This window comes from Apus apus, chromosome 1 (assembly GCF_020740795.1).
Source record: "Apus apus isolate bApuApu2 chromosome 1, bApuApu2.pri.cur, whole genome shotgun sequence".
Classification (NCBI taxonomy): domain Eukaryota; kingdom Metazoa; phylum Chordata; class Aves; order Apodiformes; family Apodidae; genus Apus; species Apus apus.
In genome coordinates this window covers 68,261,082-68,378,652 of record NC_067282.1, presented here as the reverse complement: position 1 = coordinate 68,378,652, position 117,571 = coordinate 68,261,082, and the positions used below count along the sequence as shown (strand labels likewise).

Here is a 117,571-nt window from a genome sequence, read left to right as displayed (position 1 = left end):
TCTGCTCTTCCCTTCATCCAGCAACAGCTGAACCTGTCAGATTCCAATCTGTCCCATGGCTTACGAAAAAATGTTTTATGGAAAAAATATTTTATGGGAACATAAATTTAAATGGTGCTCCAGCATCAGTGCCTTTCAGACAGAAAAGATTACAGGAACTGTCTTTGAGGCAACCAGCCAGAATACAGGAAGGTTACTGGGAGGAGAGTAGGAGGGCAGCCTATTTCCTTCTGTAGCTGCATGTCATCAGGGTGTGCCATAACATTTTCTGGTGGGATGAAAATGGGACAAGGGCACCGTGTATCTGTGAAGCATCTGCAGTCAGCCAAAGAAGTACACACATGCACCATGGGTCTCGAGCCTGGTTTAGCAAAGGACGGATCCCAAGGATTCTCTGGTCATTTAAAAATACAGCTTTCTCCATCACAAGCAGGGCAGTAGGGACAGCTACTGAGGTAGGCTGTTGCCTCTGTGGTGAGGACACAGCACCTCTGACCCAGTGTGAGCTATCAGAGCCAGACAAGAGAGGCGGAGGTACAAGTCTCCAGGTCCCTCTCAACGGAGCCAATATCCACATGCATGCACCAGAAGCAGGTTCTGCTGAGCTGAGGTTATTCATGAGTCTTGCTGAACAAAAGGCAAATCTAATTTTTCTCTCCAACTGTCTCAACAGCAGCAGAAAGCAGGGCTGATCTGTTTTGAGCAGCATAGGGATGCTTTGCCATGGCTGCCATTGCAGGCTGCACGCCTCTGTGGCTGCCCCGTCTCCAAACCCTGCAGCACTACCAGGGTGGTGCCCCTCACCCCCCTCCTCCTTGGAGCAGTGCAAGGTTGCATCCCCAGTCACTGCTTCCTTATGCCAAGGCCTCCTAAAATCCTCCTTTTCTTTCCCTATCTCACCAGCTACTGTGTCACCAAGTGGCAAGGGCTGCTAGCTTCAGGTGGCCATCACTGTGCTGCCGTTTGAATGACAGTGGCATTTAAACCTGGACATTAACAGCAGTGCAAGCAAGGGGTGGCTGATGGTGCCAGTTTGCAAGTGGAGGCCCATGCCCATGGGCACAGCTCAAGTGGCACAAAGTGGTTACTGATGAGCAGCTGAGTGGGCTAAAAGGGTGTTCCTAGTTTAAAATTTGATTCTAGGAGTTTAACAAAGATGAAGAGAAAGAAAGCTCTGCTGGCTTTCCTGTGACTACAGAAGGTTTATTCAGAGCTGCCAGGATGGGAAGCGCTATTCCGGGAAAAACAGAGGTAGGCAGTGAGTATGTGCTCTCCTGGGGCAGTTCACATAGCAGAGCTTTCACCTACAGAGATGGTCCCGAGAAGCTTTTCCCTGCTGGGTATTTCACTTACAGAGGCATTCCCCAGAGATCATCCCTGGAGACTCTTTTACTCTTAAAAGACAGCTGCCTTCATGGCATGTATTTTTTACAAAGCTTAAAGGTATGTTTCATTCCCACCCTCTTCCCTGCAGAATAAATACTTGGGAGCAGAGCAGTTAGGGATATGATCTGCACAACGTCCTGAGAGACCAGCTCAGCTTTGTACTCTGCCACAGTTTCTTCCCATGCCCCTGGCAAAGTGGCAGAGCCTTGCTGCTCATCTGGGAGGTGGGTATCACAAAGTATCTTGAGGCTCTAAGCCTCCATAGCTCTGTGTTGTAATAATAAACCTGTGCACAGTGCTCCTGGGGTTGCAAGGATAAGAGTGTTACCTGACAGGGAACTGACAGATCCTAGGTATGATGTGATAGGATTACTGTGATGTTAAGGCTGGCAGACTTCTGAGGTCTGGAGGCATCATCAGGGACGTGAGATGGTCCTTTAGTCTTGGCGTTGCTAGCACCAGATTTGAATGGCTCGAGCTAGACAGCCATTTGGGCACCCTGACACTGCTGGAACATCTAATTTACTTGTGATGGCAACCAACAGCCAGAAGCCTTTGTGAGCAATGGCCTGTTCATACAAAGGGTCTTGAATAGCTACTAAACCGGGACATGGGAGATTTGGCAAGATGGTTTCTGGTCACTTTAGAATTTTCTATAGGAACAGAGAGGAAAAGTCACACCTCCTGTCTGTAAATGTGCCTGGGTGGAGAAGTGAACTTGTGCTTGTGAACTCTCCCTCTTGTTTCAGATCAAAATGCAGTTTTGATCATATGTCTGTTTGAGGGGACATCTCACACCAGGATTTGTATTTTAAATTAAAGGAGACTTTCTGCCATGCAATGGCAAGCACAGTAGAGACAGAAAGGCGTTCCTTTGTTCTGGGTTTTGTGGTCCCCAAGCTCCACAAGAAAGCAATAAGCCAGAGAAGTGTGACCTTAATGGTCTTAAATGCTTCCAGGCTGTGTAATATTGTGATAGGGGCATCACGCAGGTTTTGCTGCTGCAATGCCACAGGGAAGGAAATAAAGACAGTTGTGTGAAAAGGCCAAGCCTTGTTAGGGTAAGAGAGGCACACAAAGCAATGAAAGGGAGTCTGGATCTTTCTTCCACCTGTGTTTAGTACCACTGTGAAATCACCTGAGAAGTTGTACGAGGAATTGTTTGCTGTGGGACACAAAGATAGCAAGTCTAGGCATGACCACGATCTTTGCAGATGTCCACAGCCTCAGTCTGGAAGATTCTTCAGAAAAGTTCTGAGTGAACTGTTGAAGTGAGCCATGGGTGGTGCTCTTTCTTACAGCAGATGCATTTTGTTACATAGAGAGTGTTTTCTTCCCTCAGTGGTGTGTTTTCTGACTGCCTTAGCTAAACCAAACAGTTCTACAGTTCTTTTGCAATTGCCTATCTGCTGAGCACTTTTATGTGTCAGGGTGGAGCTCATGGGAAGCAAAATTTCATAGTTTCACACTCCTTGGTACTTAGATTCTTGATTTGTGCTTTTTCTATTGCCAGACTATGGACCTGGAATCTTTAAACCTCTGATCTGGCTTGTTTAAAACTGGCATCATGCATCTCTCTACCCTGCATGGAGAGAGTGCTGCAAAAAGGTACAGACAACCAAGTTTGACCCTGGGACGATCTCTGTGTCTGCTCGTGCACGGCCACTGGTTTACTAACTTATCTCCCCCTACCTGGAAATAAATGAATAACCAGACAACCCAACAGCTCAGTTGTAAAGGCCCAGGCTCTTGATCATGAGTAGTGTTCGGCAACAGAGGAAAACCATGCAGACTCATTCATAGAGGTGCTGTGTGGAGCTGCTGTGGAAGAGACTGTGGGCATGTGATGAATGCTTAATAATTAAGCTGATTCTGGGCATGTTGATTATCCTTTCAGGGAGACATGGAACATCCTGCAAATACCTACATAAACATCTGATTCTTAGAATTCACACGCATGTGTGTGTGTGCATGGGAGGGAAGGGGAAGCAGCCTGACAAGTATTTTGAGAATAAGAATAAATAGATTCTGATGCATCTGTGACTTTGTTTGGGTTTTTAATCCAGCAGGGAGGATCCACAGGAATTTGTACATTTATAATCCCACTTTCTGCCTCTGTCAGCCAGAGTGAACAACTCATCAGCGTGAAGATTTTTGCTCTTTCAGTTCATCTGAGTACTAATGCAGAGCGAAGCCAAGTGGACTTGGGAGCCCCTTGCTGAGTACCTCCTGTTTCTGTTGTGATAGCACTGGTGCAGGAACAATTTGCTTTCTTAGGGCACTATCAAGGTCCTACTCTAGTCCATGGAGTCCTTGGTAGAAACTTACTTAGGAATTTAAGCTGCAAGCTTTAGGATTGTGGCCTCTGCAAAAGAGGTTTGAAACTGGAGCACTGAGTTGCACCTCTCCCCACTCCCAAAATCTCAATAATACTTGGTTCTGGAACTTTGGTGGGGACACATCAGTTAGTAAGGCTATTAGACCTCTGGTTTAAGTACCTAACAGGTTTGGAAAATGTCAAAGTGGAGAGACAGAAAATAAGAATATGGAAATGAATATACCCGAGAGAGATCTATTTTATATCACGGTGGAATGCTCCATGAGTCCAGTTGCTCTTGTTTTGGGCAAGGTGGGGAAGATGCAGCTGATGCTCTGAGATCCTACCTGGCCCTGATCATTTGGTACATTTCATACAGAAGAGTGCAATGGCACTAGTTGTTACACCTTTTCTCCAGACTCTTTGCTGTGTCACGTACTGCAGATAGGGCATCCAAAATCCACCAGGCTTCTGTATTGTCTCACTGAAGCTATGGACTTTCCCTGTATCCTAGCACAGCATTAGTGCTGAGGCAAGGAGGAAACTAATTGTGTCCAGGCATTTTTTTTGTCAGCCTGTGCAATTCTTACAGAGCTCCTGGTATTGCAGATTATGCAGCCAGGCAGGGAGACAGATGTGGGGTGTATGCGTGTGACAGGGGTAGGGGGGCAGCAACTCCAGATAGTGAGCTCAGCTTAATTGGTTTTCTTCCTTTCCCACTGCATTAACCACCTCCCTTTGCATGCTGCCCAGGGCTCATTTTTAGTCATTTTGCAGGCCTGGTGAGAGGGACAGGAAGCAGCCCAGGAGTGGATGACTTTGCAGCAGCCTCTGGTCAGAGCCACACGTCCCTTTATCTGTCTTCCTGGCTCCACAGCAGTGCACTTTCCACCCAGTCCCTCTTCAACACTCTTTAATGGAGGAGGAGGTGAGCATGAAATGGACTGCTAAAACCTATGAATATTTCAGAGGAAAAAGTCAAGGGACTCCATTAAATCCTCTTCAGTCTCTGCAAATGGAGGTGGGGGGGAGGGGGGCTGGGTGTACTTATTAATGAAAAGCTCCAGTGGCATTCAAGCCATGTCAGGAATGCAACTTCCAAGCTGGTGTGACTGCATGATGCTTTCCAAGCCTCTGTTTTGCACCATTTCCACAGACCCACCCAGTACTGCTGCCATCCCCTTCTTCCCTAGACAAGCCCAAGCAACTCTGCTCTCAGCCCTGTCTTCTGCTGCCACAGCCTTCCCCTACATGCTTGCCCAATGTTCACGACCCAGCTTACCCCAGTTGTCCTCAGAGGTGCCTCTGTCACACTCATGGCATGCCAGGCTCCCCCTGAGCTACCCAGCAGCCCTTTGGCTGGCTTTTAACCCAATATTCTGCTATAGCAGCCCATCAGCTACCCACACACTGCTTACCAGCATCCCTCCCAGATCACCTGCCATCTTTCCCCAGCCCCTCACCAAGCCCCCGTCCTCACCACAGCCTCCTCCAGACAGCTTTTACCCCCCTGTCAGCAAACAGCTAGAGCAGTGGCAGCTTTCAGAGCAATAGCCAGACAAAGCCTGACAGCCCCATATGTTTCAGCAGAGACAGTTCCTCCCTCTAATGGGCCCAGAGGAGCACAGCTTTCAAAGGATTCAGCGTGGAAGTGACAGGCTGGAAAGCCTTATTAATGGGCTCTCCACCAGTGGGGAGCTGAGAGGAAGAGAATGCCAACAGCCCACAACCCGGCTGTCCCATCACAGTGAGGCAAAGCCAGCCCTCCCCAGCCACCACCATCCTACCCCAGCCTATGCACTGGTGTTCCACAGAGGTGAGGAAGCCTTCCTTACCCTCCCCTTGGACACGAAACAGGGCAGTGATTCCCCCAGGGTCTTCAGCTTTTTTCTAGGAACCACTCAACAAATTAGGTCTTTTGAGTCTATGCACCCTGCATCGCACTCTGCTCTTCCAGCCCTGACCCCCAAACATGACCTGTGGGGTGTCTGGCACCAGGCTTAGCTGTCCTGAGTGTCCTGGAGGTGGCAACCGATGGCTGTTGGTCTCCTCTCTCTTTGCTGCTGAGAAGTGGCGTGGTCAGGAAGCCAAAGTGCCAGTGCTCCTCACCCCTTCACTGGGTGCTGGCATTCAGCCAGGAATTATCTTTTGGTCTTTTAGTGGCTTCTAGAGCAGGTGACGTGTGATCACTCATAGCACTGTGTCTCATGGATTTCTCCTCTATGGCTTCCAGGAACATTGGTCCTCCACGTCCAAAGACACCAGTGTCTCCCCCATCAGACACCAGCTCCCCCTTAGGCCCCATTAAATCTGTCAGTTTCTTAGCTTTTGCTGTATTGTTCCTAAATCGCTCAGGTCTGCCTCAAAATGAATGAGACCCAAAAGGAAAGCCTCAGGCCTTGGGCAAACAAAAGGAAGAAGTCTCTGCCCCACAGCACCCACAAGGAAATCATTCCTGCACTTAAACATGGGCTGCTGCACAGAGAGGTGTTGAATGTGGCTCATCAAAACTTAAACCGCAGACTGACTGGGTAGATAGGTAAATGGCCAAGGATGAGCACACCCTGTAGAGAGGGTGAGAAGTGAACCTTCTCCATTAGACCTCTCCTCTGAAGAGACAAACTGTTTTTCCCTCTCTGGGTTAAGGTCCTGAGGATGGCCATGAAACCCTTCAGAAGACGACTGTCTCAAGACAATTAAAAAAAAAAAAAAAAAAGCATAATCATGGGCTCAGTAGAGAGAAACTTCACTAGCAATTTTCATCTCACCCCAATTAACCCTTCCTTGTTATGCAGCCAGTGATAACCTGTACCACCCTTCCTCTCTCCCACCACAGATGATGAGTCTTAGCTCTCTCTTGGCTTAGCATCCATGGGTTGCTCCCAAAGTGCTAATTACATTTTACTCATAACTTGCTTAATCAACAACCATAATTAAATTAAGCATGAAGTAGTGCCTTTCTGCCTGTACTCAGCTTGTAGTTTTGGCTGTAGGCTGGTGCATTTACAGAGACTGACATACCCCAAGCCTGTTTTTGCAGCTATTGCAGTCTGTCTCGTACAAGCTGCCACCTCTCTGCAAACCCTCCCTCTCAGCAACAGTCAGCAGTGCTCCTCTGAGAGAAATGGGCTTTATTTCCTTGCCTCTCTTATTATTCATGTTCACCGTTCCATGCCAAGGCAAATGAAAAGTATCTCCTCCTTAGGAAAAAAAAAAAAAAAAAAAAAAAAGTGACCCTACACAGAGAAAAATAATTTCATTTTTAATAAAAAACAGTGATCTTAGGTACAGAAGCGCATAATTTCCTTTGTCTGGCTTTTTCTGCTCATCTTCAGAGGGCAGCAGCCTTGTCAGTCTGGATGCCAGCTCTGCATGCAAGGGTGGCATATGGTGCAACACAGGGCAAAGTGCAGCAAACTAGGAGACTGTTACAGGGTGCTTCCTGCTCCTGGGTGAAGGATAGCAGCCTTAGAAATGCAAGCGGCAGTACAGGGAACACTGGTCTTTTGCCCATGACCTCAGTAGAACAATGAAGGCAGCAAGTCTGCAGTGAAAATGTTGTTGGTGTCAAAGACCAGGAAAACCTGAAGGTCCTGTTGTGGTTTCTCCAGGGAGAGGAGGTCTCTCCCAACCCAGTGTGGGCTCATCTGGGAGACCACCGAGGGAATGGGAAACACATTGCTCACTCATGTCTCACAGAAGCTCAGGGAAGGCTGTCCATGAGTGTAAGCAGCAATCTGGAGAGAGTTCACATGGGCAGGGAGACAATGGGGGGTGAACACCCAAGGTGAGTCACCAACCATTTTGTACAATTCAGGCAGAAAGTTTCAGCTCACAGTGGCAAGAGCCTGGCCGCAGAAATCACACTCAATGAGCTTTGTGTGCCTGGTTAGAAAGTCTGTGGTGGAGATTAACATTAGGCTGAGGGCTCCAACTGACACTGAGACAACCATTCAGCCTCCTGCCCCCGCCCCCATCTGCTGTGCAGAAGATAAAAGAGTGCAAGACAGCCTCTCGGCCCCAGGACAACCGTTTACTCAGAGGGAAGTCCTTGGCTGCCCCTTTACAGGTATTTTGCCCCACTGAAGCAAAGCAAATCTGCCAGGGTTGAGCCCTGCAATCTAGTGATATGCCTAATTGAAACCACTTGATTTTGAATGCTAAGTACTTGTTTGCACACAAGATCAAGGCCACGCCCTTTTTGGAAAGCCACGGGGCAACTGATGATTACATGCAAGAATACAGACATCTAATTGTGTCATTTTCATTTATAATTTGGCACTTTGTCCAGAACCCATGTGAGGTGCCAAGGTCTGCTCTGTTTCCCAGGCCACTCCTTTGAGTCTCATCAGAAATTTTCCTGGGCCCTTCCTAAGCCAGCTGCTGTATTTCAGAAATGAGTTACAAGTATTTCTAAACAGCGATTGCAAAGCTTCCTGGGATGAATAGATGGGATACAAATGCTTGATTTCAAATCTGCTGTTGACCTGCTGAAAGATAGGGCACCAACCACATTAAGTTAGCGGCCTAGCACAGCTTGGGCAGCAATTGCTGCTCTCCTTGTATTTCATTGCACTTGGCACAAACTTGATACTGAAGGAAAGAACTTGATGGGACTTCTTAGGTGCTGAAATATATATTTCTATCTCAAAAAATTCTGGAGCTTCCCAGTGAACTACTGAAGCTTTAAATCCAAGGAGGAATTTGATACTTTTAGATATACTCGTACAACTTTGCCTAATTATATATATATATTATATATATAAATATTCCATTTTGAACTCCCTTTTGCTTCCTGAATGGTCACCCACATAAACATTCCTACACCTAAGCAGATTTTCTTACTTGGAACATCCCAGGTCAAGCACTTTGCCACAAGCATTTTGCAGATTCGTGGTGTCGAAGCACAGCTGTCCAGCCTGGCTTCAGCCACACACCAGCCTTTCCTGGGTCAAGAGAATCAGTGGCAATGCCTGTTTCTTATTATATAAATACCTAGTCCTTTTGCATGAGGAGACCACATCTTGCAACATGCCCGTTTCTTCTGCCTCAATAGATATTTAACAGCAGAAAAACATACCAGGCCTTTTCCTTCAGGCCTTTCATTTTAACCTAGCTTTTCACCCAGACAGAATAAGTAGAAAGTATTTCTTTCTACAGTCATATAGGACTTGAAAGTAGAAAGTATTTTCTTCCACAGTAATAGGTCTTGACTTAGAAGGTCAAGGGAGAATGGAATGAGATTTTTCGTAAAAGCATTGAAATCTTACACAAGGGAGAAACTTCTATTCCAGGAGCAAATAATTGCACACAACTACACACATCTATAAGTGAGAGACTTTATTTGAACCAATTTTTCAAATACAGACATCTGTATTATTCTCACTTCTCGGGAATGTTTTCTGCTCATTTTTGAAGCTTGCAACCTTAGGACAATATTCAGGACATATGTGTACATTAGATCTCTGCAGATGGACACATTCATAATGCACAAGTACAATGAGTGAGAGACTCTTTCCAGATCCTCACACAAGAGCATCGGAAATGGGCCGCTCTAATTGTCAAGTTCTGCTCTTATTAGCTTCCAGACACTTCACAGTTCTTGATACTCTCTAGGCTGTAGCCGCCTTCTTCAGGCCCCAATTTACTACTGTGTTACTTCAGCTGTATGCCAGTGTAACTCCTCAAAATAGGGCTTAGATGGTGCACAGGGATGTGATTCATTCATTGGGAACAGGCATGAGCAGAAAAACCAAGCTACTGGATGAAAAGTTTACCTAGTATTTTCTTTTGTGAGAGTAGGCTAGGTCTCAGGCTGGGGTTTTTGTTTAGGAAGTGACCAGTGGTTCTGGGTGTGTAATACATTAATCTTGATGTTCAGAGTATACGGGGGACCTGTGGACTGGGCCCCAGTGAGGTTTCTCTCAAGTTGGGCACTCCAGACGTGAGCCACTGGGGTCACTAGCCTGTTCTGCACATCTTGACCTTCACCTCTTCTTCCAAGTATTGCTCAACAGAGGAATGTAGTAATAAAGCATTGTAGGTAAGAATGCAGGCTCGCACATGACCTGAGATCAACACCCTGAAAAATGAATAGAGGGTAGCGCTTTCAGGATCACCTAAATGACTCACCATCGTCAGATCCATTTTTGGAAAACGACTGGAGAATTTTAGACCTCAAACCCCAAATTCGCTGCAAAGAGGAGCTGGGAGATACTGCAGCATCTGGGCCTTAGGAGCTTATGTCTCTTTGAAAGCCAGTGAAATGTCTGCTCTCAAGTGCCCACGTCACTTAGGTTATTCTGAAAACTGTACCCTATATACATATGGGTAGATAAGGGGCAGACTTTCACAGGCACAAGTGGCAGTTAGACATGTAACTCCCATTGATTTCTTTTTCCCCCTCGGGGACCTGGAAAATCCCCCCCCGAGGAGTTGAATCCTCCTCTCGTATTATTTTCACACCAGATTAACACCACTGGTTCCAGTGGAGTGACTCCTGAGTTATCCCGGTGTGAACGAGAGGAGAACCAGTCCTGAGGTGCTCTAAATATCCAGTGAAAGTGCTAATGTGGCAATGCAGAAAAGCAGGAAATCTGAGCACAGGCCTGGAAGAGGACACCCACCACAACCTCCCACAGTGCTGAGCTGCAGGTGACCACCGAACGGCCCTGTTAGTCAAGAGAGGGCACAAAAAAATTCATTCAGACCCTTCTCTCCACCTTGGCAAACCACAGCCACTCAGTTTCCTTCCCTAGACACCTATGACAAACACCAGACCTTCAGTACAAAAAGCCTCACATGCTAGTTTGCCATACAGAGACTGCAGAAAAAAAAAAAGAAATAACTCCCATAGGAAGTTTGGTATGAACTCCCTCTTTCTTTTTTTCTTCTTTACTTTCTTTCTAAACCCCTCTCCTCCAGTCATGGCCATTTCTTTCATTTAGAGTAACGTGTTCTCCAAGCAATGGTGTTTACATTGTCACCATAGCCTCTCACGGGGCTGCACTGGGGTTTGGGGTTGGAAAACGCTTGGTCTGAAGGGATCTCAGCAGGATGCCTTTCCTCTTCCTTTGGAATGTGGCTTATGGTGGAGCTTCCTGGCTGATGCAACTATTGCAAGGATTGTGGGTTTGCATGTGCTATCAATGCAGACAGTCTGTGGATGCCACAAGTGTTGTAAAGCAGACCAAATTAATGAGAATGATCTACTACATTGATTGGGGGTGTTACTTGGGATTTTCCTACTTTTCCAAGGCTTAAGCTAGATGAAGTGAAATGTTAAGAGCTGGCCTACAGCTGGTATGAGCATGCAGTACACATGGGATCTTACTACAGAGGCATGGAAAAAGCCCCTCTTGCCCTCTGAATTTCCACACCACTGTACGTGAGGTCAGGCAGTCAGGCACCACATTCCTGGTGAGAATCACTCTGACATGCCCTTCTCACTCCATACATAAAGTAACAACCATAGACACCTCCAGATAGAGCTGTGCCCCCTTTAGGATATACTCCCTGGGGAATTCTTGTTGGTTGTTGCATCAGGAGTAGAAGAAAAGCTCCAATGACTCTGCTGAATACTCCTTGCTCCCCTCCTTTCTTCTGGGACCTCCTGCCTCTTGTGCTGCTTGCAGCTCACTTGATATCCTGCTAGTCAAATTTTTCCTCAAATACCCTGGTTCTCTTTCCAGTTTCCATCCCATGCTCCATCCTTTATACTGTTTCCTTTTAGCCTTTTAAAATCTGGCTGAAGGGACAGCTCAAGGAAATCCAAATGTTTTTCTCTGTTCTCTTCCTGTACCCTGAAGACAGCCCAGCTTCCTATACAAATCTTGTGTATTCCACATTAAACCACTGCCTGCTCAAGGCAGGGTTTGTCTGTGTGCTCTCTCTCACGCTCTCTTTGCCCTGACTCTCTGGCAGGATCAGGACACAGTACAATAAGAAAGACAGGGGGGAGCTTGGTTACAGCTGCTAATTTTAAACTGGAACCAAGGGAGAGGAATTAGTATTTAAACTATTTAGGTTTGCAGTTGGTAACCACATACCCCATTCTCTTTGTAGGGGAAAAAAATCAAAGTACAAAACCCAACCCTTTGTTCTCTAAGCAACATGGCAAAGTATGTTCTTACAAATGGTGACGAAACACACGTGATGCCTCAACCATCAGCCAAGTGAGAGGCAACGTGCAAAATACAAAGATAAAACATCCCTTGGGAGAGAAAAATGTTTCTGTTTTTTGAGGAGGGAGGAAGGCCTATGTCCAGGAAGACATGAGAGGCAATTTTCTTTTCCCTATAAAGTTAAAAATAGTAATAGTAAAGAGGAGGCAAGATGAAAAGCTTGGGGTCTGAAGTCAGAATAGCAGAGAGACCACGTGGTCTTTGCAGAAACAGGCAAGACAGTCCTTAAGAAAACTCTTGTAATGGTCATGACAGGAGATGAGGCTAAACAAAAGCCGTACTCTCTCCTTCCTGCCTTCTCCCAAACACTTCTCCCACAAATCCCAAGAGCTGAACTTCAGTTCTCTCAACTTGGTGCTAGAGACACAATGCATCTGCAACGTCCGAGCTGGGCTGGGCACCTGGTGTGCTACGAACAGCAAACATACTCTGCCTCTCCTCCCCACACCTCAGCCCCCCGTGCCCATCAGAGCGCTCTCCCTCCCCAAAGACCATCCACCCTCCTGCCTCTTCCACAGCAGGAACAGGCAAGGTGGTGAGACCTGACATACGGTCCAAGCAATGCCTGATGTCTGCGCTACATTTGCTGAGTTGAGGTCAGGCTGGAAGGTGTCTCAGGGTTTACCACCCATCATGACATGGGAATATTAGCATATATATCGTTTATGAAGTATGACACAATACCTATCTGTCAGTCAGCCCATCTTTCTATTTAGTCTGTCTAATCTACTTTTGCTAGCTACTTTTCACTATCTCTATCAATCATCTATTGCTCCATATGATCTAATTTCTTCCGGTCTCTCTCTCATCTTTTTCACTCTAATCTTTCTTACTCTAGCTATACTCCCCTCTCTCTCCCTATCATCCCATCTATCCACTCGAAAATCTTCCCCTTCCTCTCTCTATTCCCTGTTTTTAAAAATCTCTGTCCAGTCTTTCTCCCACTCTCTCTTTCCCTCTCTTTTAAAAAAATCCTCCCAGTCTCTCTCTCTCTCTCTTATTTCTACACAATTCCAGGAAGGACATGGAAATGAATCCTGATGCGTTTTGATGGCACTTTCAGTGAGCGGTCTACGTTCAAACCAATCATCACAGAGGAGACACTGTTTATCTTTTCTCCCTATTTCCAACAAAGAGATGGAGAAGAACAAAGGAGTAGGGCAGGGAGGGCCACTCAGCCCTCTGAAGGTGCTTGGGTTGCCACTCCAAGCATCAGCCACCAAGGGACATGGAGGCCATCCACAGACCCATCTTTTTGATGCTACTTCAATGAGGCCAATTTAATTGTGGCCCTGCAGCATCGTCGGGCAATCCTACAGGGTTCACTGGCCAACGCAACCAGGAAAGCACATGATAATAATCAGGGCAATGAAAGAGCAATAGCTGGGCTTTTATGAAAGCCCAGTTATTGCTGAATTCATTCTAAGTGTTGGCTCTCACAGCTCATAAACAGAGCAGCAGCTCACAGTGGCTGTTCAGGCTCAGGCTGGGTGTCTGTCTGTACCCCAGCGGGACAGGCTGGGTCTAGCGGGCATGTGGGTGGGGTGCACCAGGGAACATCCCACACCCTGTGAAAAGCAGTGGTGGAGATGGTGAAGTGGTGCTCTGCTGGGGGAGGCCATAAACAACAGCTAAAAGCCTTGGCCCTCCTTAGAGCTGGGTGAATCATTACAGGTTTCACCAGGGAGAAGGAATGAGGGATTTCTCAAAGTGCATTGACTGGCTCTTACACCACCAGACCTTGTCATTTGCATGTGCCTGTTTATTCAATGCACTGGGCCAATTTATTTTGCCAAACAGAATATTTTTGGAGGGCCATACTATGCTACTCAATGACTTCTCCAACTCCAGCCCGATGCAGTGAGCATCACCTTGCTGCCAGGTGGAGCTCAGGCCCCGGGACTCTGTCGCCTCACAGCCCTTGGTGTACCCCTTGGCAGTGGCCAGACCTTCAGCATGGACCAAAGTTGGTCCCTCTGCTGGCTCATCCCTCCAGGGTCACCATACGTGCTCCAATGCAGGGCTTAGAGGTCTCCTAGAGGGCCACTTATTTTGTTCTTTCCTAAAACTGATTTAATACTTTCCTTATTTATGTTAGTCAGTGCTAACACCTCACTCAAAATCCAAGCCTGCTTCCTTCAAAAATCCCCTCAGCAGTGCCAGGGAGAGCAGTTGGTCACTGACCAGTGGCTGAGGAGCACAGCAGGGCCACAAAAGTAGTGGCCTGCCAAAGACCACGGGCCAGTAGGATGTACAGCAGCATAAAAATGCGACACGGTGGTATTAATGATCATTGTTCTCATTTATTATAATTATTGTTCAGTTTGAAAAAGGAGCCTGGAGCCAAGCATTATGCTAATTGGCACATTTTTGTTGTTGTTGTTATTTTAGTTCTGAAAACAAACTGGGGTTTAGTATTATTTTTCACTCGTTTGTTGGTTTTGGTCTTTTTTTCTTCTTTTTTTTTTTTCCTTTTTTTCTTTTTCGTTGCATTCGTTCATTCCATCACATTGAAAAAGGAAGAAAAGTACTTAATTTTTTTTCCCCCCCTCTTTTGTTTTAACTCACTCGGTAAGTCTGGACTCCTCAGGTGAACGTAACATTGCACACACACACACTTGGAGAAGAGAGAGAGGAGAGAGAGAGAGAGAGAGAGAGCGCGCGCGCTCGCAGTGGGCAGACAGACACACGTACGCGCCAGGTCAAAGAACTCTGATACAGTGCAAGAATTTTCCCAAAATGATTGGATCATCATTACCAAAAACTTGCCATAACAACACCAAGAAACAAAGAAATGTTTAAGCCACACTGTTTGACTGGGATTTTTCCTGCTTTTTTTTTTTTTTTTTTGCTTTTTTTTTTCTTTAAATGTTTGCCACACAGAGAGAAAAAGGGTTTAAGTGGGAATGGGAGAGGGATGGACAGGCTCACAGATGTGAGCAGGAAGGGGGGAGATTGAGATTGGGGTGGGAAGGAAGGATAGAGGATAGGGGGAGGGAGGGAGGGGCAATGGGGAGTCATTTCTTAATGTTCAGGCATTTTCTTGGTCCGCCTTGCTCTCTTCTTCTTTCACCTCTTCCTGCTGGGCACTTTCAGTAGGTTTGGTTTCTTCTACAGCATCTAGTGGGGAAAGAAAGGGTCCAGGGTTAGTCAGCTATGATCTAGAGCATCCTGCACATGCACACAGTCATCGCATAATGGACTGCATGGCTTCAGGCTTCTCTCTCCCCAGAGTGACCCAGGTCTCAAAGTCCCTGGCATTTCTGCAGCATGGGAGGAACACATCAAGGTTCAGCCCAAGAGACAAGTGTGTAGCTCTCACAAAACACCTCTAGCCACACCAGAAAACATGTGCAGCTGGAAAGAGCTGCCTAGCTCACTGCTGATATGGCAGGCAACCACTATTCATTCTATCAGCTGTATTGATTAGGCTCTTGGCTTACCAGCTAGATCACACACCCTTTTCCCAAACCTGCTGACTGCGCCAACCACTGTTGAACTGTTACCCCCTAATTACTGCTATGGATCCTCCCAGCCAAGACTTAAAGAGGTCATGAAGAGAAAACTCTACACACACTTGAAGCCTGCAAGACCCAGAGGAAAAAAAATTGTAACCTGTAATTCAGGCCTCCCTTACATTGAACAGAGAGATCTAAAGAAACGTCTCCAGCCTTCAAGAACAGGAGCATTCATCCTGGAGGCTGTCATGTCTCAACAGTTCTCTAGGCTCTCCTCTCAAAGGCAGAGCTGCCCCGGCAGGATGCAATGAGTGCAACTGGAGGCTGGGTCTGCCTGGCAATTAGACACCTTGTTCTGGCACACCATTCACACGAGAAGCTAAAATGAATGCTAGGAGCAATCCCAGAACAGCAAACTAGACAGGGGATAATAACTGAGAGGAAGGCAGAGGCACCCAAGATGGACAAGGCAAACAAAAGGAGTGCCTCTCAAGCTGGAGTGATCTTACTGCTGGGGTTGATCCAGTTCGAGACATCATGTCCCCTTTATTGTAACAGGACAGATTTAATTGTCTCCTAGTGCCTGGTGACTAGATCCCATAATCTTTAGATTAGGGTCATGTTCCTGAGTCTCTTTCAGAAATCCCTCTGAGGCCTATGCACTGTGTGGATTGCTTTTTTACAGAAGAAGATGATGGTTGACCGAGGGCTACAGAGCTGTAAGGCGGAGTAACGTACAAGGGTCTTAGTGCACGGTAGTGGCTGGTGTGCTTCATCCCTGTCTCTCTCCATTCCTCATTGACACCCTTCCTATTTACACTTACTCAACAACTGTGGAAAGGCCAAGCAAGCAGCATCACTCCAGACTTGGGATAAAGAACAGGGAAAAGAAACAAGTGCAGAAAGCCTGGGTGGTGTGGGACCACAAGATCAGTATGTCACATACCTCAGTGCTGGCAATCAAAATACCTTTGTAGCATCACTGTATCTTTCATGGTCATTCTGAGAGGACTGTGGGGTCCCTGGACAGTTCCTGGCTTCTTTGATGGGCTATCAGATGATGTTATACCAGCAAATAAAATGTGCCAGGGACTGCTTTGTGGCCCTGAGACCAGCTGGTACAACACAGCTCGTGTATAGTGTGTATGCTGGTGTGTATGGCCAAACTCTCCTACTTTCCAGAACACGGTGGCTGTATCTAGGAGGTATCTAGGGAAAAGCTAGTTGGTGTATTCAAAAATCACACCATGGCCCATTTTATCATCTTAATAATACAGATGATCACGTGCCAATGATTAGTTTGTGAGGATTAGCATCCTCGCACCTATGCTTCAAATTAGTGAGAATGCTAATTGGGATGTGAAACTTTCCTTACTGACACCACTTATGCATTTTGGCCTTGTCCGTTTGATGCCATCAGATGGCAGACTTGTATTTGGTTAAAATGCTGGCAGTAAGTGCTGCATTCAGGCTTCCCTTTTCCCCTTGGCTTTTTAGGCTAGGTTTTAAATACATTCTTAGGCACCACTTCCATACAGATCACTTTTAAGATGTGTGTAACTGCCTATCTTGAATAATCCTCACTAAAGGCTCTGCTTCTGGACCTTCAAAAACTTACTGTGTTAGTAAACTCTGTTGGTTTTCCAAAAGGAAAAAGTTTATGGGAACATCCTCCTGGCCTAAGCCCCTGCACCTGCAAGCCCCCTGTTAGCAAAAAGCACCTGTGGACTTTCTTTCCCTTAATACTGAACAGCTAAATAGAATGCTACTCAGGGATTCCTCCTATTTAGGGTACAATTACAATCATGAACCAAAGACAAAATAGACTACTGATGGAAAGAGGATGCAGGTATTGTTGCAAGGCAAAGCAGGCCAAATTGCCCTAGTTTTGTTATTTTTCCTGAATGACTTGATCACAACCCAGTGGGGAAGGGAGTCCTTTTAGTCCTCCTTTTCTCCAAGGCATTCATAGCAGCAGACACTTTGAATTATGGAGCTGAGAGTAGAATTGCAATGCATGATCATCTACCCCTAAATATGAACCAAAAAACTACTATTTGCCAGTGTCCTGGTTTGAGCCAGGAAGAAGCCAATTTTCCTTTTACTGATATTTTTTTTCCTTCAGTAAGCTTTCTTTTAACTAGTAGCAGAGTGTTCCAACTAAGACTGATAATGGTGGAATGTTTCTCTAACTGCTGGGTCTTCAAGGTCACACCTTTACTCTGCTGGTTCAGACACTACGGGGAGATCTATGACCCCCCCGTAGGAGGCTGAGTTAGACAGACAGCAAAACTGGCCAGAGATATTCCATTCCATGTATCTACATAAGCTCAGAGGAAGGTCAGAGATCACAGAAGACAACTTCCTTCCTGCTGCTTCTTCCCTTCTCTTCCATCCATGGCTGGCATCCGGGGAGGACTCATTTCATCCAGCACCGTCAACCCCCAGGCTCGAGCTCTCCTGACCCTCATCACTCTGTGCTTTCTCCAGCAGCAGCTCCGGGATGTTTTGGGACTGTTCACAGCTCAGGAGAGTGCTGTGGGAGTTGCTGGGGGTGGGGGGAGGCAATAGGGGTACATACCTGAATATATCTGTATATAATTGTATATATTTTCTTATATCATTAGTGTTTAATTAAAGCTGTGTAGTTTAGTTTTCAATCCAGCCAAGTCTCTCTTTTTCTCTCTCTCCTTCCCTACCTGGGTGAGAGGGGGAGGGGATCGAGAGCATCATTGTCAAACCTGAGTCAAATGGTGACAGCCAGAAACAAACATGCTTTGCTATAAGGCTCCGATAGATCCTAGTAAGACAAAGTTTCTGTTTTTTCTGCATGTGAGTGCAAGATGAATGAAAGAGCAACAAAGTACAGGCAATGTGGCTTCAGGCACACAAGCCCTGACACTGAATTTCATTATGTTTAAAACTTTCTGTGTCTTCCTACTGAAAATATGCACAGATTTTTGCTGGCAGTCCCCACAGCCTCCTCAGGACAACACAACAGAAGGGCCTGTAATGCAGCAAGCTCAGGGATAGACACCGGGAGGTCCAGTGTACCTGCTGTGGTACTGAGTGCCTCAGCCAAGACATACAAACTGCTAAGTGGCACAGATGCCCCCGTTACATCAGCAGCTGAAAGTGGGGTCCAACTCCTACAGTGGACAGTTGTCCTACCAAGATGGGCAGAGAATCTGGTTGCACTCAGAGTGGGGGAGCTGGCAACCTCAGTGACATGGGGTAGTTCACAATGTTACCTGTGCCATTCTTGCACTTAGGATAAAAAGACAGGTTGAAACACAATTTGCTGCTATTTTTTGTTCCCTGTTGGCTCACCACAGTAGCAAATCTAATTTCAGGGGATGCCCATGGTTCCTAGAGATCCCTGGTTGGTAGAGGAATTGCACAGGGGTGCCTCACTGCCCTGTTGCTTCTTCTCTAGGGAGCAGTTAGTGGTAGGCAGATGACTGAAGCAGCCCAGAGACTGCACTGATTTCTGCCATGGCTGAAATAGCCTGGTCTGACTCTGAGGTCATGGAGCAGCAGAAGGGATTTAAAGTCACTTCACTACACAATCAAGTCAGCAGAGAAGAACCATACAAACCATGGATACATGGCAACATAGAGCAAATTTTCATGACTGTGGATGTCGCAGGTATGAACATGAAGTCTATCAATTTGAATAGGAATTATCACAGAAAATTCAGCCAGCCCCTCTCCCCCTGTTTGCTTGCAGGGTGTTGAAGCAGTAAAGGGAAATATTTTATGTGCTGTTACACCCTGCTAAGTTAAGTCTTATCTCCTAGCAGCTTTAGCAGCATTTCAGTGATCTTGGGGATGAGGGAAAAGTAGTTACCTGGTGTTATTTTACAGTAATGAACTTTAGCAAGAAGTAATCACAGAATCACATAAATAATATCACAATTCAGCACAAAAAATAAAGTTCAAGCTGTAGCACTGTTAAACCACAGCAGTGGAAAGTAGAGCATTCTCTCTGAGGAATGGGAGCAAGGCAGCACAACTGTACTGACCCCAGGGCCAGTTAACAGCAGTTTCTGATTCACAAGGAGAGGTGAGATGGTGGATCTCACTCACCCCTCACCAGTTTGTTTGATACAGGCTATTTCTGCAATATGTTCTCTGGGGTTTTTTCCAGCCCAATTTTCAGTTTCCCAGCAAAGAAAGGCAAGGTATCTCTGAGGAGATCAGTAGATAGCTATCATTGGGATTCCACACAACAGAAAGGGTATTTCTTATATTGCTTTTTACCCAATACTAGTCTTGATTTCCAACTTCCTTGAACTCTGGGCTGTTGCACCTGTTGGTCTGTAGTGGACGGATGTAGTTATACAGGCAGAACTGCATAACCTTGGCATTTTACATTCACTTTTCACTTTGTTGGAATATGTGTAAAAGGTGACTAAAGAGCAGGCAAGAATTTAGGCAAATTCCTTGCTTGAGGAACAAAAGCATTTCATCCTGGGTAGCCAAATTTCCACTTGTCTAAAGCTGCCTTCTTTCTGAACATGCCAGCACTGTGAGATCTGCTGCAGTATCATCAGAGTCCCTTGTGTCCACTTGCAAAGAAGAGAACAAGCAGGAGGCAGTGAGTTTATTAAGATGGACTTGGACTAGGACAGCATCGAGATGCACATGAAGATCATGAAATGGGAAAGCTGAAGTGAGCATGCATGGACATCTTGCCTGCCTTCAGGCACTTAGAAACATCTCCAGCTCACTCTCTGCTTCCTTTCTAATTAGTGGAAACAAATTAGATATGTCTAGGACTCTACTTACCTGACCTATTCAGATGCCTACTTTAGGGCAAGAGGAGTTGCAACCTGGGAACACCTATATCTTTAGCAAGTTGAGGTGGAGACATCCACATTTGTTCTAGAGCATTCCAGCCACAGAGCATAAAGAAGGGCCCAGACTCACAAAATAAGATCACAACCTGTGCATGCATGGAAGAAACAGAACCTGAGGGGATGCTGAGCTGTAATACAAAGCAAAAATCTGTCCTGAAGGATAAAAGCCCCCTAACAAGACCAGCAACAAAACCCACATAGTTTGTGCTTTCAGTCATCACCCTCACGGTTGTTTTAATGTGTATCAGTCACCACTTTGTACTGTTCCTGGTTATTTCAATCCTGTGGTCCTTCCCAGACGCAGCTTTGATATTTGTTTGTTTTGCAGCTTTGCCTTTTGCTTCAGTCTTTTGAAATCTATGCTGCAATCTAAATCATTCTATAGCATAGGATAATTTTGCCAAAGAGACAGACATCTGTGAGCTGAGCTGCCACCAATCTCACCTCACTAGAATTCTGGATGGGGCAGCCAAGTTGAGAAACCTTCTGGGGAGCCTCAGAGCAACCTTAAGCTGTGACTACAGAATTGCTAAAGCGACAGAGCTGCATGGTGGGAGAGGCTGAAGTGTGTTTGCTTCCCAGCTGAAGGGCCTGTGTCAGGGACACGCTTCACACCTACAGCTCCAGCAGGTACCTGCTAGAGAACTGCCTTGCCTATGGAAGAGAAAGAATATGGAGGTGAACTACAGGACTTTGCTGAAATAGGGTCTTAGAGAGTTCCTGCCCCTCAGCACTCCATTTATTTTCTGGAAAGGGTGAGAGTCAGGTCTGTGAGTCCTGCTTTGGAGCAAAAGCCTTAAATATATGCAGCTCTGGTTGCTGTAAAGCTGAAGCAGGCACGCAAGCAGCAATTCCAGCTGCCTTAGCCTACACTGTGCTCTAATGGCTGAGCGTGCAGGCTCTTCTCCAAGTCTCTCCACTGCCCTACATTAGTGAAATTAGGTTGAGTGGATTTCCGGGTAAAACACTGTCTCTTGGGACCTGCCCAGCTCCCATCTGACTTGCCAAGATTAATTAAATCAGAGCAGACATCAGCTTATGACCATAGTAGCAGCAACCTCTCTGCTGATCATTTCTTTTGTGGCTGGTGGCTTGGGTTTTGTTTTCCTTTTTGTCTCTGTTCCACTGCAGATCTTTAAATTACCACAGCTGTCGCCACGAGAAGAGAAATTGCAGAAACACTCTGGGGTTCTACTACAGATGTCGGGATTTTGCTTTTCCTGCTTTCCCACTGTTTGCATAATTATTGCTGATACTGATTGTGCAGCTAGAACTCTCTCATGCCTTCATGCTAAAGTGTTGCCCAGATCTACTCAGCTGCTGCTCTTTCTTAGCATTTGTGATGCTCACTCCTTCTCTCTGTCCTCTGCCAATTGCAGCTTGGTCAGAGATGAAACTGAAAACCTGTGCCGTGTCTGGTCTCCTCTTTGCTCCCAAATTTTAATCTGGGTTTTCCTGCCATGTTATAAGCAGACCTCATTTGCCCCAGAGATGACTGGTTTTAGACAATTTTTTTGGAGAGTAAAGAGCACTGTAAGGACCCATTTAAAAATCCCTGATCTGAGCCTCTCCTAGTTTTAATGACATTTGGATCCAGATTTGGATCCAGGCTTCACAGCTTGATTCATCTGTCCCAATCCATCTGTCCTTCTAGCCAGCCAGAAGCCAATTCCAGGCAGAAGATGGTAGGTCTGAGGGTGCTGAAATGAGATGCACTTCAGGTTCAGAGCTGTTGCTTATACAGTTCTCATCCCCATCCAAGTTAGCCCATTGCAGTCAAACTGTATGTATCACATGCAGTGCTAAAACCCTGTGCCCTCCCTACTCGCTGCTTCTGAAAACTGGCAGACTAATCCTGGCCCAGCAAAACACTGAGAAATGAAGAAATTGGATATTTCAGGTGAGTGGCTGTGTCTGGTCTGGGGGACTGACTTGCATGATTTCTCCAAAACACCTGGTGAATCCCTCACTTGCTACAGACAGAGGCTACACAGGTACCAAGGGTACCACCTGGTTCCTGTGAGCTCTGTCAGTCCTGGTGGGCACATGGCACCTGTGAGGTCTGCATACCCTTGGAAAACCCTGCAATAAGGTTGGGGAGGGATGTTACCTCTGCAAGCAGCAGGCAGAAGGTCCAGGGAAGTTGCCCAGTAACTACTGGAAAGAAGCAGGCAAAGAAGCCTGTTAAGGCTAAAACAAAAATGTGAATATAGCCACAATACATGATAGTTTGGGCCTCTTACTCATGGACTGCCTTCTTTTTGTTTCAGTACCATGTATGCCAACCTCAGTTGCTCTAGCAGAGAGAAAAAAACAACTTCTGCCAGTCCTATGGCTGATGACTTCGGCCCAAGCTTGGATGGCTGCCTCTTCTGATCCTGCTAAATCCTCAAAGTACAGCCAGCCCCAGTTCTGTCGCCCCAGCTGCCTTTGCGCTTTGTCAGGCTGAAGAGCCGGTGGCTTAGGGATTTCCTCTCCTTCTCCTCTTGCCTCACACCTTTCTTCCCCCAGCACCACCATGAACATTCCACCATGCATTGTCATCTGTGTGTGCAGTAGCTGGAAAGGGAGGGAGTCATGGGAGAGAAGCTCAGGGTGCGTGGTGGTGGGGAGGGGGTGCCGAGGGGAGTCAGGCTCACAACTCCATTGCAAGCATCTTTCACAGTGTCTAGACACCAGCTGCCAGGTTGCCATGGAAACTCCCCAACTTTGGCTGACTGGAGGGAGCAGTGAGGTCTCTGGAGAAATGGGACTGGTGGAGGAAGAGGGTGGAGAGAGAAAAGGGAGGATGTTTCTTGTGAATGTGAGGTGCTAACCCTGTTACAGCTACATTTGCAAATATTTTTGCTTCCTGAAGAATGGGAAAGAAGCAGCTCTTCTTTCTTCCACTGCCATTTCTTTCCCACACCCATGGATGCAGACAGGCCTGAGGGCTGAGACAAATTATATGCCTACGGCTGCCTGGTCATTTCTTCCTGCCCATTACCAGCACTTTTGGCCCAAATTTCCTGTGTACGGTACCTATAACTGGGCAATTGCAATCCACCTAGAGTTGGAAGAAGTTAGGTTTTCAGCCAGTGAGATATTCTTTAACAATGCCTTTCTCTTGGTCACCACCACTGCTACAAGATCCAGGGAGGACAGAGTGCTTCCACCTGGCAGCAGTGTTATCTGTCATGGTGCTTCTGTGGGGATGCTTTGTTGCACCAGAAAGTGGTGGGCAAGTGGGAGGCTGTGTAGTACAGTGGCAGAAGGGGAGGTAAAAGATTCCTTTTGGGATGAGGGTGCCTTGGAGGGAGATGTTTTGCACTGGTATTGAGTGGCCTGCCAAAGAGCATCAAAAGTGCTGACCTCAACAGACTTCTGCCAAGGCTCCATGGTCATTACAGCCAGGGAACCTGAAGTGGAGAAATAAGAAGTGACGTGCACAGGGTGTCCCCTGCCATCAGCTGGGGTCAGAGCTAATCTGATTCCCAATCAGTTGCTCAGCTGCCCTGCTGGAGAAGAAAGGCTCCCTTCCAGGGAGTTCCCAAGCTACCAGCCTCTCCATCTCTCCATAAAGGATGAGCTAGAGTCAAAGATGCCTCTCTGGACATTCAGACCACAGTTCTTCATTATCCATGGCCTGAATTTCCAGCAAGGTAGTACAACACAATATCCAGATTGTACTGGATATGGAAGATAAAAGAGGATATAATATCCAGATCATACATTTATGGTGAACCCAGACTTTATGAACATCAAAAGCTGTCTCCATTGTGACCATCCCAAATTGCTACAGGTGGCCAGCAATGTAAGTATTTACTTGGTGTTTGTCACCACAACCAGCGCCCAACTCACAATCATGGAGGTATTTTATCCTTGTGGCATTCCAGTGAAGAAATCAAAGGCTTTTATAGGCATTTTAAAGTGAGTAAAGCATGAAGAACTGGACTATGGTCACATGAAAGTCTGTGGTGTACCTAAAAGGCTGAGTTGTTTTGGCTTTTCATTCCAGCATCTCAACCAGCCACTCTGTACACAGCAGCACTTTCATAGGTGTGATGCCTTGGTCTCGTGATTTCTCATATTCCACAAAGTCCTAAGCTCAGGCCAAAACTGTGGATGCAGCAATCATCTTAGCAGTATTCCTCCACCTCAACCATCACAGGAAGCCAGGTAGAAGAAAGGCATTCATTACTTCACCTGAGGAAAACCTATGAAGAAATAACCCACAAGTTGTTTTTTACTCTTCTTACTCACCCTTGTTGATATCACACAGGTCCTGCAGACCAGAAAGGCTTTAAAATTCCTTAAATACCATGTGATTCAAAGAGCTTGAATACAGCGGGGTTTATTTGTTTCCAGATGTAGAGTGTAACAGTTGGCAGCTGCTCTTTGCATACACATTGGAAAACAAGATGTCTCTATCTCATGCAATGGTCTTCTTTTGTTTCACCTATCATTTCCCCCCAGCCTGGTTAAGTTCTGGAGAATGGCTTAGAAACAGATGGAATATAAGGGGACAGAAGAACAAGGTCTTGATAAGGCATATCCATTTATTCTTTAGCCTTTCTAGGGTGGATGCCCTATGAGATCATGCCAGATAAATAAGAAGAAAGTTAAGAATGGAAATACTCTGAGTAGATTCTGGCCAAGTGATCAAAATGCAGCCTAACTGAAGTGACTGATAGTGATTCCTGTACAGCTAGGACATTTCTAGCAAAGTAATTAATTCAGGGAGTGAAGCTTACAGCACTTTGGGGATGGAGGTTTGGGCTTGGAGAGGCCTGACAGATGCACAGAGAACAGCACAGCAAGTGACAGAAGTCTGATAGACAGATCAGATCCTCAGAGGTCTGCCCATCTTACAGCTCCACTGATCAGCCTGGCAACTGTGGTAGGATCAGTAGGGGGATAAAACTGAACCTAAAACTGAAGCTAAAACTGTGGCAGACTGCTGGCATTCATGCACTGCTGCTCCTGAAATACAGAGGGTTAAGGAGAGGAAGGAAATGTGCAGAGTGCTAGGGCCTCTGGATTCTTCTACAGCTTCCACCTCATGACACAGGACAGACTGTGAGGCTGCTCTCCTCCCCAACCCAGGCAAAGTTGGCCAGGGAAAAGAAGACAGAGGAGGAAATATTCCATAATTGCAGCAAAAATATCTAGAAATTCCTTCAGTGCATCTAGAATTAATGCATCACTCCTCCCCTTGTAGTCCTCTCCCCTTCAGCTGTCAGTGGCAGGAAAACAAATTGCTGCAGCTCTTACTACGAAACATGCTCCCGCCTCCCTTCCCCCAGCCCAAAAGACATGTGCCATTCATAAGCTGCCTGACTGCTGGTCTCCATTATTAAAGCCTAGAAGGCTGATAAATTGGGGATTCATGGAGCCTGCAAGCCTCCAACAACCAGATTGCCATGGAAACCAGAGGCAGCCTTCATCTCCAGCAGAACTGATATTGATCTAGCTGAAGGCAGAGAATTACAATCAAGGAGAGGATATAAAATGTCTCTTTTTCTTCCCTTTGCCATCCTCCCATTTTGTGTTTAAACAAAAGAGAAATTTTGTTTAGAATTCACTCGTTTGTTTCTGTCCATCATCATACACCAAAGCTCTGCAAATTGGATGCTACAATAAATTAAGTGCCTGTTGTCAGGCCTTCCACAGCCATCTTGTTGACAACTGTCCCCAGCAGCAATCAACAACACCAGCTCTTTGCATCAAAGGTATTACTCGTATTTCCCATACTCACAGCTGGTGTACACACACATAGGATCCCAATGTATTTTGTGCAGAATGGGCATTGAAACACAGATACTACTCTCTAGGAGGCAGTTCAGGATTAATGCTGCACCCACTGAGTCTCCTGGGAGCCTTCGCTTTTAATTTCAACAGGAAGAGGCCATCACACACATTATGACAACCTGGACATAGGAAGAGGTACTTTGAACAATGAGCACTAGTGGGGAAATTCCCATTTTGGGACAATACAGAGTAGTGTTGCTGGTGCAGAGGAACCATCTGCCCAAAATCCCCTGGCTGGGACTGCTTAGTCACAGCCTTCCAGGGATGGGAAGACCAAGGGGTCACAGCATCCATCCTGCAAAACCGAGTGGGCAACTGGACACCTTCTCCAGCTCATACTGCAAAGGCCAAATCCCCTTCAATCTGTCCTCTCATTCCTTGGCTGCCCATGAGAAAGCCGAAGGGCTGTGAGGTGAAAAGCCACAGCTTGACTTAAGGTGGGAGGTCGGACTGCAGAGTCACCTCTTCTGCCCCAAGAAACCTCTGAGACCAGAGGTGTGGTGATGCTTGCCCAGTAAGTGCTCAGCCCTCAGGGGAAGGAGGGCACAGGGCAGTTCTGCACCTGGCACTGGCCATTTTCAGAGGCGAGCACAGCAGGAAAGAAGCTGCCTGGAAAACCTTTCATGTTGCCAGGGGCAGTCTGCCTTGTGAAGGAGGCAGCAGATAGCATCGGTAATTCTGATTTTAATTCAAATCTGAGTGGGCTTTTGTTTGATTGTTTGGAGGGGTGGGGGGGGGTGTTGTCATTTGTTTGGTTTTGGTAGGGTTTGTTTTGTTTTGTTTTAAACAAACAACCTTCTCCCAGTTTGGGTGGGACTTTCCAGACATGAAACTTTCTGAGCACTGCACCAAGCAAACCAGTGCAGCTGTCCCACAGCAACCATCTTAGCTTAATTAGCTTTTCACATTAACAATTCAGTCAGGTGGGTAATGAATTCAGCCTTGACATGAGGGAACCTGGTGAGGCAGCTGCTAATGCTTGGGAGACCCTGTAGGGGCACAGTGGGGCAGCCCTATGCTCCACGCACAGCCAGCTGTGCCATGGCGGTATGAGGTCAGGTTGCATCCCCTACCATCCCAGAGCAGCAGGGATATCCAGGCTGTCAATGCAAAGTCAAAGCTCCTCAGTACTCCCCCCTATAGTGGACAATACCCCTATGGGGTGTTAAGACAGCCCATTGCTGAGCTAGCCTAGAGGGATAAGGCTTCTCTCCCTCATCAAAGGATATTTCAGCACTGCTGTGGCTATCCCCTTGCTAACACTTCGAGCCTGAGGTGGCCCTGCCTCAGCTGTGGGGCCAAGCAGTAGCTGCTTCTCCACTATCTCATGCATAGCCAAAGCCTGCCATGAAGCCCAGCTGTGCACAGGTCCACAGAGACTATAAGTTACCAGGGTTTTAAAGTTTTTGGTCAAGTTGGAGCAGTCCATACTTTTGACTTGGGCACCATCATTTTGACAACAGATGTTGCAGAAAACGGCCTTATCTGAGGCATGAATCCACCAGGCTTAAGCTGCTCTGAAATTGCACTGATGCATATGAAGTGGCACCCCACTTTTCTGTGCTCATGTTGTCTCCCCTGACCCTCTGGTTGTATTATTTATTTGCTGTAAAGGTCCTCAGCTTGGGTCTTGCCTGATGGTCACAGAGCAATACCATGAGATATCCACATGAATGAACATGTCTTTCTTACTCTTCCTCTCCTGCTGGAGCTGTTCCACTTCCATGAATCATTAAATATTCATCAGGCCAGAGGAAAACATTGACTCTGTAGACTGGTGGTGAGGGCACTCATCTGGAATGGGGGTGACCAAACTCCACATCCTGGCTCCAGCAAATAATAAATAATTTATGTGAAGTGGAACAGCTCCAGCAGGAGGAATCAGGGGAAACTTCATCCAGCAGCCCAGTGGTTTGCTTGCAAAGCTCACTGGATTTCAGCTTGCTGGGATAGGGCATGGGCTCGTCTTCTGTCCCATTCACGGAGTACCTGACTCTCACATGATAGCTACTCTAAAAGCAGGCAAAGATTTCTCTTACTACTACCATCATTACTGGTACATTATGTTTAGTTTCAACAAATTAAAGGGCTCTTTAATGAAAAAAAAAAAAAGTTTCATAAAAAAATTCCAGCCCAGCAGGACTTAGAAGCCCTGCATGGAAGTGATTTGAACTGCAACTAGGCTTTACTGCTCTGTTTGGTAAAAGAAACATGTATGTGTTTTGCTAGAAACAAGGATGAGAATTAGTTGCATGCTACATCAGCTAGGAACAGCTGGAATTTTCTCCTTGTTCCCTGATGTAAGAACCAGTGACTCCATCTATCTTCCTCACAGTCATTTGGCTTCGGTCATGAATAAGGTTTCTAGCTGAAGGCACAAAAAAAAAAATGTTTTCTTTCTCATTTTGTGTCTCTTTATTGAATGCAGTGAACACTGCTGGGTTAGTATCTCTTGAGACAAAAGTCTGCTGTTCATTCAGAGAAGTGGTGCTACTCATCAGCAGTGCTGTTCATTTCTTCCCCATGCCTTCCTGCTGGGCCTCACATCTCAGTCCCTGTGCCTGGCACCATGTTTAGCCACGCTGATAAGTCTCCCACTGAAGGCTTGGCAGTAGTGCTGGGAAAGGTTTGTGCAAAGAGTACCTTTATCCCCAAAGGTGAGCTTCAAGGTATGTGTCAAAACTGTTTACACTGTTGAAAGATCTCTCAAACACCCACCATTCCCACTGACTTGCAAACCTGCAGCACTCGGAATGTCTATGCCAAACACTAGGAGCTGTACTGTGGGACAGAGTGCAGAACTGAGCAGGTGTGGTACAAGGTTAGGATATCTAAGTGGCAGTTATGCCTGCTCGCTGTTTGGCAATAAAGAAGTTACTGCCTCTGGCTGCACTTTCACCATTTGGATCCCAGTTGAATACTAAGTGGACTGTGAATGCAAAGGGGCAGACAGAATTACTGCTCCTATAAATTTTAGCAGCCTGACTAAAGCTAACCTCACAACAGCCCCGTGGTCAGACCTTGTGAATGTGGGGGATTTCCATCCCTTCTGACCACAAGGAAAAGCAGAAGACCAATATTACAATATTGCACTGAGTGTTCCCAGGGGAAGAAACATATCAACCATCTGTGAGCAGATCTAAGATTAAGGTGACAGACTCCTTCAACTCACATATCTTTCTGAAGTGCAGGGGGACAGGCTCCAGCCCAGGACTTGCTCTCTCCTGTGGTATACCCTTCATTAGAGCAGCATTGACTGAAGATTACCCTGAATTGCTTGCAACACATGCTGAAATCACAGGTGAAAGCCTAGCCTTATATACATTGGTGAAGCTTCGATTTCAGCCCTGTAGATGCAGCTACGGCTAGTGAGTGTTGCCTCCAAATACAGAGCAATGGAAGAAGGAGGGAGGTAAAAGGGAACTTGGAAGATAAATTTTTGGGATAGATAACATAGGGTGTCTAAGCTGGAATACATACTCTTTCATTTCCACAGTGATGGAATGGAGTCCTGTACTCATCTAAAACCTAGGGAGTTATGGACTTAGTCCACACAAGTCTGCATTCACACGTCCCTCTTAGCGGCTCATGCCATTTCCAAATCAGTGGGTTCCCAAAGCCTTTAATAACAGTAAAGGGTTTTTTAGAAGTACTTTCCACCATCCCGACTTCAAATGACTTTTCCTTTATTCCACCTTCCATCTCTTCAAATGGCTATCCAGTAAGGTCTGTGAAACATTTTTCACAGCTGCTAAGATGGTTCTGCCAAGGTCAGCAGCACTGGGGAATGCTCCTGCAGAATGGTCACAGTCTCGCTCTTTCCCTGTATGTGCAACGCACTGTCAGCTATGGTTCTGCAGCACTGCACCACTTTAGCATTGGGATTTGGATGCTCTTCCAAATGTCAGAGAGATTTTCTTCTTCATTAAGCCCTGTAGGTTACAGGTAATGTCTGGTTATCATTACTAGCATTCCCAATTACTGTGTTTTGCTGAAGGAAGATGGAGAGGTTGAATAGTGTCTTCCACCTTCTGCTTTCTTTCATAATGAAAAGAGGAGTCATTTGCTATTGCCTCAAGGTACAGATGGAAAGTGTGTGGTCCTTTGAACACTGGATAATTGGGACCTTATGACCTTTATCTAAGACTTATTTACATGAAGCCTTGAGTCTCAATTTTCCATTCATTAGGAGAAGGGCATTTTCTTTTACATCTCTGGGCCCCATCCAGATTTCCATAGTTCTTTTCCTAACTACTCTGCAGCCCTGCAAGGGGCAGGTGTCCAACATGCGCTCCTGGCTGCCAGGACCTCAGCTGAGAATTTCAGCTCTGTTCCAGTGCCCCATGCTGAGAGTGATGTACCTAAGGACACAGAAGGAAAAAAAAGAAACACTTCCACAGATCATATTCACATTTGATGATGATAAAACCGAGGCTCTTTATATGGTACAGGACATCAGAGCTAAAGGATATGCAAAGGGAGCCTTTAGCAGTGAATACAGAGCTAGGAAGAAAGTCACAGTTCTAGTAACCTGCAAAACCACAACTGAGTCCCCTTCAGAGACCAGCTAAGCACACAATATCAGCACTCTCCATCATACAATTTTCCTTAAAATTGTTTTTAAGTGTCTCCTCCTTTTTCTTCTTGAAAGGCATTCAACAACAACAGAGAGGAAAGCTAGGGAGTGAGGAAGCCCTCCTTAAGTCAAGCTTTCAGCATGAATGTAGTCTTCAGAAATGCATTGTGGCTGGAAACTTGTTCAAATGGAGCTGGAGTACACTGGTCTTTCACAGGTCTGTGAGGGGGTGAAAGGCTACTACTGGAGGCTCAGAACTGGAGGTGGAATGCATAACCCTGGAGTACAATTCAGCTGGGATCCACCTGGCTGGAGGGCAGCCCTGTGGAAAGGAACCTGGGGCTCTTGGTGGATAACAGGCTCAACATGAGTGAATGGTGTGCTGCTGCAGCAGCAAAGAAAGCCACCAGGATGCTGGGCTGCATCAACAAGGGCATCACCAGCAGAGATAAAGAAGTCATCATCCTGCCCTACTCAGCACTTGTCAGACCACACCTGGAGTATTGCATTCAGTTTTGGTCCTCACTCTACAAAAAAGATGCAGGCAGGCTGGAAGGGGTCCAGAGAAGGGCCAGAAGGATGATCAGAGGACTGGAGGACCTGCCATATGAGGAGAGGCTGAGAAAACTGGGTTTGTTCAGCCTTGAGAAAAGGCTTGAGAAGGCTTTGGGGAGACCTTATTACGAAGTTCCAGCACTTAATGGGTGGCTACCAAGAAGACAGAGACTCCCTGTTACATGGAAAAGACAAGGGGTAATGGGCATAAGTTGCTCCTGGGAGATTCTGATTGGACACAAGGAGTACATTTTTCACCATGAGGACAAACATTGGAATAGTCTCCCAAGGGAAGTGGTAGATTCCCCCATATCCACTTGACAGGCTGATGAGCCAACTTGTATAAAATATAGTATTACCTCGAAAGGTAACCATGGCCAATTCATTGCTGAACTTTCTAGCCATGGTACATATGGTTGAAGCTGAGGAAACTGCTGATGCTTAGTCAATCAGATATTATGCATTTATATGTGTGCCATACAAAGTCACAATTATAATTAGCATCAAAAGAGATAATGCACCATGCTCTAACTGTTAAACCAAATCCTAGACAGCAGAGGACAGTTTATCCCCAATCTGCCCCCAGCAATATTTGGCACTACCCACTACAAGAAGTACAACAAATGGATGTTAGGTCTAACCTGGCTTGGTAATATCTATGTTACTCTACCAGTTATTTGCATAAACCCTTGGGAGTACAACCTCATCTTGCCAGAGTCCATGGAGTTGCCACAGAGATTGGAAGTGATCACTGCACTGCCACTGATAATCTAGCATTAATGCACCTATTCTACAGCTCTTGAGGAATGTGTAATGAATCCGATTGTAGTGACCTGGTGAACTTTCCCAATCCCTTTTCTCTGCACATGGCAGTCATCTGTACCATCGAGTCAGTACTGCTACTCTTAAAAATACTGCTCCTTGGAGCTGTAAATCCCAGATGATACTCTGAAAGCTTGTATCTATCTGAAAAGTTCAAGCCTATTTGATCCTAGTGTAAAGAGATGACAGTGGTGGTGGCGCAGAGCACTGCTGGCAGCTACAGCAAACAGCTGCCTCTTAAATTTCATTGTCCATCTGTCTATTCTGTCCACTGGTCTGCTATATGACCCCTTCTCAGCAGAAAATTTCATTATCGTTTACAGCACAAAGCCTTCCTGGAAAATTGTGACATTTGGGGATTTTGGAGCATTTTCTGAAGATGATCCGAATGCAGTTGTAGTGGTTCACTGTGGAAAATACTGTAATGAGGAGACAGTGATTTTGAGCCAAATCTAAGTGAAGTGTAACCATTGGCTTTGGTTGTATCAAGTTGTGTGTTAGCGTGAGTGACCACTACCCAACTACATATGCATGCTCCTTCTACAAGGGCATGTAGCAATAGCACAAGGGGGAATGGCTTTAAACTGGAAGAGAGAAGATTTAGAGATTAGGAAGAAATTCTTTACTGTTAGGGTGGTGAGACACTGGTACAGGCTGCCCAGAGAGGTTGTGGATGCCCCCTCCCTGGAAGTGTTCAAGGCCAGGTTGGATGGGGCTTGGAGCAACCTGGTCTAGCGGGAGGTCCCCCTGCTCATGTAGGGGGGTTGGAATGAGATGATCCTCGAGGTCCCTTCCCACTCAAAAAATTTGATGATTCTATGATTCTACGAGCACACATTGTGATATTAGTATGCACTGCCTTAAACAATACCTTCTGTATGTACTACTTGTAGGAGCTCCTTCCTATGGAGATGTATAAGAGTGTAATGCTCTCAGCAAACCTTGGTATACCATCTAGAAAGGTCAGTGTTTTACAGGTTCAAAACTGATAGCTTTGTTCAGTTGGAAGACTACTATAAAGGTGTGAAGAAGAGTGAGGCTGGCCAACCACCTCATCAACAGGAACTCTGTGCAGTGCAGTGTGCCATTATCAATGAGGAGTGGCTTGGCCGATACTGCAACAGCTATGGTTCCCAACACCAGAAGGGACAAATGATTGCTGTCACCTTTCCAGTAATTTCCATCCTTCACAAAATAAACCAATTAGCCAGCCCTGAGTGCCCATGAATTTCTTACTGAGGTCTCGAAAGAGCTCGTACTTGAGTGCAAAAGAGGGGTTAACCTGCTCTCTTCAAGAGGCCTTTTCTAGTGTCGTCCCATACATTGTCATAGGTAAATATGCTTAGTGCCACCTAAGATTTCATTAAAAAAGGTCAGATCCTGTTTCACCACTAGACCACTAGCACAGTTCCCACCTGTAACAGAGCAAGATGCATCTCATTAGAAAATAGCAGACCTGAGGCACACATGGGACCAGAGACAGTATTTCACTGCAACAGAGGAGGAAATCCTGCACCTATAGCAGGTAGTGTGTAGGTTTCCTGTTCTCTGGAAAATTGTGACCTTTCCTTTTCCTCACCCTGCCCCTCAAATGGCTATTTGCAGTAATGCAAAACAGGTTGTGAAATACAAATGTAATGCTTATATCCATGTAGACACAATGCAAAGATGAAAAATTTCAGAGCAACTGAGCACTAGCTGACATACTTTGACACCTTTCAGCTTGTGACAGGTAACCTAGATTGCATTTATATTCACCCTTTGTTGCTGGAGTAGTACAATAGACAAGAAAATGCTGGCACACTTGCTTCCAGTTGTTCCCCTTGGGGCAGTCATGGGAAGACTACTGTATTTGCATTGCTTTCCCTGACTGCCAGGTGTAGCAGCAGAGATAAGCTTCTGTGAAACAGGAATGGCAATGAGGGTGTTCTGCCTCATGCCAGCTACCCATGGGCCAAGACTAAAATACCAGTTATACAGCTGCAATCCTCTTGCATTGAGCAGGCTGTGCCTTCTAGTTGGTACATGACAGCAGACAGTCTTCCTTTCCAAATCGTTATCTAGTCAGTGCTCCCTAGGTGCAGCAAGTAGCATCCTTCATCAATAAGCTGATTGAACTGAAAACAAAGAACTGATTCAACTCTAAACCATGAAAAAGGATCAGTCGGGACTTGCTCCCTCTGAGGAAGAGAAGGGAAGATGGTGCCTCCCAGTGCTCCTAGCTCGCCAGATACAGGGTCCTGGGGGAACTACTGGGCTGCTTACATGCAAAGCAATTGTCATCTGCATGATTTTTCATTTCAGCTGTGAAACTGCTCCATTGTAAAGCTATTTCATCAAGCAGGAGAAAGCATTCTTCATTTCCCGACAAAAGAGGATCCATTTGTTTCCTTAGGCACAATTTACTCTTTCATATTTCCGGGCTTTGTTGTATTCTTACCTGACTATCTGAGAGTGCTTTTGGTGTGACAGCTAGCCAAGTTTGGAGGTGAGACTTGAAAACCTGGGAAAGTACAAAGAGAATCCAACATTGTACGACATTCACCTCCTCTCCTCCCCACAAGGCACACAGTAGCCCATCTTCTTCCATAGTCTGCTGTGCTGGGTGCTGATCTCACTTCAAAGCTGTGCTAACGTAGACTCTTTCCAGCAACCTTGATGGAGACTCTCTGGATTTAAGCCAATACAAGCCAGATCCATATGTAATGTATAAATTCCCTCCTACCATTTTGCATTTTGTCCTGTTGAGTAGGTTGGCATCTAAGGGAGCCTCTCTAAGCATAATAGCAACACCAAAGAGGCAGAAGTTTGATCATTAACAAGAAAGCCTATAAACATAAGTCTTGGCAAGGATGCTTAGATAAGAGAACACTTTCTTGGCATGTAAGTCACCCACCAAAAGGTGTGGAAAAGCTAAGAGATTGTCCTTCTTACATTAATCTCTCATTGCCAGTGAACAAAGCCCACTGACTCATTTTGTGCCTTAGCCAGGTTGGAATCCATCTGCTTTTTCCATCTAGTTTTTAATACATTGAGGATTGCTTAGAAACTGCCCTGCTGTACAAAGAAGAATGCCTGGGGCTCCAGATCAACTAACACTGGTTGCAGGACAGTTGTTTGAAGCCGTTTCCTAAGCCATTATTAAGAGATAGGTAGAGCATGTAGAACAATAACAAGGAGAGCTGAGGGCTGTCAAAGAATCTCTGGCTGGCATGAAGAAACACCCAGCTTCACCCAGCTTCTCTTCCACTCCAGAAACACTAAATATTAGGCATTAAAAATCATGCACTTCTCTTTATCTTGTTAGTTACTCCTATCTCCTCTTCTCTCATTTTTGTCCTGCCCTTGTAAGAGGCAGAAGTTTCTTCTGGATATAAATGAAATGCCCTTGCCTTTTGCTTGTGTTTGCACCAGGGAAGATCTGAACAGATAACACGATACAGCCATTGTAGTAAAATTCAGGCAGATGAACAGCACCACACAGAAGTATCACGGTCGGCATGCTTCACAGTAGTAGCAGCCAAGCATGCCATGGCAACCAGCCAACCAATGACACTGGCCAGGAGCCAATTTGATTTATTTTTGGCACCCTGACACTGCATACTACTGTGCCAGTCTTCGATCACAGAAATGATAAGAGATGACCTTTGAAAGCCAAGGGGATGACTTCTGGGAGAAGGGGACCAATGAAGCTGAAAGAGGATCTGTCCCCAGACTGGAGGGATACTGGAGTAACAGATGTTTGGTAGCCTTCCTTCTTTCATGAACGACTATCACAGCCATGCCAGCAACTACCAGTGCTGCACTTGCCTGAGGGATGACTGGGAGAAAAGTCGAGACATGGCAAATGTCTTTAAGTCCATGGAAAGAATAAGTACCAAGAGAGAAACAGAGAGGTTTAAAGAGATGAGAGGGAACAACAGGATGAAGACAGGAACAGGAAGACATAGGCTTTCTGTCAGGAAATATTTCCTGACTGTGGGAACTTTTATACTGTGATGATGCTCTTTGGTGGAATATTCTTTTGGGAGAAAGCAGCTTATTACTACTCTCAACATTGTGCTGTGGAGTGTATTGCACAACACAACCCCGCATCCTCGGAGAGATGGACAAGAAGGCCTGTTTAATCTTTTTTGCATTTCTTTCTTGCATGGCTCTGGGGGCACTTACCCAGCTGTTCGAGTTTGTGACTGAAAGGTTTATATCATCCTGGAATAGGAATTTAGGAAAAAAATCTATATTCATTAACATTTTAAAGAGACCATCAGTTTGACTGCAGCCACACACCTTCCATGTTTGCTTTCTGCAAACATTGGTAAACTTGAGTGTTACTGCATGCATATTGAATAAGTATAAACGGATGCACAAACTAGACTTGAACACTCAAACAAATCACTAAAAATTCGTTTTTAAAATATAAATTTGGTTGCAGATTTTCCAACTTACTCTGTTGGCTGGATATTTACGTAAGTAACAGTATAATGTGCAAATGCATATTTAATCATGCATTGAAATGACCACTTCAGATGATGTGGATATTAATGCTTGGCCAGTTAAAATGATGTTGAAGTCAACAAGAGTATGGGGAAGATATCTGCAAATAATTTAGAATACTGCATAAAAATAAACCATTCTATGATAACTGGTGACTCAAAACAGGTAAAATTTAAAAAATAATTAAATAGCCTGCTACTATGAATTTCCTACCTCTATCCATTAGAGCAGATTCAGCTGAATAAATATAGATTTTAATTCAAAGCCAAATCACTATTCTTGTTTAGGAATAAGGTATCTTAAGTCTTAAAGGAGAGGTAATTAGCACTCATTATCTTGTGTATAGGGGACCCCAAAATACTGATTCACTGTCCTATTTTTGCCATTGATGTTTATACCTTTGCCCCGGTATAAAAACAAGTACAGCATGCAGCATACCAAATTAGATTTCACAAATCACATGACATTTATTTTGCCACTCAACTCATCACACAAAGTAAGAACAAAGGACTAGAAACCTGGACAACAAAAAGTCAACTTGAATGATGCAATTTCAAGGCTTATTTCTAAAAATGATTAAATGAAAGGAGGTACTGAGAAATGTTTAAATGAAAGGAGGTAAAACCAGCAACCCTTTCTTCTTGTGTACATTCAGTTTAGACTCACACTCTGGAAAGCTGCCCTCCTCGTCCATATCTTAAATCATAAATGTTCTGCATTAACTCCTCTTCCAGTACTTTTGGATATCTGTTCTTTCCTATCTGGTCACTTTACTGAGCAGGAACAAAGTCATCTCAAGCCTTGAGGTAGCTATGAAGCTTGGAAGTCTAATTAGAAAATGGAAATTGTAATTTGTGGAAGAGAAGTAGTAGACCAAATGAAATGATGGAGTAATGTCAGTAGGTATAAGACTGGATGCTGAGGCTCTGTAACATTTATCTCAGGCTGTTTATGAATACCAGGGTGATATGCCACATTTTTGCCCAAGTTGACGAATGCAGAATGCTCCGTACAACTGAACGTCTCATGAATGTGAAGGGCAGTTATGCTTGGCACAGTCTTTTGATTGAGTTTCATGTGGTGCCTACCTCTGATGTTATTTTTTTTTTTTTGTTAGTTTATTTTCTCTATCTTTGATAACATAAGGGAGGTAAAGAACAAGAGCAAAATTATCCTCAGGTCTTTGACTCATTTTCTACCTAGCTCAGTATCACAGTTCAAGAACAGCTCTTCTTTATGGTTTGCAAACACTATGCTTCTGTCAAAAATGTTCACTTTTGCCTCTCAAAACTTTTCTCTTCCCAGGGTAACTAGTTAAGCTGAGTTACACTTTGTCAAGAGCAAAGAATTGAAAACACCTCCTAGAGTGATTGTTTGCATTCAACCTTCTCTTCCATCCACTCTCACTGAGCTGTCAGGGCCTTTAATCTTCCCTTTCTCTACTTGATCCTCTTAAAACATGGGTCTCATCCAGCTGACACGTCTAAAAGCTTCATGCAAGTATGTCTGTCATGGGCTACTCCAAGTACAGAGGCTAGAAGTATTGGTGTGGATGTAACTACAAGCCATGCTGATAACAAGATGTTCCTGACTACCATGTGGTTGTAGCAGGAATCTCATCCATTCCCAAACAGATGGAAAAAAGACCCTTTTGGTGCCTTCTTGACCCTCCCACCAGCAAGGCTAAATGGCCTTCTGCAGTATGAGAATGCTTTTGTTTTGTGGAATTACAGGTCAAGCTGGCAGTCTCCAGTGAGCTGGTATCAGCTTGGGCTGTTCTATTGCCCCACTGGAGCTGCCTGTGCTAGTGTAACCAGCAAGGTTCATTGCCCTCTTTACTGTATGCAGAGCTTGGAGAGAACTCCCAGGCATCTCCAAGCCTCCCAGCTGGCTGACACTCTCCCACCACCATGGGAAAATGGACTGGATGGCACCTCCACTTAGAGGAACAGAAGCCTCAAGAAGATGTGCAGTATTTCCAGAAGCTGCCAGGAAGCAGGAAAGAGGGTGTTGAGCAAGAACATGCAACTTCCCCACCCCTAAAACCCAGCAACGGGATTCCCTTGTTAACCCTCAGTCTAACCCCCACACCAGCTCTTGCTGGCCAACCTCAGATGTGTTCCCAAGAGACCAAAGGATGTATCCATTCCTGGAGAGGCCCATTCCCTAGCGAGGCATTCACTCACCTGTCTTCTCTTCGGTTTGGCTGCTCTCCACTGTCTCCATTTGGGGTTGCGCTGTTGCCTTGGCAGTAGCATCCTCTGCGGCAGGGGTGGTGGTGGCAGTGGTGTCAGCAGCAGGCACGTCGGCTTGTTTAGGCTCCTCTTTGTCTTGGGCTTCATCAGCCTTCAAGGACGGCGAGTTATCAGTAGAAGCTTTAGTGGCACTTTCCGTTTCAGCGGTGGTGGCAGCAGCGGGTTTTTCCTCAGAGGAGGCAGCAGGAGTGGCAGCCTGTGGGGCTGGCGGCTCTGAGCTTTTGTCGGCAGCTCCATCCCCTTTTTTCTCCTCTGCTGGCGCACTGCTGTCTTTGCTGCCCTCCTCCAGCTGGGCACTGTCAGCAGTGGCCGCTTCTGTGGCAGTGGGAGCCTCACTCTCTTTGTTCTCAGCTGTTCCTCCAGCAGGGCCTTCCTCCTTCTTGTCGGTGGCATCAGTCTCAGGGGCATCTCCCTTCTTCTCCCCCTTGAGCTTTTTCCTTGTTATGTGTCCACGGAAGCTGGCCTGGATTTTGGTGGCTGCCTTATGAGCTTTATCTTCTGGTTTGATTCCATCTTGCTCAATCTTTTGGTCCCCATCCTCATTTTTTTCAACCTTTGAAGAACAAGGGAGGAGGGCAGAGGAGAAAACAGGGAGATAAGTTAAGATTTCTCCATATGCAGCCCAGGCTCTGATTTAATCATGAAAGTCCCACCTTCCCCTGCTGCTAACCAGTGACAATTTTCTAAGCAGCCTTTCCATTTGGTACGGGTTTGAAACCAGGTGGCTCTAATTTCATCCAAAGGCTGGACAGACACAGGGAGTTTGTAAAAGGAATTTAAAGCACCTCATCATCTCTGTCAGCAATACCGAAAGCACCTTGGCTGTGTGGAAAGGCTTGCATCAGCTGGGCTGTCTCTATTCCCATGATTTATTTTCACATTCATTTTGAAATGTACCATTTTTTTCCCCTACTCATTTTCAAAACACTCTCCAGAGAGGGATTTTCAGAGTCTTTCCAAACCCACTTTTGCCTTCAAGTCTTTGTTTCTCTTTAATGACACCTTGTTTCACAGGTGTGTGACTCTAATGACACCAAGTGTTTTGTCCTTTATAGCTTTTTGGCTCTGGATTGCCAACAGAGAATAGCATTGCTGCCCGCCCCACCACAGATGCGTGCTGTCAGGCATACACAGATATCCACATGATATACTCCTCACAAATGCCCTGCCTGCAAGCACTTCAAGCACTTTGCCTCTGCTCCCATCTCACAGTTTCAATGAAGGAATAATAGGCAGATAGATATCAGTCTTTACAATATCAGCTGATGATTATTATTTCTCCGACTACTGGGGGGAATTCAGTTTTGCAAGAAAGTACAGGCATTCCCCATATTTTTTAGACCTACGCCATGCATTAGAGTCTTAAATGGGACCAAAACAGAGCCCCTGCCTTATGGTGGTCTGCTGCAGACAGGTAACACTCAGCTTGTAAAACCCCACTGAATCCACAGATGTGGCAGTTTGGTAGTTTTTTTGGTAGTGGGGGAGGGGCCCCACAGGTGGCTCCAGTAAGAAGCTGAGAAGCTCTCCCTGCTCCAAACCCAGCCAAGGGGCCATTAGAGAGACAGTGGATGCTCCTCTGTGATTAACATACAAAAGAACAGATACGAGGCCTGAGCAGAGCGAGCAGTGGAGAAAGAGCAAAGCTGGAGAGGTACAGTGGTGTCAAATTGAAGATCTGGTGGTTGGTGAGGAAGAAGAGGAAGAAGGTGCCCAAGCAGAAGTTCCCCTGCAACCCATGGCGGGATGGTAGCTGTCCCCCTGCACTCATGGAGGAACGTGGTGGAACATTCCCTGAAGGTGCCAGGAGGGGTGAATGTGGATTTGCAGCCAGGGGACTTGGATTATGCAGCCATGAAAGATCTCATGCCAAGGGACATGACTGTTCCTGAGGCAGTCTGTGAACCTGTGGGAAGCCCACACTAGAGCAGCTTGCTCCAGACCTTGTGGGAAGGACTCATGAAGGAGAGGTTCGTGGAGGACTCTCTCCCATGGGAGGGACCCCGTGGGGAAGCAGGGGGGGACTGTAAGGAATCCTTCTTCCTTCTTCCAGCCTGTGAAGTGACTCTAAACCCCATCCCCTGTTCTCCTGTGCCGCTGGGGGGAAGGAGGGAGAGAAACTGGGAACAAAGGGATTTGGGCCCGGGAGGAAAGGAGGGGTGGGGTAACACATGCAAGCCCTGCTCTGTGTGTTGTCTGTGTTCTGGGTGTGTTTGATGAGTGTGAAATTAAATCATTATTTTTTCCCCAAGTTGAGTCTGTTTTGCCTGTGGCCTTAAATTGGTGAAGAACCCTCCTTGTCCTTTGTCTCAACCCATGAGCTTCTAGTTGGCCTTTGTCCACCCCATCCCAGTGCGTGTGTGTAGGAGGGGGGGAGGAGCTGAGTGAGCAGCCACGTGGCTGGTTCTTTGTTGTCATGTTAGGCCCAAGCCACAACAACAGAACATACCATGCTCCATCCCAGTAATTTAGCAGCCATTGGGCAGCTCTGCTGCATATTGATGAAAGGACACTATTCTATCAATATTCCCACTGGGAAGCATTCAAAAGAGCTACTCAGAAGCAGGGGCACTGGCCTTTTTGCTGTCTGCACCTGTTTTCCAACACTGGCTCAGGTCACAAAAGAAAACAAGATAGTAGAAAAGGACAGTGTTTATTCCTGGGGGGGAAGAGGAAGCAGCTCCTTAGGCCATTTCAACGGAGGGGTGTCATCTGGGAAAAGGCCCAGGACCAGAAGAGCAGAGAGAAGGGAAAGCCTATAAATACATATAAAAAGAGTGCAGCAGGAATAAGGAAGAAGCTACTGCAGCATGCACATGTGGCTCTGGAAACGCTATGCCTGTGAAGAGGGAGAGAGAGGACTGGCCCCACTGGCAGTCATCACTGGGAAACAGACCAGAAGTGATCATTTCCACTGAGTGAGACAGGGTCAGGCACACACGTGTGAGCCAGTCTGTGCCCGGGTACCAAGTGCTTGGCCACTAGCATGTCAGAGGTGGTACCCACTATCTCCCCTTGTGTCCCCAGTGAGCACAGGATCCCTCACCCTAGCACTGATGCTCACCTGGGACCTGTCCCGAAGTAAATAGGGGTGAGCTTGATTGGGTGTGGTGGCCAAGGAAAGAGCAGCCCCAAATCATCAAGGAAAAGAAGAGCTCCACACAGCTGTGCAGGGGTGGGGAAGGATGGGTCTGCATACAGCAGGAGATACAGGAGTGAGACTAGGCACCAGGATGCTTATGTAGGGGGTGAGTGAAAAAGCCTATAAATTATATGCAACTGATACTAATACACAGAATTCAGTTCCAGGAGTTTTCATGCTCCTGGCCATGCCCAGGGACAAAACTGTCACAGGGGCACAGCTGAAGCAGTTACGTGTACACTTCCCCAAGTGCATTAAGTGATGCGGTATGGAAAGCAGGCTTTCGTGTTCGTGCCAGCTTACCAGAGAGCAGGTGATGGTTATGTGCAAAGACAATGCAGGCGTTGGCATGCTGTAACCATTCATGTATGGCTTTTGCTCACATAGCTAACTCTGCGCCGTGTTATTCAGCATCTGAGGTAAGCTTTTTGGCCTATTTCAGCACAAGGTGATGGAAGTGAATCTGAAATACCTTTAAACTAGTGTATTCACAGAACAGCTGTGATCCAGCCAGGGTAGTGCAGAGCTCTGCACACACTCATCCATCCGGCTTCTTATGCAAGTTTTGCAGCTTCCAGTAAGTCCTGCGTTGCTGTGGCAACATAACTACTAATACCTGGACTAGCAGATTTAAGGAGAGCTTGAGTATGCTTGCATTACCATGTACCCACAGCAATGTGAAGATAACTAGTTACTTCTTTATAGCACTGTGTAACTCTTAAATGCCCTAACTTTGACTCTCTCATTCAGGACTGTGGCTAAATTCAAGAGGCAGCAGGGTTGGGAGACTGGAAAGACAATTCAGACATAACTACAAGACCCTAAAGGTCCGGTCATATGTCTGATCCCTGCAGAACCACTAGTGAATGTGACAACATTGCTAATCCCTGAACAAAGTTGAAAACTATTGACTGAAGGGAGATCTCTCTTGCTACTGACCTTGCTACTCTCACACCCGATGCACCTCCTACACCAACCAGGACAGCCATTATGAAGTGTGGCTTGCTGCATGCATGCCTCTCTGACTCCAAAGGAGTTACCCTGCTACCTGGGCCCTGCAGCCCTGTGAAGGGTTATCTCCTTTCCACTGCTAGCAGGAGGCCAGGGAGCAGCCAGCCACAGGGTTGCTTTTCCTGCTATTCTGGCACATTAACTCATGGACAGCTGTGACTATGAGCTTTATCTGGCAGGGAATGGGAGAGCACTTTTTCTCTCCAGGGAGGTCAGACTGAAACCTCTCATTGCACCTACAGCATTACGGAGCTAAAATGTTCCTTTGCTATTCTGATGACGTCATTGTTCTATTAACCCAGTTGAGATGACACCATCATGAACCCTAGCCACATCACAAAGTTTGAAACTGCAAGATGTATTTCCAATAGGTGCTTTCAGCATAATTTCAGATATAAAAGAAATAGGCAGCTGGGGCAGAGGTGGAATTTCAGGTTGTTGATGAAAGAAATGTACTAATAGTTTGTCTGTGCCGACTGTGGCCCTAAGGAATCCTATTTCTATTCAGTCCTTCCCCACTGAAGCATCCCAGGCATTTGAAACTACTTATTTTCAGGCTACTGGCCTGCAGCTACTTCTGGGGGAGGACACAATATGCCTATAGTATGTGTGTTGTGTTGTATAACAATGGGTTGGGAGAGAAACAGATTGTTCAGAGGGAAGCTTATGTTCACACAAAAAAAGACACGAGGTCTTCATCTGTAGATTTTACATACAGCAGATAAACCTTAATTAAGGAAGCTGCTCAAAAATAACCTGTATACAATGAAGCTCCTGGAAAGCAATTTATCTTCCTTGGAAAGCTAAAAGGGTGAGTCAGCCTTTCCGGGATGTGTTCAAAAGCATCTCAGTGGAAAACGAAATCTGTCTTATGTATCTGCCATGCGTATATGACATCTTGGTTGTACTACTGTGGCTGGAATAATGTGACTATTATTACTAGTATTTGTACAGAATCTAGAGCTCAGCTAGGAATCATGTCTGGTAAGGACAGGTTTGTTATAACAGTATTCCCCCTTCATTTACACATTTGTGTGTAAAGTAAATTCATACTAGTTCTTAATATTGACATATTAATGGTATTTTAAGTGTGCATGCAGTGTGTTGTCGTTTTAGAGAGAGCAAATGTCCTCTGTTTCATTTAATGTTAAACAAATCATAGATCCTTCAGTGGCAGAAGGACTTGAGGTCACTGAGGCTGGTGGATACATAGCTACATTGATGTATAAAATGACATACACAGTCCAACATGTCCATTGTTTTATTTGGACCAATCCCACATACCGACTGAAGCCAGTATGCAAAGCCTTGCCTTTATGAAACACTGATAAGCTTTTATGTTTCTATATAGCCCACAACACCTTTCCAGTCCCAGAGGGATGATGATCCTGTCACCATCTCCATCTGCTTGTCTGCCACACCTCCAAGTTTCTAGGACATCCCTTTCCAGGCAGACTGTTCTTGTAAGTGAGATTTCCTTTGCTCTCACATAGCTGAGAGAGAAGGAGATAATAAATCAATGTTTAAGACAGAGGTGGGGCAGAGGTTAATTCATAGGTACCAAGAATCTGGAAATTGCATGCAGCCATGATCCCAAGAAGACCTCTAATCTCTGGCCACCTTTCCACCTTCCAACTTCAAACTCACAGATTACAGAGGGCTCAAAATATGGTAAAGAACGAATAAAGTGTTACTATGACCTTCAGGCCCTTCTAAATGTTCCACGTGCTTGTACATCAGGAAAAGAGAAACAGAGAAAGTAGATGCTTTCCAGATATTCCATTTGTTTGAAGACACACACAGGCAAAGAGAAAGAAAGGAGGGGACTCAGTGCTTTTGGTCTTTGCTTGCTGTTTGTCCACTTGTCTCTTATGATGTACCTCATTGCTTGGACTTGGAAAACTAGTCATATAGTTTTGTACGTTGTATACTGGGATGGAGAGATCAAGAAGGAACTTACTGTTCCATTAAAAGGTCTTTCAATATAATATGGTCTCCTCTGCCCCTCTCTACAATTCTTCCTTTCCTGATGTTTCTCTGCCCACCAATAGATAGCGTGTGTCAGTCTCCTTAGTGTTCATCCTAGGATCAAGCTGCTACACACTCAGTCATCACCCTGGTATCCCACTCCTTTCTGTCCTAAGATAGGAGCTCCTCTTTAATATGACATCAAATCCCAGAGCCCTTTGATTCACATTTCTGTCTCTTGGTATTCTGAAAGCCATGCATCACAAGTCCAGATTTAGAACTGACACAGCTTTCACGAGAGGAGGCATCAATACTGGCCAGAGCCTGGACATAAGGAGGACCAGTGACAGTCACCAATAACCTGCTTCACAACCCAAAGAAAACAGGATACCTGATTATTAAGAAAAAAACACAACCAGTGCAAAGATATAGGGAACTCAAGTAATTCCTTTCTCATCACACCCACACTAAGGTATGTGTGGAAAACTTTCCCTCAGTTGGCTAGGTGAAGCAGTGCTGAAACAACTAGATGCCTGTGGTACTTGTGTGATTAAGGTGAATCTCAGCCCATGCTCTTGACTCGAGCACAGTGTATGTTCCTACTGATGTTCTTCAAGGTCACATGGGCCCAGACTCAAAGAAATTTAGGCACCTGACTCCCACTGATTTCACAGGATTGAGTCACCTCAAGGCTTTTGTGGGTCTGACAATTCATGACCTGATTTGTCTCAGAGACAGCACTTAAGCAGAATGCATTAAAGAAAAAAGACCAGCTGTCTCCCCAGAAGGAGTGAAGCATGGACACACAAGAGAGAGAAAAGGTTTTCACTCCTTGTGAAGTGAGGAAGCAATTTAGCACAGAGAACAGCTTTTTTTAACCCAGTTAAATGGTGTGAAGACACCTGGCTGGAGGATGGCACCTCTCTGCACAACCTGTCAGCAAGGCGAGGAAACAAACAGAGTGCCTTTTTTTCCCAAGACGATGATGATGATTGTGGGTAAAACACCCTTGAGAGAGAAAAGGTTAATTCATCTCTCTGAAGGTTTATGCAGGATGGTTCCCCAGGGTATAACTAGCAGGGTTTCAGCTCTCCAGTTTCAAATCTTCTAACAATGGAGTTTCAAGCCTTTTCTCTACAAGATCCTCTCACATGTATGAAATTTCCCCTCTATTTTTTACTGCCTGGAATGGAATAAACTAATGATGGCCAGGCAGATGGATGGATGCTATTCACTTGTGTACAGTGACTGAGAAGAGTGGTAGAAAATAATCTAAGCTAGACCTATTTAGATCTTTTCAGTGTGCCTTCTCAAAAAATCCATTATACTCTCCTCACCTGTTTTGTGACTCTCTTCTGTTTGTCACCCTGTCTCTGTTAAGCTGGTGGTCAGCTATGGTGTCATCTATCACCTTGAAGCTCCTATATCTCCACTGGTTACGTGAAGAAAGGCACTCAGTACTCCCTACGCTGCTTTTGCAGGCAGAGACAGAGAGACAGAGAGAGAGACAGAAAGAAAGGAAAGGAAGAAAGGAAGAAAGGAAGGAAGAAAGGAGGGAAGGGAAGGGAAGGGAAGGGAAGGGAAGGGAAGGGAAGGGAAGGGAAGGGAAGGGAAGGGAAGGGAAGGGAAGGGAAGGGAAGGGAAGGGAAGGGAAGGGAAGGGAAGGGAAGGGAAGGGAAGGGAAGGGAAGGGAAGGGAAGGGAAGGGAAGGGAAGGGAAGGGAAGGGAAGGGAAGGGAAGGGAAGGGAAGGGAAGGGAAGGGAAGGGAAGGGAAGGGAAGGGAAGGGAAGGGAAGGGAAGGGAAGGGAAGGGAAGGGAAGGGAAGGGAAGGGAAGGGAAGGGAAGGGAGGAAGGGAGGAAGGGAGGAAGGGAGGAAGGGAGGAAGGGAGGAAGGGAGGAAGGAAGGAAGGAAGCAAGAAAGATGTCCGGGACTCACATTGTCTGGTGCAGAGTGGCTTGTGGACATCACTGAGGAAAAGCACTTGTTTTGAATCATAGAATCATAGAATCATAGGGGTTGGAAGGGACCTCGAAAGATCATCTAGTCCAACCCCCCCTGCCAGAGCAGGGTCACCTAGAGTACATCACACAAGAACGTGTCCAGACGGGTCTTGAATGTCTCCAGTGAAGAAGACTCCACAACCTCTCTGGGCAGACTGTTCCAGTGCTCTGTCACTCTCACAGTAAAAAAATGTTTTCTGATATTCACCTTAAACCTCCTATGCTCCAATTTGTATCCATTACTCCTTGTCCTATCACTGGTCATCACTGAAAAAAGCTTAACTCCATCTTCTTGACACTCACCCTTTACGTATTTGTAAACATTGATGAGGTCACCCCTCAGTCCCCTTTTCTCCAAACTAAAGAGACCCAGCTCTCTCAGCCTTTCCTCATAAGGGAGATGTTCCACTCCCTTAATCATCTTTGTGGCTCTGCGTTGGAGTCTTTCAAGCATTCCCTGTCCTTCCTGAACTGAGGGGCCCAGAACTGGACACAATACTCCAGATGCGGCCTCACCAATGCACAATAGAGGGGGAGGAGAACCTCTCTTGATCTACTAACCACACCCTTTCTAATGCACCCGAGGATGCCATTGGCCTTCTTAGCCACAAGGGCACACTGCTGGCTCATGGTCATCCTCCTGTCTACTGGAACCCCCAGGTCCCTTTCACCTACACTGCTCTCCAGCAGGTCAGCCCCCAACCTGTACTGGTACATGGGGTTTCTCTTCCCCAAATGCAAAACTCTACACTTGCCCTTGTTGAACTTCATCAGATTTCTCCCCGCCCAAGTCTCCAGCCTGTCTAGGTCTTTGGGTCTGATCTGGGCTCTGTGGAGCACTTCAGTGGTTGTGGGGCACAGAATGCATTCAGTCATCTTTCAGGTCAAAGCACTGAAAGTCAAAGAGATGGGACTGGGTTGGAGGTTACCACGGTGATGCTTTAACAGTTAATGTCAAGGGCATGTGTATATCCTAGGGTACGGCCTAAGCATGTAAGGGCACTTGAGGGCACACAGTCTGTGTGGACTGTGCTGAAGGCTGTGAATGTTTGGCATAATCAGAATCCATGCTCTTGCTTCAGGTTGGATCCTGGCACATACTCTGCTGTCAGTTGTGCCTAGTCTCCTTTTTGGAGGGAAGTACTTGTGTCGCTCCAGAAGGAGCCAGCCAGCAGGGGCTCAGATCAAGGGACCAAAGCCTGGAAAGGAAGCAGGAAGGTAACCATCCCAAAATAGCCCACGTTGAAGAAATTCAAGAAAAGGAGCAGGTGAAAAATTTCCCTTGAACTATGCTTTCTTTAGAGAAGAACATTCAATGACTATGTTGTTTCTGCTGCAGATGGGCTAAGACAGAAACACAAGCATAGATGTCACTGGACTGAAGAGAGATTTTATCCAGGCTCAAATTATGTGGTTTATGTGGTCCTGTTCAGGAGTTCTGGCAAGGATGGTTGTTGCCATGTGAATTAACGTAACGCCTTCAGGCTCTGAATCCCATGGTCTGCTGACCATGGGCAGGTAATGAAACCCTGAATTAATGGTATCTCTCCCTCCTCAACTTTTTAGTCTCATTTTGTTGATTTTCTTTCTTGCTCGCTTAATTTTGGACTCCACAAAAATTTTCAGAGAATTGTCATTAACATCTGGTGGCTCAGAGTGCCTGTGCCCATGAGGGCTGGACACATTTGTTTCTGCTATGGCTGCAGCCAAGGGCCAGAGGCTAATTTACAGCTCAGCCTTGCTTCTCTGAGATCTGATGCAGGCAGCTGCTGAGCCTCCCCAGAGTCTGGGGTTATTCAAGGCCTCTAGAGCCATTTCCACCAGAAGCAACAGCTTGTGTCCTGCAGCTTCCACCCCATTTTCTCCATGGGAACACAGGGATGCACCCAGCTCTGGTGATGGGGAGCACCCCTACTTCTAGCCAACCTGAGCAAACTGCAGGCATGAATACTGTGAGCCCTTTCACTGCTGGTCTCTGAGGCTGCCATGACCTTTCCTGGTTGCACCTAGGAATATGAGGAATTTCATGCTGGGACCATCAATACTTGGGCAACTAGTCTGAGGCCCTGTCACTAGCTCAGCACCTGCTTGTGCTCCTCCCTGGTTTGCTTGGGTTTTTTGCAGCCAGCAGAGTAACAATGAAAGTCTCAAGCCTCAAGTCCATCCAGTCTCAGAACCTTCTTTTTAACTTGCTTGTTTTCACACCTGTTAACCTTGAATCTCTGGAACCTCCTTCTGCCAGTGACTGTCAACACCATGAAGTCTCTCAAGCCAGTGATAAGAGAGAGCTAAGCATCAAGTAGCTCCCTCTCTGCTTGATGGTAAGCTCAGGGCTGTATTTATTCTACTATTACTATTATTATTTTAGTTTATGTCACTAGAAATGGGGGCAATTATCTTCTGAGAAAGCCTTTGCAAGTTTGTTTAAGTCAAGCAAACAAGCAAGGCACAGACTAATTCCCAGCAGCTTGGGTGGGAGGGTGGACTCTGCTATTGCAGCAGCAACCTCCTGCCCCAGCACAGCCCCAAGCTTTGCCACCACGTGGGTGGGAAGGGAAGGGGAGGTGTGGGGCTGAAAGCCAGGGTGGGTGGAAGGGGCATTGCGAGGACCTGGTCCAGTAAGGCAGAAGGCTAGGGGAGGGAGAAGACAGAGCTCAAGGTGGAGAAGGAAAGGAATGAGAGAAGAGTAGAATGAAGGAACCAAATGGAGAGGAGAAAAGGAAAGGGGAAGAGAGGTAAAATCTGCCCAAAGCCAAGGCACTGAAGGGAAGAGACACAAATAAGAGGCACAGTGACAGAGATGTGATACAGGGAAAGGGAGAGTGCAAAGGAGGGAGAAAATCACTGATCCACATCCAAAGGGCATGACGGCAGGAAATACCAAGAAAAAACAGGCAGCTAAATAGCCAAGCAGAGTCTCCAGGAGCAGATTTGCATGACTGACTGTGCCACAGCTGAAAGAGGTGTTGGCAGTGCTCTCTCTGGCCCATGCCACCTCTCTGCACAACCCTGGCTGTCATTTCCGTGTGCACTGGGCTAGTAGTGGTCCCAAGAACCCTGTGTCAGCCTCTCCAGTGCCCTGCTGGGGAGCTGGCCTTGTCAATAAGCAGGATGATTTGGATGTGGGTGAGTTAATGTGTGACAGCTTTTCTGATTTCCTGTTCCTTCCCCATCCTGGACAGGGAAAGAGGGAAGTGAGGTGGAGCAGCTTCTCCAAGGCAGCAGGGAGATATGAAAGAGGAAATCCAGATGGGGAAAGAAGGTTGTTCAGTCCTTCCCTTCACTTGTAGCTCTATGTCACTCTACTTTTAAAATATAAAAGGCCCTTTTCCCTTTAAACCTGAAGTTTTGCTGTGGTGCTGCGGGGGTGGCAAGGTGCTCTCATGAATATCCTTTTCAACTGTCACAGATCATCCCATCAGCTATGCTCATGTTAACTACGGCTTCAACGAGGAACATGCTCTAGCTATGCACCAGCCTCATCTGTCTCCCCACACTGCTCTACAATGAACTTTTTCTCCACAGATAATCTGAACAGTGGTGTTTCTAGAGGACCTTTCACTCTCCACTGTTTTATATGTAGGCCCTGCACAAAGGAGAAAAGGTCCCTCTCCTCCCAAACTGTAGCTATTGCTGGGGTGAAACCCTGTAGCTGCTACCTGTGCCCACAGCCACATACAGCAGTTGAACTTTCAGAGGAGACAGGAATGTGCATTTCATCTGAAATGACAGGGTGATCTGAAGCAGGTAGCAACAAGGAATCTTGATTAGAATCTGGGAAGGACAGTAAAGCCAGTACTGCCTTTCTAACTGTTCATTATTCTGCTTGTCAGAACTTTGTCTTTTGTTTTTCTTGTTTCCTGTTTCCCAGCCTAACCCCAGCACCACCTTTAGCCAACTGCTTCCCCATTCCCCAGGGAGCAGAGTAAAATCTTTCAAATCACCAGAGCTGCCCCAGCAAAGTCCAAGCTACCAGAATTCTAGGTCTATGTAATTTGTAACTGGCTTTAAAACAGTTCTAAGATATCCTCTCTCGTAATTTGTTATGGTCTCATAACCTCTTTTAAGCTTTTTTCCAGACAGACCAATCCCACAACCCCACTGCAGAGGTGAACCAGGATGTTGTATCCCCAGAGCAGGAATCCACAGCAAAGGCTTTTACCTATTGATATAGACTCTATCTCCTCACTGGGGCACCTGCCTTTTTCTCAGCTTCTGGTTCTGATGGATTCAATGGATCTTGGTGCCATGGCCTCTCCTTGCAAGCCCAAACTGGCTCTGCTTCTTACACTGTGGAATTGCCTGACAGCACTAACGCCAGCCCCTGCTCCAGTAGGGCAGGGTGTCAGCCTTGCTGCTGGAAGCAGAGAATTATGGGGCCGAGTGCTGCCTCTGATCATCACAAAAGCTCAGTTTATTGGTTTGTGTGGTTGATATTCATGCTCAACTTAGCTTGACTGACCCAGAGACAGATGCCCTTGTGCATCCACATGTACTTTTTCCTCTGGCTTGCTCTGGCTATTCTATCCACTCACCTTTACCCCAGAGGTACCATTTGTGTTGATATTTGCTCCACAGATCTCCAAGGTGGCTGATAGGTCACTCATGACAACATATGTACAAACTCGCCACATGAAATGGGTAAGACATGGACTCCTCTTATGGATCTGAATTCTTCACAGTAACAGCGTGTCTTGGATGTCAGAGACCTTATAGAAACCTTCCGTGAATACGCTCTTGGCCTACATTTTTTCCTCATTCCATTTGTGTGTTTAAAGTACAGGCAGAGACAGAAGGAGAGAGATCCTTTATCTTTACCTCCTTAGTCACTAGTTCAAGCGAGAACAGCAATAGCTGAACCTACTCTTAAGATAGCAAATACAGGAGACGTTAGTCCTCCCACTATGAACTCTTAGATATTGATGATTTACAGCAAGGTGTGAGAAGACTTAGACCATCTCTCTACAAAGTTTGTAAGGCTTATTAACAAACAGTTGTACTGAGATCTTACTGGAAGTTCAATGCCAAATGCAATGATGGATGGTGGCATGTGTAATTTCATTTATTTCAGTGGCATTTTCACTAGGGGTATTTTTTACAAGACCTCTGTGTTCTGCTGCTCCAAACAACACACGAGAGGAGAGACATTGTTACGTTCCAGAGGGACTCTGAACCTCATTGAATTAGCATTTGTAGCATTGCAAGAACCTCACATGCATGGGTTGCAGCAAGGTAGAGCATTGTGCAATATGTAAACTGTGCTCTTATCTACACTCCCCTGTCAGTGCAGGATGAGAACATCCTGAAAAAAGGTGTAAGTGTCTGTCAGAACCTGAAAAGGTCCCCAGAGGGGACCTCTATGACACAGCTTATTCCACCCATGAACCTGGGCTAGACTGCCTGAGACCATGCCCAGTTTATGTAACATCAGTGTGTTCCAATGTCTGTAAAGCTGATGAATTGGGCCCGTGATTGCAGCTGTCACTCCTGACTGGCACAGCACCCAAGGCATCATGTTGTGCCATACCACTCTCCCATCCTTCTGGTGGGATTGTCCCCAGAGCACAGACATGGCTTTGATTGGAAAGATCCTTTGGGGCCACAGGCAGCTGAACATGAGACTCAGCAGCCTCAGGACTTAATCACTTATTCTAGAGACTGGCACTGAGCTATGGGAAATGCACATGTGGCTTCAAGCCATTTTGTTTCCTACTTTGCTCCTCTGCTGTATACAGCCCTATTGAAAAAGGGGGAGGGGGCAGGCAAGCCTGCACTGCATGCTGCTATAGACCTTTTGTGGACACTGTTAAGTTAGTGCTATAAAGACCTCCAGACAACAGGAACATGTTGAATAGATGTGCTAGGGAAAAAAAGCCACAAGTGTTTGGATTCACCAGTTATAAGGGCTAGTATATCACAGCCACATTTAAGTAGTCAGCCAAACCTTCTCTTAAGCTTCCTGCCTTAGGAGGGCTGTTCTTTCTTCCCATTTTTTTCACCCCCTGGGTTTCCCATATTTAAGTGGTTATTTAAAAAGGGCTTCAATAAGCTTTAAACTTTGGTTCTAAAGTCTTCTGGCTTTTTTCCATTCTTCAGTCAGGAAGCATGGGAGTAGCCTCAAAGCCCTGCACGCTGTAATGTGTTTTCCCCAGGCACACAGTTTAGATCACTTTGTACCTGGTGCCCCTGGAGCACAACCATACTATACGTACATCAGACATCCCTGGAGCCCTTCCTATGAAGGGCTTTATTCAGCAGCCCCCCTGGCAAAGAGTCATCCCCAGGATGAGGGGATGGCTAGGCAGGCAGAGCACACAAAGCTCCTTCCATGTCTCTCTGCTCTGCTGCTAATGTGATATGGAAAGAGAGTTTTCATCCTGAGTTTCTGAAATAGGAACCTTCTTCCCTCAGGAACCCTTCCAAGGCCAGACAGAAAGCTCTGGGAAGTACACACAGAAGATCTTACACCAGAAAATATGCAGTGCTTCCCCTTCTGTCAGTGAGGGCCAGTTCACACTGCACTGCTTTATCACTCACTGAAGAGCAAATAATTAGAAGTCTCCAGGGTTCTCTAGGCCCTCCCTGTGCACTGCAGCAGGGCTGATTTCTTCATCTTCAACCCACCCTGCAAGAGCAGGTTTTTTTACCAGTCTTTGGATATTTCCCCCAAAGATGATTCTCTGGGTTTCTCTGGCAGTTTGTCCTTTGGTGAACTAGAGAGTTCCTCTCAGAGTTTCGGCCAGCCCCTGCATCTTATCCATGTTGAGAATAGCTTGGTTTTGCTTTCTTAGTAACACTACTTCATATATCAATAGCTCTCACCTGTCACACCATCCTTCTTTGCCAGATCATTCTTCCCAGCTCACTTAAGCCCTACTCAGTGATCTTATTTGGGTTTCTGAATTCACATTTGTTCTACTGAGAAATGACTAAAATGTCTCCCCAGCTTTTGAATATTGAAACACTATACTCACAAAAATAATAATTAGCAATATAGCTAAAAATAAATGTGTGGATGAGACTCCCAAAGGCAATATGAAAAGCTGCAGCCATGAACATAGATGGTGTTGAAAATAGCTAAGCTCTGAGGGGAAAAAAGAAGAAAAACAAAGCTACAGGGAACTTATGAATGGCTGGATGTCCTATAGATAGATGGCAAACCACACAGATTATTAAACACAGTCCTGAGTCTATGATTGCTCCATTTCCTGTAAGCCTCCCCCAGATGTGATTCAGTACATTAAGGAGCTTTCTGCAGATGTCAAGAAGATGGACAGCTGGAGCAGGCTAGGACAAGTCAGCTGGAGTGGAAGGCTGTCAAACACTTCCAAAGTTCTCCTAGAGTTTCTGTCCAGGCTCTTGGTGTCCTAATGGTGAGCTTCCAGATGAAGGAAGACATGCCCACTGGGAGAAGAGCCAAATGCATGAGGATTTATGGTGATGACAACTAGTATTATTTCTACATCCTTGGGATATAACTCGTGCTGCTGGGAAAGGAAGCAATAAAACAAGCAACAGGAGGTGAGACAGTGGGAGTGTGCTGAATGCAAGAAAGGGCACAGCCAGCACAGTGGTTTACAGAGGAAAAACAGTTCAGATGCTATAGGAATCAGCTTGCTTTCTCCTAGCATGATCTAAAATATAGAACAATTTATTGATAGACATAATTCCTGCTTCTTCAGGAAGTCACGTGACAAGACTGGTCCTCACCAGTCCAATTTATTAACCCATTAACAATACTAGAATCATAGAACGGTTAAGGTTGGAAGACACCTTAAATATCATCAGGTTCCAACCTCCCTGCTATGAGCAGGGACACCTCACACTTGACCAGGTTTCACAAAGCCTCATCCAACCTCACCTTAAATACCTTCAGGGAGGGGGTTTCCACAACCTCCCTAGGTAACATATTCCAGCACCTTACTACCCTCATAGCAAAGATTTTCTTCCTGATGTGTAACCTAAATCTACCCTCAATCAGTTTACAGTCATTACCCCTTGTCCTATCACTGCCTTCTCACTGCCCTCTCTGGTGAAAAGCCCCTCCCCAGCTTTCCTGTAGTCCCTTCAGGTACTGGAAGGCCACTACAAGGTCTCCCAGGAGCCTTCTCTTCTCCAGGCTGAATAGCCCAAACTGCCTCAACCTGTCTTCATAGCTGAGGTGCTCCAGCCCTTTGATCACCTTTGTAGCCCTTCTCTGGACCCTCTCCAATAGCTCCATGTCTTTCCTGTGCTGAGGGCACCAGAACTGTACACAGTACTCCAGGTGGGGTCTCACCAGAGCAGAGTAGAGGGGCAGAATCACCTCCCTGGCCCTGCTGGCCACACTTCTTTTGATGCAGCCCAGGATGCAGTTGCTCTCTGGGCTCCAGCACACACTGGAGGCTCATGTCAAGCTTCTCATCTACCACCACCCCCAAGTCCTTCTCCTCAGGGCTGCTCTCCAGCCATTCTCCCCCCAGCCTATATTTGTGCCTGGGGTTGTGCCGACCCAGGTGCAGGACCTTGCACTTGGTCTTGTTGAACTTCGTGACACTGACATTGGCCCACCTCTCCAGCCTGTCAAGGTCCCTCTGGATGGCATTCCTTCCCTTTAGGGTGTCAACTACTCCACACAGCTTGGTATCATCAGCAAACTTGCTGAGGATACACTCAATCCCACTGTCCATGTCTCCAACGAAGATGTTGAACAGCACTGGTCCCTTTGGGAACATCACTCATCACTTGCTTCTACTTGGACACTGAACCATTGACCACAACTCTCGGGGTGTGGCCCTCCAGCCAATTCCTTATCTACCTGAGTGGTCCATCTGTCAAATCCATGCCTTGTCAGTTTGGACACCAGGATGTTGTGTGGGACAGTGTCAAATGCCTTGCACAAATCCAGGTAGATGACATCAGTTTCTCTGCCATTACCCACCACTGGAGTTAAGCAAATTATAGGTCTGCTCAAATGAAGCAAAGATTATTGTATGCAAATGTCTACACTATGTGGCCAGGTTATGTCATTAGTTGTACTCTACCTTTCAGATGAACTAGTCCCTCAGCCATGAAAATAGACACAAATCATGCAAATTCCACGAGAATGAATGACAACCTATCTTAAATTTTAGCCCAGGAGTGTGGTTTTTTTCTTTTTCTTCTTCTTCTTCTTTTTTTTTTCTTTTTGGTTTGGTTTTGTTTGTTTGTGTGTGGTTTTTTTCCAATAATTCTTTCTTTTTCCTCCTTCCCAGTCAGAAAGAGGAAATCATATTGTATAGCTATCACAAACTGCCTGTCACAAACACATGCACACAAATATATACACACAGTGAAGCGAATAATTTGCAAGAAATCCACTGCCTGAAGTCATTTTGCATAACTACTTCACTATATCCTGCTGCAATGAAATCAGAAATGAAGCCTAGATGCAGAGTATTTTCAAACAGATTACATTCAACAAGACTTATTTCATCCCTTCCAGAAAAAAACTGAGTTATGAATGCACAAACACTTTCTGTACTCTTTCAAACCAGTCACTAACTCAAGGTTTTGGAATCTGTCTAATCTGTAGTAGTATCTGACAGTACTTAGTGTAGAATTGGAGAACCTGTTGGGGCTTTCAGGTAACTAGCATTTTGATCTCAGTGCAAGGCAAAGGAAAAAAGTTTCCACCTGTGTTTTCCTTCGGTGGCAGAAGTAATTTTTTGAAGCCTGAAGAAAATATAACACATACCCCCCAAGATGCCTGCTTTCCAGATTGTACTCTCACAGCATCTTACAAATATTCATTAAATATTAACTTCAGTATATTTTCCTATGCTTTAGCTCTAGTGGCCCAACACAAACTTGATTGAAAGAAGAGTTAAAGGGCCAAGTTTTAAGAGCATGGTGGGATCTTGACAAATGCCTACTTGCCTTAATTCCATTGAAACCAGTGTGAATTAGGCACCAAGGCTCTTTGAGAAGAGCGACAGCAATGTGCTCTTGTGGCCAAGGCCAATGGTATCCTGGGGTGCATTAAGAAGAGCGTGTCAAGAAGGTCAAGGGAGGTTCTCCTCCCCCTCTACTCTGCCCTAGTGAGACCACATCTGCAGTATTGTGTCCAGTTCTGGGCTCCCCAGCTCAAGAAGGACAGGGATTTACTTGAGACAGTCCAAAATAGATTATGAGGGTGATTAAGAGGCTGGAACACCTGTCTTATAAGGAAAGGCTGAGAGACCTGGGGCTGTTTAGTCTAGAGAAGAGAAGACTGAGAGGGGTTCTTAGTCATGTATCTGAAGGGTGGGTGTCAAGAAGGAGGGGCCAATCTCTTTTCAGTAGTGCCCTGTGATAGGACAAGGGTCAATCAACGCAAACTAGAACACAGAAGTTCCACCTCAACATGAAAAAAAACTTATTTACTGTAAGGGTGACAGAGCCCTGGAACAGGCTGCCAAGAGAGGTTGTGGAGCCTCCTCTGGAGACTTTCAAGACACGTCTGGATGTGTTTCTGTGTGACCTGCTCTAGATGGTCCTGCTCTGGCAAGGGCATCAGACTCAAGGATCTCCAGAGGTCCCTTCCAACCTCTAACATTCTATGAAAATTTTGCAGAGCTCCTGCCTATGTAAATCCTATTTGTTACGACAATTCTGCAAATTACCTGATGCCACCCTACCACTGTTTGGAACTAGACTTGTACATATATGCCAAATGATTGCCAATTAAAACAAAGGAGGTTAAAGAAGACTTAAAGTGTCAGTAGGAAATCTGGATATTTGAAGCTTAGGAAACTCAGGGGTATAAAGGGATTACACTAAAATTTTGATCTCCTTTTTTGCAGCTGGAAGTTGGAAAGTTAAAATGCAGGAGGCAGAGGCTTGGCAAAGAACAGGATCTCAGGGTCAAGAAAGCTGAGAGATGGCTGTCCTACTGCACTGCCCTACCTTTGCTGCTGAATTCCCTTGTTATCCTGTCCCACACTTGTCACAGGGTGATTCCAGTGGCATGTTCTGCATCTCTGAGTAGCTGGCTTTAGACACCTTGAGTCTGATTTCGAGCAGTCAGAGCTGCAGCTGACAGTAATGGGAGATGTTTTCAGATATGTGCAATTGAAAATAAAAACTACTAATAAAAGTCAGGTTCTCTGTTTCTCAAATTCAGCACACAGACTGAGGGAGTCCCGCTGACCAAACTCTCTCCATGTGCCTCAGTTGTCCATCTCCAAGAATTGAGTGAAAATACTCAGTTATCTCAGATGGGTGTTGCAAAGATTTACCAAATAATGTTAGGGATGTGCTCAGAATCACAAGGCAGCCCAGGAGAAAATTAGTATTTCTGATTTCAGAGCAGAGTTTGAATAGTATTTATTGAGCAAAGCTGTGGGTTCACATGCTGACTTATTATGAGAGAACAAAATATTGAATAATATGCTAATTAAGTGAGCACTGTCCATTCTGTGACCTGAATGTGCTAGGAATCCCTGGAAGGAAAATAAGACGTGTCCCTGTTATTAGAAGTGTACTGAAATACATTCATAAGAGAAGACCATGCTGAGGTTGCACAGACATCTGCATTTCCAGTATTGGTTAATTTTTTAATACTTGGCTTAGCTGCCTTAATAACTTTCTTCTAACATAGTTTCACTGTGGGCTTTTTCACACATATCTAGCTCATGTTGCAGCGGAAGCCTAAATCTATTTCTACTCCTAGTAGCGTGGGATAATTCACCTTTTACCCAGATTTCACTTTCCAAAATGCAATTAAGTAAATCATAGAAGCCCAAACCTCTTGGCCTCATGAGCATCTTTTAAAAAGCCACCAAACTACCAGTGTCCAGGAGGTGTCAAACTCCTATCAAGTACCTTAGGCAAGGTGAGGGGTATTTCAACAAGTAGCTCCTGGCAGAAAACAGCAATCATAGAATCATAGGGGTTGGAAGGGACCTTGAAAGATCATCTAGTCCAACCCCCCTGCCAGAGCAGGGTCATCTAGAGTACATCACACAGCCATGGGTCCCTGGGGTCCCAGCACCCAGTGTGGGATGGGGTGGGGCTAAGTGCCCAGCTGAGTCCCAGAGCTTGTAGGGAGCTGTTGGCTGAGAGCCTTCTCCTACATGGAGACACAGATAAAACAGTTCTAACATTAGCAGTGTGCTGTCAGTAATACGATGTATTGTGAAATTCATACTTCAGTTGCTCAGTATTTGCCTGTGGCTTAAAAGCCACAAGTTGACCATCCTTGAATTAGGTAAGGAAGGATTACCCATGGAAAATGGAATGTTCCTGGCAAAAAAAAAAAAAAAAAAAAAAAAGAAAGAAAAAGAGGAAAAAAAAAGAGAAAAAAAGTCTTACCTAGCAATTTAATGAGTGCAAAATTACTGCATTAGGGAAAAGCCCCCTAAAGATTTAATCATTTAATATGTACAAAAAGCTACTGAACAGAGAATTACTTTGTTCAAAGGATCAGTTATATCTTTGCCTAGTTTTCAGCAACTCAGTGACTACCCTGTAACATCAGAGCTGGAATAGCAGGGGTGCTGCAGGGCAGAAGCACAGGGCATTGATAAAAGTGGAGCAAAGGAATGACAGAAATCTTGTTCAGCATTTTCCTGTGCTCTATATAACTGAGTGCGATTTCACTGCCACTGGCAGCAAACTGACCTCCTGTTTACAGCACAGTACTTGAAACTTGTGTTTTTTAAAAACTGTGCCCATCTCCAATTCTGATTAGCTTCTCCATGCATTTCTGTGCTGCTCAGAATTTCCACAAACAAATTTCCAAGCAGCAGAATCACTCTGTATGGTACCCCTCAGAGGTACTCAGCATACTCTGATGTCTGCTGTGCCTGACAGCAGGAAAAGCTTAGAGGCAAGTACCCAAGAGAGAAGTTGAAAAATTACAGGTTGGAGATATCAGCATCGATGATACCATACTGTGTGAAGCTGAGATGCAACAAATTTTATGTGAAAGCTGGAACTGAATGGGGGTGGATATAAGGAGGCAGAGCAACAAGGAACATATTTTGCTCTCTGCAGGAACAGGTCACAACCACAGAAGAGAAAGAAAAGAAATCAAGCCCTGCCAGTGGGGCCACTTCCTGCACTTTGCAAGATGGGAGGGCTTACCTTAGCTTGGTAAGGCTCCTTCAGTTCTGGAGTGGGTGCTCACAAGTTGCAGTATTATCTGCTCTGGTCAGAGCTTCTCCTTCTATGGGGAGAAGAAGCCAGTGGAGCCACAGAATTGTAGATGCTTCCAACAAAATTATCTCCTGACACAGTCTAGTGCCTTTTTTGCTTCCCCCTTTATTGCTGTGCTGGGACAGCATACACTTCTGTGAAAAAGCAAGAAGCAGGGATTGCCCCAGGGGTAGGGTGAAACCCCATATGATGTGGAAGAAGCAGGGACTACAAAATCCCCACCAACCCCACAAATTCTAACACAAGACCTACTTTCCACTGCCTTCTTGTCAAACATATATTGGGTTTGGCCCAGAGAGACAACCACACATTCACTTTGCAACACAGTCTCTCTTTGTTACACTGACAGCCTTTTCACTTCCATTCTTGACTGGCAGAGGGACAGTGTCCTTCCTCCAGACCTGCCAATGGGACCTTTTATTTTGGCCACCTACACTGCCTCCATTAAGTGTCTCTGTAGATCACTCAGCCTTGACCATTAACTCTGTTTCAGTCCTGACAGACAGAGTTCCAACTCCAGAGGAGCAGGATGAGAGTCTCTTAAGTTGCCATGGAGGGCAATCTCAGCAGAAGGTCCTCAAAATAGGAGACAGGGTATCCTCATAGGGCATAGGCTTCAAGCCATAACCAGCAATTAGATTTGGCAGGCTTACAGTGTCCTGCCATGCTGGTACGTCTCAGGACAACAGATAAAGACACAACTCTTCTTCCACACTCACGGAGTGCTGATGAATTGCTTTTTTCCCAAGACTTCTGAATTTTGGTACCAGGATTCCTGTATTTCCATTTCAGTCTCTGCTAAGGAAAACTTTCCCACAAGCATGTTAGTCTGCTTTGTGCCCCCTTGGAAGAAGTAAACTTTCTTATGGATATAATTAACAGATAGAAGCCTAGGAAGGCTTGTCAACATGTCAACAGCAGCCAACATATGTAGCAATGGTCAGAAAAATTCCCACCTGTGCCTGGCCAGAAAATTGTGTCCCATCTTATGAACCAGAGATCCGAGGAAGGCAATTGAGACGTTAATGGTCTCCACAATAACAACCACCTATTTAGACTAGGGAGAAACCCCAGGCAGGCTCTCATTAATAAAAGTGTATGACCGTGTATCACTGAGGTTCTTGCCTCTTCTCACGCTCCCTGTTAAGCCCAGTTTGAAGGCTCTGCCCTCTTTCTTAAGCCCATCCTGTCCTAGAACTTACATTCCAGACAGACTACCTCTCCTGCTGAGAGAGTAACCTCCTCAACTGGAGATCCTCCAGGGCAGCAACAGAGTGCCTGAACTTCATTAACACAGCACGAATATCAGGACACAGGACCTGTGATAACATAGACCTGCTTGCTTCTTCAACTCTCAGCCCTTCCTCAGGAGATCCTCCCATGGAGTCCTGTAGGCAGGTACATGCCCTTCTCCCACAGACACAAATATAAAGCCACTGGCAAATAAAGCAACCAAATTATTTGCATTATTCAAGCAATTTTTTCCAATTAAGTAGGAGGGAGGGGAAAAAGAAAGGAACCAATCCATATTTTTTCTGTCATTTTGAGACAAATTCATGCAAGGCACGTGAATACTAGTTTAAAAGCTATTAGTTGTATATAGAGAAAAAAGGCAGAATTACTTCAGCAGATAAATCCACTTTCTTCTGTGCCTAAGTTTCCTCACATACAAAAGGAGTAACAGCAAGAGTGTTCAAGGCTTAATTTGCAAAAGATCTAAGCTGACATGTTCTGACATCAGTGAAAAGCATAGTACTAGTTTCAGTGATAACACAATTGGCCCATTTTTGCCAATGATTTTGCAACCCACCAATAACAGGCACAAGTAGAAAGTACAGTGACTCATATATTACATAAAAAGCCTATATTATAAGCCTATCTCTGGCCACATGGTAAAGGCTGAAACAGAAAATGTAAAATGGAGACTACCTCTGAAACCTCACTTTGACTCCCTTGCACATATGCCTTATAGTAGTCGTTACCTTATCCTTATCTTTTTGTTCTTGCAAGTCTTCCCCACCCCAGCTACTACAAAAGATAGACAGAGCTCACTGAGTGGGTAGCAGACTCAGTATGTTCCCGTTATCCTGATTTCAGGCATGACAAAGAGCCTTACTCCCCACACATCATTCAAACCCATCACTGAATGCAGAATACTAGTTTCCTTGTGCTCTTTCTCTATGGTGCTGGTTTGCCATAATATCTCAGTGCTTCGTGAGCCTTAATGGATGTTCTTCCAGGGAGGTAGGTGGGGTTGCTAGCTCTGTTTTACAGACAGTGAAATCAGACGCAGAGAGACTAAGGTCAAAATGGCCAGAGCTCTCACTAATTTGGGGTCTCTAATGTGTGATGCCTTGGATTAGCGTTGCCACATCTCTGTGCGTGTTGAGAGCAGAGCTCCATACAATACTGGCTCTGCACTCCTGCAAGTAAGTCAGACCCCAGGTGTCTCAGACTGAAAACCCAGAAAATGAGAACACACCAATTAGTGGCCACCCATGGAAAACCTCATTTATATGGCTTTTTCATGTCATATAGGAACTTGTGTCAAGAGGCAGGAAAAAGCCTAATTCTTCAGGGTAGTATTCAATTGCCAAAACATGAGACCATTCTTCTACTTTTGAAAAATGGTCTTTGCCCTGTCCAATTCAATACATAACCTTCATCACTGGCAGTAACTGAAACAGGAGACCTATAGAAAACATCTTCAATTATGGCAAAACTAATTCAGTCCCTAAGTATATTCCATTCTGTGCACTGAACGAGACAGAGATCCTATTGAAAAAAATGTATTCCAGTATTTAACCTTATAAATAAGGAGCACAATCATTATGTCTATAGATGAGAGAAGAAAAATTAAAGATGGATAGGCAACCCTTTTGATTAATTCTCTGTATTCTAGGTGTTTGACTTTGAAAAAAATCAATGTATGCCTAATAAAAGTGTTTAATCTCTTATTTTAATAACATACATTCAAAAGGAAGAAAACAGCAGATTTCTTCATTTGAAATCATAATGGTATTCTCTTCCCTTATAAAGATACAACTGTTTCTTATTAAATGGTTGCAAAACTCTTTACACTTTAAAAGCTTTGTTCCTATAATCTCAACAGATACAGGCAAATAAAACACTTTAAGAACACAGGGTCTATTTGAAGAAGACCCCTACCAAGAAAATTCTTATCCAAACAAGGAAAGTTCAGCAAAATTTGAAGTAGTTGAAAAAATTGTCTTTGACTATTACAGTTTATTTCATTCCCAAAAAGTTTGGTAATCCTGACTATAGGCAGGGTGCCTTGTTTTGTGTAAAGGCTTTGGAATAATCGGAGCAAGGATATCTTCCTGAGGGTTGTATGGACTCAGCACGTGATAATGGAAGATACCACAGGTCATCTTTAGCTCTTCTATATTCTCATGCAGCAGTAGCTCTTCTGCTGCATGAAAATATATCCAGTGAAGGTGAATATTATAAATCAGCATGTTTTATTCAGTATTCCCAGCAACCGCTGGGAGACATCATAATGGGAGCGGAGGGGATTAAGCACTGAAGGTGAGTGCTAGTAGGGGTACAGCACTCCAGTTGGGAACTTCTGCGTGACTGCCTTGTAAATGTTTTGAGACAATTCATGTCAGGCAGGTAGAAGAAGAAGCCACCAACTGATAAATCCCTTGTAATAATTTTCCCCTAAAGATGATGGCACCCAGCACACATCCAAGTTCAGAGGATGGATTTTGGAGCTAAGTCTAGGAAGAAGGTGAGATGCCTTGCAGACACCATAGTCTTAAGTCCACTAGAAAATATGCAGAGAACTGGGTACCTCAGAACCTGCCTATAGCAAATGCTGACGACAGAGCAACATCCAAACCCTCTGGGTTCAGGCAGCTTGCTCTAGTTATCAAGGAGGCATCTTCTGTTTTCGATTCCAAGCCCTGAACCCTGCACAGAAAGAGACAACAGTTATATCCCCTCTCTGACAGCAGGCAGTAGATAGATATTTATCAAGTATCTCAGTTGAAAGACTCGCTTTCCTAAATTAAGGGAGATGTTGGTTCAACTCTCTACTGTGCCTGAAAAGATCTCAAGTCTTACCTTCCTCCTACAGATGACTGTTTAGAGTAAGCTGCTCCTAGCTTTTCCTGTTAAATCTTTTAGGCCTTCTTCATGGAAGAATTAAATAAGCATGAGGCCAGAGACAGAGAGAGCACAGAAGTAAATATAGCTTTATAGCCTACTGGTTAAGCACTCTTCTGCAAGAGGACAGATAGGGTCCAGTTCCTGCTTCAGTGAATATTTGATGCTAATAATACAAAAGAGTGTTGAGACAACACAAGAGACCATTTAGCCCATCTTCTGGTCCAGAAGTACCTCTTACAGCCCTTCAGTGATTGCAGCTGCCATAGTTTCTTCAGACAATCTGTTCCAGTGCATCACAATCTTTTCAGACTCTTCCTGAAGTCTAGTCTGAATCACTCTGGTTCCCCATTAAAGACCATTACTTCTTGTTTTATCTGCCCTGGACAGGAAGAACACATTATTCCCCTTTTATTGCACTTGCCAGACTAGCATCCTGACCCCTCTCAGCTTTCTTGCTTTTAGGTTAAACAACTCTAATTACTTCAGTCTTTCCTCAAAGATTGTATTTCCCTTGACATCCAGCAATTCTCACTATCCCAGTCTGCACTCTCTCTCACTGATCCACACTTTTCTTAGAGTACAGTACAAAACTAAGGCATGACGTTTCAGCTGAGACTTCCTGCGCTCATGAGAGCTGAAGGCTCATTAGATGTGTCTTGCAGCCTATACTCCCACTTGCACAACCTCAACAGTTGATGTTTTCCTTTTTGACAATAGAATGATGTTCTAGACTAACACCGAACTTGTGGTCCTCTAGAGACCCTGCCGTCCTTCCTAAAGGATAGCTAGCCAGCCTGTCAGCTCCCATGGACAACTGGCTGCAGTTTATTAATAATTCTCATGGAGAGCACTTTACATTTGCTCTGATGCTGGTCAAACCAGTTCCTTGGTTTGACAGGTTTGTCTTGAATTCCAATAACTTCTACCAGTCTATACCTGGTTCATGCCATCTGCATATTTAAAAAAACCACTTCCACTAGACAATGAACCAGATGGAAATTAAATTATAAAGTACAACGTATTTAATGAGAACATGAAGCACTAACAGGCCACAGCCCAAGCTTGTGGCAATACACTCGATAGTCTTTTGTTTCAACAAGAAATCAGTAAGAATTGCTCATTGAGTATGATTAGCTAAACTAATTCTGCATCCTCCCTGTACTGTTTTCCTTTGGACCATGTTTCTTTGCTTCACTTATGATAAAAGCCTGTGAGATAATGTCAAAATCCTTTAAAATGACAAGGTATGACAACTACTTCCTCTGTATCCACAAGGCTTGTTTTAGAAGAAAGCTAAATTAGTTTGACATGATCTATTCTTGACAGATCTGTGCTGTCTCCTAATAATCTCCTTTATTTGATTATTTCCACCATTTTTTCCCCAGGAATGAAGTTAAACTGAGTAGTCTGTAATTTCTTATCTTCTCATTCTTTTTCAGTCTTCTGACACCTCATCCAGCCCTCATGAGTCTTCAAAGCATTCAGAGCTCATGGTTCAGAGATTGCTTTCATCAGCTTTGTAAATAAGCTGGGATGATTTGAAAAAAACATCTTACATCAGTACATCCTGCCTTGTTCTGCCTCTTTTCTAGATCCTGATCTTCCTCCTTTGTGGCTGCTAGGAATTGTTTCAGCCATCAACTAGCAGTTGACCATGTTACTGGAGACATGCAAAATGGGCATAAAATGCTTGAGCCTTATTGACAATATATGATGTTAAGCTTTAACCAAAGCTCTTTCCTCTCCTCCACAAGTACAAAAAACACTAAGGCAGAGAATCAGGATAATATTCTTTCACTCTCTTGCTCTGGTCCAATTAGTATTTTATTTGTCTGTGCAAAATAGATCATCTTCTCCAGGGAACACTGGTCCCAGTATACTCTATAGCTTAATAGCACATTCTCCTGGGAGGTGGGGGTACAGATCTACTCAGGCAGATACGGTATATTCACCACATCTCTGGGTAAATACTTTAATCAAAGTGATTCTGGATAAAAGGAAGGTAGTACACGCTCTTCCTCTTGAGTGCATTATGTGTGGACACTTGATCTGTGTGCTGACAAATTTACCTGCAACCAAATACTACCAGATAAGGCATTGCCATATGGTATTCCTGAATTGTGGAATCATACAATCCAAAGAACAAAAATAAAGAACATAAGGAAGAATTAACTGAGCTTTAAAGGAAGATTTGCTGAAAGCTCCTTTAAGCCAGTAGGGTTTATTTTTCACTAATTTGTCAATTCTTTTGTCTTTTTACAGTCTTGTACACTAGCATCATAATGGAGGGTTCTTTTTGCTGCATATCTAGTTTTACCATATAAGAGGGAGCTTCAGGTATTGCTTCACATAACAACATCACTAACTATCCTCTGGAAGTTATCCAGCTTCCATTTACTTTGTGGAGGTTTCAGCTAGCTTTAGTTCTTCAGTTATTTTGGGGGGAGATTTTTTTTCCTTGCACCATTCATCTTTTCCTTAGGATTTAGTATCTTCTAGCTGGTATTCTGACTGGAATTTAGGATACAAGGGAAAGGCCATTTGCCAGATCATGTGCTTTCAGTGGGACTGGCTGCATCCTTACCAATCTTTTGACTGCAGGTTAAACAGTCAACATTAAACATCCATTTTCTCTTGCTCATGTCTGTCCTCAAAACTCTATGGAGGGCTTGAGTTCCTCCGAGTTTTCTACTGGAAATGCAAACAGCGGGAAGGGTTAAAACCACTGTTTTTCATCTTTGACCAGGCAAAGCCTCCATTTAGAAAGATTCCAACTCAGCCTGTGCAATCCAGGTCTTTGCAAGCTGCCAGCCTGACTACTTCAACCTAATAAAAATTAAATTCTTGACCCTAAGAGAGGTGTCCCCAGTTCTGAGGAACATAAGTGCCATTTCAGTGCAGTTCTCCAACCTGCAGTGAAGTGTCCCCACTGAGGATAAACTTTTGGTCCAGCTTCTAAAAGCCCCTTTCCCTCAGTTCCCCATCATTCCAGTTCCCTGTTGGTCCAGTACCACTCCCAAGGCACACCATGCTTTTCAGGCACAGTGGAGCTGGTGATAACCTCCTAGCATTTTCTCAGCATGTGATTTCCAGCAGTGGGCTTCACTCTTAGAGGTAACTAAATGGCTGAAAATGTTACTGCCAACAAATCAGCAAGTGGTACTTGTTTCTTTATGTCTACCCTTCCAAACCTAGATGATTTTTGTTAAATTATTTATAAATCCACTGCTGAATACCTTATTCCTTACGCTGTGGGCAAACAGAAAAAGGAATGATATAATGAGAACAATGGCCAGTTCAAAACCATTGTGGTTTAATCCTGCTGGTTTAAATTTGAACTAATATAAATTACTGTCATCTTGTGCAAAAAAGCAAAGAATGGTAACATGCTGCCCCAAACCACCCACCCTTGAATACTTAACATGGAAGATTCATAAGGTCATTGGATACTATTAATAATATAAATGGATTAGACTCTATTAAATAGTCTGATTAGCTGGATGCCAATTGATCAAAGTCTTAATAATTACAAGAGTAATCAAAACGGTAAATTATTCTGAACATCACCAGTTATTAGAAGTCATCCCAATTCATAAAAAAACTGAAATTCCTGAGACCACAATTTCACTACTAAGCAACTGTGAGAAGAGTTGAATAAAACTAGGTTCAGAGCTCGGGTCAGATCCAAACACATTCCTTTGTACACTTAAATTTTAGGGACATTTAAATCAAGTGAGTAGGACCTTGATAGGCTTGAGAGGGGGACCCACGCCAACCTCATGAAGTTCAACAATGCTAAGTGCAAGGTTTGCACCTGGGTTGGGGGCAATCCCAAGCACAAATACAGGTTGGGCAGAGAATGGATTGAGAACAGCCTTTAGGAGAAGGACCTGGGAGAGTTGGTGGATGAAAAGCTCAACATGAGCCAGAAATGTGCACTTGAAGCCCAGAAAGCAAATTGTGTCCTGGGCTGCATCAAAATAAGCATGTGGAGGGAGGTGATTCTAACCCTCTACTCCGCACTCATGAGACCCCACCTGGAGTACTGTGCCCAGTTCTGGAGACCCCAACACAGGAAGGACAGAGCTCTCGGAGTGAGTGCAGAGGAGGGCCAAGAAGATGACCAAGGGCTGGAGCACCTCTCCTATGAAGACAGACTGAGAGTGTTGGGGTTGTTCAGCCTGGAGAAGTCTCCAGGGAGACCTTTTAGCTGCCTTCCAGTACCTGAAGGGGCTACAGGAAAGCTAGGGAGGGCCTTTTTACCAAGGTGTGTCGTGACAGAATAAGAGGTAATGGTTTTAAGCTGGAAGAGGAGAGATTTAGGTTAGACAGGGAGAATAAATTCTTTTGTGCAAGGGTGGTGAGACACTGTAACAGGTTGCCCAGGGAAGTGGTGGATTGCCCCTCCCTGGAAGTGTTAAAGGCCAGGTTGGATGGAGCTTTGAGCATCCTGGTCTAATGGGAGGTGTCCCTGTCCATGCAGGGGGGTTGGAACTAGATGATCTTTAAGGTCCCTTCCAACCCAAATCATTCTATGATTCTTTTAGAGCCTATTAACTTTACTAATTACCAGCCCTTATAGAAAGGTGTCTTCACAGAGAGAATGTTTAAATATTGTTAGATGTCCTGGCTTTCTATAAATATACTGTGATTATGGCTGGAATTAATTCAAGAAACTTCAGAAGTAAGATGAGTAATGAATGGGACTGACATTTATTGGTTATAATTCAAAAGAATGTAAGTACATCCTGGCTTCCCTTTCAAAGCATCGCAGCTTTGGTGAGAGGAAGGCAGGCTCAGGACATCCTCTCTTAGCCAAAAAGACAGCTGGAGCACAGTCCATCACCCAGCAGTGGCATTAGTAGCCAAGGGACAAGCCCAGAAGAAATACAAAACCTCAAGGAAGCAGAAATGGTGATATGAGTTTGTCCTGCATGCCTTGCTCCTATGGCAGCAATACTCCTCCCCAGCCAGCTGCTGGGGTGGGCAACCTTCCACCTATGCTAACAGCAATGTGATAGGTGAAGATGCACCACTTTGCTGTCTCTGTCTACAATTGCTCATTTGCAGTAGCTGCAACAGCTGCCTAAATGGAGAACAGAGGAAGCTGCAAAAGTAACTGGAAGCACAAAGGAGGAACCTATGTAGTTTTCCCTCCTACCAGCTTCCTTTCTGGTACCCGTGGCAAGAAGGGTGAAGGGAATAAGACCCTAGTGATAGTGGCTGATGCTGGCAAAAGGAGTTCCCGAGAAGCACAGTCTAAGGGAGAGCTCGTACCCAGCTGGAGGAGAGAAGAAGAAGCAGCAGGAGGACTGTATGGTCAAGGAAGAAGGAGGAATACGAGGAGCAGAACAGATGGAGAGAGCAGTCAAAATGAGCAACAGGTGGAGAAACAGGATCAGTGTCACTCCAAAAGCACAAATTCCTTTTCTTATACTAAAAACAAATCACTGTTTCCAATACAGTATTCCTCCACCCCATACACATATTTGTACAGGCTGGATCATTATGATGGTAGGGGAGGAGCTACCACATGATGAATAGCAGGGACAAAACTAAGTTGCAGCCCTCCTCCCAGGCTCTGGCCCATAGCAAGAAAGCCTGGGCCTGGGAAGAAAACCAATGGTTTGCATTAAAGGAACTCAGGTGGCTAATAAACATGTCAGCCCTGCAGGAGTGACTGAGGATGGATAAAGCAATGCCTTGCCTGGCTAAAGCACCTCTCACCTGAGGGTATCTGAACCTTTTCTTTTTCCACATACTAATGATTTAAAAGAAGCATCTTGCAGAGATAGCAGTGACAGGAAGAGAAACTGTGTTTAGATTAAGTCAGAAAGCAGGTTAATAGCACTGTTAGGAAGAGAAACCAGCTCTCCTGAAACCAATTCCTATATATTAACTACTGGCCTGTGGTGCTTGCAACCATGAAAAGCCATGGAGTTTTACACACATACTCAGCAGGTGACAGAGAGAGCCCTAAGAAAATATAAACACCTACTCCACATGAGGCCAACAGTGCTCTGAGGTTACATGTCACCCCCCGGTGCGCTCAGGAGTATCTTGGAATTATAGATGACATTCATGTGGATGGATTCTAGACTTCGACTTTGGACTCCAGATGATGAAAGGTGTTTCACTCAGACACCTGCTCTTGTATTTCCACAGCAAGGTATTCAGGCATTTCCACCAACAAGGCATGTGTACCTTTCACTGGGCTTTTCTAGATGACTGATCTCCTCTCACCAGTCTGGCATCACCCTGTAGCTACTGGGCTACGGCTGTTACCATACAGCCTTCCAAGCTCAGAGGCAGCCAGGTATGGACCGCTGTCAAATCTATCCCTGAGACTTGTTAGACTCACCGCAAACGGGAATTACATAGTGACTTCCAAAGGGCAGCAACAGAGAGAGCTGCCATCAAACGGTTTCCCATCCTCAGGTGTCTTTAGACTGGAGCTGTCACCAGAGACATCATTCATTCTAAAATCCAAATAAAGCCCTCCCTGTGTAAGGAGGAAGCCAAAAGCAACAGGAGAGTTTCACATCATTTATGTGCAGGAGGAGGGAACAACAGGAGAGTTGTACAGAGGGAAGGAAGCATGGGCCAACAACACAAGGGCTGAGCAAATGGAAGTCAGTAATGCACCTCTGGGAGCATGCACAGACAAAAGCAGAGACAATCCTCAGGCTATTCCTGCTGTTTTACCCATTAATACACTGACCCCTCAGCATATACACACCTGCTCAGTATAGAATAGGGCACACCCTCTGTCCTCTGCACGTGGAGCAGACAAGAGTCCTTGAGGGGAGCACATGCCTCACAGCATGAGGCCAGCAAACCCAAGCAAGTATACACATCCTTGATTTACATCATGAAAGACTATCAGCCTGATTTCATCTTGCAATGGGCAAAGGGCCCAGCTGAACTTCCCACTAGCACAAGAAGGCCTTGCACCTTGACAGCTGCCAGAGGTGGAGAATTCCTGGTCTTGGGGAACTGGGGAGAGAGAAATGTAATGTCTTTGCAGGGTGGCTACTAGATCCTGCAATGGCATTGCAGAATCCATGACAGCTGACTTGAGAGTGGACTTGAGGTGACACCTCTTTGCACTTTCTCCTTCTAGTGATCAAAGCCACATGGCTGTAGGAGGGGTCTCTTTCATCCCTCATCCCCTAGCGACTCCCACCTTTTCAGCATGGCACAGGCAGAGTCTGGAGCTACAGCCCATTTTCTTATACTAAGGCAGCTCTGAGATCATTCAGACACCCCCAGTACTGGGCCAGGACAAGCCCTCAGACAATACATGTCAGTTCCTCTGCCTGCACGCATGTACCCAGCCAGGCACAAGCAAATAGCAGATTCAATGGAGCTCTCTCAGTAGGGATGTCTCTGCATACTGGTAGGTACTAGGTGAGTGTTTTTTGCTGGCACTGGCTCATTCAGGAGCAAGTGACAATAGGCAATTTGGATCAACAGACTGATTTCTTTTCCACCAAGCATTACTGCTGTCCTTCTCCCCCTGAAAACTCCGCCTGCAATTAGTTTCCTAAGAAGGGGCTTTGGCAGTGCCATTAAGAACAGTTACAGTACATGATCTAGAAGAAATCAATGTCTCTAATAGTCAGCAAAGGCAGCGGAGGAGGACAGGGTGATGGGAGGGGTGTTTCTCTGGAGACACCCTTCTCGGGAGAAAAGCCCATGGTATTACCCCAGGAAGAGAAATAGTAAGGACCTGGAGTAATTAAACTTCCATGCAACAGTTGTTTACTGGAAGAGGCACAGAAACCACTCAGTATCTCTGAGAAATGCACAAGCACTGGCTAGACTCTCCCCAGGTGCAGATGAAGCGCCTCTGCCCTGAAGTCAGCAGTCTGTAGTGATTTACACCAACAGGCAAGTGGAGGGAGGAGTGGCGTGGATGGACACCTTTCCTTTAAAATACCTTTTCCTCTCTCTACCTTGGGGTTTAAAGGCAAGACCATGCCTTGCAAGTTTTGAAGCATCTGGATTGTGCAGCATAATTAAGTTATTCTAAATAAGGTCCAAGACATTTTAAATATCCTGAGGCAAGAAAATCTTGACTCTGCATCCCTCTTCCTCTCTTTCTCTATTTCCTCCTTCCTGCACACCTCTGCAGTTTCTGGAATGACAAGACACCTCATCGGCTTGGCCATAATTGCTAGAACAGTTCCCTAATGCTTTCTCCTTTTCCAATTGCATTAAACTGCATCTTTAGAGGTACAGCCCTGTTTATTCATGCTGCTCGTGTGGAAGGGGAAAGAAATGCAGACTGCCTCTTTCCCCCTCCCTCCTTTGATTTGATGGGTGTGGCAGGTTTAAACCTTTGCAGCCGCTAGCTCTCCAACACTGGGGTGAGTAGCAGAGGACAGAATGTGAGGGAAGCCATCGGATATGGCTGGTGATGAATGAGACTCATCTCACCCACAAGTGGGAAACCTGCTTGCGGGTTATTGTTTAATCACTCATGCAATCCAATACTGAGCACATACCCCCATAATGTCCATCTGTTCTAGTATGCAGTGCATGCAACACTTGCATCGCTAGCTACCTATCTATCTATCTGGTTCTGCGCATTACTGACCACATACCTTGCTGGCAGTAAAGGTTTAAGTTGAATTTTTCATAAATTGCTCGACCCAGCCTTTTGGTTATGCCACCTTTTAACTGAAGATCTTGTAAGCACAGATTCAGAGCTGCAATCAACTGTAGGCAGAAATGACAACATCAAGCTATCTACATCTCACATGGGCGGGCACAGTCAGTCAGATACTTCACTCTTCACATTGGCATCGCACCCACAAGAAAGAATAATCTGCAAGGTACAAGTGCGTGAACATATTTGTCTTTGAGGGGTGGGAGGACAGACACATACAGACACACCTAGACACAAATGCGAAGAGATTTCTTCCACACCCGAGTCTGTAATTTCAACATTTTGCTCTTTAGCTGCCAGAAAGGCGGGACACCAGGGGCTTCCCTTGAAAAATAATTTGAAGAGAGCAGTCTTTATTCTGGGAAGGAAAATCCTGCCTGTGCAGAGGAACCCATTCCATCGTTTTCTCCCTGTGAAGGTCTGAGTGGGAACAGAGGAAGAGCACAAGCTCAAAACCGAGGTCTTTTTCTTCATCAAATTAAAGCTTCCTCTGATGTATCCCCAGCTCTGCTGAGCGAACTGCTACATTGCCAGTTTGGCAAGTGTGGTGTGTATTCAGCTGGGCTCTGAGCCCAGGAACATCCACCGAATATGCACAGGCAGGCACACTCAGGTTGTACGGCTGCATAAGGATCAGAAAACGTGTGAAAGGGTGGATGTGTGCCTGTGCATATATGTGTAGTCCAGATGTGAGCAAGCGGAGAGTGGAGATCTGTGCCGCACATGCATGCGCAAAGGGGTGTGTACCATGCGGTGGATTACTGTACAGAGTGGGAAGAGAGGACTATGTGCCATTAAGACACCCGCATGCCATGCATTTCTAAATATGTCAAAATACAAAACGACAGGAGAAAACCCCTAGAGATGTTAAGAACAGATACATCAGAATATTATTCAGGTGCTTCAATGCCCAACCTGTGATGGTACAGGCAAAATTATCCCTCTCCCCCAGCAGCTCTCTTCTCACTCCAAGGAATCCCAGAACTACCTACTTTATTTTAAAATGTCCTGTGCTCCTACACCCACTACTCTGTCACTCTGCCTCCCTGTCTGCCTTTCCTTCTCCTCTTCTGCTCTTTTCATCCCGTATTTCCCAGCTGAACGGGCTCTGCTGGCTGGCTGCAACGTGTTAACCATCCCCCCCCCCCCCCCCCCAGTGCCACCTCCCTTCAGGTTTTACTGAACATATTATTAATTGCAAAGCATTTGAAAAACCTGCATGGGGAAAAATACAGAATGACGCAAGGTCTCTTTCTATCCCATTCACCTGCCCCTCCCTGTTATTCTACAAAATTGCTCTTTCGTTTGATAACACACACGTCTCCATTCAGAAACACACCTCAACCTGGATTTTCTTTCAACACTGTGCTGTTCCACAGTAACTGGAGTTACTCACATGAGTGTGTTAGGCTATTGCTTCAGAATACTGCAGTGCTATATCGTAAGAGACATATAAATGTAGACATATATAAAGAAAGTAACTAGTATGGTGCTATGCATAAGACTGAGTTGAGTTTTGTGCTCAGAAGAAGGACCAAAGCTCTTTGACGCTACCCACAAATCTGTAATTTGGGGAAGTTTCCAAAGCGTCTTACAAAGATATCTGGGGCCATTTCCTGCCTCAAAGTTCCAACTGCATAAATCCAACATACACCTGAGGAAACCAAAGAGGTTCAGCCAAAAAAAGGCTCTCTTAACCAAGTGCAGGTTTGGGCATTCACACAAAATACTAGGGGAAAGGATGAGGGGGCAATGACCAAAGTAGCTGCTTCTTCATCTTCATGATCATTTTGCACCTTAAAAATTCAGCACTGAAAACTAGCTGACACCTTAGCATCCTGATTCCCTGACAAGAAATGCCAGGTGGCACCAGAAAGGAGAATGAACTGATTTCCAACAGGTTCACACTGCAAGCTTCTCTTATCCCACTCGAGTTCAGAGCTAACAGAGGCGTGGTCCTCTGTCTCTTTACCAGCTGGTGCACAGTTGTCTAACTGGTTGTACTATGAAGGGTATTGCAATGAGGGTGACTCTCCCCCTCCCGTGGCTAATGCTTTTGTTATTAATTAATTGCATTTTTTACAATAGCATAGGTTGAAAAAAAGCTTCAGGTTAATTCTTGGTCAGACTGTTGTAACACAAAAAAATGAATGCACCTGTCCTCCAAGCCACCACACAGCACATGCACATAAAGCAGCTCCCATTCATCGGAGCCAGGAGCAATAGAGAGCATTCTGACCAGGGATCAAGGCTCACTGGGCATCCTTTCTTTTTTGGCATAAGATGAAGAATTGCTTCCTTTATCTCCAAGGTAGAGCCAGATCTCATCACGTTTCCTGTCAGCCGCACCCCCCTTCCCATCCACACCCTCAGAACCACAAGCAGAAAATCCTAGGCAATACATCTACCCACTACTAAAAAATAAGAACAGAGGGGAGATTCTGGTAGCTCCCCCAAATGTGGACATAGGCCACCTCACTTCCCCACATCACCAGCCCCAGAAAGGCAAAACAATCATGTTGAAGGGTGTGAAAAGAGCCTTCAGTTGCAAGATGCTAAAGAATTGCAAAAGAGACATTCACTGAGCACAGCTGAAATTTCCCCTCCCCACACCCCAGCCCATGCCCCAGCCCCTCACACCCTCAGGCAGACACACACCCCATCATCAACACCCAGCAGCCTGGGAGATTTCTGAAAGGAAATAAACATAGAAATCTTCAGCTCTACCTGTTTTGTTCTTCTCATACAGCACAGCATGATCGTATTGTCCCCTTCCTTCCTTCTTCTTCCTTCCTTCTCCTCTCTCCTTTTCCTCTTCTCTCTCTTATCTCTCCCCCCCACCCTCTCCACTCCCTCCCTCCCTCCCTCTCTCTCTCCCTCTCTCGCTCTCTCTCGCTCTCTCACACACACGCACACTCACACACACACCAGGGCAGTTAGCAGCAACTGTAAGGTCCACAGCTATTGCTCATCACACATGCACACGCTGCCTCTCCCTGCCTCCCTCCCTACCCTTCCCAGAATTGTTCACCAGCTCTCCCTGACTCGTCACCTCCCCACCCCCACCCCAGCAGCCACCACCCCCCCCCCAAGTCTCTTGCCAGCCTCATGAATAATTAAAATCTCCAATCTGGACCAAATTACCCAACGACTTTCCCACTGTACAGAGGCGACAAGGGAGAGGGGACACTGCAGAGTGGGGAGAGGGTGGGAGGGGTGAGGTGGGGTGTGTCTGGGAGGCACCGGGCGAGGATCGGGGCCGGGCAGATGGGGAGCCCCCAGCCCCACTCCCACCGGAGCAGCCAAAGCCCCCAGCACCTCTCCACGGTCAGGAGTGGGATTTGTGGGTGAAGAAAGTGGGTGGGGTGGGCAGGGAGGGGAGAAGAGGGAGCGAGGTTATTGCCATGGCAGACGGTATATGCCATGCTCAGGTGACGTACCGTAGGTGGGAGCTGCGAGCTAAATGAGAATCGGGAAATATGTTAAAATGGCTGTTAAAAGTCCCCCTCCCCCTCAGCAGCACTCTCACAAACATGTAAGTCCATGCTGCCTTCTTCATATGTGCAGGCATAAAACCTGCATGGTGACATCCTGCAACACTGAACGGGACAACTTTCTCCCTTGTTCCCCCAGTCCATCCTACAGCCCTTCCAAAGGCACAGAAAAATCTTCCCCTGCAACAGATTTTTTTTTTTCCCCTCAAAAGACCTTCAAAACCTACAGAAATCTTCCCATTCCCTTCTGTATAGATCTCAATTAATTTCAGCACCTAGGTAATTTCTACGTCTATTGATCTCTGCCTGCAAATTGCTGCACACTATGATGAGGAAAATGTGCATGTTCACACACAGCCACCCCCCGTGCACGTGGAGGAACAAAAATGTATGGGTTTGCATGCATAGGAGATGATGGCCATGCACAAGCCAGAGTGAATATTAATACGCACACACCCCCCCAAACACACGTCTGGAAAGTTATAATGCCATGTTTTCTCAGAATATATTTGAGCAGGATAGATGTATCTGTCGTCGTGAAAAAAACATACACATAGTTAAAGCATGACAATGCTGAACGTGTTAAAATATAAAAAGATTGCTGGATTTTTAGGATTTCATCTACCAAAATTCAAATTTAGCTTATTTTATTTACTGTGTCTGGGAGGCACAGTCAGATGCTGTTTTCTTTTTTAGCACTAATGTCACTACATCAACTTCTCTGCCACACCATGGAGTTACTTCTAATTCATTTTTAATGTAAAACTGCCCAGAAAAATAATAATTAAAAAAATAGTCTTAGCTTATTAAGTCCTTTGCTCTTTATATGTACCTAAATATGTCATTAACACAAATATTCACACATACACACAACACTTATACAAATAAATGCATACAGATATAGATAGAGCTTCTGGAATACCCCTCAGCGCAGACTCCTACATAATCATATTCAGTTGCTATGACATCATTGCAGTTCCCAGTACCCCATATTTTTTTAAGGAAAGTAAACATCATTTTAAAGAGAATCTAGCTAGCTAGCTACAGCTGTATGTAATTTAAGGGAAGTGCCTTTTAGGGTTAAGCAACTATCAGTATTAGTCCTGGTTCTACAGTCTAGAAGAGGGAAATAATTACATGATAATGACATTCAGACAAGATGCTAAACTGGGAAAAGTTGCAAACACCAGCTCACACAGAAGTACACCAAAGGATTAAATAATGAAAATCAGATTCAGCTTCAGAAAATGAATGCAAAGAAAAAGGAGGCAAACTACACAATTATAAAAGATGACAGATAAGAAGTGGAATGGCAGAAAGCAACGGGCATCAAGTTCTAGAGAGCACTGTGATGACCTACATCACTGCTGGCAACACCATGCCAAGACACCGAAGAGCAGTGCAATGGCATTTTGGAACAAGGCTATGGGACTTTAGAACCTCTGCCCCAGCCCGAGGAGTTACTGGGGGGCTTATCTCCATGATGAAGTTAGAGCATCATGAGCTTGTAGGCACTTGCTGATCCATGCGACTGGTACTGATGGTCTTGTGAGATGGAACTTCTCTAGTCGCCATCTGCAAGCATCATGCTGGACTCCCTTTGGTGACAATGAAGAGAAGTGGGAACTTTGAGGGTGTGATTCAGATTATCCTAAAGCAGGAGCCTAAACTAGGTCAGACAAATCACGCTTCAGATGGTTTAGAAGTTTGTTTTCTTCCCACTGACAAGGTCTTTTTAGGAAACCTCACTGTTGTAGGAAGCCCTGTCGAGGAAAGCCGTCCCAGCCCCCACCTTTCTCAGACACCCACCCAGAGGGGGAGCAGGCTGGCAGCAGAAGGGCTATGTTGGTGTACGCAGCCAGAGTCAACCTTCCTATGCACACCCAAGGCAGTTGCTCACCACTGTAAGTCAAAGTCAAAGGCAGAGCCTCTTCTCTTCATCCCCAGCCCCACGGGCACTCTGTGCTCTAGATTTTGCAAACCATTTTTGCCATGTAGACAAAAAGCCCTTAATAGGTTCCCCATGCATGTAGAATTAGAGGTGAGTGGCCAGTCCACTGCAAGTCTGAGTTTCCTCTGAATTAATCTTCTTATGTAGAAGAGCCATAAGCTGAGACCCAAATTTTCAGGGCATGTCAGTTCCTAACACTTCTTTCTTTCAAATCAGGACCCTTTAAGTATATTTAAAAGTTGGCCTTTAAATTCTTTAGCCAATGACATGGTTCTGAAAGTCATATCCCAGCATCCCTTGCCCTGCTGTTTTTGCTGTCATCACTTCAACCTGTAAGGTAAGTTATGTGGTAACACAGAAGGAAAAAAGGACAAGTCCACAATAAAGAAAAGGCCAAAGGGAATGAGTGGAATTAAAGGCACAAACTTCAGCCAGGTTATTACTGAACATCAGAAGAAAAACTCAAGAGAAGCAGAGGAGGTGAATCTCCATTTCTTGAAGTCACCAAGTCAAGATGGGATGCTTTCATCCAAATGACACTTTTGTCTCTCCACTGCACTGCCAACACTGGCTCGCTCAGCACTCCTTCAGAGTTTCTGGATAACACTGCATCACGCAGTGTAGACATGCCCTGAAAGGCGCCTTTGACCTTGGCTTTTGAATCTACACAAATAAAAGGAAGAGCAGTTCCAAAGAATAACATGAATGGGGGACTAAGGAAAGGGGCTAGAAGGAGGGCATGAACAATGACCATAGATTTTAAAAGCTTCATCTGTGAGACATAACTAAATGACAGCTAAGGAGGTAGGGAAGTGTGATACTTTCAAAAGCCATAAGCCTCAAGAAGGGAAAGGAATCATTTGGAGTGATGTGACCCACTGTTTGGTGTATGCTGCACGTGAAGGAACTGTGAAGGAAGGTATGGTTCATGTAAAGTAATTATTAAGATGACTTCTTTAATTCAAAGCTGTGTCTTTGATTTAAAAGAGTCTAGATAATTTCAAAGTAACAAGACACATTGGTGGTTGTTACAACATAGACTGAGAAAGACAAACCAGTGCTTTTTCCCTGTTCAGTTCTGCTGCATGGTTTAACAGTGCCTGCAGTTACCCCAGCAGCTCAAGGCCTGTACTGGTTCAAAGAAAATGCACCCTCAGTTCAGCTGCTAGTTTAGGTTCAATAGTAACAGCTTAGATTCTGTTTCAGTTTGAAGATGCACCTAGTCTCAACTTGCTTCTGGGATTGCAATCAGGCTGATTCCCTGGCCAGATGAAGTTAAATAAAACCGAGAAGAAGGAAATGAAGCTTGCCCATCAGAGCTGTCCCAGTGGTAAGCACACTAAACTGAAGAGGCGTCTCTTTGAGAGAAGTACTGGGAAAGTCCCGTTACTAGGGATATTTAAAGCTTCAGTAAAAACAGCACTGAAGTGAGCGACTTGCTTTCATTTGGAGATAGACTGGGTTTTCTCTTTATTCGTATGTTCTGCATATAGTGGTAGCCTTGCCTTTTGTTAGCCAACTTTCATGCAGAAGGGAAAAAAGCCAATTTTATAAAGATTTTTTAGGCTCCTCATTTAAATCGGCATTTCTGAAAATCCCACTGTTGGCCCACTTGCATTTTTAGTCTTCTCAGTAGCTTTTCAGCTCTGGTGTCATTTGGCCTCACTTTCAGTCATCTATGGCTTAATGACACAAAATAGTGCAGTGCGACACTGTGACCAAACTCCTTTTCTAAATGATTTAGACATAGTCATGAATCTCCTCAGGGAGTACCCATTTTTCAGTATAAGGATCACTTATGTCATTTTACCTTGGATTTCAGTTAATCCTGAACTATTAATAATAGAAAAGGAAAGTGTAGTCTGTTTTGACCTAAGATTGTCCACATACCACAGGCTGAAATAACTGGCTTCAAACCCATGATTTTCAAAAGCCACAACGCCACTTACTCTTGCAGAGAAGGCTTCAGAAAATATCAATTCAAGAATGCTCTAATTCATTCAGTGCCTTTAATGACTGCTTGGTTGCTCATCCTCCACAACACTGAGCACACGTCACATTAGCACCTGTTGCCCCTGTGCTAGTCAGAGAGATATGCACAGGTGCTCTGCATTTATTCCCTGTGATTTCCATTTTTCTTCTTGTGCCTGCACAGCTGGGCTCACAGCACCGAGGACACCTGACTTTACAATAGGAAACATAATAAGAAATAGCCTCTATCGTTTTCATGGTTCTTAGAAAAAAATGTGTGTTCAGTAAATTGTGTGGCATTTACAAACTGGAATATCTGAGTTGGAGCAAGGGTAGAAAGATTTTTTAACATGCATAAAGAATGGTCTGTTCAACCCCCAGGTCAATATTAATTATTATTGAGCTTCAGAATCATCAAAAATGCAAACACAACTGTTAAATTCCAGCACAGCTTAGTGCTGAAGACCATAACTCTTCAATAAAATGAAATCCCATCTGCTTGTCTGTCAAAAAGAAAAATGTCATCACAGAACACAGTCAGCTATTACTCTCAGTGTAGCTTTAGTGTGTTATGGGGGAATGTGATACTTTACAAACCAAATCAAATATGAGAGAGGATGACCCAGGAAGCCCTTTCCTGTTTCTCCAGGGACCCTTCGATATGTGCTGTTGGGTATACACAACAGTCCCTTCCAGTGTAGCACAGACTCAGCCAAGCAAGCTTTGAGCAAGAATCAGTGGCAACCAGGAGCTCCGCATGGGCCAGTTTACCCAGCTTCTCAGGCTGACTCTATCATTTACTCCGAGTCCTGCAGTGCCATGACAAGTTAGCATCTAGGCTGGCCACCTTACAGTGCCTCATGGGGGATATCTACGCCTCTCCATCCTGTGTGTGATGGGACTGGGATGGAGACAAACGCTGATGTGAGTCCTACATACTAACTTCAGGGCATGACTGGAGGAGAAGCACCCATCTCAGTACTATTTTACTCTCCTCATGGTTTCTTCACTGTTATACTTCCAGTTCCCTAACACTGCAGTGCTGAATGTGGGAGCTGGACAGTGACACAAGCATGATGACATAACAGTATTGTGGTGTGAGTCACAATTTCTTGAGCCTTCTTTGGACCACCTGGCCCTGCTCCACATCTGCCAGAAACTCCCCTCATTCCAGCCAGGGTAGGGATGATGATCTGGCTGCTCCAGTACTAGGAAGGTGGGTGGGCAGGGACAGGTTCATCCTCCTTCTTTCCTCTCCCATCAGGAAGTATTTCTGTGTCTTACAGATAAGATTGTCAAACTCTCCAAAATTTACTATGAAACATGGTTCATACTTGAGCTTAGCTTTCATACCAGAGAATGAACTTCTTTTTTTCTCTCCAGCAAAACAGCTGAGCTGAGCAGAACCAGTCTGCATGCAGGAAGGTACATGGGGTATCCTGGACCCAGGAAATGGGCAATAGGAAAGAAAAGATGAAGAAGACGTTCCTATGCCCTTACTTGGCACTACAATGTCAGCTATGGGGTAAAGTTTCCAGGGATGAAGAGCACCCAATAGATCATATCTGCCCTAGCTTTCACTCCATCAGGAAAGGGCATTAAGAATTTCTAACTGTGGCTATGCTTCACTGATAGGCATATGGATACCAGGATGCATTGATCATGATCACAGCAGCAGACCCCACAAACCAGAGATATGGCTAAAGGATACAGGAGGGTTTTTTGTATTGAACAAGTTTAAGGTTCCAGAGTGAGTTGACAGAACCCTTTCTCTTATCCTGAGCTGTACATGGGGGAGCTTGAACACCAAAGATCTACCAGGTATTACATGGGCAGGAAAACTGTAAACATCCACCTGCCTCAAGGCTCCAAAAAGCATCTCTTCTTTACTTGGTTTAATTTAGATTTGCCACATGTCCAAAATGCACAGCATAGGGCTTGGACAGACAACAAGTCTGTAGTTTGATCTCACCATAGCCAAAATCCTGTTGCAGTTAAAAGTAGAATCCTGCTAGAAGTGGGAGATGGACGCAGTGATTTTGATGCAATGCAGTAGCAAACCTGTATGAATTGCAGGTAGGGACTGCAACACTCTTACAAGACAAAAAGGATTCTCTTTGGTCTATAAAATCTTCAGTACTGAAGAAAGTCATAGCTAAAATTCCCATAGCTCTGATTATAATGACCTCTCTCCAGCAGCACCAGAGCTGTGCTTTTGTGGGTGTGTGCCTTAAAAAAAGAGTTCTCCTACATTGCCAGTCACACTATGCCCAGTCCGGAGGGCAGGAAACACAGATGGAATTTTATTATTAAGAGTCCAGGACTGTGCAGGCAGCAATCCAAACCTGCTGCCCCATGCATTGCAGTGAAAGGCTCTGTTTTAGCTGAGCTCCATAAGCTACAGAGCTGTGTTTCTGAAGCATGTTTTTCTGAAGGTTTAGAAGGTGCTCCTAACATAATGGTGCATTTTTCTACTCTGTAAATCTGGGGCATTAGCTCCTTTCCCAAGTGAATCTGGTGGTAAGGAGAAACTTTCTGGAGCCTACTCTCTCCAGGCTGTTTTACAGACCTCCTCACTACCTGACAAACTTTATTATACAATACAAGGGGCATATACCCTGCATGCTTGGCACTGTGACATGGTAGACAAGCCAGTCCTATGTCAGGCCTGCTGCACCCCTTTCTTTGCCCTACAACCTGCATGCACAATTCACCCAGCTTCTCCCATCCCCCACGTGCAGTTGCCAACCACAGCTGCCAGTCCCCTCTATCCAGTAGCTGAGGCACAATCTGACATAAGAAGAGGCCAGAGAGAGATTCTTAGCCTGGACAATGCAGAGCAAAGCAGAATGGGAGGTGACAAGTACCTGCAGCCAAGTGCACAGGGAGCTTTATGCCTACTCAGGTAATGCACAGGAGATGCAGTGCTCAGTGGAGGTGGAAAGGTCTCCTTCAGCTCAAGGGAGAAAGGAGGAAAAAGACATTAGTTTACTGCCTATGTCAGGGAAGGCAAGTATGCTGATCTTGATCATCTTCTCATAGGTGTTCATCTCAGTGGTGTCAAGTTAAAATTTATTTAAATATTGTATGACATTAAATATGAAGGGTAATTCTTCCTTGTTACCCTAATTTATTCAGCCAGAGATTAAAAAAAATAAGTTCATTCTCTGTTTGTTATGAAAGCTAAGCTCAAGTATGAACAATGTTCCATAGTAAATGATGGAGAGTTTGACAATCTTACCTGTATCATATGATCATATATTGAAAGGTTGCATTGTTAAGAACAGATACAAGGGAATACAATTTCAGCTGCTTCAGAAACTGTAATTCTGAGCTTCCTCATTTTAGAGTTCTTTTTAAGTCAGGGATCTGTGTTTTCTCAGCATAGCTTTTTGCACGCTATTTCCCTGGGTACTTTTTTAAATGGAAAGAAGCTTTATAATTTTAGAGAAGCAAACTACACAGGTTCAGCTTTCTCAAAGTTAGTCACAGAATAAAGGTAAGACTGGCATAGCCCTTCTGTTCAAGAAGAGTCCTGAGTTCTGCCTAAAACTTTAAATGTCATTAATCTTTCTTAAGGATAAAAGGTTAAGAAAAAATAAATAAATCAGTGAAAACAAAAAAAAAAACAACAAAACTAAAACCCTGAGTCCTCAGGCAACACCAAGCACAAAGAGGTAACAATTCTACATTGTCAGGTAATCTCCATATTACACGATACATGCCAGAACCCCCTGCTTAGCTGCAAGCCACTAACATTGAACAGAGAGCAGCATGGTCATTTTCATTCTTGTGTTAAGCTGAATAGTTACCAAGCCATGGCTTGAGACACTGTGATGCCCTCAAGGTCTCCCAGCATTTCCTGCAACCACTGGGAATTAATAGCCTAAAACTGAACCCAACAGGGAGAGGAAAGTTACTGAAACACATTGCTCATTTAGTATTGTTGCTTGGAAGCTAGTGAAGGTTATTAATTCTTAGATCTTTTGTGAATATTGCCGCCTTTGTATGTTCAGTCATCCAAGAAGTCAAAATGGTCTCCCAAGGGATATTGAGCTACTGGCTGACTTAATTTTGATCATACTGTGCCCACTAAAAATGGGATTGTGCTGCCTCTGCCTTTTTGTCTCATCAAACTCCCACAGTCTCTTATTGGGTCTTCTTCACAGACAGTCCAACCTCACGGGCTCGTAATTTGTCTAATAATTTCCCGGGACATCTATGAGTCCTGTCTATGTAGATACACTGGCCTAATATCACAGGAAAATTAGAGGATGGCTTTATACTTTGAAAATTTAAGTCATGCTCAGCATTAGAGTAGAGCTCTATCACTGCATACACACACACAAAAATAAGGAAGCATTTGGTTTACCTTCATTGATCTTAAAACTGATCTTAAATCCTATCTTTCCTGTCACTTCCCCTAGCTTCCTATTGTGCAAGCCTTTCTCTCTGTCTTGTTACAGTAAGGTCACCTACACATCAAAGTTGTTTGTGCTGGTCATGTAATTTCATCTAATTGGGAATTTCGCAGTAGTTTTTACAAAGGCATTATTATAAGGCATAAGAGATGGTAAATCTTTCTGCCCTCTCATGCAATGTTATTAAGTGGAACAGAAATTCTACTCTGTAGTCATACTCAGCTTTTTGAACCACAAAAGCAAAATTGCACTAGCCTCATAACTTAAACGAGGATTTAAAATTCCTTCATTATATCCAGTGCAATCATGTGTGTTTATAAAATGTATCCAAGCATTCTAATAATAAACTCATATTCTATTTATTTATTTTTAACTGGTAAATTATTTCGGTGTGAATTCTTATTCTCTCTTCCTGGAGTTTAAATCTATAGAAGGATCAAAGACAGGACTCTTAGACTGTCAAGAAGGTTCCTTGCTAAACATTAATTCACAAGACTTTTTCAAATTTGGATGCAGAACCACTTCCCCTCGGTTTTTCAGATTCCTCTACAACATCCTGTTGAACCCAATCCACTTACACTATGGTTGACTTTCAGCACATTTCTTTCTTTCCTGCATCACCCAGTCAGGGACTTAACAGGATCTGCTGCTTTGTTCTGGCCTGTGTTCAATTGCTCTTAAGTAAAGCTTAAAGTAAAGCAACAACACCTCCTGAAACAAATGGATGCATTCATAGGCTTTAGGAAACAATTTTTAACAGGGAGAGGTATAAAGCTGAGCACAAAGAACCCTTTTTTGATGTGTATACATTTATGCACTGGCAACAGCAATATTCATTTTCATAAGGCTCAACCTAGAGTTCATATTATTTAAAAGCTTCACACATTTGCTGAAGTGTTTAGAAAGCACTCACTCCTTTCTTTTGTGATTTCAAATAGTCTCATATCTGTTTTTCAATGCACTGAGATACCTGCTGCTCTTAACATGCTTTGGGACCTTGATAATTTTACTCCAGTTTCCTAATTACCATGTTCCTAAATAAGAAGACAAATATTCATCCATTTTTCTTTCCATTTTTCAAAGTCCCTTTGAAATACATCATAGTTCATCTTTATTATTAGTCACTGCTGAACATATCCATGGTTAAGGTAATTAACATCACTGTATGTGATGACACTTTTTGAAGTGTCTCAAATCTCATCTTTTTGAAGTCACATGAAACAAAATTCCTTCTTATTCTGACAACTTGGAACACAGTATCCCCAAATCTACCCCATGTTCTTAAAATTTCCTTTCTACTGTACTTGCTGTAAACTCCCCCTAATACAGCCACCTCCTTAAATTTACATGGCTCCCTAATTTGACTCCTGTAGCCCCTAATAACTTTTTCTGACCTAGCCATAAGTGAAGAAAGGGAAATTCCCATGGTTCCTTCAGAGCTAAGTGTCTGATAATTAGTTAGATAGACACTCTCTACCTCAGAAAGTATCAGAATGGCAACCTGTTAGAGGTTGGAAGACTGTCTGGGGGATACATATTTGCTGTTTCTATTATTGCTGCTCCCCACCCCTGGTTTTGGCTCCTGAATAAAAAGCAGGGACTAGATGCACCTTCGGTCTACCCAAGGATGGCCATTCTCAAGCTGGCAGACTGAGTGATGCCCAAGTTTCCCTGCCTTTACTTCACTCATTTGAATCTTTCTCTGTCCTCTACCCAGAGACAATGTTTGTGAAACTTCTGGAAACTGAATTATCTCTGTAGCTTCCACCTCTTTGTCAGATATGGGTAGGCTGAGATAGTGAATTGAAGTCTCCTCATGACAAGGACGGACCAACGTTCTGAAACAGCACAGCCACCAGTATATTGGGTAGGTTTCTTTCCTAATATAGTGTACTTTTAATATAACTTGCTCCGCAGATAGGTTTCCAAATCCATAAATACAGCATTTCAGACCCATCAGAAGCTACTCCTTCAGCAGCTGGCTGTAAGCCTATTTCTTCTGCAATTTCTGGACTTCCCAACTGTTGTTGGTCAGCAATATTTAACCAAATGCTGGAGTGTAGGGCTCATTTACCCAATGGCCTGTGTTATGCCTGTGGCGCAGAAGAACTTCTTTGAGCTGCAGCAGTGTTAGGGCTAACAACACTCTTCAGGCTTTCCTACCTGGCAGGAAGCAATTGAACAGCCATGCAAGTAAATTACAGGCTTATCATTCCTCATTAAGGCATCAGCACAGTCATTCAGCAGAATCTCCATTTGACTACAGCAAGACTATAGTAAAGTAATGGCTTGAACTGTACTGTAACTATATTTGTGCTTCCTGCTCAGTAACTTTGCTGCATGGTTATTCAACAGGTGCCCTTTGAATCAGAAGCATGTGGCACAGAGATGACTGGAAGATAAGGCAGAAGAAAAGAGCAGCCTAGATAGCAGTTGTGTAATGCTTATTATAAAGGGCAGCTAACTGATTCATCAGTGCCCTCCCCAGCAAGCCATGCCATATAAATGTTTTGAAATTAGCCTTGTGGAATAAGAAGGATTAGTTGGCAATAGTGTGCATGCTTGAAGGGTGAATATGTAATGTCTTCTCTCCCTAAAGAAAGATAGTTTTTTCCCCCTCCAACTGCATGGTGCATGGTTTCAACTCAATTTATGATGTGTGCCCCAAGGCCATTTTTGCAGCCAATTCTAATTTAAGAGAATTAGCAGGATTTTCCTTCTCTAGCATTGGACTGTTATTCTGGCTCTGACTCTCACCCAACGCTGAAAGAAGAAGGCAAAAGAAATAATATTATAACCCAGCAAGATAAGATACAGCAATAGGAAGTGATAGGAACCAGGGTTCCTATCTCCTTTTGTAGGTCTTGCAAGGAAAAACAGCAAATCTGCCAAGCTACAGATTGCTGTGTTAGCATGCAGTGAGGTTGAAAGAGCATATGGCAGAAAAGGCTGCCTGGCTGCAGTGCACCTATTGCCAGCCCCGTCATTCAGGGCTGGGGAGACAAGATAAAGGTTTATTCTAGTGCCCTGACAGCTGACAGGAACTTGTCATATTGCAGAAGCTGCTGAATCTCAGTCTGGGGAAGGAGGGGAAAGGAAATCAACGGCGACTGCATACTCAGTGCGTGCTTGTCGAATCTCCTGGGGGCTAGAGATGGGGTGAGGTCTCTTGTATTCCATGCATACAGCACCTAGCACAAAGGGGTGCTCACACAGCAGGTGAAGGTGACAGAGGAATCTGGACTGAACTTTATTTCATGTTGTACCCACTTTTCAAATGAGATGGGGAAAGCTATTGCTGCTGGGTATGAGGAAAGCTGCCCTAGGATTTGCCTGTGACTTCCCCAAATGGAGAAGAATCTGAAGAGGCAGGATCTTTGTTGCAGTGTTCCTAGTAAGTGTAGGGTTCATTCCCACAGGTCCAGAGATGCGAGATGGGAAAGAGGAAGAAAGGGTTTTTTCTTTAGGTAAAATTTTGTCTCTTCCTGCAAATCAGAAACAATTCCTGATTTGGAAACACAAACACTGCAATGTTTTAATTAAAGGTTTCTGCAGAGAGCGGAGAAGTTCTGTTTCTGCAACTAGGAAAAAAAACAAAACAAAAAAAAAACAAAACAAAACAAAAAAAATTTCAGCCTATTGAATAGCTTTGCCTAAGTTTTTGAGCTCATCTTCCTCTCTATTTCGTTTTAGTCACAGGATTTTAGACACAGTTCCTCTACTGAGTCTTCCAACAACACCTTCCCTTACTTTTACTCTTGATTCCAGGTAATTCATCACATAATAGATTTTAAGCTGTGTCATTTCCACTCCCAGTAAACATGCAGCCTTTTTTCCCATCAAACTTCATAGAAGTGTCTCTTGTACAGTGTTCTGCATCTTATCAAATAACACCTATGAGCTGCTAGGTCCTTGAGGCAGGAGGTATCCTTTAGACAGCATTAGATACAACACTGAGCATACTGACGGAGCTAGACAGATGTATCAGCTCCTTTCATCTGTTAATACAAGTGCAAATAAAAAGAAAAACCTGACCTGGAACTTGGTGGCAGTCAGGAATAAACTCTGGATTCAGATCCAACAAGGAAGGCATTTGAGTCAGTGCCTGCCTTAGAACATAATGTCTCTAAAAACAGCACCTGGATTTACTCCTTCTCATTGATAGAATGTGCCAATGACACATCTTCTTAATGTGCTTTTGGTGTCTGATTGTTCCTCATGTTTCCTCTGGCTTCACACAATAAAACACCTTTTGAACAAGCGCCTTTTTATCTTGGAAGCTGAATGAACTTGGTCTGTGCCTGCATCGCTGAAGAAGTGTAGGAAAGAAGGCAAAAGAAATCTGCCAGCATGGCTGGGAGAGCTTATCTTGCCTTGGCTGGGTTCTCTTTGGTTCCCCTCTCCAGCTTCTTTCCATCAATCGCTGTACTAATTTATCCCCAAGGGTGCTGATCCCAGAACAATATGCTGCAAAGATGATTACAGTCTAAGAAAGAAAAGAAAACCCTGTCACCATGGATGTTATGGGTTTCAGCTTTTCACATTTAATCCTTTAATTGGTCTTCCTGGCAAGAAAAATTTGATACTTGGCTTTATTGCTGCATGGATGAGCCCTATTGCAAATCCCATTGGGATGAAGTTACAGTCATTTGGCAGAAAGGAGATCCTTAGCAACCTCTCAAAAGCCTGCCCAGAGGGTTCCTTGTTGACATCACAGTTTCTGTGTGATGTCATAAAGCCTCCTAGGAAACAAAAAAGCAGTAGGATCTCTGGATATTTGATGAGACTGTGGGTAGCCCTTGTTCGGCTACTGTTATGTTTCAAGAGCCAAGTCAAAGGCAGGTTCTGGTCTTGGCTTGTAGCCAGAACATCGAGGAATGCAAAATACAGAATAACAAGGTTATTACCATTAATTACCACTAATTACCATTAGTGAATGGTAATTATTCTCTAAGAGAAGGAGGAAGACTTAAGTCATTGCAATGAGTGCCCCTCCAAGATAGAAGTGTGCTTTCTCCTAAGTTAAGAAGATATTTGGCCCCCAAAACCCTCCTCAAGTCTGTCAATTTGTGCTGATGTAAGTAATGAGTTGTCTGGATCTTATGACCATCATCATGGTGCATGTGCAATGAAAAGAGCAGATTAACACCTAGGAAGCTAAAAATAAAAGTGTTACCTCCAAGGTTGGGCCTATTGTGGTTATTGCATGGGGTAGGGTAGGATTGGTAGAGCTGTGCGTCCATGGTGGATGTCACCATGGCACACCCACGCTAACATCTCCACGGAGACACAGCACATTTCTAGCTCCTGCATCACCAACTTGTTGCCAAGGAAACAAGAAGATGCAAAAAATAAAAAAAAGAAAAAGAAAAAAAAAATTTCTCAATGACATTCAATTTTGAGACAGTCAAGAAACCCCTGAAAAGGATTTTTAAAGTGCCTGAGAAGGAAATGGAAATTGGGCTTCTAATTAAAGATTCTCAACCAACTCCTTTTTATTCTCCAGTTATTCTGTCTGCTCACGTCACTGTCTTCCTGCCATTCTCTGTCTGCAGAAGTACGAATGCCAGACATCAGTGAAAAGAGAATCAGAAAGAGCTTTCCTGGAGTGAAGCAGAGGAGGGAGGGAGAGTGGGGGAGAAGGTTACTCGGTACGAGTAACAGTGGAGATTCCATAACTCAGAGAAAGGCAGTGGACAGAAGCTGCAGGAAGGGAAACATGTGGAAGAAAGGCAGAATGGAGATGAAGATTTCTGTGAGCAGGGGATATGTGCAGCTGGCAGGTGTGGGTGTACACATATGTGTATGTGTATTTTTATATATGCAGCTGAGAAGACCTGTGTATACAAAGATACATCTAAATACACACTGGACAGTAAAAAACCTGAGCTGTGCACCCCCCAAAAATAATTATGTTTACTTAGAAATCAAACAATTAGAAAAAGAAAAACCTGTGGTTTTTTTAAATTTTGCTTCTTTTGATTCGTGACAAGCTTTCTCCTCAACCAGAAAAGCCAGATTTACAACCTTTTTTTAAATGACAGCCAGCATTTTCATGCAACCACCTGACTCTGAGCTGTGGCTTTGCTGAAAAGCAGCAAATATAAAGAGAATCACAAGAAGGTGCTGAGAATTGGCAAGCCTGGCAGGACACAAAAACACCAGAGCACACAAGAGAGCCAGCAGGTGCACCTGCTACAAACTGCATGAGTGAGTACTCATGAGGGGATGATCTGTTGGGTGTTTCTGTGCAGACACCATCACCAACACAAGGTGTACAGCATTTGTGAAAGCACAGCAAAGACAGATTCCACGAGCTCTGAAACCAGCATGGTCCAGAATTAGACACACTAGCTATCTTGGGGAACAAGCATAGGGAAGATTAACTGTTTGAGTAAATGTCTGCCTATCATCTAACTTGAGCATGTGAGACAGGGACATATCATATGGCAGCACAAAGTAGCACAGATGTTCAATGGCAATCCTGCATGGCTAGAGGTGTGGCTTGCATTTGGGTTAGTGGTGAAACAGATGAAAGAGCTCTGTCTTCACTTTCTTCTCTTCAGTATTCACAGTCACACCCTTCTTCACACCTGTGAGCTTGTCATCAAGCTTGCAGCCAGAGGTGAGAAGGCTGTAGGCCACAAAAGGCAAACTTAAAGACAGAAGCTAACTCTTGCTGAATTGCAATGAGGGCCTTGCAGAAGGACACTGAGGGATCCTCATTAATACCAAAGGAGTTCATCCAGGCTGAATACCCATGGAATGATGCATTTATGATTGTTGATAGTAAAGGCTGCCAGTAGTAAGGTTTGGACTTCATCCCAGGTAGAGAAGACCCAGTGCTGGCCAAACAAGAATATCCTTTTGTGCCCCCTACCATCTTCTCCCTACCCTTTGCACATGCCTTTGCAGGACTGACAAGTCTCTACCCACTTTTAGGCAGATTTTCATCCCCTTGCTAGAAGCAGGTGTGAAAGAGGATGCCAAGTGCTTCTCTCCAAACCTCTGTGGTGACAGTCCTGGCAGTCCAACAGCTTTTCCTAAGGTTGTTATGACACGGAAGTGGTGGGCATATGAATCACAGTTGTGGAGAACACCAGCCTACATACAGATGCTGCGTTCGTTTTAGCAGAAGCAAGTCCTGGCCATCCAGTTCAGCACTGCTTACTGCACAAGTTCTTTGGATTATCCAGTTGACTCAGTGACTGTAAGCAGGAGAGGACAGGGAGACCTCTCACATGTATATAGCAATATGAAACCACAGCAACATGAGCAGCCTAAACCACCTAAACGATGAAGCTAAGGTCAGATTAAAGCATTTTAAGCAGTTGTCAGTGGTTCATTTCAACTTTCTTCCTGAGTAAGGTAAGAATAGCTAGAGCAACTAAATGGCAAAGCATGGAAAGTGGCCTCTGCTTTGCATGTCCCAGTGGCAAGCTGCCTTGTAGACTCAGCCCTTGTCCATGGAAGCAGAATGCAGTGTGGCACATCCAAAGGGGGCATCTCCCCCGAGTAGAGCTGTAAAGACAGGAGGTGTCTGGTGCTGAGAGCTAAATATGGGGAAGCAGAGGCATTGCTGTCAATATGCAGGGGAGTCTGAGTCAGGGAGGAGACAGCAGAAGTCTTTTTTCTCTCTTCAGCACATAAAAAGGAGTATCATCGTTCTCCATCGTATGGCTCAGTTCTGCTTTTTCACTAGCATATCCAAAACACTACGTTTTCTCAACACAGATAAAAACACCATTCAGAAGACTACTTGCTGAATAAAAAAAGAGTGCTTTTAGCAGGCAGTTCAGATTAACAAATTACTCGTGAAAAAGGATATAATGCATCCTTTTAAAAAATGCATGTTTATATCACAACTTCCAAATTCTGAATCACCAGTAGATGTTCATGTTTCCTGGAGGGAAGGATATTTTTTTTAGTAACTTACTGTTTCAAATGAATTTAGCGTGAAATCCCCAACAAGTGTCAGTAAAATTTGCTTTGGGCAAAACACAAGATCTGATATTTTTCATTTTTCTGTTTGCTCCAAGTGCTGTTCATCAATGAAATGAACATTTATTTAAATTGACTCTTTTTTTCAGGAGGGAATTTTATTAGTCATATTTCCCTAGATATGGTTTTGCATCTTCAACAAATATTTTAAACACCTAAATGCTTTGAGTGAAAAAGTATAAAAAGCTCCAGAAAATTCCAGAATTTAAAAAAATGTTTCTAAAACTCTTAAAGTGGTTTCTTTTGTAAATAAAATTGAAACAGAGTTTACAAATTGTCTAAAGTACATACAGACACATGCACACATATAAACATACATGCTGTGTTATTTTTGTACTTATATTTTCATTTTGTGAAATAGATATACATTGTGACTTTATCTTTTTCCAAGGACACACAGCATGACCTTCTCTTTAATATACACAGTGTATGCTCTCTCATTCCCATGCACACACACACATGCATACATACTGTAACACATTGCACCCTTAAAATGCACATACACTGTAATCTCACCCTCTAAATGCACACAAATCTTCTCTTTAGCATCAGCACAGCTACACACACATGCACAATGAAATCTTTCCAACACAGAGGCCCTGAAAACACAGTTTTATCTCTCTCTAATACATACTGTCATTCCTTTTTCTAACACAATGTAATCTCTCTCTTATTCACTCTCTTTCATGCACACAGACACACAGACCAACACATACAATGTAATCTTATCTCTCTTAGATTCAACTACAGTATCTACATTATTTTCAAAATTGCATAAACACTTTCTGCCTGACATTTTCATTTGTAGACCCCATCACTCACAACTACACAAACACTTGCAGAGATGTGAGGATTCAGAGGGAAGTCCTTGATGGTGAAAACACCTGTGTGCTTGGGTAAAGAGGTCTTTTCTGGCAAGACTTCATTTTACAAAGGAAGAGACATTATAAGCAATGTTTCCACTTTGGATGCAGTATTAGTTACACAGTGCTTCTTGTTACGATATTACACCACCAACAAATAATAAGAGCCTTAAATAGCTTGATAAAAAAATTGTCTGCTAGATCATAAAAGCAGATTACTTTTGTATCACTGTAATTGTCAAACACTTCATTGATACGTTCCACGTGCTGCAAGTAAATTACTATATGCAGTTACAGCGCTATTTCCTGTGACATGTAATATGCTGTAGGCCCTGAGATTTCAAAAGAGAAAAAGAAAGATGTATAGAGGAGGTTCCACCTCCACTTAAGCTATTATTTCTACAACAAAAGTCTTTGCTTAAATCTCTTCTATTAGCAGGATTGTTCTAATGGGAATATTAGATTAACGTCTGCCTCTGTGAGCTCCTTTACACAATGGAGAGCAGTAACAGTAAGAATTAGAGGATGCAACACAGAACTTCTCTTGTACATCATTGATTCGGAGCCAGGGTATTTGGCTGATAGTTTTGAGGGCACCTCTGCAAAAGTGGGCTTCATATCCTCACTCTGATTTCCACTCTCCAAATTACCTCATAACAGAAATAAATAGTAAAATTAAAATGCACTGGAGATGATCAGTGATATTATGGAGTAGGTAAAAGAGAATTTTTGCAGGGCCACGGATTTTTTCTACCTCCACAGAGTGGGGATTAAAAAAAAAATGCAGAGGAAAAAGTGATTTTAAAAAAAATTTCAGTAAACCAGCTTCATATGTATTGTCTTAGATCTAAATAAGCATCCTTGGCCAAACACAACTACAGTCCCTAACAGGCAGTAACTTATTACAATTGCTGGGAAAATGCTACTTTTAAATTCTAAGGAGGGATTATGCCTAAGAATTTGGGCCAAAGCATCAGTATGACTTTATAAGCATCTCCTTGGAGACATGGGAAAGGGAATACCTTTGTGGAGCCCAAATTAAAAAAAAAAAAAAAAAGAAGATTCACTGAGGGACTCAAAAAGCAAAGGCACTTGTCCTACCACCAGAAGGGACTAAAAGAAAGGTTTTCCTTTTATGGCCTGTTATACTGCTCTGAGGTACCTTACTTTGAGAACACTGTCTGGTTCTCTGTATCAGTACAGGGCTACACAGCTCACAACAGAAAGACTGCTGAGCCAGGACCAACTGGGATCACAAGTAACTGGAGTGATGAATAGGCAAAGAATAGGAGACCCCAAATCCTATCTTAGAAGCATGAAAGTCTGGAGCTGGAAGAACTGCTGTCAGAGGCTAGGAGGGTAGAAATGTGGCTATGACACCTATAGATAGCACAGGTGCATTGTCAGCAGTACTGAATAGGTCACAGAGAACTCCCATGCCCAGCAGTTGGGCTATAATCCCATTGGAAGTCTGAAGCAGTGGTTTCCTGACACTGCCAGTGCAGCCTTCGGCTACCACACAAGTGGTTTTCCACATGTCACTTGGTCAGCAGTGCCACTGTCAGTGCCATCTCCGTCTCAATCAACTCCTGACCTTGCCACTGCTCCTCCAAGCCTGAGCAGAGTCCCCGACATTAAACTTTCTAGGTAAAGCTCAGTATGGACTCCTGCAGCTCTTCCATATTTATCTCTAATGAGATTGACCCACAGATGCCACTCCATTGAGGATTAGGGAGGAAGTCACTAATGAAGCTGACTGAGCCACATGACAAAGCTTAGTCTCTCTCTCTTCCACACTTTCCCTTCTCTGTTCTGACTGCCTAATCAACCTAGTTATCTATCTTTCTGTCACAATAGCAGTTAAGTAGATATTCAATATTTCAGAAATAGAAACAGCAAACATCCTCCTTTCTCCTTTTCCTTCCCAGGCTGTAGGAGGAACTGTTCAATTAGTTTTTTAGGTGGCATGATTTGTTTGCTTGTTGATATGCATACATGTGAGTGGGTGTCTTAACAGATTTGAGGAGCTCAGTGAGGGAGGGCTAGGCTGAAGAGCCAAGCCATGTATTTATTACTGACAGGAGAGAGATGCATGACCTTCCATAACTGATGTGGTATGGACCTCCACAGCATAGCACAGCTCCTGTCAGCATGCTTCTTTTACCTCGGCCCCACCTGCAAATCTGGGCAATCACCATGAAATGAAGAGATTTAGTGGGAGAAGAAAGAGAAAAGAGCAGTGATTATTTCAGACTTGACTACTTTAAGATTGCCTGTCCTGAATAAACAAGATAGCTCCTGCTACTGCCTGAGCATCGAAATATGAGGCAAATGCTGTAGAGGGTCAGTATCTTTTGTTAGGCTATGGACAGAGAGGAAAAGATGTACACAAACTTCTCTCTGGGTTGGAAGCAGCAGTGGAGTGAAACACTGTGCAGACCTTTGCAAAAAATTCAACATTTTCAGTGCTCTGAGATACAACAGGAACAATTTCCTGGACAGTTTACTTTTTTAAAAAAATCATTTTTACAAAACTTCTCTAAAAAACATTTGTGCCATAAAGTACAAATATCCTAAAATATTTTGCTCTCATCAATGACAGATACTCCACTGGCTCCTAACAACCAGTTACTGGAACAGCTTTCATCCTTTAACAGCCCTTCCTTTCTCCATGTACCATATGTTGTGTGTGGATCCTGTAAACAGAGAGAGCCGAAGGCAATACCAAGGGTCTCTTGCCATTTCTTAAGTTATCTACTACTCAAGAGATAAAATAGTATCAAACATGATGTCAGGAGTTTCACATTGAAAGGACATGGCAGAAGAAGATATTTGTGTTGGGGGAAGATATTTCCAGCATTAGATTCTCTGGAAGAGTGTTACTTCTATCCAGATTGCATGGCCATTTGGGGACTACACATACTGCTGGGATGACTGCTTTCAGATTTTAGAGTAAATGGTATGAAAGGGGCAACCTCTATCTAAGGTTGTTCAACTGATTACCAGTCTTTCAGCATTGATTCCCAATAGATTTGTCTGTTACGCTGTTAGTAGGTAAAATCATTGTTCTAAAGCCCTTCCTCAAACATGGGAGCTGGGGCAGAGGGGAGAGGTGAAGGTGAGGTGCTGGGTACTGGAAGACTCCTGCAGTCCTGCAATGCTCACTTTGCAAGAATTTGAAAAAAGCAAGACAACAGAATTGCTGACCCAGCTGGACTCACAGTCTAGGTGACTCTGAGAGAAAAAGAATTCCTCTTCAAAACCAACAGCTGATTTAGAGAGACCTGAACTTCAAAAAGCAAAAGGGAAGAAAACAGGCACTTCAGCTGTAGCATGGCTGCAATGAACCATCCTGAAAAGTCATTATAGTGTCTCAGCACTGGGATGTCAATCATAAGGCACACACTGCACCTCAGTGTGAGATTGGCTTAAGAATCATGCCATTCAGAAAAAACAAACCTTATAATATGGGCCCTTTTTATTTCTTCTCTGGGTTTTGAGTCTTCATTTTTCATCTGGTCCAGTTTCTTAGTAGTGCCTGAACTTTTAAGACTAGAAGCACACTTTTGCAAAAATGAAATCTTTTATTGTCATATATTTTTATGATTTCAGTGTCCAGGGATTTTAAGAAACACCTGTAGTATCACTCAATGCACAGTGGCAACACTGCTGTTCCCAGTAGAGGTCTGTTACAGTCTTTGTCTTAATGCGTTAGGACATTTTCCCTTCCATATGCCATGACCTTTTCTTAAAGCTATGGATTTCTGGAACTGGTGAGCTACTGCTCTGCAACGTGTATGCAACATTAGATCTGAAACTATGTCAAAGTTTCCTCCTACAAGGTAGACCAGAAGCGATAGAAAAGCAACTGAAGTTGCGCCCAGCATTTCAAATATTAGCATTTATGCTAGCACTGGAGGGAATACATCCCAAATTATGCATGCCAGAGAGTCTCTACTAGCCCTTTCTAAGGAGTGTAACGCTCCCTTGGGGAGAAGGCTCCCTCTTTCCCTTTCTTTTTCTCCCCTTGTTCTGCTTCACCAAGAAGAAAGGCAGCATCTTTCACCAAGCAGAGGGAAATCTGCAAATCCCTTGGCAGACTGCAGACAGATTTCTCTGTTTGCTGGCCCTTATGTGACCAACTCACATAGTACAAACAAAGGATGATGCAGACGCTAAAGATGGCAAGATATTACATTGTAAACAAAGGCTCTTACAAGATCCTGATGGCTCCACCACTTAGATCACTGCACACTGAAAGCAAGAGTGAGATCAGAAGTCCTCTGTCCCCAGCCCATTTGGAGTCCCTGGTAAGATGGCTCATGTGTGCATGAGAGCTGTATGGCACATCAAAGCCTTTCCTCTGAGTACCAGCACTGCACACAGACCAAAGAGCTGGGAGAACTTAAAGCTCTGCATTCCTTACAGCATCACCAATATTCACATAGAAATGTGAGCATCACTACCTGCAGCAAAAGCAAAGAATGTTAGACCATGAGGCAGTGGGTCTCTTGAAAAGCACGTCTGCCCAGCTCCCTGCACATTCTCCAGGGCAGGCAGAAAATGAGAAACCAGATGATCAACAGCAAGGTGGAGCAGTGCGTGCAGCCCCCGCTCCCCTTGTCTTCCCCAGGCGGCAAGCAAAGGAGTGCTAGGAAGAAGGCAGGCTGGCTCCCTGATGTGAGAGCCCTGCTCATAAAACTCAATTAGGTGGATTACAGATGAGCTCATTCCCAGCGGTGGGTCACATTCCATTAGAGGCAGGCTGGATGCCAGGCGGACTCAGCGCTGCTCGGATGGCAGCGTGGTCAGCCCCACCACTTACCGTCTCTGCCTCTGATCTCACCACCCCTTGCAGGATTTTCTGCCCCACCACCACATGGCAAGCTCATTGCTCATCCCCGCTCACTCTCCCAGTGAGATTAATCAGGGCCAGTATTGGGTCATGGAGAGAGACAGGGATGGCCAAGCTCTTTGAAATGCTGTGGTCCTGGGCAGCTGTGTGGGAAAGGAAAAGAATAGGGAGAAAGAGTCAAGGGGGGCAAGGGGAAGACGAGCAGAAAGGAAGGTTCTGTGGACCACAATGGCAGAGTTCAGTCTAAGGCAGGGGAGGATGGAAACAGCCAGCTCCATAAACTGGATCAGTGGTATTTTAAGTGAAAGTGAGAGCAATCAAGAGCTCTCAACTCACTAATCCCCAAGGCTTTTTCACAGCTTAGGTATAAGATTACAGCATCGTTTGCTGTATGAATGTACATATACCTACATGCACCGTGCTCAGCACTCATAAGTATGTGTGTGTGCTTGTATAAGGGGAACAAAGAGTGTCTGAGGTAGATTTGTGTGTGGGAATGACTGTGTTTGGAAGAGAAAGTAGGGAGGGAGAAGAGAAGGTGAATGAGCCAGTGAAGGGTGAGCATGTGTGGGCGTGAGGGCAAGACAAAGCTGGATGAATGAGCGTGTGGGTGTGTAATATATGGGCTAGAGTAAGTCAAATGTTATAAGCACCTGCAGGCATTTTGCCAAATTTGAGACCGATTTTGACTTGCTTTGTACATCCCACTTTGCTTTTCACTGTTTGCAAACGTTCCTGGCAGCTTAGCTTAATTCATACAAATAGCAACCAGCCGAGAGCCAGCCAAATATGTTGTGAAATAGGTTGAGAAGATGCAGTTTTTTGTGCAATCCAAGCAGCAGGGGCTTTGTACCATCTGGAACTCGCGTACCAAGTCCCAGGCAGAGGCCTACAAGGGAGATCAATCTAGTTACCTCCCCACCATTTGCCATCCCACGTGAGGAACAAATACTTCAGACCAGTTGCAGAGTGAGACATGCTGTCTGGACAATGATCCTCATAGGGCATGGGACCCACACAGCGCAGGCATCTGCTACCCTGGCACAGGACACCTCAGTATCCACAACCTCAGAGAGAGCTTTCTGCTTTATCTCAGAAGGACTGAGAGGAAGACAGCAGCCTTATGTCTCATTCCCTTGTGTGTGACAAGTTTGGCAGTGTGAGGTAGCAGGTTTCCTATTTGTTTTACCACCAGTTTACAGGGTAATTTTGGAGAACTCCCCTTACCTTCTCTGCATCTCTGCTTCCTAAGATTAAAAAAAACTAACAATAATGACACAGACATTAGATGTCTCAATGAAATGCACCATGTAAGATGCAGGTGACATTATTCTCCTGCAGTAGCTGAGGGTGATTGCCAAATCTCCTTGGCCTTCCATGGCAGCAGTATCTAACCCTTGAGCTCTGAAGAAGTCCAAGCCTGAGCTGCAGGACCTCCAACTCTAGGCTCTCCAATTCTGCTGGTCCCTTCACCAGATGATGACCCAGGTTCTGGCTGTCTATCTCAGGATCTCCAGCATAATAATACATAAAGCCCATTCTAAGTGGCTCACAGGAGCTCACAGCCCCCTTTGCATGTCCCAGATGGTGCTTGTTCCTCTGCCCTGGGCAATATTACCACCTGGCTATATGTTTAGCGTATTCCCAGAATATCTGGGATGCAAAAGTGGTGTAGCCACACCCTTTCTTTCCCCACCATGGTGCCAGGATTTAGTGTTATATATAGCAGCCAAATATTCTGACCCCTTGTTTTTTATTCTGCTTTCCCCGTCCTTTCTGAGTGGCTTTTCTTCATCAGCATCACTCTTTCTGCTAACCTGATCCAAAGGTTTGCTCCAGCAAGTGTTGTGTGTGCTGTGCTGAGCTGCCTCACCCCTGTCTTACTGCTGGTTCCTGTAATGGCTGACAGTGCAGTGCTCTATCCTCATGCATCCCCGGGTACATGAATTAGCTAGCCCTTTCATTTCACCTTCAACAGAAACAGAGTGACCTGTCTATGCAAATAGCCCCCTCTCCCTTTAACTAGAGGGAAGGCAATATCTTGCCTCTCTGGGGAACTCAAAAGAGAAAAAACAGAGATGCTATCAGGATGCCAAAGTACTATGTTTAAAAAGCCATTTTCACCTTAATAGTAAGTGTATCAGGTGCTGCCCCAAGAGCTGTTACTGAACTACGGCCAGAAACCATGTGGTTCTATCCAGAGTGTCTTTCTCTCAACCCCTCTCCAGCACTCTTCACCCCATGAGTGTATTTCATTCAATGAAATGGTTTAAGGCATTGCCTGCAAGGAGGACCTTTTGTGAAATACCACAGCTCTGCTTTCTAAACCTTCCAGCTGAATGAGAATAAACTGCTGTGGTTGCCACAGCACAGGCTACACAAAAATGATGCTTGTGTTTAATTACACTGAGTGGTTGAGGCCACTGCCTTACTTTGCTCTGGGATACATTCTTTTGAAAAGCAGCCAGGTGATTCTGCTGCTGTTGCCATTCCCACAGAGTCCTTGGAAGGGAGGAGAGGTGGCAAGGAGGGGGCGCTTTCTGACAGATTTAGCTATGGCGAATTTAATTGAGCTGGGAGGGCGTCTCAAAGGATGTATGTGGCTACACCAAGCAGAGATCCTCCAACGCAGTGCCAGAGGTGGCTAGAGGATTCTCAGAAGTGTAGGTCAAATCTAGCTCTGACATGGGAATTTCAGTTGGGCTGTTCCTCTGCAAGAGGAGAAAGCAAAAAAAGAGATTGGGAAGGGAAAGAAGGCAGAAAGGAACTGGATTGGGGATCCCTCAGAACTCCAGGAGATCGTGAACAGAGGTAACAAGGATGTTTCTGAGAGACCAGTACCCTTAGCCATAAACGTTGTTGTACACAACTCAGTCTTTCCCTGAGTGATGTTGCAAGCCTGGCTTTGGCAGAGCTGACAGCAAGGTTGGAGATATTTCAGTACCTCTTGTAGGTACTGCCTATTTTGCCTGGAGTTGGTCATGGGTAGTTGTGCCCCATATAACTCTAGTGCTGGAAATAACATAGCCTCATGTGCTTCCAGACCCAACCAATTTTGGTCACAAATGGAGGAGATTAACCTCAATGTCACGCTATGCTAATACATTTAATTTCCTTCCAGAGCTCACATCCCTGCATGGATAAGCACAGATACACTAGCTCATATGGTGCATGCTCAAGTACTCACAATACAGCACTGCCTTACCGCTCTGAATCTACTTGAGGCAACTCCTCTGTGAGTGTTGTTTTCACCTCATGGGAACTTTTGTGGTGCAAGCAGCTCTTGGACTCAAAGACCCTCTCATCTTCAAAAAAATCCTCTCAAAATGCTCCAGGAATCTGCCATTACTTCCATCTGACAAGCTTCATTATGGTGACCCTAAAGAGATCTGGATAAGGGAGAATCCACTGAGTTTCTTCCTTCCCCCCATTGAAAACCCTTCTGTTCCCAGGTGAATGAGTCTCTTAAACCATGTCTAGAGCTACCCTCTTCTCAGCTAAACATGAAGCAATAGAATTATTTATCAGTGACTCAGGGAGGTTTTTTGTCACCCTTGTTGGAACTCACGTCTGATTAGGGGTTTTAGAGAGTTTTTTCCAGGGTTCTGGGGTTAATACTTAGGATTTCCTGAAGAGGAACGAAGTTTGTATGGAGCAGTAATCGCTTTTACCAGATTAAGGTATGCTGCTGGGAAAAACCAAACCAAACCAGCAAGTCCCAAAATACAAGGAAAGCTCTTGGTACACCTGGAGATGGATAGACACCCCCCCTGCCCTACTGCACCCCCTGCTGCTGAATCGTTTTTACGAGGCTCTTTTCGGAAGACACCGCCTGCAGTGGACACCAGTACACACTCATGATGTCCTTCCTTTATACTTACAGTCATCAGGTGGTCACCAGGCTGATTCCAACCAATTCATTTAATGGGCATATATACAGTTGTAACACTGATTGCCATCCCTGGCTTCAAAACGTAAAGCCAGCTGCATTTAACCCACTGGTTTCACACTGCAGATCCCTGGGACTGGCTCCTTCCACTCCCAGGAAGATGCAGCCTTGCTTGGTCACCATGGAGACAAGCACTTTTCTATATGGTTAACCACTATCCTGAACTCTGCAAAGTCACTCCTGCGTGAAGACCAGGTCCGTGTATTTACACATGCCGTTTGTTTGGCCTGTGCCACCCCGCTGCGCTTCTGCAGGCTATCCCCCCAGGCTCTGCTCTTCACCCAGCACCTTCCCACACCCTGTAACCCAGAATTACAGCATTTCCGCCAGGACAACTGGCCACATCAGGGCTCCCCCACCAGAGGATGCGGCTGGGCAGACCTGTTGGATATTTCATGGGGAGAACAGCCAGTGGCTTTCCCAAGCCTGCTGCCAGAGAGCTCCCTGGAGGAGGCAGCCACCGAGCCGTACTGAGCAGTCACCAGGAACAGACCTCCATGAAAGCGACCGCCCCCAACAGCCTGCCACGGCCGGATCCCCACGCCCTCCTCATCCTCCTCTTCCTCCCCTACGCCCTCCGGTCGCTGCCCAGAACCAAGGGTGCGAGCCAAGCCATCGTGTCAACAACTCACCCCCCCGGCCCAGGGAGGCCGGGCGCCGGGTGGCAGCTGGCGGCTCACCTCGGGGCTTCGGCCCGATGGCACCGCGCCTCGGGGCCCCTCCGGCCCCCCCGGGCTCCTCCTGGGCCTGCGGGGAGGGCTCCTCCTCACAAACGAAGGCTTAAGGCCGCCTTCCCCGCCCGCCCCCACTCCCGCCTCACGTCCCCACGGGCCTCTCCTCCCTCCTTCCCTCTCCTCCGCCAGGGCCTCCCTCCCCTTCCCCCCCGCCGGGATCACCATGGAAACCAGCCCCGAGCAGCTGCCGGCCGCGCCCGGGCCTCCGCTGCCGTCGCGGGGGCTCGACCTGCCCGCGGGCGGCCAGTCGCTGCCCCGCCGCGGGGACCCGGCCCGGCCCGGCCCCTCCTCGGGGAGAGGGGGCAGCCCGACATGTCCCGCCGCTGCCCCGGGGCCGAGCCTGCCGTGCGGCGGAACCCGCCTCTCCGCGCTCAGCAGCGGGGTGGGCTGGGCGGGGCTGGGCGTGGCGTGGCGGGGCAGGCAGGTCAGGGCGGGGCAGGCAGGGCGGGGCAGGGCGGGGCAGGGCGGGGCAGGGCGGGGCAGGCAGGGCGGGGAGGGGCAGGCAGGGCAGGGCAGGGCAGGGCAGGGCAGGGCGGGGCAGGGCAGGGCGGGGCAGGCAGGGCGGGGCAGGGCAGGGCGGGGCAGGACAGGGCTCGGTGGGGCGGGGCAGGGCAGGGTGGGGCGGGGCAGGGCGGGGCAGGCAGGGCAGGGCGGGGCGGGGCAGGTCAGGGTGGGGCGGGGCAGGGCGGGGCAGGACAGGGCTCGGCGGGGCAGGGCAGGGCGGGGCGGGGCGGGGCAGGGCAGGGCAGGGGCGGGGCAGGACAGGGCTCGGCAGGGCAGGGCAGGCAGGGGCAGGGCCGGGCGCTCCTGGCCCAGTGTTTACACCCGTGTGCGGTTGCCCCTGTCCGAGCCAGGCAAAGAGAGGCTTGGGTGGGTGAGGGGTGTGTGCACCCGCGGGAGACTGCGCCTCTGCCGGCCCCGAAGGGGGGTGTGGAGCTGGACTTGGGGCTTCCTCCTTCCTTCCGCTTCCCTTCAGGAAAAAGACTTCCAAGTTAAATCGCTCACCGGAGCGTTAACAAATTGCTGCCAGCACCTCCGGCGACAAACACATGGCAGTTACCTCTGGGGCAGCCCACCTATGGAAGAGAGGCTGGGGGAGCTGGGGCGGTTCAGCCTGGAGAAGAGGCAGCTTCAGGGAGACCTCACAGTGGCCTTCCAGCACCTGAAGGGGCTACGGGAAAGCTGGGGGGGGGGGGGGGGAGGGCTTTTTGCAAAGGCATATAGTGATAGGACAATGGGTTATGGCTTTAAACTGGAAGAGGGGAGATTCAGGTTGGACATTAGTAAAAAGTTCTTTCCTGTGAGGGTGGTGAGATGCTGGAACAGGTTGCCCAGGGAACTTGTGGAAGCCCCATCCCTGGAAGTGTTCAAGGCCAGGTTGGATGGGGCCTTGAGTAACCTGATCTAGTGGGAGGTGTCTCTGTCCATGCAGGGGGGTTGGAACTAGGTGATCTTTAAGGTCCCTTCCAACCTTACCCATTCTATGATTCTATGAATTGCCAGTTTGGGACACAGTGAAATATTACAGGGAAAGTGGGCAGAAAGATTTCAGCAGCCATATAATCAGGGACATAAATGAGAGCAGGATGAGACCTAGTATTGTTTAAGATGAGTGCAGAAGAGAGGTTTGGGGATAGGACAAAATAGAATTATGGTCAAGTCCAAAACTGGGGCCCTGCTTTGACCTTACAAGCAGGATAGGTGTAATGAGTCTCCTAGTGCTGAAACTGGAGATGATGTTTCACTAGCCAGCTAGGTGCGTTTGAAAGAAGGGTGGTAAAAAAAGACATGATTCACTATGGATAGTAAGACAGCAAAGCTGAATTTCCTATTTTGCTTCAACGTACTTTCAGGACATCCTCTGGCATATGTTTCTACCATCAGGCTAACTCTCCAGGCTGGCACACTGACGAAAGCAAAGCCTGGCCTGTTCCCACAGGTTCTGCTGTCACCTGTGCATTTTGCGAGGGATTCTGGAGCCATTTCCTTCTTGTGCTGCATGGTACAAATCTTCCCCAGGGAGCTGGGAGGAAAAGTGCCTTATGGGCACACATGGGAACTGTATGGAGGAAGCTGGGGTCTAAAGGGACTTGGGTGGGCTAGTGTCAACTTTTGCTACAAAGACAGTGTGCTGCAAACCTAAGTAAATGTAACTTCCGTGTTTTGGTCTGTATCTTAGGTTAAGTCAACTGCACTAGATGGGAAAAAAGAGGTGAATGTGTATGAGAGGGTTTTTTTTCCTGTGAATGGAGGACAGATGCTACACCTGGTTTGGCTTGCCTTGACCAAAGCAGAAGCCTCTGCAGTGCAGGGGAATAGAGGACTGACAAGGGTTATACAATCATCCAATGGTTTGGGTTGGAAGAGACCTTAAAGACCATTTATAGAAAGTTGCTGTAAGACTTATACATCAGAGGTTGAAAGGATAGTTTCTCTATACCCATAAACTGCTTCTGAGACTGAGATTTTGCCTGTGTACATGAGGCTAATCTATTGTCTCTGCTCTTCTGATTCAAACTGATGCCTGTTGGCCTCCAGCTTTCCCTTCCTCTGTTTTCCCTCTCACAATCTCTGCCTCTTAACCATCTCCTCCATAGGTTCGATGATTTGCAACACAGGATCTCCTTCTTTTATATTGTCCTCCCAAACCCTCACACTGAAGGGTCACTCCCCAATACAATGCAGCACAGACACTGCAGCTGCTGTTTGGCTTCACCCAGGAAATGTCTCTCCCCCACTGCTTTTAGTTAATTATAAGATCTGATGTGGTCTAACAGGCATGGCTGTTGGACACAAACCCCCTCAGCTGCAAAACACTAGGTATAGTTGCTGGCCAGCTCTATATTTTCTGCTCCTCTCATATTTTCTTATTACACCAAGTAAACATGACCCTTCTCTTTTCCTTATTAGAACAACCAATTTAACAGACATTCAAATTTATAAGGAGTGAAGGCAGTAGAAATGCACACTAATGAGCCATTGAGGCTATAATTTGAATAGAAACAGAACCTAGGCTATTCAATCCTTGTTATGTGACATTAGGACAGTTATCTAGCTCCATGGTCCAGAGAAAAGGCATAGATAAGAGGGAGGTGAGTGCTAAGAGTTACACTGGACTCCTGAAGTCCGCCAGGCATAATGATTACTACTGAGGTATAGATGACTATTATTTTATTTTGTCTAATCACATGGCTGCACCTTTTTCTTTAGAATGAGCTCTTAGACAAGACATCTGTGTTTTTATGACTCTTGCAGCTGACCACAATCATGTAATTGCTGTGGCCAGAAGCAGCTCCAAGTGGTGCAGCGGGCATCTAGAAGCTGCCCAGCTGTGTATCAGCTACCTGTGTAACTAAGTAACTCACTGCTTCGAGACATTTCAGGTCTGACTGTCACCAGAACCTACCATGGAACATAACTAGCTGATCAACTAGTAGGAGGAATAAATGCAACATGAAAAGAAAGATGAGGAATTAGATTGCTTTGTGTGTGTGTGTGTGAAAAAAACAGGTTTTATTTGGAGCTCAGAAACCATCATGATGAGGACGGCACAGGCAGAGAAAAATTCAACCAATGTTAGATCTAGAATAAGAAGCTGTAAATGAAAGAAGACCTGTTCTCCATTTCAGCCTGCAGTTTTTGCAAGTGGTATGCTAGACTGTCTCAGTTTCTGATAGACCTGATGTGTAATGTACACTGTTCCTAAATTTGTACTTCCTAGGGCCTTTTACTCTCCCTTTATTAACTCCAAATTCACAGGGCTCGGAAGGATACAAATACACCTTCTTGTCTGCCTTCCTTCCACAAGCCAGGATCAGATATCAAGAAATGGCCATACTGCTAAGCAGGAATTTTTTCTTCATTACAAATGTAGTGAAATAGCAGAATATTAATCCAGCCAGCTGACAGCCTGGATGATGGGACAAATGCCTAAGAGATGTTTTGTACATGTAATGATATACCTTCTTGGAGCCTTGCCTTTTTTCAGGCTTAGTTTGCCTTCAACTTAATGTAGATAAGGGAAGTTAAAGGGAAGTTTCCAGTTCTCTGGATCCCCTTCAAAGAGCTGAGCTGCGTTAGCCCATCACTTCCATGTTAGGGGTCCTTCTTCCTTTGTGCCTGAAGATTAAATTTACCATAAAACAAAACCCCATTTTTTCCTTTGTACAGACTAAATTTGAAGAATTAAGGTCAGTAAAAGCAATATCTAAGTTAAGCCACCTACAGTAATGTTTACCTGGCCTGCATGTATCCTAAATGGTAGGAAAGGATGAAGACCTCCTTTCATTGCTACACATGGTGGGGGAAGCAGGGAGAACAGAACAGTGTGGAGGCACTGTGGGCACCACAAGTTGCTTACTAAGTACCTTCCCACAGGAGGGAGTTCTTCCAGAAGGGTGAAGATCAAGCTGGCTTAAGGGCTTTGGGACACGTGAGCCAGTGCCCAAGGGGACGTAGGAGCAAATTAGGGACAGAAGGTGGGTCTATCAGCATTACACCAGCAGCTTCTTGGCATAGACCAGAATCAGATCAGCAGGAACAGAAGTTCACTCAAGCCATCTTTAAAGCTGTGCTGGATCCTCTTTTTTACAGCAAGCACAGTCTCAGCCATAAACAGCTCTACACTGCAAACATGGCACAGAGAGACCAGGAGCAGAATACACTACTGAGACCACATCTCACTCTTAGTGGTGATTCACAGGAGCAAATGAGGACAAAATGAATATATGTAGGGAAGAAAAACTGACATTGTTGTGGAAACCATTTCACTTCATGACATTTTAAGTCTGAACTGTAAATTCCTGAAAATGAATCAATGTAATTTGGTTTATTCTACTACTGCAGCCAGCTCAGAGTGGGCCATGATGACAAATACCTTCCAGGCTATCTCCATGCAGCAGAAGATTCTGTTTCAGCCAAAATGCCCATAGTAACAGTATATGCTTTATGAGGTTCACATAGGACTGGGAAACTCGATCTCATAAACTTCGTCCACATGAATTATGTTTTTATTATATTAAATTGTGTCCTGGCATTTGCCCATACACCACATCACAGCCTGAGCAAAAACATAGTCCCAGCCCCTCTGCCAGAGCATGCAGGCAGGGGGCAAAGTTATGGTTGTTGTGAGCCCTCTCATCTCTGAGCCTGTCTAATTTGGTCATGATTGACATCTCAGCTGTCATGTTTCATCAGTGTACGTTCCCCCTCCCCTGCCTCATTCTTCACCTTTCAGAAGGTAGGCACTTGGTCCTGTGTCTGTGCAGAGGAAGCCCCATGACCTACACATCTGCCCCTGACCTTTAGCCTGATCAATAAAACTACAAATTGGTCTTTTCTTATCGTCGGCACTTCAGTCATAAAATCCCTATTGAGATGGAATGAAACACTGAACTTTATGTCTAGGCGTCAGGAACATGTTTCGAGGTGGGGGAGACAGACTGGCAGTATTTCAGTCATCAAATATACAAGCTTCTGGTTTTTTGCTCACTCTCTGTGCAGCAATTCTTTGTCTTATATTTGAAAGCTGTAGCAAATCCTTATTGGTTCTATATTCGTATATTTTCCAAAATATTTCAGGATGGCGAGGACCTCAAGTGTTCTTTAATAGTGCTTTTTTTCTTTTTTTTTTCCCCATTACACACCCTTTCTGCCTTTCATGACTCTTCATTTTTTATGTTGCCATGTAGAGATGGCTGGCTCCAGGTCTCTGGAAAGCCATTGGCCAGATCCAGCTTCCTCCTAAACATATTCTCTGGGATACAATCAGAGGAAAAGCCACTGACCAAAACTCCTAGAAAAAAGGATCTTTCATCTTTGCACACCAGCAGCCGTGCATATGATGTGTGGATAAGATGCAAATATACTCATGATTGTTAAGAAGGACTTGTTTTAATACCCAATCTGGCCTAACACAGTGAAAGATGCAGAAACTGCCCTTTGCCCCTGGCAGAAAAGAGCTGCTTTTCATCTGAGGAGCTTGAGACAGTCTCTCACATGGCATGGACAGTGCTTTGAGGGGAGGAACAGCTCACACAAATCATATTCTTCTTGTAAGCTCAGCCATAAGCCAGGGACAGCCTTTCACCTGCCACATCCAGCATGTGCTAAGAGCGGGTCATGCAGCAGACATTAAACACAGGTAGTGCTGCACTTGGGCTGCTTCAGTGGTTTGTGGGCAGTGGATGTGTTAGGAGGCACTAGAGAGAGAGAAGAAAGACCATGCCCACAAGGCAAGGGGAGGACAGGAGGCTCAAGAGGTGAGCCATAAGAGCAGCCCTTCCTGCTTTAGGATGGAGGCATTCCAGAAGGCAGAGGGAAGAGGGAGAAGCAATAGGAATAACACCACTGCATGGAGTAGTGTATCCAGGAGGAAGCATTATTCCTCTCAGAGAGGAACAGAGGGGATTTTGGGAAAGGACAAACAAAAAACACTAAGAATTTAGCACTAAATGGATGAGCTGTTGTTACTAATGTTTCTGCTATCAGGTCACTGCAGAGGCCTGCCTGTACTCAGGCAGGCAGCATGAGCGGGCATGGGATGTGCTCATCTTGTTACGCTCTGCAGCAGTGTCAGCAGACCTGAGCTTGCAGTTGCACTTGTGCAGTAAACCACACTGAACCTCAGTGGCTCCGCTGTGAAAAAGAAAGTATGGGATTTTGTTTTGGTGCTTTTGTTGTTGTTTTGTTTTGTTTTAATACCAGGAGCCCTTATCAGAAAATAAGAAGGGCCTTAACATGGCTATAAAGCTGCTTAATGTGCTACTTTACACCCATTGCAGAGCAATACAGAGGGAGGGAGGAGGCTGTAGGGCAGAGTTTTTTTGCACAGCTTGGAAGATCTCTTCCATCCACTTTACAGTGAAAATGCTGGTGGAGCCAGAGGACTTCTTCATGCTGGCAAGACAGTTGTATATTAAGCATGCTCAGCTGCTAGTGAGGTTTGAAACCATACTATTCTACTCAGCTGCAGTGCCACAGAATGGCCCTGAATGACCTCCTGTGTCACTTCAGGGCTTTTAGCTGGTGAAATGAAACATGACTGTGAAGGAAGAAAATCACAGCAGACTCTCCTCAGATTCCTTTTTGATAGTCAGGCCACTCCTTATGTCAGGAAGGCTTGCCATTGTGTCCATCCATTTGTAAAAAGCAGAAAATCAGATCCAGTCAATAAGGTGGACCAGAAGATCAGGAGTCTTTCAGTTCTTTGAAGTCCAAGAGGAGCGGTATAAAAATAACATCATCTCCTGTATGCCTCTCGGATGCTGCTGTGTGCTACATAACACTGCTGTGTCTGCAAACATGATTTCCTACACCTCAGCTTGAAGGGCAGGCCAGAAATACTGTGTTGGAATCACAGCACAGCACACATTCAAGTCAGGCAGGTAGAAAGTTCAAAGCAGAGCAAAGGAACATACACCTTTATGTAATGCACAGTTAAGCTCTGGAGTACCTTTCTCAGGATTTTACGGATGCTGGAAGTTCGTATGAGTTTCAAAAGTAATCAAATACCCTCCTAGAAGAAACAAACATCCAAAGCTACCTGATCCAGCACTGCTGCTGTATTATTCAGGGAGTTCTTAAGCCAAAACTTGCTGGAGACTGGAAGAATGTAGAAGGCAAGGGTTGCTATATGCTTGCCCTGCTCTGTACTCTTACCAAAGCACCAGTGTTGGCCACTGTCAGAGACTGTACTCTAGACTACACAGAATGATTTTATCTGCTATAGCTGGTTTTATGTATTCTCACAGCAGGCTGAGTTGAGCTTTTTCTGGATTTACACACTTGGCAGGGAAATCCCTCCTTTGGGAAACAGACATTTTCTAGAGAGACTTGTAGAGACATCAGCTTTTAGTGACATTGGATCTCTGTATCTCCTTGCAGAGATGGCACTTCCATCTTAAATCGTTTTCTATATGATCTCAGTGTGGTGATAGAGATCAAGTCTTTGTTTTACAGTGTACGGCGGAACTGTATAAGAAGAGAAAGGAGTCATTCTTCAGAAGAACCAGATGCCAAAAAATGAAGATAAATAGAAGAGGCACAGCAGAACAGAGAAGGAAAACAAGCTGGGGAGAAGTTGGTTCCATTAGAACTGTTGGAAAAACAGTTCACATCTCTTAACTCTCAAATGAAGCCCTACCAACTTCACATGCCATGTCACTTAGTCCAGTCCCAGGCTCATTTTAAGTCCTACCTCAGAAGTCTATTTTTTACTATTTTTTTAGCACTTCCTGGTTTCATAGCTGAGCACCCTTTCCTCTAGTAAAAAGCACCATTCTCCAATAATGGACAACAGTTCAGCTTTTGGTGGTAGATATAGCTCTGTGTCCATCACTGTGTTCATCTTCTTCCCTTTCGCACTGCCAGTAGAGACCAAAGGGGCTGAAAGGTTAGAAGATTATACATCATTAGGGATCAGTCCTAGCTGTGCAATGCATTTTAAGCACACCTTTTAAGGACACATTTTAAGTGTGTCCACTCATCAGTTTCATTGGTCTGTGCCTTGCAAAAGGATTCCGGCACTGATATAACTGAGGGTTGCCCAGAGACAGACTTTATTGGAAGCAGTGACACAATTAGATCAGGATTTTAGTAGAACCAGCATTTCATACTCCAGTGTTGCCTGGTGTCATATGTGAACATGTAACTCCCCATACTCTATATGACATAAAATATGCTGCATTCCAAGAGATTTTTGTTGGAGCTGATCTAGTCATTCTGAGTTTTTTATTCATATGGTTGGGCTGTTCAAGGATTAAACATTTCTGGTACCAAATTTAGAAAGAGTATGTTTTATTGAAGATGAGAAGATACTATCTTTTCTGGTGGCAGTACTGGGGATTGACGGCAGTTTACAAAATGCAGAAACTGTGTGTGTTAATCTCTGATAGGCTTATCACTGGACTAAACTGCTTCCATAAATCGTAGACCTCGTGCTCCTTTCAGTTACACTGACACACTCCCGGTAACTCCCATAGGATTTTAAGATACAGAAAGTACAGGAGAATTTGATCCCTTGTAGTGTCAGTATTATTTAACTCTCGTCTTTTCAATAGGTAGAACACATAAACACTCCAGATTGTTAGTTACTTCACCAAGTTCAGTCTTGCTGGAAGGCAGCTGATGATATACACAGAGTATAGCCAGGAAAAGCTAATTCCATAGACCCATTATATGGGGTGATTTATGTGGCATTCATTGTGACTGGGCTTGGGGTGTTTGTTTGTCTTGTTTTTACAGTATATTGCTGGTCAACTCATAAAGGATGTTATATTCAGACCTATGGATAAAATATCAAGTTCACAGAGGAAAAATAAGAACAGAATTTACATTTCATTCATTTTTTGTTTGTCTCTGCTGCTCTTACACACTCAAATGTCAAAATGCATATGTTGTATCCTAAACAACATCAAACTGTCCTGCAGGAACATCCATTATTCTTTTATTGTCAGCAAAACACATTGAAAGAGGGTTATTAAACATCTGGGCAACATACGTTTATGTGGCCCAAATGGCATATTGAAGTTCTAAGTATATAAGAATTCCTTTGAAAACAAAAGAAGTCTTGCTTCTGATTTGGAACAGAATTTATCAAATACAAGCTCCGGTAACTAAAGCAGTGGTCTCTGCCTGAGAGAATGCATAGCTTAAAGCAGTGCCTGTGAAATGCAAACTCCTGTACTCTATCATTAATCTCATTTTAAGTCTAAAGAAGGCACTTAATCAGAATTATCAGTTTGCTGATAAGCCCCACTGATTGACAAACGGGCAACCTTAGGACTGGAGATAAGACAAAAACTGAATATTGCCCAAAAGAAAGTAACGCATAAAGAGAAAAAGCAGACACATGTAGAAGAGCAGGGACGAGAAATAAATGGTGGTTTGGAAAGGACACAAGAGACAAAAATGTGTGGCTGTAGGAAAAGGGCATGTTTTCGCTCCAGTAGAGAGGTCTTTCAGCTGGGGGTAGGACCAAAGAAGGAGATGCTATCTGCAGCCTATGGAGAGATGTGAGAGCAGGCATAGCTCAGCTCCTGTGAGGCTGCCTGAGAGGGAAATTCCTGGGCATCAGGTTGCAGCCCTGGCAGCTCAAGGGTTTTCAGCTTCAGAGAATTCTCCTGCCAGTTGCACGTTTGGGGTAAGAAAACTGAGTTCTGCAACAGTGCAAAAAGACAAGGAAGGCAGTTCCAAAGGTTGAAAAGAAAGGAAGGCAGGGAAGGATTGATGGTACTTTGGGTGGCATCAGTGTGACGGAAAGGATAGCAGATTTCAAGAGGAGTGGGGGCAAGAGAGGATGGCTGTGGGATTTTCAGTTCTACAAGAGCCCATAGACAGGCAATGGGATCTGCTCCAGTTACCTCACCACCTCTTCCTCTGGTGCTCTTTACTCTTTCCTTACTCCCCGGAGTCCATCTCCAACTCTCACCTATTCCAAAATCCCACAGACCTTTTTCTCTCAAACAGTCTTCTGCTGGCACATCCTTCCTCTTTCTGACTGTGTGCAACAGCTCCTCCAGGCAGCTGTCACAGGGATGGAAGCATAGAGGCACAACTAGCTAGGAGGGTGGAAGTGGTGGCAGAAGGAGAAGAGGATACACGTGCAACTGATGATTGATGTAGATGTAGAAGACAGCAAAGGCAGGGTACAGATAAGGCCTCTTCAGGCTAGATAGTTATCCCAAGGCGCCTAGTTATCCTTTCAAAGGCTTCACCCTAATACTACTGTACCTTACAGCATTCTGAAATCATTGTAATGTGTCCAGTCACATGGGAATTGGCAGGAGAAGGTCTACTCCAGAAGACATGTGTTGATGGGGCGCATGTAAGTGTGAGATCCCCTTAGAAGACACATACCCTGTAGCAGCTGTGCAGGGGCTGCAACCTCTCCCCTGCTGTGGGACCCCCAACCCTGGACACCACTTGCAGTCAGACACTGAGGATGCCAGAGGGGAGCACTGCTAGGAGTGCTGAACAGGCAAGGTAGGAGATGCAGACGCTGTGCCAGGTGGTGGGAGGTGGGGTGATGTGGTGGGTAACTGATGTGTCTCATGCATAAGGCACACCAGCTGGCAGGGCTGCCAAGTCCCTGTCTGTTCAGGGATGAGCAAAGCACAGACAAAACACTCCTCTGAAAAGAGACAAGATTGAGAGTGAGGTCAGATTCACAACACAACCAAACATCATTTCCACCATGCAAGACAGATCTGCACCTTTATGTAACATGATAGTTACATAAACATGAGGAAAAAAACAATGATCGAGGCACTATCACGGGATTCAAACATCAGTGTCTGCCTAATACAAAAACATTGTCCACTTGTTTTCTTGGATAATGGAGAAAACTGTGTCTTTTTTCTTATTTTGTTTGGAACTGGGAAAACGAAACAGTGGGGTTCTTGTCAGATGCTTTGATCATGTGGCATTATAGGTTTATGTAAGTATGTGCTCACTTCACAAATTTAGGTAGTGTACTAGTTTATTATAGAGTAACTAAATTCTTGCAGTGTGATGACTTGGGGTCCAATTTTCAAAATGCCAAATATCTTAAAAATTTGCATCATATTTTCCAGAGTAACTTCAGTGTTTGTGATGGGAGATGTTTTGTGGTGGTGAGGGAACGGCTGCTATATAAAGTAATATAGGTTTGGTTTCTTTGGAGTGAATTATAAGTGGAGTATAATAACAATAATGATAGTAACAACAACATCAATAATAATGATAGGTTAGCACTCTTTTAGCTGACCTTTGGTAACTGTACTGCAGTGCTGCTGCTGCCCTCAGCTGCCCATCCTCCCCTCTGCCAAAGCATCGATGCTGCAGACACAAAGCCAGCAGAAGAGGACGCGTGGCCAGGTCCTTTGCTGTCCCTGCACGCAGCCCATGGTGGCTCTGGCTGACACGTGCAGCAGTTGAGCTGTGAGGACACATTTTCCCTTTCTGCTTCAGGGACTGCAGCCTCCAGCAGTGAGGTGGGCTCGACAGCAAGGGAGTCAGGACAGCATCCAACCCATAGAAATCATAGCACTTATTTTTAGCCAGAAGAGCAGGGACTCTTGTTTCATTGTCTGAATACCTACGTCCTTCCCACAGGATTGCCACACTGATGGGTGTCTGAGAGCCTTTTCTGTTGCACCAAGCCCAGCGTTTGATCAGGGTATTAATTGTTTCCAGTGAAGCAGAATGAGCAAGTGTAAGAGATGCAGCCTCTCTGTCTCAGGTCCTAACTGGAGATTGGTGCAGCAATTGTTGCCCTGGAGTGTGCCATGTGCCACCCTGTCCTGGGTAAGCCATCACCCATGAGCTGAGGGCAAACCCTGCTCACCTCTCTGCCTGCAAAATGTCCATAGAGCTTCCTCTCAGCTGAAAACAGCTGTTGCTAGGGAACTGCTTTAAGTCAAAAAGACCACAAAGGATGAGAGGAGAGCAGTGGCTGAAGGATGGCACACCGGAGGCTGCTGGTTGGGAAGGCAAAGGGGTAAGAGAGACAAGAGGGCCAGGAGAAAGGAAGGACCAAATAATGTATGATGGAAATTGTTTCCCACCTTGCCACAGAGCAACAAGTCTCTGTCCTTGTCCAGAATGCATCGTCTTAAAACAGCTTCCCTTCATTTTAATTTAGGTTTTTAACACAGCTGGAGGGGAGGTAGGGTCTCTCTCTTTTCATTTAATGTACTTTAACATTATACTGTGTACTTAATTATCAACCTTCCCTCCATCACTCTCATAATAAAAATTACAACTCTTATTTTTGCTCTCCCTTACTCTTAGGGATTGCAGTTCTTTACTACTGTAGCATTTAAATTGTGGTTGCACCTCATTTTATTAATACAGATAACACTGAAACAACAGATTTTTTTGTGTTTTCACTCAAAAATTCCCTTCTTCATGAAGCTAATGGGGTGCTGACATGTGATCTCTCTCTGGCAGACATCAGGGTTTTACAGTTATTCACCATACAGAGCTACCTAAGCTCCAGACTAGCTCTTTTTTTTCACCTATGGGCCTTTTTCAAAGCCAGCTGAACTCAGCAGCAGTCTGTCCTCACATGAAACTAACTTTGGCTTAGGCAAAATCACTATGAATCACTGTTAGGCCTTAGCTCACATCCAAGGATGTGGCTTACATTTGAATCTGTTGACATTTGACTGCCCACCAAAGTGACTAGACACCCTTAGAGTTGGTACAGCTCTCTGCATGGGTCCAAATCACAGTTCAGACTCTGGTGTTAGGTTCTCTCAGAAGCTGCTTCAATGACTCTGCCACCACACTGTGTATTTGTGTGGGTTGGAGTGTGGTAAGTGATGGTGTTTGAATTAGAGTGAATGCTAATTGTGGGCAGTACTAATGCTGTCTGAATAGTGAACAAATGCACCTAAAAAAAACCCAGGATCATAGTGTTCATTGCTGTACAGAAATAAAAGGAAACAAAATATTCTTTGCAATTTAAAAAACAAACACAACAATATTATTATTATGTGGATAAAATGGCTGGTAGCAAGATTATATATATATATGTGTATGTGTGTGTGTATATATATATAGTCATAAAATAAAATAAGCTATGTGTGAAGTTTCCAAACTGAACTATGGTTGCAATACCTTCCAAAGAAAGCCATGGCATATAATAAAAAACTCTGGTTTATTGGTTTCAAATGCTGCATTGTATAATTGACTTATGGCAGGGGTGGGTGGTAGAATAGGTAGTATTTCACTTCCAAGCATCTGGTCCAAAATCAGCCTCGGTTAGCAGTGATTGAATGTTATTAGTGTTTGGTGGGTCCCTGGTGGAACCTATGAAATGCGTCGGAGGTTTCAGGGCACTTCCTAGTGGACAGGTGCCCATACCACTAAAACCACAGGTCTTTTGGAGCTGTTGCATTCGCTCTCATTGGCAACCTCAGTGGAGATGCTCAGAGCTTAATCGAGCAGTCGTTGTGCTGGATTTCTTCTTGCAGAGAAGCTCCACTAGTCCTGGCCCATAAGGAAATTACAGGTCTCAGTGGCCTGCTATTGCTATCTGTTCTGAGGCCAGAGCAAGAAAGTATCTTTCAGCTATTGGACCTAAGAGGGTAAAGGAAGATTACTGAGCTTGCAAAAGCCCATTCTTTCAGGAGAGAAACCAGGGAAGATTTAAGCCTTACATTAATGCATGGTCTCTTGTTCCCAAATTGTCAGGCTTTGGGAAGGAAAATTCTGTTCATTGTGATCTTTGGCAATCTTCTCTGCAGGACCAAAGGAGTTGCTATCTTGACTGGGCTCTTCTGTAATGCATTGTGGACAGAAATACAGTCATCAAGAGACAAAAGTCACCCTAAGGAGGCACAAAATAAAATGGCTGGATAGGAACAGTGTCATTCTCTGGACTTGGAAAGCTCACTCCACCCTCCCTACTCAGTGACGTGTAAGAGGACTGATCTCTGGAAATAAAGGCTCTTTGGCACATCAGGCTTGGTCTTTAGAGGCTATTCACAGAGCTCCATAGCTCATGTTTCTTACTGACATTTACCACCCTCCTCCTATCGCTTCTTGGCCAGCTAATAAAT

At 45.0% G+C, this 117,571-nt stretch overlaps 1 protein-coding gene across 1 annotated transcript; it reads right to left on the bottom strand.

Moving 5' to 3' along the window:
• Positions 1–9,028: 9,028 nt before the first annotated feature.
• Positions 9,029–75,811, bottom strand: GAP43 (growth associated protein 43). The gene is made up of 3 exons (XM_051623593.1): positions 75,514–75,811; positions 38,630–39,251; positions 9,029–15,006 (listed from the first exon to the last, which is right to left on the bottom strand). Exons 1-3 carry the CDS (start codon positions 75,541–75,543, stop codon positions 14,918–14,920), a joined length of 741 nt encoding a protein of 246 aa, XP_051479553.1. The 5' UTR covers positions 75,544–75,811; the 3' UTR covers positions 9,029–14,917.
• Positions 75,812–117,571: the final 41,760 nt, after the last annotated feature.

Coding starts and splice junctions, on each gene's coding strand:
- GAP43 (XM_051623593.1), bottom strand. CDS start 75,543: ATGCTGTGCTGTATGAGAAGAACAAAACAG. Junction 39,252..75,513: donor GTATGAGAAGAACAAAACAG/GTAGAGCTGAAG, acceptor TGTTCTTCAAAG/GTTGAAAAAAATGAGGATGG. Junction 15,007..38,629: donor CCAAACCGAAGAGAAGACAG/GTGAGTGAATGC, acceptor TTTCCCCACTAG/ATGCTGTAGAAGAAACCAAA.